At 34.8% G+C, this 144,179-nt stretch overlaps 6 protein-coding genes, 1 non-coding gene and 3 pseudogenes across 42 annotated transcripts; 4 read left to right on the forward strand and 6 right to left on the reverse strand.

Annotated features, from left to right (window-relative positions):
- Positions 1–6,347: 6,347 nt before the first annotated feature.
- LOC107646844 (uncharacterized) lies at positions 6,348–6,893 on the reverse strand. The gene has a single exon (XM_016350994.1). The coding sequence runs from the start codon at positions 6,891–6,893 to the stop codon at positions 6,348–6,350; it is 546 nt and encodes a 181-aa protein (XP_016206480.1).
- A 15,901-nt stretch (positions 6,894–22,794) lies between these two features.
- On the reverse strand, positions 22,795–25,943 carry LOC107646852 (lipid phosphate phosphatase epsilon 1, chloroplastic). The gene is made up of 4 exons (XM_088502552.1): positions 25,716–25,943; positions 25,305–25,527; positions 24,982–25,039; positions 22,795–22,911 (listed from the first exon to the last, which is right to left on the reverse strand). The coding sequence occupies exons 1-4, from the start codon at positions 25,941–25,943 to the stop codon at positions 22,875–22,877; spliced, it is 546 nt and encodes a 181-aa protein (XP_088358678.1). The 3' UTR covers positions 22,795–22,874.
- A 4,551-nt stretch (positions 25,944–30,494) lies between these two features.
- LOC107625597 (uncharacterized) lies at positions 30,495–37,193 on the reverse strand. Of its 17 annotated transcripts, none has more exons than XM_088501101.1 (10): positions 36,356–37,191; positions 35,338–36,204; positions 35,125–35,209; positions 35,002–35,031; positions 33,871–33,998; positions 32,800–32,914; positions 32,228–32,316; positions 31,979–32,107; positions 31,185–31,248; positions 30,495–30,905 (listed from the first exon to the last, which is right to left on the reverse strand). In XM_088501101.1, the coding sequence occupies exons 1-3, from the start codon at positions 37,049–37,051 to the stop codon at positions 35,135–35,137; spliced, it is 1,638 nt and encodes a 545-aa protein (XP_088357227.1). In that variant the 5' UTR covers positions 37,052–37,191; the 3' UTR covers positions 30,495–30,905; positions 31,185–31,248; positions 31,979–32,107; positions 32,228–32,316; positions 32,800–32,914; positions 33,871–33,998; positions 35,002–35,031; positions 35,125–35,134. The 17 variants fall into 17 exon arrangements, with proteins under 17 accessions (XP_088357227.1, XP_088357225.1, XP_088357223.1 ...); XM_088501099.1 differs by having other exon boundaries at positions 32,800–32,917; positions 33,871–34,012; XM_088501097.1 differs by having other exon boundaries at positions 32,800–32,917; positions 33,784–34,012.
- Positions 37,194–46,858: 9,665 nt separating this feature from the next.
- On the reverse strand, positions 46,859–54,263 carry LOC107625531 (uncharacterized). 18 transcript variants are annotated; one of them, XM_088501082.1, is made up of 9 exons: positions 53,403–54,263; positions 52,167–53,251; positions 52,046–52,075; positions 50,914–51,041; positions 49,903–49,951; positions 49,266–49,354; positions 49,019–49,145; positions 48,212–48,311; positions 47,545–47,932 (listed from the first exon to the last, which is right to left on the reverse strand). In XM_088501082.1, exons 1-3 carry the CDS (start codon positions 54,261–54,263, stop codon positions 52,048–52,050), a joined length of 1,974 nt encoding a protein of 657 aa, XP_088357208.1. In that variant the 3' UTR covers positions 47,545–47,932; positions 48,212–48,311; positions 49,019–49,145; positions 49,266–49,354; positions 49,903–49,951; positions 50,914–51,041; positions 52,046–52,047. The 18 variants fall into 18 exon arrangements, 16 of the variants coding, with proteins under 16 accessions (XP_016183750.3, XP_088357208.1, XP_088357206.1 ...); XM_088501080.1 differs by having other exon boundaries at positions 48,212–48,275; positions 49,837–49,951; XM_088501079.1 differs by having other exon boundaries at positions 49,837–49,951.
- A 2,462-nt stretch (positions 54,264–56,725) lies between these two features.
- LOC107646860 (uncharacterized) lies at positions 56,726–58,558 on the forward strand (annotated as a pseudogene).
- A 40-nt stretch (positions 58,559–58,598) lies between these two features.
- LOC148575783 (uncharacterized) lies at positions 58,599–60,241 on the forward strand. Its single transcript, XM_088502553.1, has 5 exons — positions 58,599–59,166; positions 59,248–59,693; positions 59,800–59,862; positions 59,948–60,061; positions 60,155–60,241. The coding sequence occupies exons 1-5, from the start codon at positions 58,599–58,601 to the stop codon at positions 60,239–60,241; spliced, it is 1,278 nt and encodes a 425-aa protein (XP_088358679.1).
- A 4,267-nt stretch (positions 60,242–64,508) lies between these two features.
- Positions 64,509–66,908, reverse strand: LOC148575784 (uncharacterized). The gene is made up of 2 exons (XM_088502554.1): positions 66,748–66,908; positions 64,509–64,869 (listed from the first exon to the last, which is right to left on the reverse strand). The coding sequence occupies exons 1-2, from the start codon at positions 66,906–66,908 to the stop codon at positions 64,509–64,511; spliced, it is 522 nt and encodes a 173-aa protein (XP_088358680.1).
- A 6,171-nt stretch (positions 66,909–73,079) lies between these two features.
- LOC148575785 (uncharacterized) lies at positions 73,080–86,165 on the forward strand (annotated as a pseudogene). Its single transcript, XR_015902675.1, has 2 exons — positions 73,080–73,139; positions 84,012–86,165. The product of XR_015902675.1 is annotated as an uncharacterized LOC148575785 (transcript).
- On the reverse strand, positions 84,414–84,517 carry LOC148575786 (small nucleolar RNA R71). The gene has a single exon (XR_015904022.1). It is a non-coding gene; the product is annotated as a small nucleolar RNA R71 (small nucleolar RNA).
- Positions 86,166–93,885: 7,720 nt separating the features above from the next.
- Positions 93,886–97,759, forward strand: LOC148575787 (uncharacterized; annotated as a pseudogene). The gene has a single exon (XR_015902238.1). The product of XR_015902238.1 is annotated as an uncharacterized LOC148575787 (transcript).
- The last annotated feature ends 46,420 nt before the right edge of the window (positions 97,760–144,179 follow it).

Below are 144,179 nucleotides of genomic sequence, written 5' to 3' on the forward strand. Positions count from 1 at the left end.
TATTTAATATACAAATTGCTACGAGAGTTTCTTTTGATATAAATATTTGATATTGCAAATTTCATTTTTAGTTAATCTAAATGATGAGCTAAATTTTGTAAGAATTGATACATTTAAAGGTAGTTAACTTCATATTCTAAATCAAGTTTTGTCAAACGGTTTTATTATAAATTATTTGCTAAAACAATTCTCATAAGGTGTATAGACTTATTAAAAAACCTGTATGTTTATGAATAGTGTGTATAGATTTATTAAGATATTCGTTGAGTATAGCTATATCAATACAATAATATCTTTCTGGTTATTGGATGTGTTGTATGTTTTTTATGCTATTAATTAGGTTCTATTTTCAGCCCTACTATTGATTAAGTCTGTCTCCAAGAAAAATTAGAATTATAGTTTGCTTGTTTTATCAAGTAAACTTAGTGTGTGTTTGAATTAACGTTTGTCAAATTGGAGTTTGAATGAAAATGATTTTTTATAATTGATTTTGGGTAGAAGTGAGTCTATGCCAATATGATATATGTTTGACAATTCTATATTAAAATTGATTTTTGATAAAATGAATTTTGTTTGGATAATATAAGTTAAAATCACTTTTAGATAGATAATTAGTTAATTATTAAAAAAATATAATATTAAATTATAATATTATTTTTTAGTATACTTAATTTTTTTATATTTCTTTTAGTATATTTTTTATAGTACTCTATTTTAGTATGTCATACTTTTTTAAGTATTCTCAATAATTTTATTTTATATTATTTTTTAAATGCTCTCTTTATAATAAAAATTATTTATTTATTACATTTAAAATAACATATAAAATAATATATTTTCATAATTTTTTTAAGTATTATCAATAATCTTATTTTTATTATTGATTTAAATTCTAACTTTTTATTAGTTATGTTTTTATTATTATTTATGATTAATTTTTTATTTAATTTATCATTTTTAATAAAAATAATAATACATATTATAAAAATTAAAATAATAAATCGTGCACAAGAGTTACAGTGATAAATTTTATATAATTAATTATAATCAGACTTACCTCTCGTTTTTTTGCTTATATATACTCTGATACTCCGTTATTCAAAAATCAAAACCATTTCAGATCATGACATTTGTGACATTTACCTTCCATCATCGCGCTACTGATAGAACATTCACAAGCAACTTTATTAGCAATGACTTCATATCTGAAGTTCTCAAGATGGCCGATATGACCAACAACTGCGTGATAGGGATGAAGGTGATAACTTTGCCTCAACCGGTGTCTCAACTTCTTCTAAAAATTTTTTTCTATTATAAAATAAAAAAAATATTTTTCGAAAGAAATTATTAAAACTTTAAATTCCGAAATCCAACATTTTTGTGGGGGCAAGTTCGCCATATCCACCAACGAACTTTATAAAAACTAATGTGAAAAAGATTAATAATTTGAATAAATAATAACTTGAACATATAATTTCATTTCATTTTTTTTTTTTGTTTTTAAGAGTATGTATCCTTAAAAAAATTAATGTGAAAGTAAAAAAATTTCAAGTCATTTTTAAATACGACTTATTACTGTATATTCTTGTGTATTTTGGAGACATCATAACATGTCTAAATTAATTAATAAATATTAAAATTTAAAAATAATTACATTAGTATAAAAATAATTAAAAAAGATATTTCTTATAAAAAAAATTAAAATTTTATATAATTATTTAATACAATAACATATTGGACAGATTTCAATATCTTCCTAGTATATTATTAAAATATTATTAATGTTGTTAGTAGTTGAGAGTTAAGTTAGTAATGACTAGTAGTTAGTAGATGAAATATTTATGAGGTTAGTTGGTAATATCCCTATAAATAGGAAAACTCTTTGTATCATTTTTTTTCTAAAGGCAATGAAATTTCATTAATAGAAATAGGATGAGGTGTCCACATTAAAAGGACTGAAATAAGCGAAAGGGGATCTCCCAAAAAGTTATTTGAAGAGACTAAATTTAACATCAAAAGGGAAAAGTGAAACATAGGTAAGAGCAACTAAGGGGGAGAGTGATGAAGAAGGTCTCACATTTCTCTGACTAGCTTCGTCGCCGAGGCTACTACTTCCACTGGGTTGCGGCGTGTGCCCTCATAGAAACAGCTATTTCGTTCCTTCCAAATCAACCAAAGGGTTACAGTAATCTGTTGCAGCAACGAGTTACCTCTTGTTCTACCATGCCCTCGAACTAAAGCCAACTACCATGAGCTAAATTTACTAACCTCCGAGCTAGGTAAGCACCAGTTGAGTTGAGATTGCCCCCGAATTTCTTGTGTTTCTCCGCATTTAACCAAGCAATGAAGCTAGGTTTCCTCTGTTTCCTGACAGCAAGGGCAGATTCCACTACTGGACGGGAATCGGTGATGGAGAAGAGAGGAGACTGGTAGACGTTCATGGCATACTTTCCAGAGGAAGACTTGGATTTTGTGGGGGACTGAGAGCTTCCATAGGGATGTCCAAAGGTCCTTCAGATGCCAGTTTGGAGAGCCAAGCTCCAAGGGCTCGTGGAAAAAGTTGTAGGCAATCTGGTATCCTGCAGCGACACTGTAAGTGTTTGATCTGTGCAAAGTCCATTTAATTTTATCACTATCACCTTCAATCGGAACTGATAAAATTCTACTACTAATGTCTTCGGTAAAAACTTGCTGAATCATATTTGTGTTCCACTGGATGTTTGAATTAATCAGATCTTTAACCCAGAAAATTGTTGGATATGTAGCTTGATGAGCTGATTGTGGAGGGATAGTGAAAGGATAGGGAGGTGGAAGCCACGGCTCTTTAAAGATTCTGATTTCTGAGCCTGTGCCAACGCTCCAAGAGAGCCCCTTCTCAACCACTTTGCGCCCCTCTAGCAAGCTGCGCCACCCCATGAAGGTGTGTTTTCAGTCTCGGCTTTTAATGCATTGCAATATCGATAATACTTTTCTTTTAATATTCTAGATAGGAGTGAACTTGGTTGTGTTGTTATTCGCCAAAACTGCTTCCCTGGTAAGGCTAGATTCTGCGCCCTGAGGTCCTTGATCCCTAGTCCCCCTTCCTTCTTAGGTCTTGTCATAGTATTCCAGCTGATCCACACCATTTTTCTCTCTGTACCTCGTTGTCCCCACCAGTATTGGGAGAGCATTCTATGAATTTCTGAGATGAGTGTATCTGGGAGTTTAAAACAGGACAGTGTATATATAGGGACTGCTTCTCCTATTGCCTTGAGTAATGTGTGTTGACCTCCTGCTGACAGTAACTTTCTTTTCCAGCCTAGAATATGCTTCTTGATCTTATCCTTAATGAGGCTGAAGGTAGCTTTCTTCGATTTATTAACAATAGAAGGAAGGCCCAAATATTTGTCTGTAGCCCCAATGTGGTTAATATTTAGAGCCGCTGCCTATTGATTTCTGAGTAAATCCAGAGTATTATGACTGAAGAAGACTGACGATTTGTTGATATTCACTTTTTGTCCACTAAAACCCTCATATGTATGTAAGAGTTCCAAAATATTCTCGCACGAAATCGTAGAAGCCTTGCAAAATAGGATCAAATCATCCACAAATAGTAGCTGATTGACTCTGGGGCACCTCCTTGACACTTGAATACCTTGAATTAGATTGTTTTGTTCTGCCTTGTGTAGCAAGAAGGAGAGACCTTCTGCACAGAATAAGAAAAGATATGGGGATAGGGGGTCTCCTTGACAGAGCCCTCTATTTGGTTTAAAGAAATCATAGGGTTGACCTTCCACAACGACAGAATAAGAAACAGTTGTGACTAACTCCTGAATCCAAGCAATCAGAGTACCATCAAAGCCTAGTTTAGTTAACATGAACCAGAGAAAGTGACATTTCACTCTATCATAAGCCTTGCTCATATCTAATTTCACAGCCATTTCAGTCTCCAGCCCTTGCCTCTTATTTTTAAGATAATGCATATATTCATGTGCAATTAAAATATTGTCTGAGATCAAGCGGCCTTTAATAAAAGCACTCTGGTTAAGGCTTACCAAAATTTTCATCAAACCTTGAAGTCTAAAAATCAGAATCTTAGAGATAATTTTATAGACCACCGTAAAGAGGCTAATAGGTCTCACCTAAGTCATGTTGTTAGCATCTGAAACTTTAGGAATGAGACAAATACGAGTGTTTTTTAAGCTCCTAAGAAGTCTTCCACCTGCATAGAAACTTCGAGCTGCACGAAATAAGTCACTGCTAATGATGTCCCAGTAACACTGGAAAAACTTGGCTGTCATGCCATCTTCTCCCGGGGCACTCTGGGGATGCACACTAAAAGTGGCTCTCTTAACTTCTTCTATAGTAACCGGCCTTCGCAACCTACGGTTCATGGAGGGGGTAACCTTAGGCTCAAAGTCGGTGAAATAAGGATTCGGTTTGGTTTGGCATGTGGAAGAGAAGATCTCCTTAAAATATTCCTCAGCTACTCCTGCAATGTCTGAGTTTGTAGTTGCTGTTTCACCATTTACACTCTCTAATTTCCAAATTCCGTTCCTTCTTATCCTGTTTCTGAATTTTTGATGGAAGAATTGAGTGTTGCGGTCTCCTTCTTGAAGCCATTTAACCCTGGATTTCGCCTTCCAATACATCTCTTCATCATGGTAGACTATTTCCAATTTTCTCTCTAGTTCTAGTAGTTCCTCCCCACCATACACGCCCACTGATCTCAGCTCTTCAATCTGACGGCTTAGTTGCTCAATCTGTTTTTTAGAGTTATGCTCTCCCTCTCGTTGCCATTGAACGATGCGGTGTCTACATCGTTTTAACTTCTGGGCCAGAATGAACATTGGGGAGCCAGAGATTTCTTGTTTCCAAGCATCACAAATAATCTGTCGCACCTCAGGTTTTGAGCACCATCGCTCTTGGAATGTGAATCGTCTCTTAGAGTTTCTTGGTCTTGGGTTGGAGTCTATCAAAAGAGGGGCATGGTCTGAACCCAACTCTGAGAGCCTAAGGACTACCGAATTAGCGTACAATGATAGCCAATCAATCCCGACAAGGGCCCTATCTAATCTTTCCTGTACCAAGTCATCTTTGTGGCACCTATTTGTCCAAGTGAAGGGTCTCCCTATCATTCCTATGTCCACCAGAGTTCCATCATCAATAAAGTTACGAAATGCAGCAATGGAAGATGACGATTTAGCAATACCTCCTAATTTCTCAGCTTGCAAAGTGATGGCATTAAAGTCTCCAGTGACTACAACCTTTCCTCCGAATTGTTGGATAACCAGTTGTAATTGAGAAAATTACAATGAACGCACTTGCTCATTGGTGTTTAAGTGCACCCCTGTCAAACCCTAGCTCTCGTTAAGACCATGATCAGTAATTCTTGCCGCGATAAAGAATTGGTCCGATTGCACAACCTGCACTGTCACCCCTTCCCTCCAAGCCAACGCCATTCCTCCCGCCACACCATCAGGGTCAACGATAAACCAATTACTAAAACCAGCTGCCCTTAATTTTTGCTCCACATTACAAGCCTGGTTCTTAGTTTCACATAAGAACCCAAGCTCGGGGAAGTGGGACCTTGACATCCCTTTCAAATGATGGACTATCAGGGGTCTTCCCAAACCCTGACAGTTCCAACAGAGTAGCTTCATATCTCTTTGGGTGCCAATTGAAGGCTGGCACCCTCCACCTGATCATCCAAACTCCGATTAAGACTAAGGCAAAGCTTTTTCTGCTGCTCATTATTTTCTTTACCCACACTCCTCCTTTTCTCTCTAGCTTGTTTGATGTAGTGACCTCCTTCCCTTGCCATTTGCTTCAGCTTTGGGGTCTTCCCTTTTTTAGTAGCCATAGTAGCAATATTGGTATTTCCATTAGCATCAACCTGAGCTATCGAAATTTCTCCCAAAATCATCGGGGATGTAGATTCATTTGTAGGGATCCAAGAATCATCAGTATCTTCAGTTGAATCCTCTGCACTGGCCTCTGTGTTACTTCTTATTGGGTTCTTAGTTTGTGTCCTCAGTTCTGACATGCTAAGCTTTGAAAAGCCTTCCATCAGCCAGGTTGGGGGAGGTTTCTTCTTTGGGTGAGGCGGCATTGAGCTTGCTGAGTTTGGTTTATTATGGAATCCCCTTTCATTATCTGCAATTCTTCTCCCACTTGATCAGACTTCACCCAGTCTCCAATTTTGTTTTCCTAAATATGACCGGCAGCAGAATCTTCTAACCATTGTGAACAATTTTTGATCTCGTGGCCTAAATTTGCATAATAAGTGCACACGGTGCCTAGCCTTTCATACCTGAGACCTATTTTGATGGCCTTCCTATCCGGACCAGCAATTAGCAAGCTGTCTTTTACTTCTTTCTCACCACAAATATCAACCCGAGCCTTGAGGATTCTGTTTTCCTTTCCCTTAACTTCAAAAAACCCAAATCAGACACCTTCCCCAAGCTTTCTCCTATTTTCCTCCCAGATTCCAGTGTTTTGAACTTTTCCGGGATCCCCCACAATTGTACCCAAACTGGAAATTTAGATATTACATTGTCAGCAGCCTCCTCCTGGATATTCCATCGTCTAACATGCAAAACAAAATTTTTAAATAGCCAAGGAGAGCCTTGTTCAATTCTCAGTAGTTCTTCTTCCATATCAAAGAAAAATTGAAAGACATTAGATTTTATTTCAGTAACTCTGATTCCTTTTGGCTTACCCCAGATCGCTGTTAATGCATTCTCCATGGTGCCCATTGTGAATTGTCTATTAGCGAAAATTCTGCCTGTCAGGCTATTGGCACAGGCTTGAACCCCTTCTACGATATCTTCTTCTCCAAGAAATACCACCCCTCCACGGTGATCTTCTGCATTCTGGTTCCTCCAGTCAGTCTCTTCTCTCGTATCGCCCATACTGCAGCATCTTAATGCAGTGGTCAGGTGCTTAGAACTGGATCAGATCCCAATTTGAATTTATTAGATTGAAGAGCCTTAGTAAGTGCTAGAATAAACCCTAGCAGAGCACTAAAGAAGCCTTAGTAGGCACTTTTTGTATCATGTAACTTGAACGTATACAACTTCACATATAATATTATCATCTTCTTATTCTGTTCTTCTCCCAGAAATTCAACATGGTATCCTCCTTGCGGAGGATAAGCCATTAGTTTTTCGGTGAAAAATCACCACGTTTCTTCTTCAAACCCAAATAATCAAAATCCACATTATCTCCTTCCTCTCTAATGGCAGAATCATCTTCCAACGTAGTACAAGATCGCACTAATCCTTTCTATATTCATTCTAGTGAAAATCCAACTTTTGTCACCGACTCTGTTCCTTCTCCTCTAAACTGATGATCTTCTGTTTTCAATAGTTGGTGTTGTCTTGGTTATATCATTCCCTCTCTCTTTCTATTACCCAAAATTATGGTCATTGAGACCTGCGGTTTCACGTGCCTCTTTGTCATCATCATTTTTTCTTTTTTTCTCTTCTCTTCTTTCTTTTCTCCTTCTTCTTCGGTAAAAAAAAAAAACCACCTCCTGTCTGTACATTTTCTTCCTCTCTTTATCTATCTGTTCAAAACACTGTCGGTCGTTGCGGCGTCTCCGACGTCTCCTTTCTTCTCTCTTCTTTTTCTTCCCTGGTTGTCTCACTCTCAAATACAGAACAAGAGAAGTAGCCTTATTTCTTCCTCTCTTTATCTATCTGTTCAAAACACTGCCGGTCGTCGTGGCATCCCCGACGTCTCCTCCCCATTTTTTTTCCTTCTGAGTTCAACAGGTCAAAAATCACTAGCATCCGCCACCAAAGGCTTCTTCTTCCTCTGCGTCACCGCATCGCACGCATCGTCTCCTTTGCGTCACCGCCACTCACGTCTTCCCCTAGCAGAAGCCCTGTTCCTCCTTTCTGTCATGACCAGAATTACGGCTCATGCCGCACCTCTCTTCCTTTTGTCTTCTCTGCGTCTCGCGCCACACGCCTTTTCATCTGCGTTACCGCGCCGCACGCCTCTTTCTCAATCATTTCATCGAAACTTATCCAAGTTGGGAATTATTGACATCTTCCATCCACCAACTTGCGGGAGCATATTAAAATATTATTAATGTTGTTAGTAGTTGAGAGTTAAGTTAGTAATGACTAGTAGTTAGTAGATAAAATATTTATGAGGTTAGTTGGTAATATCCCTATAAATAAGAGAACTCTTTGTATCATATAACTTGAACACATACAACTTCATATTATCATCTTCTTATTCTGTTTCTCCCAGAAATTCAACATGTATGTCTACTATGCTGAGATTGTATTGCATATAAAGCAGAACTCTAGAAGGAGATTGAAGTATATAGAAATGTTGGTTCATCTGAATGATACTATCAGTATATTTAAGGAGAAGGCCGCTCGACACCTAACAACATAATTTATTTGCGATGGCCGGATATATAATAAAGATACTGCTTTAGATAAGTGGAGGTCAAATCACGGATTTAGCTGAGGTTGCTATGCCGCTGTGGAAATTTGATGTCTTTCATAAGTCAAAAGTCCTAATCACTTATGGTTATGCTCCCTTTCTCATTGGCGAGAACTTCAACAACTTCTAACTATCCATATTATACCTATAGAGTTATAGTTTAAGAAGAGTTATAATAATAATTGTTTTCATTTTGTTTTGTGGTACACTATAGAAAGAGATAAAAAAAATTAAAATATTATAGTTATACTTGTAATGCTTTTTATTTTGTTTTGTAATAAAAATATATATTTAATATACAAATTATTATGAGAGTTACTTTTAATATGGACATTTGATATTGTAAATTTCATTTTCAGTTAGTCTAAATGATCAGCTGAATTTTTTTAGAATTGGTGCATTTGAAAGTAGTTAACTTCATGTTCTAAATCAAGTTTTATTAAACAGTTTTGTTATAAATTATTTGCTAAAACAATTCTCATAAGGATTGTTGAATGTAAAGCTAGGATTAGTGTGCTTCCACTGTTAGACCAACATATTACAAAGGGAGTGGTTATACAAAAATTATGGAGGTTGATACATTTGTTCTGCATTTTCTGGTGATGAAAATTTAATGTGAATGATATGTTATTTTATTGTTTGTATAGATAGACGGAGAAAAAAAATATAAAACAAAAAAAATAGTATTTTTTAGATTTGCAAATTAACCATTGGTTCATGAATAGTGTGTAGGTTCTATTTTCAGTCCTACTATTGATTAAGTCTGTCTTTAAAAAAAATTAGAATTATAGCCTGCTTGTTTTATCAAGTAAATTTAGTATGTATTTGGATTGACGTTTGTCAAATTAGAGTTTGAATTAAAGTGATTTTTTATAATTGATTTTGGCTAAAAGTGAGTCTATGTCAACATAATTTATGTTTGGCCATTTTATACTAAAATTGATTTTGATAAAATAAATATTGTTTGGATAATATTAGTTAAAATCATTTTTAGGTAGATAATTAGTTAATTACTAAAAAATATAATATTAAATTATAATATTATTTTTTTAGTATGTTTAATTTTTTTTATATTTCTTTTAGTATATTTTTTATAGTATATTTTTTATAGTACTCTATTTTAATATGTTATAATTTTTTAAGTACTCTCAATAATCTTATTTTATATTCATTTTTAAGTACTCTTTTTATCATAAAAATTAATATTTATATATTAAATTTAAAATAACATATAAAATAACACATTTTAGTAATTTTTTTAAGTACTTTCAATAATCTTATTTTTGTTATTGTTTTAGATTCTAACTTTTTACTAGTTATGTTTTTATTATTATTTATGGTTAATTTTTTATTTAATTTATTATTTCTAATAGGAACTGATGGTTATCAGTGATTAAGAGAAGGGGAGTTGATTCTTAGTCTCCTTTTCTGTTGGATATTGCTTTTAGCTATCTCAAAGAATCTTAGGAGATATTTTTGCTTTTATCTCATATCAAGTTGAGAGACACTTTACTTTTGTTTCCTAAGTAACAGAACCAAAAGTGAGGTAGAGAAGAAGTGACACATAGATGTATCCTGATTCAGCTACCTAGTGCAATGTAGCCTACATCCAGTCTCCATTACAATCATGATGGAATTTCACTATCTTTTTCACAAGATTACAAACACCAATGCTTCCCTATGATCTACCCAATCCTACTCGGGACAAATCCAGATTCTAACCTAATCTGAATTTGACTAGAACTCAATCTAACTTTCAACAGCAAAGTGCTAACCCAACTTGTAAGGGAATCCCCACAGGATCATGAAACAAAACAGAAAGATGTACAAAGTAAACCTGAGACATCTTAAGGCTTTTTCTCTAAGTTTAACTCACTGGCTTTTACCTCTTATTGGCTTTTTCTTACAAACCTCACCATGTCTGCCTTTTTCAATGAGACTCAAATAAACTAAAAGTGAAAAAAAGAGAATACTAAATGAACAACATGAAGGAGAAGAACTCAATCAGCTTAGGTAGCTATGAGAATTGAACTCTGTGCTTTTTACTTATTCTCTTTGCCTTCAACCCTTGTTGTTCACCATTATTATAGAAGAGTGAAGCTTCCAAGGTTGAATCAGGTTCAACCCTAATGCTGTTTTCTTCTCCATCATCAGAGCTTGCAGAAACTTTGACAGTGAGGAGAGAGAAATCCGAATCTATTGCATACAACTCACTCATTCTCTCTCATCTTTTTTCTTCTAACTTCTTCAATCTTGACCGTAGAGCTTTACTTTGGCTCCCTTTTTGACTTTGATTTCTCTATGGTTGCTTAATTTGTACTTGAGACTTTGTTGATTTTTTCTTGGTTCCTTGGTGTAGCACAAATGAGAAAAACACCTTTTGAAGATGCTCTGACCGGATGCTATCTTCCTTTTGTTGTAGCTTGAAAACTTGCTTAAACTTGGTAACAAGTTTTTTTTGTCCTTCAACCCACCATAGCTTCTGTACTTTCCTTTTCTTTCTTTCTTCCTTGCTGAGTTACGTGACTGAAGTAAAAAGAGAGAGGAGAGAGAAGAGAAAACTTTTGGCTTACAGTGGAAGTTTCAATGAAATTAATTGAAATGAATTTGGGATTTAAGTATCTGAGAGTGGGAGTAGGTAAACGTATGAGGCTGGTAAATTTTGGGCTCATTCCTTTATTTCCTCATATTTGGTTCATGGACTTGTGATTGGACTTTAGCTTAATTATGATGGATCACAATGTGTGTGCTTGATTATTAGTTCCTTTGGTCATATTTTCAAAATTATTTTCTTGCACACAAGCACATTATAATTATATAAATGATTAATAATTCTTTAATAATGTTTGTTCATCATTTTAATTAAATATTTATTTTTCAAACTCAACAATTTCCTCCTTAATGACAAACATTATTAAAATGAATTTGAAAAAGATTAGGAGAGAAAACTTTTTTTTGATGAATGATTCACGTAATACTCCCTTTTTCTTTTGATCATCATACTTCCCCTTAATGTGTACTTTGATCAACTTGATTTGGATAATTTATTCATAGAAATCATGCCTAAATTCAAGATATATTCTAGTAGATATGAGCTCCTTTGATTAGGCTATTAGTGACCCAACTTAAAGCATCAAGGCAAATTAAAGTTTTATCGAAATTTCAGTTCTTTTAATGGGACAAGATTTCAAAACTTATAAGCACACAAAACTAATCATGATTGGAAGCATGTTATCCTTGTAGAGACATGATCAAACAAAATATGGCAAAATATTATATTCCAAAAAAAAAACATAATCAAAACATATCTCAAAATCAAATCAGAATCCAAAGTAGAGCATGAAATTAACAAATAAAAGCTCATTACCTACTCATGATACAGCCTATTGTAAACCCCGGTTAAATTAGTAGATAATTAGTCAATAAATTAGTTTTTAATAAGGAGGATTAGAAATGTGAATATTATATTAAATTAGGGTAGAGCTCATCGAAACGAGAATTTTGACACTAATTTCGAAGAAAACGGTCCAAAATTGGACCGAAAGAACTGAACCGGTTGAACCGGATCCGAACCGGATTGTCGGTCCAACCGGACCAGCCCTTTTAAGTGAACCCAAGCCTTCGTTCCCCTCATTTCAACGTAAACGAAGCTGAAAGCTTCCTAGGGAAAAGAAGAATGAGGCATTCTCGTAAACCCTCACGTTAACTTCCGTAAGCCGTAACTCCTCCGTTCGAGCTCCGATCGCCGCACCATTTGCGGCCACGCGTTCACCGCGTTGAGCTCTACATTTCTACTGGAACAATTTCATAGGTAACTTGCTATTTCACTTCAGCCTCTCATTTCCCCCAATTTTCGAGTTTTGAGAAGGGGTGTTGAATTTCTTTGATTTTTGATATTTTAGGATCCAATTAGCTTGAGGAAAACGTTCACTCTTGCTTATGTGAAGCTTGGGTAAGGTGAGGATACGATAATTCTATTTATTTTCATTGAATTTGAGCTTTGAGTATTAAATTGGATATATATGTGTTATGAATGTGTATTAGGTTGTGAATAAATAATTGGAGCTTGAAATTGTGAATACTGGAACTTGGAGGAAGCGGATTAGTTGAGTTTTGAGGGGCTGTCTTGGTTTTGAATAAATAGCTTTGATCGTTACGTGGAAATCGGCCAAGGTATGGTTTAGGTTTCTTGCATTTAATATAAAATGTTTTGTGAAAACTTAGGCTAGACGACCATAGGATAAGTTGGAATACAGGTGTATGTTTAATGTTTAGTAATTTGTCGATGAATATATTTGGTTGCAGTTTATTGAATAATTAGTTATTAATTTTGGATGGTGAATGTTGTTATGTTAATTTGGAGAGAATTATGGTTGAATGTTATTGTTGATGAACATGGTTGGTTTGGTGCTTGTTGATTAATTGGAGATTTGGTGAATTATTGATTTGAGGTATAACTATTGTGGAGGTTGTTGTGATAATGAGGTATTTTGTGTTAAAAGCCTAGGATTTGTGAATTAGATTCTTAGTTGAATTTTGGGTTGTTGGATTTGAATATTGTATGAGTATAATTGTTTATCTGAGGTAGATTTATTGTAGTGATTGTTATGATGATGAGGAATGGTATGTTGAATTGAAAAGAAAGCAGGTTTGGACCCGAAAAGGGTGGCAAAATCCGAGTTTTAGAGGAGGTGCTGTCGAGATTTTATAAAAATTAGAGATTTTGTTTATATGATTATTTAAAAAGATTTAGATTCAAAGGTTATATGGTTTGATTTTGAGTTATTAAGAAAATGAGCATGTTTTAAGTTTGATTCATTTAGAAAAGAATGAATTATATTTTGAATTAGAACTATTGATAGACGGAATGGGAGGTGTGATAATGAAGGATAAGGATTGAATATGATTGATGTATGATGATGAATGAAATGCGATTGAGAATGATGTGGATGTTGATGAATTTCAATTGAATTATTTAAATGGCTTATGAATTTGAATAATCTGAGATACGAGATTCCCTGGATTAAGTGTCGTGGCTTGCCACCACGTGTACCAGGTTGAAAACTCAATACTCTGTTGACCCTACGACGTAAGTGTGACCGGGCACTATATAAATTCCCGGGAATGTTACCCCCATTGAGCAATATTGACTACATGAAAAAAAAAAGCTATGCATAGACTCTTGGGGATGCACGTCGGGGGACCGTCTAAGGACAATTCAGACTTGTCGGGTTGGCTGGATAACTGACAGATGAGCCACATCAGCCATAGGACAGGCATGCATCATATGCATATTACTTGAATTACTTGCTTGTGCTTTAATTGGGTGTGCCTATCTGTATTTTCCATGCTAAATGTGTATTTGTTACCTGCAGTAGTTGTAACCTTCTTGTGTGTTTGCCTTTATCTGTCTATTTGTCTGTGAAAATGCATGATGGAGTTGGAGGTATCGAGGAATGGTAGTATGAGATTTAGGTTTAAGGTTAAGTTAAGTCAGGTTTACATATTCTTAGAAAACCCATCTTTTATAGCTTTTGTTTAATACTATAAGCTCTACAATCTGAGTGTCGGCATTCTAGGATTGCCTCTGGCATTCCCAGGACCTTATATATTATGTGTGTGGCACCTTTACCATACTGAGAACCTCCGGTTCTCATTCCATACTATGTTGTTGTTTTTCAGATGCAGGTCGAGAGGCATCTCGTTAGGCGTCTGGACTCTTGAAGCAGAGTGGTTACTGGGATATTTTGTTATGCTATGATGTATATATATGTACTTAGCTTTCTCTCTGCATGACTTATTCTTTTTGATCCTCTTAGAGGTTTATGGAGAGGCAGGATTGTGTTTATGTACATTTGGGTTTTGGATATGTATATATATGTGTAAATATTCTCCGGCCAGTCTTGACTTCGCAGACTGAGTCAGGAGCTCGTTACTTTGTACCTTTGACTCTCTGTTCTTGTTTTGGGTTACTTTACACTTGACAGCTGTAGCTTTCTTAGCACGCAAGTTAACTCGTTCCTTGAGCGTTGCACTTTTATTTCACGATTTTTATTTCTCCTATTCTTCAAGGCTCCTAGCATATTACAATCTTTCTGCTATTACATGTATACATTTTATTTTAGAGGTTGTAATACCACACCACCTCTGTTTTACGACTTAAGCGTAAAGCTTTGTGTGGTAGGGTATTACACCTATGTTCTCACAGTCAGAGCAGAATATTTCACCAAGCTAAAAACAGAGCTGAAACGGAGCTCAAAACCAAATTAGAGCTAAAACGGAGCATGATGTTCTGTTTTCAATTCATTTCATCCTTTCTCCCCCTTTTGTTATCAAGGAAGAAAATTTGCAAGCATAAACAGTAATTAAGATATTCAAAGCCAATGATGCATACCAAAAAGAGTGTGTCAAAGTTAAAGTTATTACAGTCACCCAAAATAAAATAAAGTTCAAGAATAACTAGAAAAATACCAAAGTTTCAATTTCAGAGACAGCAAAATATGAGTCATTCAAAGGCAGCAGAGAGCAATACTAGGCATCAGAATCTTCGTCCTTCAGTGTCCAAGGTATCTTCATCTTTGTCGGACATAGTCTAGTCCTCATCAAGGGAATCAAGATGTTTCAAAAATACCTCAATCCTGTCATGAGACTTCATTAAGGATTTTTCATTGTGTAATGAAATCTTTTGCTGTTCCTTGCTTGATCGAACCATTTGTTTGGTCATAAAGACAAATTCTTGAAGAATGTCTTTTACTATCCCAGTGATCAAGTACTTATGCGAATCTGAGGTACCAGCAACAGAGGGAGAGGGAAGGCTCTCACTCTCATACAATGTCGATGCTTTAGTACCCTTGAAACCTTTGCCTTTAGCCTGTTTGGGTACCCCACCGCCTTTGATAATAGACACCTTGTTCTCAACAGGCTCATTACTCAAATCAAAAGTAAAATATTCGAACAGACAAGTTAAAAACATTCCATAAGGAAGAGAGCTCTTTTTATCATTTTTTACACAATTTCACATGTGGCGAATCATAAGATATGCAAAAGAAATAGGGATGGAGTTCAAAATAGTATAAAGCACAAGAGTGTCACAAACTGTTACCCTTTGATATGATCTGCTTTGAGACATAATTATGTGAGTTATGATGTGATGCAACCGAGCCCTAACAGGACCTAGGGCCTTGTGTGTGGGAGTTGTACCATCCATGGAGGAGAAGTTTTCACATATTCTGGCCAGGGCTTCTTGGTGAGAGATGCCAACGTGGTTATCCCATTTTCCAGACATATAGATATTCGCTCCTGTGTCTTGGCAACCCAGGGCTTCACCAATGGTTACAGCATTGCAAAACAAATTGAGTATTTTTAATAAAAGAATGAAATTCTCCTTCATGAAAAAGTAAATTTGCATAAAACTCTTGCACCAGATTCGAATAAACAGGCTTTCTAATGTTGAAGATTTTAGTCCATTTCAGATCATAAAAATTGTTTTTAAAATCAATCCCCTTTTCAGACAGAGCATTAAGATCAACAACATAAGAGAAACAGAGAGTTCGGTTCGAAAGAACTTGTTTATGAAACTCATAGTCAGTGCAACTGGCAAAACGATGAGGATCAAAATAAGAGTGTGATGGTTTACTATACTTTTGTTTGAACTAAAAAGAGTCAAGATGTGGTGGCTCTCTAGTATCATGAAGTATGGACCTTCTTGGACTTTTAGAGGGACGAGCAGAACGTCCAGAAGGATGGGGAGTAGAGCAACGAGAAGGAGATGGTGGACGGTCTTCTTCTTCTTGTGTAACACCCTAATATTTTTAAACTGGGTTAAGCCTTATTTGGAATATATTAGTCGTTGACATTCAAAAACCTTGCAGAATTTTTAAAGTAATATGAAATCTTTTTATAAAATAATTTACATGTGTAAAAAAATATTGAATAACTAGCTTTTTATTAGAATAGTTACTAGTTGAAAAATATAAGTGGATCTGGAAATACTAACATGAAAAATGGGTGTGCTAAACTATGAAGGTACAACAATGACATGCTTTACTCATATCAAATAATCATAACAAGAAACATCATAGTTACAATTGCAATCACTCAATAAAAATAAAACAAGACACAGCGAAAATACTAATTCTCTTAATTTGTATAACTATAGCTAAAACAATCGCATATTCTTCCTTCTTAAGGTAAATGCTTAATGTTTTGTATTTACGTCCTCGATAGCTTGCTCTTAATAGTGCACTTGTCTTTTCACCTCAACTCAACTGAGCAGTGTATTGCTTTGTACAGCATCGTTCCTGAAGATGGTACGGAAAGAGGGGTGAGAAACAAAAGTTTCTCAATAGTTTATCTATATGGTGTCATCGTATCCATCCCCAACCACTCCGAGTTTTAAAATAAAAACAGTGATAATGCAATGTTGTTCAATTATTATTTTCAAAAGTTCTTATTAGTCGGAGTGGTGTGACTTTTAGATACTTCTCATTTACTTATGTTATGACATGTGTAATGCATACAAAATGCCTATAGCGTTAAAACATATAAATATAAACTCATAAACTTTGGTATGATGTCCTCATAGGCCATAAAGCAAGGCAAAATAAATAATAAACAAGAGAAGAATAGTAACATTGGCATAGATAAGTCAAATAGAATAGATCTGAATAAAATAAAGATCTTAAACAATATCACCCATCGAATAAAAATGAACTTTGGATAAAAGAATGATCTTTGAATGAAATAATAAACATAATCATAAATTAAAAAGGATAAAAGAAGAACAATCATGATCACACTTTTCATTGTACTTTTCATTACTTTTTCTCGTAGCTTTTATGGAAGGTATTGAGCTCAAACCGGTATAAAAAGTGGGATCCCCTTCCCTTACTGAAGGTTCTTATCCCAAACGTTTTGGCGATCACCTTCCCTTACCGAAGGATCATCTCAATCGATCACCTTCTCTTACCGAAGGATCATATCGATATCTTGTCTTTGGGGGTCACCTTCCCTTACCGAATGATCATTCCCTCAGTTCAATTTACAATCAAGGTTATTTAGATATACACAAGAAGGAAGTTATGGCAACCAAGATATATTATTATAAAATTGATGGGAGTCCCCTTCCCTTACCGAAGGTTCTCAAAAGTTTGTCGATCACCTTCCCTTACCGAAGGATAATCTCGATTATCTTGTCCTTGGGGGTCACCTTCCCTTACCGAAGGATCATTCCCTCAGTTCTTTAATGCACATAAGATTGTTATTATAATGTATAATGAGTATGAAGAAAAGAGATATTATATCATGACGTGCAATGTTAACATATATGTTCAAAAATATTTAAGATATGACATATAAAAATTAGCACAAAATCTCCTACCTCGAGTGAAGTTCCAATAGGTATTCCGATGCAAATAGATGAGGTTTGTTAGTGAAGAGAGACTTGTTCCATGGCTAGACTTTGTGTATACTAAAATTTTTTGTATAGAAAAAGAGAATAGAATGAGAAATGAAGGATCAAATAGCTCTCAGGTATGTGCAAATTATGTTAGGAGGCATTTAGGTGAAATCTTCAATCTGGATCGTTACTTTGTGAGCCCTATAACTTTTTTCTACGTTTGGAATTTGGAAATATCTATTAGAGAAAATTTATAGATAATTAAATTAGCTTTAAAACGAATCTTAAACGAAGTCAATCGTATAACCACAACTTGAGATATTCTCGAAATACTGTTAGTATATCAGGCTAGCTGATAAGAGCGCGATTTTCTACTATGAACTTGTAACCAATTTATCTACCTAATTTAATTTGAATTTGATTTTATACTGAACTTAAGGAATATAGGTAGTATTCTTATCTTTTCATATAACTAAATATCATTCAAATCTAATAAATGTAGAATTAATTATGACTATGTTTTAAAAGGTTGTTTATTATCGATTAGAGATTTACTACCACTAGTGCTTTTATATGTTTAAATTTTAAATTCAAATCTTAAATCATTACCATTTTAATTAATTAATTAGTTATTAAAAAATGACTTGATTCAAAAAGTTGGGATGTTACATCTTGTATGGTGTCTTTTCCCTTTTCACCTTTCCCACGAGATGATTTGACTCCCTTATTAGCAGAGGGACCCTTGGGGTGAACTATTTTTCTAGCCATTGATTCGCTTGGTTGAGAGGAAGATGATGAATGGGAGTGTATGTAAATATGTGTGTGAGATTGGGGTTGTTTGGATTAAGAAGGATTTCGAGAAGGGAGGAATATACCAGTACTCCTTCTTGTTGCTATTTCTTTCTTATATTGAATGAAGAAAGGAAGGTTGAGGGAAGAGATAGCGCCAAAGAGGGTTAGTGGAGGAGAGAGAGGTTATCTTTGAAAGGGAAACCGTCATTAATGCTTAATGGAAAACTTCTCTTTTATAACAAAAAATTAATGAAACGGTTTTTTAAAAATTTTGAATTTTAAAATAATAAAATATGAAATGACAAGTTATGAAAAATGATAAAGGTTTCTGATTGACATTACTTGAAATAGAATAGAAAGAGAAAGGGTTGAATCAAAAAATTAAAAAAATATTTTATGATTTTAGTAATAAGTCCATATTATATGAACAAGATTTGTCTTATATAAGTCCAGACGTGGTAATAGCAAGCTGGGCTATATGGCATAGATTTTCATTCTCTCAATCCAAAAATTTTCTGGGCTTCGTTCAAGCCCCATTTTGAAGAGTTCATCACATGCCCAATTTTATCTCCCTGGCTTTATACTACATCTTTTGATTCTTCTGCTCAAAATGGAAGAATTGAAGGTGCAGACAATCCAAACGCAACGAATCTGTAGCAAGATTTTGTAGATTTTAATGATTGATGACATGTTGCTATTTTATATTTAGATTTTTTTTTATTATCTGACTTTTTTAAATTTGTACTTTGATAAGATTATAAGAGTTTGATTAATGTAATACTCTAAATTTAGATAATATTTTAAAATTTATGTTAGACTATGATTATATTTTAGTATGTTTATTTATATTTTATTTATTATTATATTATAAAACGCTTATTTCGATTGAACCATAATTAAACTAATTGTATTAGTAATTAGAGTAATTTAAGAACCGATCCAATTTTCAGAATCTTGAATAAAACTATTTTGTTAATCCCTCGGCTTTTTGAGAATTAGATTTCATTAATAGAAAATATTAACTAGGCCCTTAAAATATGTTTAGTTTAAATAAGTAATTTTTAGCATAAAATATGTGTTCTTTAATTTTGGTACTGGTAAATTCTTATTTAAATTTGTTTACTAGTCCTTGCAAAATTAAGAAATTTTATCCTCTGATATGGTAAATTTTGATTAATAGTAAATTATTAAGAAATTTTTGTGATGGATTTATAGATTTTCAATAAAATAAAAATATTAATAAAAAATTAATTTTAATGTATTGTTAATGTATAATAATTTTATATATCACGTAATATCACATTAATAAAAATAATTATTTTTTACGTTAACTGTATGAATGATCATAAAAAAATTATTTTTATTTATATTTTCAATTTTAATGATATTTTTAGATTTATTTTAGTCCATTATATTTGTATTTGGAATAAGGTTGTATATTTATTATTTAATTAATTTTGAATGATTACTTTTTTATATTATTATTTAGTTTAAAATTTTATTTAAATAGTTAATTGATATAACAAGTATTTGAACATATAAATAATAAACATATATAAATCCCAGCAAAAAATAATGTTACTTAGGATATAAATGTTAATTTCGGGATAAATAAAAAAATAAATATTTTTTAATCATTGATAATACCTTATAAGGTCTAGCATGACTTCAAAAAGCTTTTAAAAGACTTTTTTGAGGTATCGTAAGTAAATTTAAAACTCCCAAAAAATAAATTAAATCTTGAAACAAAGAGGCAAATTCATAATAAGTACACAAGTAATGTATAGTAGTTCGATTTATACTAGTTAGGGGTGACAATGGGTAGGGTAGGGTAGGATTTGGATCCAACTCTAACCCTACTCGCGGATTGAGATTTTTATGTAAACTCAACCTTACCTTACCCGCGGATTGAGAATATTTTAACCCTAACTCTACCCGCTCTTAACCTGCGGGTACCTGATCCTACCCGCAGGTTACAGAAAAGATACACTATTATTATATAACTTGATGATAATTTAAAATAGAACTGTTTTTTATATAAAAAAAAATATTAAATTATTAATTAATAATATTTTTTTAGTGTCTAAGGATCTTTTGCATTTAATGAGAGGTCTTTGGTTCAACATCCACTTAAAACATATTTTTATATAAGTATATAACATATACATATATAGAGTGCGAGTTGGTCGGGTAGGGTTGAGGTTCAACCCGCACCCTACCCTACCCGCACAAAAACCCTACCCACACCCTATCCTACCCGCTGCAGATCGGGTTAGCAACCCTACCCGATCGGGTGGGGTCGGATTGGGTACCTGCGAATAGGGTACATATTGTCACCCCTAAGATTACTGGGTACATCTAGTACTCAAATAACTTAATAATTTTATATGAAAAAATACCATTAATCAACAGAACAACACAGAGACAAAAAAAAATACTATTAGTCAAAAGAATTAATGTCAATTATTTCCAGTGCTATTCTATGTTTGCAAAATCTTTATTCACATAATGGCTTAGTGAAGATATCAGCCAATTGCTCTTCAGATTTTACAAATTGAATCTCAATAGTTTCTTTTTGCATATGTTCTTTAATGAAATTATATCTCACTTTAATGTGCTTAGTTCTTAAGTGTAACACAGGATTTTTTGAAATATTTATTGCATTCATGTTATCACAAAGTAAAGGAATACTATCAATTTTCAGTTTGTAATCTGTAAGTTGAGTTTTAAGCCAAATCAGTTGTGAACAACAAGCGGATGCTGAGATATTCGACTTTAGCTGTGGATAAGGCAACAATGACTTACTTTTTACTTGACCAAATATTTAGAGATTTTTTTCAGAAAGCAACACATTCTCGGAGTACTTCTTCTATCCATACGATCACCCGCATAATCTGCATCACAATAACCTACTACACAAAATTCATTAGTTTTAGGGTACCATAAACTAAGGTCAGGTGTACCTTTTATATACCTAATAATTTGTTTCACAGCTGAAAGATGTGATTACTTAGGGTGAGATTGAAAACGAGAACATATATCTATACTTTGAACTATGTCCAGCCTAGAAGATGTTAGATACATTAATGATCCAATCATACCTCTATACCGGATTTCATCAACATATTTTCCATTTTCATCCTTGTCAAGTTTTGTATTTGGATGTATAGGTGTATCCATTGGTTTGGAGTTTTCTAAACCAAATTTCTTTATTAACTCTTTGGCATATTTACCTTGGTGAACAAAGATGTCACTAGGAGTTTGCTTGATTTGAAATCCAAGAAAAAATGTTAGTTCTCCTATCAAACTCATTTCAAACTCGTTATTAGTCATTAGATTTCCAAACTCTTTACACAATGATTCATTAGCTGATCCAAACACAATATCATCCATATACACTTGGACAAGTAAGAAATCATCATTAGATTATTTGATAAATAAAGTAGTATCGGTAGTACCCCTTAAAAAATCATTTCGCAGCAAGAAGGCACTAAACCTTTCATACGCTCTTGGAGCTTGCCTAAGGACATAAAGAAACTTTGATAGTTTAAAAACATAATTTAAAAAGTCCTTGTTAGAGTTGAGCTACAAATACTTCTCTAACAATAGTTTATAAAATAATAATTTTTTAATATCTTATTTAATTTAAATTTATAAATTTTATACGTTTTAAAAGTTAAATAACTTATAAAAATTTTTATATTTATTTGTCAATATATTTTATTCTTAATTTTTGAATTATTTTATTAAATTTATAATTTTAAAAATAAAAATATAAAAATTAATAGCTACAAATATAAAAATTATAATTTTTATAATACTACTAATTTTTTTTGTTTTATTATATCTACAAATAAGAAAAAAAAGAAATAATATCTAGTTTAAATTTAATGAAATAAAATAAAAAATAAATATTTCATTAAAAATTTTAAAAAATTAAATAATTAATTACTATAAATACAATAAAAGTTAACTCTTATTATGAAATAATTATCGTTCATCGTTGTTTACGGTAGATACAACATACAACAAAAAAAATAATTAAAAAAATATTCTTCTTTAAGCCATTATTGGCGAATAACATGCAAAAGAAAATTGAGACAAATTCCAGTAGACAGCAAAGCAATGGTGATCCTGACCCACAAAGAGGATCTAAATGCTTCTAAGACGAAAGAATTCCATAGCCAATACCACGAGATAGATAAAATGGATCCGAGTATAGCTCCAACAATCACCTGCTTTACTGTATGAAGCTTTTGCGACACCCGTAGATATGACTGCTTACATAGCATACAAAATGGCCATAAGCAATTTATTTACGCTTACATCAGCATATTGTAAACTTCAAATAGTGATAATATTTTTTTAAACTCAGTTACAATTAATTTTATGTGAAGTTGATAGTTGAGAGTCGTTAAATAATTCGACAGATTTTATTAAATTGTTATTTAAACTATTTTCAACTATCAATTTCACATAAAATTAACTGCACCTAAATTTTTATATTTAACGAGATATATAGAGAGATATCAGAAATAAAATTAATTATATTTTTGGTGACAAAATTAATTATATTTAATAATGACAAAAATTGGTTGGATTATGAATTAATCCAAATTAAATTGTTAGTTTAGTTCGATGTGAGTTTTACTTTTAGTATTGGGCATATCCAAAATCAACAAGTGAACATCCCAAAATAAAGTCGAGCTAGAATAATCTCACAAGGCCAAAGCATAAGACATAGTGCTGAAATTAGAAAGAAAAAAAAGCTGCAAATTTGGGGGCCAAACTTCAAAATAAGGAAAAATGACAACATTAATTTGTACTAATGATTGGATAATAATGAAGGATAAAGGGCAGCATCATGATATGCAGTAAGCACAGCCTACAAATATTTAGATTTGGAGGTGCAGAAATTATCATTTATATTGTTTGCATTTTTTAAAAATTGAAGACAAGAAAAGAGAGCATTCCTTATATATATATATTTTTTTTTTGTTATTTTTTGTTAGATAAAATACAAAAAATATCTAGAATAATATAATAAATTTTCAGACTAAAAATAATCAAAAGAGATGAAAAGGACATAGTGTACTTGATTCAACTCCATTCTCAAAGTATAGAAAAATCATCAATATATATCTAATGCAATGAGTTGATTCATTTTGCTCTACTACTATTAGATGGAATGAGATATATAAAGCAATTTGTTTTTCGACTATATCTATATGTAAAATAAAATAATTTAAAACATAGTATTTTATCTATTTTATCATATCTGTGTTAAAATAAAAAATATATATACAAAGAAAATAAAAATATATCTTGATAATAATAATAAAAAACGTTGTGTCAAATAAAAAGATAAAATTCAAGTAATATTGCTTGTATTTTTCTTTTTAAAATGGCATCATTCTTTAGGATAAATTTAATCAAAGAAAAGAAATAAAAAATATCTAAATATTATATATGAGACAAATAGTTTAAACAAGTGCAAATAAGATAGGATATATATCTCATGAAATTGTGGGACTATCATGTTGAGTTAGCCGGACTATTTGAATAAAAATTCAGTAAATATTATTATTTTTTTGTCAGTATTTAATCAATAATAATTTATATCTATATTTATATATATATTATATATAAAAAATATATAATTTATACTTATATTTATTAGAATTTTATATATAGAGATTAATATAATTTTTATCCACATTTTTAAAATTTGCACATACAAATTAATAAAATTTATTTATTAAAAATTAATGACCTTCAAAAGTTTTTCTGTGAATAATTAAAATAAGTATAAGAAATTAAGTTTTGATTGATTAATGTTAATTAATTTTTTCATTATAAAATTATTTTATTAATCCTATTTTTTTGGAGATTTTAAAATTAAGAGTTTAAAATTTAGAACTAAAATTTAATATTTTATTATTTAAGATTTAGAATTTATTAAAATTTAAGTTTTATTTTAATGCATTGATAGTGTAAAATATTTTACACAATTATCTAACTGTATCTATTTTTTTAGATGATCATTTATATGGTTAATGTAAAAAATAGTTACTTTTGTTAATATAGCATTATATAATTGAATGTATATATAAAATTATTTTAAATTTATAGTATGTCAAAATTAAATTTTTAGAATTTAAGATAAAAAGATCATTTAAAAAAATTAGTTGATATTAATTGAAAAATGAAAACTTGAATAATTATGAGGTTGTCTAACACGATGTATCTAATGACAAAGAAGTGAAATTATATTTTCCTTGCAAATGAAGCGATTTGAAGATGTACCAATTAATTAACAGGAAATACATACAAAATAAGAACCAAACCCCAAGGCCATCCCACTGCAGGTAATGGTGTATGCATTTACCCCTAGGCATCCGAAACCTGCAGCAACACGGAAAATTGATCAGCAGTCAAGGGCTTGTTTGGTAAACTTTTAAAAAAAAAAAAAAAATAATTTTATGTTTAAATATTTCATACAAATTTTTTATTTATTAATTATGTTTAAATATAATAATATAAAAATATTTTTTTATTTATAATGTAAAAATTATTTTTTTTAAAAAAATAAATAATTTAAAAAATATTTTTTTATTTTTTTATTATTAAAAATTTGTCAAACATGTTAAAAAAAAAAGGGATAAATTACTTGACAAAATTACGAAGAGGACGGTAAAGGAGATGGATTGTGCATGTGAAGAGGGCATGCCAGGGTCAGATTTGAGTGTTGAAGGTCGTTTCTGGTTCAATATTTTCTTAAGTGAAATAGAAAACATTGCATTTGAAATACATCCCCCTGCAAACCATATGGCTTCTCCGTCGTGTCTCCAGAGAATGAAAGCCACAAATAAGGTCGTTACTATCCACTTGCTCTGTAAATCAACACACACCATCCATCAACATTATTTTATTATTTCGCAACAACAATAATGTCGTTGATCTTTCGGAGAATATAATAATTTGTACAATGATCATTAGGTACATCTCTCTATAACAATGTTACAGCAGTATGGTTATGGATTGTAATTTGGAAAGTTAAAGAGATTACTGAGTTACTAACCAGCTGATTGAGAGTTGACTCCACATCATGAAACCAATCATGAATGAAGGCTTCTTGTTCAAGCACTTGAACTTGAACTTGGTCATTATTATGATTATTTCCTTCTCTGAATCCACGCTCTTTTATTGTCTGAATTGCTTCACAATTTTTGTTTCTTCGCAAACAAGGAATGTAGCCTCCACCAGGCAAGACAGATCTTGAGGCAGAGGAACTAGCACGAAACGACATAGTTTTCAAGTATCTTAGTTTTGCCAATTTCATCCCCAGAAATTCAAAAGATGGGCTGAAGCAAATGGAGGTTGTTGCTACTGTCATTGTAATGTAATATATACTACTATATCTATATACCAAAAGTTGTTATCAAATTTTGATAGTTTAGAAGTTTTTAACTAAGTCTTTCACTATATTATACCATTTTATCTTTTTCTTTATTTATTAAAAACAATAATCAAACACTTATTTTAGAAGATAAATTTTTATTCCTTTTTTCTCAAGATGGTTTAGTATAGGGATTTCATCACAATTTTTAAACTATTAAAACTTAATTATTGAATAGCCTTTGTAGAGATTTAACTAGAAATACTTGAGTAAAATAATTTTGTATTATATAAAAACATAATTATATATTTTTAAAATGCAAGAATCTAATTAAATATTGAGTAAATTTATAAGAGCTCTAAAATTGTTAAACAAACCAAGATTATTAAAGTACAGAACATGCTATTTGTAGCATAAGACAAAGTAACCTCTTCCACATTTCTACGTCTTTGCATCCAAAAGTCCAAAACTAGTGGAAAGGGAATATTTCCTCCGGAAACTGATAGAGATCCTTCTGCAGGTGGTTGGCTAACAAGTATCCAAACAAGGTTATTAATTGAATATGGGAAAGTACGAAGAGCCAATGGAATATTTATACAATATGTACAATGGAAGTTTAGAGAGTATTAGAGATATAATCATTAATGTTATCTTTTTCCATCAGCTGAATCTTTTGGGATGAGTGGTATTATGCATGGTATTAAAGCGCTAGATCCGAAAGGTCAAGAGTTTGAGTCTTGGTAAACCCCAAAATCAGTTTAAACTTTTGGGAAGATGTTTATTATCGCTAGTACTTGGATGGTTATTCTAGATAGTATGAGAGATGTTCATTTTATAACTCAATAGCCCATTGTACATATTGTACAAATAGTCCATTGTCTCCCTAGCGGGATCCATTGAATATATACTTTTGAGTTTTGATATAACAAGTTTATTGTATATTTCATTACTCCATATATAAATAATAAACATTAGCCAATAATCGGTCCAGACTAATTCAGTTCAAGATAAAAATCATTTAATGGTGAATCAATTAAAATAAAAAAATTATTAAATAATTGATTAATCAATCAAATCAATACGAATTTTAGCGATTAATTAATTTAAAATAATAAATTATAAAAAGTCAACTTTAAAAAAAATTATATATTTTATACCTAAATATATTATTGTTATATCTGGTTCAATTTCAATGAAATTTTGATTAAATTTTTAATTCTACTGTTGACCGGAATCGTGTAAGGTACTTAGGTTTAATTATTTTCATTAAAAAAATATCAGAAACATAGCTGGTCATTATGTCTTCCCTTTTGTCTCATTCCCTGTTGATTATAAGTAGTTATTTCTTTTAAGATTAAGACAAAACAACCTTTGAATTATTATTCGACTATAACCAGAATAGTGGCAATCATGTGATAATTGGATCTTTATATATCTCTGTGTGTGGTCGTCGGTGCGATCCATTAGAAAGAGTGGCATGCTCGTTTTTGAATATTCTTTAATTATAACATACAATATACAAGAAATTTCAATAAACCCTTACTTCCATTTACAAATGAAAAGACATTACAAGATAAAATATTCCATGGATGATTTCTACTAGAAGAATCAAAGGATTGATCTATGAATTCCGTTCACTATTGCCAAGTTGGAGTTGCCTTTAGAAAAGAGATTGAGGTTGAGAGACAAGAATGAAAAGATATAAATTGTGTTAGGTTAAATTAAATTTTTATATTATATTTAGTGTAAAGTATATAATATTAAGTCTTAATATTATATTTGGTTTAAGATAAATATGAATATAAAATAATAATATTTATTAAAATATTTTTAATTATTAAAAAAATATTGTTAAAGTTTTGTCTTTATTTTTTGATAGTTTATTTAAAAAAATTTTAATGGTATAAAATTGAATTGAATTTTAAGGTTTGGAATGAATTAGTAAAATTATAGATTTGAATTGAATTTTAGTATTTGGCATGTTTATTAAATGAATTAAAATTTTATAGTGGATAACTTTATTATTTATTAATATAATATTATATTTAAATAATTTATATACTTATTTATTAAATTATATGAAATAATTAAAAAAATATATTTTTTAATTACAATTTTTTTAACTGAAATTTATTCACCTCCTTTAAAAAAAATAAAAATTAGATTAATTTAAAATATTAAATTTAAAAAATATTGTTATTAATTAAAAAAGTTAAATGGTTCTCTATAGTTTATTTCGACGACAAACCAACAACAAAAAATAAATATGACCTATCAAAAATTAAGTTATTGAGTGATCTAATGACATAGTAAGTAAAAAAAAATTAATTATTAACATCAAATTATAACAATTAATTAATGTCATTAAAATTAGACAAACTCATTATTTAAATTTGTATCATTACAGGAGACTTTTCTAAAATCGATAAAGAAAATTTGTAACATTAAAAAAATACTATCACTAAATTATAATTATGACCAAGAGTCCAAAATTTGTTATATTATTTTATTAAAAACTTTTATTTTGTTTATTTTAGTCTGTATGTTAAAAGATTTAATTGAATAATATTAAATTAGATTTGTTAAAGTTGAATGTGTTCAAATTAAGTTTAATTTCATACGATTTAATTATATTGTATAGAATTTTATTATAATTGTGATTTTTTTATTTTTTAAAATTTATCTACAGAAATGGAAGTTATGGGACGAGAACAAGAAGCATTTTTTTAGGATGGCGAAATTCTCCGAGACGCGGAGATCCCTGCGGGGACTGCTCCGAATGGAGATCCGATTGTGGGAAATTTTTTCTGCGGGGATGGAGATGGGGAACAAAATTCTCCTGAAGCAAGCGCGGGACCCGAGCAGGGATCCTCGCCCCGTCCCCGCTATTCCCCGAAATTTATGAATTCCTTTAATTATCCTTAATAGTTTATTTCTCATATATGTTTTTTAGTCATTTCTCACACACATATATATAGAAACCCAAAGGTTGTCCATACTCCATCCAACCTCTCTGCAGCCACCCCCTCGTCACCCTTCTCACCGCATCGTCACACCCCACCGTGCCATCACCCTTAGCGCGTCGTAATTCCTATTTGCAGCATTCTTTTTCATAACTCTGCCGTCGTGTCCATTCTCCTCTCTGTTACCGCGTCTCCCACCTCGTCCACTGCTTTTTCCTTTGGCTCGTCGTTGCGTCCCCCCATTGCGTTATTTCGAAAGAAATCACCATCATGTCATTTAAATTTTTTGTATAAAATCTTACAATTTTTGTATAAGATAAATACTTGTAGCTCTATTCATATGAAAATTAATAATTAATTAGAACTATTATGTAGATGGAGAATGAGGTCCCCGCAGAAAATGAAACCCCATGGAGAATGGGGATGGGGAACAATATTTCCCACGGCAGGAAATGGGACGGGAATGAGGAGCAAATCTAAGGGTAGGAATGGGGAGCAGGGAGGCATCCCCGCTCCCGCCCTGCCCCGCCCCATTGACATCCCTACATTTTCCTAATCAGAAACAGATGCTGGGAAAAGATCTCCATCCCTATAAATATCCATTATCATCCCTAGTAGCAAGTAAGAGTGGCAGTGGATCGAGTAGAGGCAAATTTTTCCCCTACTTGACCCCCTCTTTTTTAACACTTCTTTAAATTTCCCCTACTTGACCCCCTCTTTTTTAACACTTCTTTAACACGTATAAAACCCCACCCCAATAACTATTCGAATCTAACAAACAAGATTAATTTTTAAAATTTATACAACTATGATCACGTCTGAACATAAACTAAAAAAACACAAAAAACCACTACTACATAATTGACTTTTACTAACGTTTAAAAAATATTATCAAATTATATTAAAATATTACCTATGTATATTAGTAACATTTCAATAAATGTTAAATATACTTTATGTTACTAAAGAGTTTTACTAACATTCTTCTAAATATTTAATAACATTTAGTAAAAATGTTACAAAAGATATTCTATAGTAATATTATTAAAAATATTACAATAGACCATTCATGATAACACTTAGAGAAATGTTACAATAGATATTTTTTATAACACTTAAAAAATTATTACCATAGATAAATTTTGATAACATTTAGAAAAATATTACCATAGATATTTTCTGTAACATTTAGCAAAATATTACAATAGATATTTTTTGTAATATTTAAAAAATGTTACAATAGATATTTTATATAACACTTAAAAAATATCATAATAAGTCTTTCTAATAACACTTTAAAAAAATATTACAATAAATATTCTATAATAATACTCTAATAAATGTTACAAAAAATTTTCTTTGCTAACAACAAAAGAAATATTACAATAGATCTTTAATAACATTTAAATGCACAAAATATCAAATTAAAATTTTTTTCTTCAATTACATATTCTACGCCCACTTTACAAATTAAAGTCAAGATATTTAAACATTAAAATTGGTCTAATAAATCTTCCTATTTCTTTAATATACTTACATGATTAAATACAAAATATACTAGAGTATCCAAAATGATACTTTACTCATCAGTCATATAAACGTATCAATTCCAAACGCACTTAAGAAAAGAAATAAACTAATATAAAACAGCACACAAAACTCTCAATATTTTAATGCTATTGTGGATGATTCGATTAAAAGACTCGAATTAAAGCAAAAGACACTAATCTTAATAGCAAAATTACACCTGACTTATCATGTTCTTTATCTCGTCCATGTGATCAGAAACACGAGGCTCTTGAGAAGGTTTCTCACACTGAAGATCAGTCATATCAACATTATATTCATGGCAAAAACGGTTGCTTAAGTCCAACGGATTGTCACCAATCTCATTTGCTCTCTTAATTATCTGCAGCAATTCTGATATTAGCAGTCACAAATAGTCATTAAAGAATAACATAAGAGACTCATGTAAAATAATATTGCTTCAAGGTCTATATTTTGTAGGACAAATGGACTCGTGACATTTCTAAAAGATAGATATATGTATGTCTCAATGGCACATAGCTAACTTTTTAAAATCACATAAAACAAATTATAATTGACAGAAGCAGAAGCATGCAGTTATATTTTGGATTACAAAGAAAACTTTTCAATATTAATACTAACGAAGGGTGAAAGGGGTTACCTTGTCATCAACTTCAGTGAAATTCCGCACATATGTTACCTCATAGCCCAAATGCAGAAGGTACCTGCAGGTTTTCATGCTAAGTATGCTACCTCTATCTAATGCAAGTAATTAAAGGAAGGCAAGAATAGAAAGAGTGGTTAAAATACTCTGAATCATATATCTGAATTTAATCTTAATAACAATAGCAGGACTACACCACCATCAAGGACAGAAGCAAAATACTGACTTTATGCTTTACTTAAGACAATAATACGATAAATTAATAACCTGAAATTCATAGAATTGACCCGTGTTCTCACCTTCAACCAGGTCACTGCTAACTACTAACTAGTTCCATCAAATAAAACAAATAGCATTTTTTATTATGATACTCTCAAATTGATAATGTCATTTTTATTTAGAAAATACCTTTTTTTCAAAATAAAAATCACATTTATAACAAAAACTTTATCAAATTTAAGTTATATTATTAAAAGTGGAATGATAATATCTTCTCACGATACCAGCAAGAATGAAGATAAATGATCCAGTTGAAAGTAGCATTCGTCCTTCAAGATGGGAATAAAGAAAGTATTATCAAGGAAGGGAGCAAAGAAGAGGGGGATGACAGATGGAGCAGCATGGGGCACATGATCTGGGCTATATGGAAGACGAAAAATGCAGCAATATTTCACAATCTAAAACCAGATCCTCTAAGCACTATAATCCAAGCTAGAGTACAAGAAACAGAATACAAGAAAGACAGGGATACCACAGAGCAAATAGAATCAAAGCCAGTAGAGGAACCATACCAGTAAAGTGGAGGCCACTGCCCAAAGAATGCCTCAAGATCAACACAGATGCAGCGTTCTCAGAGCACAGCAAAACAGGGATGATGGTTGCAGTAATCAGGGATGACAGTGGTTCAGTAAAAGGTGGAACTGCAAGAAAAATCAGGGCAAGCTCAGCTCTCATGGCAGAAGCAATGGCAGTGAGAGAAGCGGTAATTATGGCAAAAAATCTAGATATGGGAAAAGTGCTCATTGAAACAGACTGCTTACTGCTAATTGAGGCTGTTAAGGCTAGAGGAGAGCTGTGGAAAATTGACCCCATACTGCAAGACATTAGAGCTATAGCTGCAGATTCCCCACTAAGGAGAGAAACAAATAAAACAAATCGTCCTTGTTAGTTGCTACTCTGTGTGTGTGTTGTCTATCTAGTATTTTATCTCAAGATACATATAATAAAGTGTAAACAACATTAAAAAGTTAGTTCTACCACATTTTTTTTTTTAAATATAACGGTTTACTGTCAACTAGTCTCAACCATTTCAAAAGCAAATTAAGATAGAATAAAAAAGGGGCAAGATCAAGAGAGAATAAAGAGCAAAAATGCAAGAGGATATAGCTAGAGGCTCTTATCCTTGTAGTAAATAAGAGCTTCCAGTTTCAGTTCCTCCTCATTTTTCTTTAATTATTTTGAATTTACACAATTAGCAGACTCTCAATTAGAAAACCATAATACCCTTGTTTTGAACCAAATGAATTATAGCAACCACTTAATTTGATAAATAAAATAAAATGAGCACCACTTAATACTATTTAAAAATTAAGAAATTATCCAAAGAAGATACCTATGCTCTAAGCCTAGTAGTGTAGCATCTCCCAACAGCAGTTGCTTTGTTTTTTGCAATTTGCACCTAATCAATGAAGGCTTCTTTTGCTTTCACGATTTGCTATGGCTGTATGCTGCTGCGGCACAAGAAAACAATGAAAAAGAAAGGGTATCAAAGGACGTTATCGTGCATCATACGCTGACATGTATTGCCATTTTAACTAATTTAAAAGTCTTAGTGATAACAATGATTATCTGGAATCACCAGAATTGATTTATTTTCCTAGTATCCTATTTTTAAGAAGTTGCTTTACAATTCAACTCTGAATCTAATATTTTTATGCAGAGAAGAAAAAAGAAGGAATGACGAGATGTTAGTGATCAAAGCACACCTCAATATCTTAGTTCAAGCAGTCCAAGTCCTACTTTAACATCTTCAATCATAGGATAATTCAAATGCCAAAACATATATAATACTAATAATGAATGAAAATAGAACTAGATATGTGAAAATACATGAATTCGGTATGAAAAAAGAACCAAATACATAAAAGCAATCGAGAAGACAAAATGTGCTAACACTTCATAATATCCTCATTAAGTCTCAATTAAAACAATACATATATGATATGATTCAGACCTTATATCAAACATGTATTGTGCAGCTACATCTAACCAACCTATGCTGCACCAAATCGAAATTTATAGAGCAAAACATAGCAAATAACATTTAATTAATTAAAATAGGACTGTGAGATAAGAATGCTAAACATTATATACATATTAAACTCTTGCTTAACCTTGAAATTGAGTTAACAATGACAAGAAGGAAACTTACGTTCAACATACCCCAGCAAGCAAATTGATTTATTTTAAGTTCTAAATTTTGACATAGCTGAAAGAGAACATGTTTCTAACAACTTCAAGAAAAGTGTCTTTGGTTTATCCAAATCAATGAGCAAATATTCATAATAAGAATTTAGCTCGCACATTTTATTATTACCATTGGCATATGAGAAGGAGACAGAGCAAGATTGAGAGATTCAGAGCACTGAGAGTGAAGGTGAGAGTGAGAACACGGGATGCTTACGGAGATCTTCCGGTGTGGAGAATTGGTGGCGACCAGAGGGCTTGCTCTTGAATTTCCCCTTTTCATCACAATTCCGATTCAATCACTCACGCACACTACGATCAGATTAGAATAATGCAACTCTTCTTCTGCACGTAATTTTCTGGAACAAAATTAAAAAGAAATCGGAACAAGCATGAAACGAAATGAAATAATCAGAATTGAGAAAAATCAAACCCTAGAATTAGATTGAGATTGAAAAAGGTTTCAAGGAGAACAAATCACGATCCAGAGGAAGAGGGAGAGGAAGAGATTGTGATGGAGAATGGTTTCTTGATTCTTGATTTCAAAGGAAACAATCATTGTGAGCACCGATTGAAAGCACTGAGCTAGAAAACATGCAATGGTTCGTGAGGTTTTTGGGAGAGTATGAATCCTATTGTGTTTAGGAATAGGAATAGGTAACAGTTCTTTAAATTTTTTAAGAAAATTAACTATATTTACTAACATTTTATTGTAAATGTTATCAAAAATATATTTTATCTACAATGCTAACATTTTAACAAATGTTAAGAGACAAATGTTACTAAATATATAAAATGTAGTAGTGAACGTACAATGTCAAACAACATAAAAAAGAGGGAAAAAAAAAACCAATGTCTAGTCACTAAACAAATTTAACACAATTAATCTTGGTCATTTCTAACTCCCCATCATCATTAATAGTTTGGAGGTCAAGATTGAAACCCAAAAATCAAGAGTACAATAGCAATTAACAAATTAATTTGCATTCCTTCCTTCTTCAGGAGCATGAGTGCCACCAACAAGAAGCACCCTCAAACATAATGGAATATTGGAACCAAGTGCAAAAATATACAGATCAGTAAAACCATTAAGCGAAGATGAGCAGATCTATCATTAAATTTAAGCACATTTTCAATAAAATTGGATAGCATTAATTTTGTTGAATATACATTTATTTGTTGCTAGATTCTGACAATTTTATGGTGAGTATATACATTAGTTAAAATTTTAAAAAATAATAGCCATTCAAGGTGTAATTTTTCTTTCAGGATTTGCGAGTTTTCAATTTTAGGATACTGTGCAAATATTCTTGTTTAATTTCAACGTCTTAAACAAAGAATTTCTTACAATTATTGGTCTTCATCTCCAACAGCAAACCTGTCCAGTGTCCACAGAGCTAAAGCAGTAAATATCAAAGCTCAATGAATAAGGTCAAGAAGTTTAAAGAGAGAAAAAGAGGGGCATACTCACATATAAAGATTTACATATTCACCAACGTTAAGATTACCCTTGGATTCAATCTTGGCAGAAAAAGTTTTTGAGTTGGAGCTTGACTCTGGCATAAGAAACAACCCCAGAACCAGAGTAAGTAAATGGCTCTCCCTCGAAAACATTTCCAGGTTCCATGAACATATAAATCAAACTTTCATCGCTAGTGTTGTGGCAACAAAAAATATCCCTTACTTGTGCGGTCTTGTCCAAACCATGCACCTCCACCGTTGCCACAACATTCATCTTAGATAAATCATAAATATGCCACATTGGAGCGAAGTCAACAATCAGAAGATAATGACTGCATCCCAAACGAACAAGTTTCCTTGGACAAGATCCACGAACTGGAGGAAAATTCCAATCAAGGTATTCCCAATTGTTAGCCTTGACGTCATATGACACGAGCCCTTGATGTTTCCCACGAGAAGCATACAATACAATGTGGGTCTTCTTGTAAGGCTTGGTGCTGTCCTCCCACAGAAAGTAAGAGTCAGGGTCCGTGCAATATGAGAGGAGAGCACTTTCGGGCACTTCCCTTGTTTCCCATAGACCTGATTTTAGGCTATAAATATCAACCCAGCCATTTGCACTTCCACCACCCCCAAAGATGTACAATTTGCCATCATAGGGGACTACTAAGGGTCTTAATCGGCGGCAGAACATGCTTCCACAAAACTTCCAACTCCAATTAGAACCCTCATACTTGAGGCACCACATCCTTGAGGGGTAATGATCATCCAAATTCAAACACAATTCTGGATCAATAAAAGACAGGTTACCACCAGCAAAGAAGAAGCTGTGACCGACAGAACAAAATCCTTGACAATATGGTAATGGATAATCGACCAATAGACCATCTCTAAGAGGCCATTTGGCAGTTACATGACCTCCATCTTCAAGATCAACAGTGCCATTCTTAATAAAGTTGGCCTCAGTTATAGTTAACATCCTGCGCGTGACGGTTGATTTCCCAACATGATTGCTTTCAAGATCTAAATTTTCCACCAACAGGTATAAGCGCTGCGTCATGGATAGCTTTGGATCAGAAGAACGAACATCCTGGAATTAGGGAAACAATCATAGAATCAAATCACAATAAGTTTACAGCAATTAACTATTAAATAGAAAGCTTTGCAGTGTGTTGATGATAAATTGAAACGTCATACTTATCCAGTTAAGTTTATAAGGATAAGAGGATGCAGAAACCGACCTCAGGATCATATTCCCCGCACATGGTATCAGCAGCACCTCCCGAAACAGCACCTTGCAAAACCCCAACAACACTTCCCCACCAGCGGTCAAAATCCGCGTTCAATTCAACAGTGTCCCCTAAATCCCTAATATGATTGGCAGCCTTAGCCATCAAATTCGTGTCATCTTCAGAAGCCCCTTTGCCGGCGACAAACGCACTGAAACTGTAAGCATTCACAACTAAGGATCCAAACTTACAGCCCTTCGCGTAATTGATGATCCAACGGGCGAACAGCTTTGCTCCGAGAGGACGGTTGTCAGTGAAGATGAAATTTTGTCCGAGAAATTGGTTCCAAACTTCCGAAGTTGAAGCAACGAGGACGACAAGGTTCTCCTTGGGTAGGGCTTCGGGCACGTAATCCCTGGCATCTACAAGCTCCATAACGACGCCGAACGTCTCGAACAAATCGCAGAGGCACGAAGCTAGGGCTTTTGAGGTTCCGATTTGGGAAACAAATAGAATCTTGCCAGTTGAATTGCTTTTAGGTTGTTCATGATGGAGTCTTATGAGGTTCTTTTCGTGGGAGTAGAGGCGCATGAGGCGAGACTTGCAGATTAATAACAAGGTTGTGGCAGTGGCCGAGACGACGGTCACGGTGGACAAGAGCGCAGAAGTATCTGCTTCTAACGACGACAACAACGAAAGTATTGCCATATTTCTTTTCTGCTTCAGAGGGTTTCCACTTTCCACCCCCCCCTCCTCTTTTTTTCCCCAGTTGCTGAAGAGAGTCGGTGTGTGTTCGTTGATGGCAAAACAGAGGCGGTGGAATGAGAGAAAAGAATAAGTATGACACCAGACCCCCTCCTCTTCATTATAACATTTTTAGATTAAACTACCACTTTTATTAAAAAATATTTAAAATATTGATAAATTTATTAAGAAAAACTAATTTTATAGTCATAAATAATAGATTTTCGTTGATAAAGTTATCCAAAAATTTTAAATTATCATTTAATTATTATATTAATTATCAAAAAATTCTTCTTTTATTTATATTAAGAATATTTTAAGAAATTAATTTTATAATATCTTTTATTTGATGTCTAATTTATCTTTTATAATAATTTTAAATATTTTTAATTTTCATATTTTTAAATTTGAAATTAATTATTTAATTTTTTAAATAATTAAATAATAACTTTTAAATACTGTAGTAATTAGCCAACATTATTTTAAAAATTAAGAATTTATTCCTAAAATATACATAATGATAAAACATATTTTTAATTTATTCTTAAGAATATTAAGATCAATTCTCAACCATTTATATATATATATATATATATATATTATAATATTTAGATAATTGGCTTTGAATATATATAAAGGCATATTAAGTAGGACCGTTAAAATGGGATAAATTTATTGGGCCAATTTGTTTACCTATTTAAATAAGTGAGTTTTGTTTTTAAAGTTAAATTCGTTTAAATTTCAGGTTAACCTGAAAAAAATGACGGGTTAAACGGACTAAATGGGTGATCCGTTAATTTTTTTTTTTTTGTATTTTTTCAAAATAAAAAATAGCACTTTTAGAGGATATTTTTTCGTTTCGATCCAAAAATTCGACCCATCAACTAAATAAATATTATTTTTTAAAGGTTTTTTTTCTAAAAGTGATATTTTTTATTAAAATATTTTTCAAAAAATAAAATAAAAAGATAAACGAGTTGGTTCATTTAACCCATCGAACTGACTATAAATGACTCAGGCGAAAAAATTATGGTTCGCGAATAAAGCGAGCTTAAATAGTCTAGTCCATTTAACTTACAGGCTTAACGGGTCGGACTTAAATGGACAACTAGTCCGTTTCACAGCCCTAAAAATAACTTCTGTTGTTCTGTTACAGTGACATGTAAAACGTGTACAACAAGTAGCACGTGATAGAGTGTCATAGTTTTCTATTGGAAGTTAAATAGATTAACGGTAATTAAAAATGTAATAATTACGGCCATAAGTCCATATATTATAGTATTGGTAAGTGGATTAGGCTCATGTAAGTTAGTCCCAAAAGAAAATTTATTTTGTGGTTTGAGTTGAAGAAAGAAAGTTTAAAAAAATAGAAAGTAAAATTAAAAAATAAATAAATAAATAAAAAATACACATTTGAAGTAAAAAATTTAAATAAAAAAAATAGAGGACTTGGATAACGGAAACAAAAAATTAACGATGCTGTTAGAATTATATAGATAAATTGTGTTAGATAATTTTAGTAGAAAAATATAATAAAAAGAAGTAAAATGATAATACCAAAAATAAAAAAGTTATATGAAAAGAAGAGTAGTTTGATTAAAGATGTGAATGAAAATAAAAGTGAATGAAAGCAAAATGAAAAGAAAGATTATTAAAAGTTATAATGAATAATTGAAAAAAAATAGAACAAGTATAAAATGCCACATTTAGTAATGTTGTGATAGTATCTAAACAGAATAATTTTGATTATTTTAATTTAAATATAGTTGTAAATGAAGTTAAGAAAAATGTTATAGTAAATTACAATTTGATATTAAAAATAAAGTTGAATACAAATATGAAAATAATAAGTAATTAAATATAAATATAATTGATGATATTTTGATGTAGAAGTAGTAGTAATTTTGCCAGAAATTTAGGTTTTAATTAAATATAAGTATAATTGTATTTTAGTTTTATGTATGTATATATAATATGGTGTATTTAAGTGAATTTGTATATAAAAAGAGAGGAATTATTTATTTAATTTTGTATTTCTTTAGTGTGCAGTCTTGCTAAAACTATAGGAGAACAAATTTGTTTAAATAAATTTCATAATGTTGGAATCAAATTAAGAAAAAATCAAATAGAAGATGCGTAATTAGTTAGAACGTTTTTTTAGGAATTCATGATTTTTTTTTTAAAGTTTGATTTTGTGGCTAGTTAGAAATTTATTTCCATTGTAGTTATTTCTATTATTTTAGTAATTTAATTAGATTTGTGGATATTGTGCTTATTTTTTCATGTGGACTAGAAAAGACAAAATGTCTAATAACTAATAAGAGACAAGTTGGAGGTATGTCCGTGCATTATATAAACCTAATTTGTAAAGAACATTTCTTTTTCTCCTAAAAGAACGGGCATGTCGAACAAGTTATTGAGAATAGAGAAAAAGGGATACCACCCGAACAAAGTTTTTTATTCATCCATATAGAACGATCTACCAACAAAAATAATAAAGCACATGTAATAATGACCTGCTATTATTTTTTATTATGGGATTTATAATTAAAATTAATCTACAACATTAAACTACTTTTATTTTTAATAATAATAATAATAATAATAATAATAATAATTTATAGCAATACATAAAGAAAATAGGAAAATTTGGTGTCCAATTTTCGCTTCCTCATCTTAACTCTATTAGTAAAGAGCAACTGAAATATCTTTTTATTTTGAAAAAAAAAGCCAAAAAAATAAATTATTAATTAACTTTTTTTATTCCGGTTACTTTTTTATTCCACGTATAACTTCCAATCACTTCGTCTTCTTTATTATCCCATTTTTTTAGGTATTTGTCTATTTTTTATTAATTTTTTTATCTCTTTGTATCTTTTTTTATTTATTAAATTAATTATATATTACTTTTATTTTTTGTTTGTCTCTAAGAAATTACAAGAAAAAAATGACTCATAATATGTAAAAAATTCTTCCATTTTTATGATAATTATAAGAAAAGTGGTTATAACTTTTTTTTTACCAATCTGTAATAGTATGAAAGATATTTATTTATACTGGATTAAGACACAGTTAAAGAAAAATTGAGAGTTAATGGAGTATATATTTTTTGCATTCATATAATTTACATAGAAAATTAAGAATGAAGCAATTTTTTAGGAAAAAAAGGTATACTTTAGAAGCGATGAAGAGAAGGAAATAAAATAGTCTTAATTTGTATGGATTAATATTCGGTATATATTCTGTGATATACTGACTTGTAATTCGATCTCAATTTTTAACAAATATAAATAGAGAATTCATTATATGTATACATGTATTTTTTTGAAAATGATATTATAAAATAATAAATTAAATTTTTTATTTATAATATTATTTAATTGATATATATCTCACATTTTCTTTCTCATTCTTTTTACTATTTCAACTATTAAAATTTATAATTATCTTTTACTCTTTTTTATTCTTCCATAATTACTTATTTGACTATCCTGATGTTTACTTATCTTCACATAATATTTTATGTATATGTTGATTCACATAAGATTTTTGAATTTTTTTAGTTATTTTTAAAGTATTATTCATTTTTAAGTGTAACTAAAATTAATAATTTAATATAAATTGATAATTATTTTATTTTATTAATTAAAATTATGATGTGATTGTTATTATTTTTTCATTTAACTAATCATAATAATACAAAAAAATTATTTTTTTGAAATTTTAGAAAATATAAATGCAATGGTTTTGAATTATATAACTTAGGATTCAAATATGATTTTTTAAATGCATATTGATTGGAACTAAAAAAAATATTGTAAAAACATTACATAAATAATAAAAAATATGTTGATATAAATTAAAATAAGTGAAAAAAAGATATAAAATTTTATCTTTTATTTTATGGTACAAAAATAATATATAATAATATAATAAACCATAATACTTTTATATAAAAAAAATATGAAATTTTTAAGATAAAATGAAAAGATGTGATATTTTATGTATTAAATAATTTAAAAAATACTTGTTATAGAGGAAGTTAAAAATATTCTAACTTAAAAAAACTATTTAATAAAATTAAGAGAGAGAAAGAGAGAGAGGGTGTTAAAATTTTTTAACTAATAAAAAAAATTAACACCGTCAACCTATTAAATTTGAGTAATATCAATTGAGAATTAAAAAATAAACCAAAATGATAAATTCAAAGGTTTTCTATTTTTTTTTATATAGTGTTTTACTTTAAGTAATTATTTTTTATGGATAATATTTAAATGACAAATAAAATAGTAAAAAGATTTATAGGGTGAGATTGAAAACCAGAACATACATCTACACTTTGAACTATGTCCGGCCTAGAAGATGTTAGATACATTAATGATCCAATCATATCTTTATACTGGATTTCATCAACATATTTTCCATTTTTACCCTTGTCAAGTTTTGTATTTGAATGTATAGGTGTACTCATTGGTTTGGAGTTTTCTAAACTAAATTTCTTTATTAACTCTTTGGCATATTTACCTTGGTGAACAAAGATGCCACTAGGAGTTTGCTTGACTTGAAATCTAAGAAAAAATGTTAGTTCTCCCATCAAACTCATTTCAAACTCGTTATTAGTCATTAGATTTCCAAACTCTTTGCACAATGATTCATTAGCTGATCCAAACACAATATCATCCATATACACTTGGACAAGGAAGAAATCATCATTAGATTATTTGATAAATAAAGTAGTATCGATAGTACCCCTTAAAAAATCATTTCGCAGCAAGAAGGCACTAAACCTTTTATACGCTCTTGGAGCTTGCCTAAGGCCATAAGAAGACTTTGATAGTTTAAAAACATAATTAAAAAAATCTTTGTTTTTAAAATCTGAGAGTTGAGCTACAAATACTTCTCTAACAATAGTTTATAAAATAATAATTTTTTAATATCTTATTTAATTTAAATTTATAAATTTTATACGTTTTAAAAGTTAAATAACTTATAAAAATTTTTATATTTATTTGTCAATATATTTTATTCTTAATTTTTGAATTATTTTATTAAATTTATAATTTTAAAAATAAAAATATAAAAATTAATAGCTACAAATATAAAAATTATAATTTTTATAATACTACTATTTTTTTTTGTTTTATTATATCTACAAATAAGAAAAAAAAGAAATAATATCTAGTTTAAATTTAATGAAATAAAATATAAAATAAATATTTCATTAAAAATTTAAAAAAATTAAATAATTAATTACTATAAATACAATAAAAATTAACTCTTATTGTGAAATAATTATCGTTCATCGTTGTTTACGGTAGATACAACATACAACAAAAAAAATAATTAAAAAAATATTCTTCTTTAAGCCATTATTGGCGAATAAGATGCAAAAGAAAATTGAGACAAATTCCAGTAGACAGCAAAGCAATGGTGATCCTGACCCACAAAGAGGATCTAAATGCTTCTAAGACGAAAGAATTCCATAGCCAATACCACGAGATAGATAAAATGGATCCGAGTATTGCTCCAACAATCACCTGCTTCACTGTATGAAGCTTTTGCGACACCCGTAGATATGACTGCTTACATAGCATACAAAATGGCCGTAAGCAATTTATTTACGCTTACATCAGCATATTGTAAACTTCAAATAGTGATAATATTTTTTTAAACTCACTTACAATTAATTTTATGTGGAGTTGATAGTTGAGAGTCGTTAAATAATTTGACAGATTTTATTAAATTGTCATTTAAATGATTCTCAACTATCAATTTCACATAAAATTAACTGCACCTAAATTTTTATATTTAACGAGATATATAGAGAGATATCAGAAATAAAATTAATTATATTTAATGATGACAAAAATTGGTTGGATTATGAATTAATAATCCAAATTAAATTGTTAGTTTAGTTCGATGTGAGTTTTACTTTTAGTATTGGGCATATCCAAAATCAACAAGTGAACATCCCAAAATAAAGTCGAGCTAGAATAATCTCACAAGGCCAAAGCATAAGACATAGTGCTGAAATTAGAAAGAAAAAAAAGCTGCAAATTTGGGGGCCAAACTTCAAAATAAGGAAAAATGACAACATTAATTTGTACTAATGATTGGATAATAATGAAGGATAAAGGGCAGCATCATGATATGCAGTAAGCACAGCCTACAAATATTTAGATTTGGAGGTGCAGAAATTATCATTTATATTGTTTGCATTTTTTAAAAATTGAAGACAAGAAAAGGGAGCATTCCTTATATATATATATATACAATTTTTTTTGTTATTTTTTGTTAAATAAAATACAAAAAATATCTAGAATAATATAATAGATTTTCAGACTAAAAATAATCAAAAGAGATGAAAAGGACAGAGTGTACTTGATTCAACTCCATTCTCAAAGTATAGAAAAATCATCAATATATATCTAATGCAATGAGTTGATTCATTTTGCTCTACTACTGTTAGATGGAATGTGATATATATAGGGCTGCACATGGATCGGATAATATCCGCATATCCGCATCCGATCTGAATTTTGCGGATATTATCCGATCCGCAGAGTCATCGGATCGGATCGGATCGGATCCGCACTATGATCGGATCGAATTGTGGATTTGACAGTGATATCCGCGGATCCGATCCGCAAATCCGCATATCCACACATCACATATAAATAGTATAGTTTAAGAAAATAAACCCTAATGTGATATGAATTTTAGTGTGTTATTTATGAATTTTATGATATTTTGTTTTTAATTTTTTATGTTGTACTTCAACTTAGAATAATTAAACTTAAATCTTGTGTTATTATTTTGTTTTTGTTATTCAAAAGAACTATTATTGATAATATTTTAGGAGTAAATAAGTTTAAACAAATAAAAAATAAATTTTTTTTATTTTTTTTTGTAAAAACAGTCAAATAGAATCTTAAAATAGTTTTTTTTGTAATTATGCGGATATACCCAATATCCGATCCGATCCGATCCGCATATTTTGGTCATTATTATGATTATTTCCTTCTCTGAATTCACGCTCTCTTATTTTCTGAATTGGTTCACAATTTTTGTTTCTTCGCAAACAAGGAATGAAGCCTCCACCAGGCAAGACAGATCTTGAGGCAGAGGAACTAGCACGAAACGACATAGTTTTCAAGTATCTCAGTTTTGCCAATTTCATCCCCAGAAATTCAGAAGATGAGCTGAAGCAAATGGAGGTTGTTGCTACTGTCATTGTAATGTTATATATACTACTATATCTATATACCAAAAATTGTTATCAAATTTTGATAGTTTAGAAGTTTTTAACTAAGTCTTTCACTATATTATACCATTTTATCTTTTTCTTTATTTATTAAAAACAATAATCAAACACTTATTTTAGAAGATAAATTTTTATTCCTTTTTTCTCAAGATGGTTTAGTATAGGGATTTCATCACAATTTTTAAACTATTAAAACTTAATTATTGAATAGCCTTTGTAGAGATTTAACTAGAAATACTTGAGTAAAATAATTTTTTATTATATAAAAACATAATTATATATTTTTAAAATGCAAGAATCTAATTAAATATTGAGTAAATTTATAAGAGGTCTAAAATTGTTAAACAAACCAAGGTTATTAAAGTACAGAACATGCTATTTGTAGCATAAGACAAAGTAACCTCTTCCACATTTCTACGACTTTCCATCCAAAAGTCCAAAACTAGTGGAAAGGGAATATTTCCTCTGGAAACTGATAGAGATCCTTCTGCAGGTGGTTGGCTAACAAGTATAAACAAGGTTATTAATTGAATATATACTTTTGATATAACAAGTTTATTGTATATTTCATTACTCCATATATATATAATAAACATTAGCCAATAATCGGTCCAGACTAATTCAGTTCAAGATAAAATTCATTTAATGGTGAATCAATTAAAATAAAAAAAAATTATTAGATAATCGATTAATCAATCAAATCGATACGAATTTTAACGATTAATTGATTTAAAATAATAAATTATAAAAAGTCAACTTTAAAAAAATTATATATTTTATTGTTATATCTGGTTCAATTTTAATGAAATTTCGATTAAATTTTTAAATTATTAAATTTTTAATTCTACTGTTGACCGGAATCGTGTAAGGTACTTAGGTTTAATTATTTTCATTAAAAAGATATCAGAAACATAGCTGGTCATTATGTCTTCCCTTTTGTCTCATTCCCTGTTGACTATAAGTAGTTATTTCTTTTAAGAATAAGACAAGACAACCTTTGAATTATTCGACTATAACCAGCATAGTGGCAATCATGTGATAATTGGATCTTTATATATCTTTGTGTGTGGTCGTCGGTGCGATCCATTAGAAAGAGTGGCATGCTCGTTTTTGAATATTCTTTAATTATAATATACAATATACAAGAAATTTCAATAAACCCTTACTTCCATTTACCAATGAAAAGACATTACAAGATAAAATATTTCATGGATGATTTCTACTAGAAGAATCAAGGGATTGATCTATGAATTCCGTTCACTATTGCCAAGTTGGAGTTGCCTTTAGAAAGATTGAGGTTGAGAGACAAAAATAAAAAGATATAAATTGTGTTAGGTTAAATTAAATTTTTATATTATATTTAGTGTAAAGTATATAATATTAAGTTATGTTTCAATATTATATTTGATTTAAAATAAATATAAATATAAAATAATAATATTTATTAAAATATTTTTAATTATTAAAAAAATATTGTTAAAGTTTTATGTCTTTATCTTTTGATAGTTTATTTAAAAATTTTTAATGGTATAAAATTGAATTAAATTTTAAGATTTAGAATGAATTAGTAAAATTATAGAATTGAATTGAATTTTAGTATTTGGCATGTTTATTAAATAAATTAAAATTTTATAGTAGATAACTTTATCATTTATTAATATAATATTATATTTAAATAATTTATATACTTATTTATTAAATTATATGAAATAATTAAAAAAATATATTTTTTAATTACAATTTTTTAACTGAAATTTATTTCACCTCCTTTAAAAAAATAAAAATTAGATTAATTTAAAATATTAAATTTAAAAAATATTGTTATTAATTAAAAAAGTTAAATGGTTCTCTATAGTTTATTTCGACCACAAACCAACAACAAAAAATAAATAACTTATCAAAAACTAACTTGTTGAGTGATCTAATAACATAGTAAGTAAAAAAAAAAATCAGTTATTAACATCAAATTATAACAATTAATTAATGTCATTAAAATTGGACAAACTCATTATTTAAATTTGTATTATTACAGGAGACTTTTCTAAAATCAATAAAAAAATTTTGTAACATTAGAAAAATACTATCACCGAATTATAATCATCGACCACAAGTCCAAACTTTGTTATATTATTTTATCAAAAATTTTTTATTTTTTTTTATTTTAGTCTGTATATTAAAAAATTTAATTGAATAATATTTGAATTGGATTTGTTAAAGTTGAATGTTAAGTTTGATTTCATACGATTTAGTTATATTGTATAGAATTTTATCATAATTGTGATTTTTTTATTTTTTAAAATTTATCTACAGAAATGAGAGTTATGGAACGAGAACAAGAAGCATTTTCCTGATCAGGAACGGATGCCGGAAAAAGATCTCCACCCCTATAAATATCCATTGTCATCCCTAGTAACAAGTAGGAGTAGCAGTGAACCGAGTAGAGGCAGGTTTTTCCCCTACTTAACCCGCCCTTCCTTAACACGTATAAAACCCCACCCCAATAACTATTCGAATCTAGCAAACAAGATTAATTTTTAAAATTTATACAACTATGACCACGTCTGAACATAAACTAAAAACACAAGAAACCGCTACTACATAATTGACTTTTACTAATATTTAAAAAATATTACTAAATTATATTAAAATATTACCTATGTATATTAGTAATATTTTAACAAATGTTATATATACTCTATTTTACTAAAAAATTTTACTAACATTCTTCTAAAGATTTAAATAGATCTAATAACATTTAGTAAAAATGTTACAATAGACCATTCATAATAACACTTAGAAAAATATTACAATAGATATTTTTTATAACACTTAAAAAAATATTACCATAGATAATTTTTGTAACATTTAGAAAAATATTACCATAAATATTTTCTGTAACACTTAGCAAAATGTTACAATAGATATTTTTTTGTAATATTTAAAAAATATTACGATAAATATTTTATATAACACTTAAAAAATATCACAATAAGTCTTTCTAATAACACTTTAAAAAAATATTACAATAGATATTCTATAACAATACTCTAATAAATGTCACAAAAAAATTTCTTTGCTAACAAAAAATATTACAATAGATCTTTAGTAATATTTAAATGCACAAAATATCAAATTAAAATTTTTTCCTTCAATTACATATTCTACGCCTACTTTACAAATTAAAGTCAAGATATTTAGACATTAAAATTGATCTAATAAATCAATTTTCCTATTTCTTCAATATGCTTACATGAATAAATCCAAAATATACTAGAGGATCCAAAATGATGCTTTACTCATGAAATAAACTAATATAAAACAGCACACAAAAAGCAAAATATTTTAATGCTATTGTGGATGATTCGATTAAAAGACTCGAATTAAAGCAAAAGACACCAATCTTAATAGCAAAATTACACCTGACTTATCATGTTCTTTATCTCGTCCATGTGATCAGAAACACGAGGCTCTTGAGAAGGTTTCTCACACTGAAGATCAGTCATATCAACATTATATTCATGGCAAAAACGGTTGCTTACGTCCAACGGATTGTCACCAATCTCATTTGCTCTCTTAATTATCTGCAGCAATTCTGATATTAGCAGTCACAAATAGTCATTAAAGAATAACATAAGAGACTCATTTAAAATAATATTGCTTCAAGGTCTATATTTTGTAGGACAAATGGACTGGTGAAATTTCTAAATGATAGATATATGTATGTCTCAATGGCACATAGCTAACTTTTTAAAATCACATAAAACAAATTATAATTGACAGAAACAGAAGCATGCAGTTATATTTTGGATTACAGCGAAAACTTCTCAATATTAATACTAACGAAGGGTGAAAGGGGTTACCTTGTCATCAACTTCAGTGAAATTCCGCACATATGTTACCTCATAGCCCAAATGCACAAGGTACCTGCAGGTTTTCATGCCAAGTATGCTACCTCTGTATCTAATGCAAGTAATTAAAGGAAGGCAAGAATAGAAAGAGTAGTTAAAATACTCTAAATCTTATATCTGAATTTAATCTTAATAACAATAGCAGGACTACACCACCATCAAGGACAGAAGCAAAATACTGACTTTATGCTTTACTTAAGACAATAATACGATAAATTAATAACCTGAAATCCATAGAAGACCCGTGTTGTCACCTTCAACCAGGCCACTGCTAACTACTAACTAGTTCCATCAAATAAAACAAATAGCATTTTTTATTATGATACTCTCAAATTGATAATGTCATTTTTATTTAGAAAATACCTTTTTTTTAAAATAAAAATCACATTTATAACAAAAACTTTATCAAATTTAAGTTATATTATTAAAAGTGGAATGATAATATCTTCTCACGATACCAGCAAGAATGAAGATAAATGATCCAGTTGAAAGTAGCATTCGTCCTTCAAGATGGGAATAGCTAATGCAAGCAGAAAGTATTATCAAGGAAGGGAGCAAAGAAGAGGGGGATGACAGATGGAGCAGCATGGGGCACATGATCTGGGCTATATGGAAGACGAAAAATGCAGCAATATTTCACAATCTAAAACCAGATCCTCTAAGCACTATATAATCCAAGCTAGAGTACAAGAAACAGAATACAAGAAAGCCAGGGATACCACAGAGCAAATAGAATCAAAGCCAGTAGAGGAACCATACCAGTAAAGTGGAGGCCACTGCCCAAAGAATAACTCAAGATCAACACAGATGCAGCGTTCTCAGAGCACAGCAAAACGGGTGATGGTTGCAGTAATCAGGGATGACAGCGGTTCAGTAAAAGGTGGAACTGCAAGAAAAATCAGGGCAAGCTCAGCTCTCATGGCAGAAGCAATGGCAGTGAGAGAAGCAGTAATTATGGCAAAAAATCTAGATATGGGAAAAGTGCTCATTGAAACAGACTGCTTACTGCTAATTGAGGCTGTTAAGGCTAGAGGAGAGCTGTGGGAAATTGACCCCATACTGCAAGACATTAGAGCTATAGCTGCAGATTCCCCACTAAGGAGAGAAACAAATAAAACAAAACGTCCTTGTTAGTTGCTACTGTGTGTGTGTGTTGTCTATCTAGTATTTTATCTCAAGATACATATAATAAAGTGTAAACAACATTAAAAAGTTAGTTCTACCACATTTTTTTTTTAAAATATAACGGTTTACTGTAAACTAGTCTCAACCATTTCAAAAGCAAATTAAGATAGAATAAAAAAGGGGCAAGATCAAGAGAGAATAAAGAGCAAAAATGCAAGAGGATATAGCTAGAGGCTCTTATCCTTGTAATAAATAAGAGCTTCCAGTTTCAGTTCCTCCTCATTTTTCTTTAATTATTTTGAATTTACACAATTAGCAGACTCTCAATTAGAAAACCATAATACCCTTGTTTTGAACCAAATGAATTATAACAACCACTTAATTTGATAAATAAAATAAAATGAGCACCACTTAATACTATTTAAAATTAAGAAATTATCCAAAGAATATACATATGCTCTAAGCCTAGTAGTGTAGCATCTCCCAACAGCAGTTGCTTTGTTTTTTGCAATTTGCACCTAATCAATGAAGGCTTCTTTTGCTTTCACGATTTGCTATGGCTGTATGCTGCTGCGGCACAAGAAAACAATGAAAAAGAAAGGGTATCAAAGGACGTGATTGTGCATCATATGCTGACATGTATTGCCATTTAACTAATTTAAGAGTCCTAGTGATAACAATGATTATCTGGAATCACCAGAATTGATTTATTTTCCTAGTATCCTATTTTTAAGAAGTTGATTTACAATTCAACTCTGAATCTAATATTTTTATGCAGAGAAGAAAAAAGAAGGAATGACAAGAGATGTTAGTGATCAAAGCACACCTCAATATCTTAGTTCAAGCAGTCCAAGTCCTACTTTAACATCTTCAATCATAGGATAATTCAAATGCCAAAACATATATAATACTAATAATGAATGAAAATAGAACTAGATATGTGAAAATACATGAATTCGGTATGAAAAAAGAACCAAATACATAAAAGTAATCGAAAAGACAAAATGTGCTAACACTTCATAATATCCTCATAAGTCTCAATGAAAACAATACATATATGATATGATTCAGACCTTATATCAAACATGTATTGTGCAGCTACATCTAACCAACCTATGCTGCACCAAATCGAAATGTATAGAGCAAAACATAGCAAATAACATTTAATTAATTAAAATAGGACTGTGAGATAAGAATGCTAAACATTATATACATATTAAACTCTTGCTTAACCTTGAAATTGAGTTAACAATGACAAGAAGGAAACTTACGTTCGACATACCCCAGCAATCAAATTGATTTATTTTAAGTTCTAAATTTTGACATAGCTGAAAGAGAACATGTTTCTAACTTCAAGAAAAGTGTCTTTGGTTTATCCAAATCAATGAGCAAATATTTATAAAATTCATAATAAGAATTTAGCTCACACATTTTATTATTACCATTGGCATATGAGAAGGAGACAGAGCAAGATTGAGAGATTCAGAGCACTGAGAGTGAAAGTGAGAGTGAGAACACGCGATGCTTACGGAGATCTTCCGGCGTGGAGAATTGGTGGCGACCAGAGGGCTTGCTCTTGAATTTCCCCTTTTCATCACAATTCCGATTTAATCACTCACGCACACTACGATCAGATTAGAATAATGCAACTCTTCTTCTGCACGTAATTTTTTGGAACAAAATTAAAAAGAAATCGGAACAAGCATGAAACGAAAATGAAATAATCAGAATTGAGAATAATCAAACCCTAGAATTAGATTGAGATTGAAAAAGGTTTCAAGGAGAACAATCACGATCCAGAGAAAGAGGGAGAGGAAGAGATTGTGATGGAGAATGGTTTTTTGATTCTTGATTTCAAAGGAAACAATCATTGTGAGCACCGATTGAAAGCACTGAGCAAGAAAACATGCAATGGTTCGTGAGAGGTTTTTGGAAGAGTATGAATCCTATTGTGTTTAGGAATAGGAATAGGTAACAGTTCTTTAAACTTTTTAAGAAAATTAACTATATTTACTAACATTTTATTGTAAATGTTATCAAAAATATATTTTATCTACAATGCTAACATTTTAACAAATGTTAAGAGACAAATGTTACTAAATATATAAAATGTAGTAGTGAACGTACAATGTCAAACAACATAAAAAAGAGGGGAGAAAAAAAACCAATGTCTAGTCACTAAACAAATTTAACACAATTAATCTTGGTCGCTTTCTAACGCATCATCATTAATAGTTTGGAGGTCAAGATTGAAACCCGAAAATCAAGAGTACAATAGCAATTAACAAATTAATTTGCATTCCTTCCTTCTTCAGGAGTATGAGTGCCACCAACAAGAAGCACCCTCAAACATAATGGAATATTGGAACCAAGTGCAAAAATATACAAATCAGTAAAACCATTAAGCAAAGATGAGCAGACCTATCATTAAATTTAAGCACATTTTCAATAAAATTGGATAGCATTAATTTTGTTGAATATACATTTATTTGTTGCTAGATTCTGACAATTTTATGGTGAGTATATTCATTAGTTAAAATTTTAAAAAATAATGACCATTCAAGGTGTAATTTTTCTTTCAGGATTTGGGAGTTTTCAATTTTAGGATACTGTGCAAATATTCTTCTTTAATTTCAACGTCTTAAACAAAGAATTTCTTACAATTATTGGTCTTCATCTCCAACAGCAAACCTGTCCAGTGTCCACAGAGATAAAGAAGTAAATATCAAAGCTCAATGAACACGGTCAAGAAGTTTAAAGAGAGAAAGAGGGGCATACTCACATATAAAGATTTACATAATCACCAAGGTTAAGATTACCCTTGGATTCAATCTTGGCAGAAAAAGTTTTGAGTTGGAGCTTGACTCTGGCATAAGAAACAACCCCAGAAGCAGAGTTAGTAGATGGCTCTCCCTCGAAAACATTTCCAGGTTCCATGAACATATAAATCAAACTTTCATCGCTAGTGTTGTGGCAACAAAAAATATACGTTACTTCTGCGGTCTTGTCCAAACCATGCACCCCCACAGTTGCCACAACATTCATTTTAGATAAATCATAAATATGCCACATTGGAGCGAAGTCAACAATCAGAAGATAATGACTGCATCCCAAACGAACAAGTTTCCTTGGACAAGATTCAGGAACTGGCGGAAAATTCCAATCAAGGTATTCCCAATTGTTAGCCTTGACGTCATATGACATGAGCCCTTGATGTTTATCACCACAAGAATACAATACAATGTGGGTCTTCTTGTGAGGCTTGGTGCTGTCCTCCCACAGAAAGTAAGAGTCAGGGTTCATGCAATATGACAAGAGAGCACTTTCGGGCACTTCCCTTGTTTCCCATAGACCTGATTTTAGGCTGTAAATATCAACCCAGCAATTTGCACTTCCAGTACCCCCAAAGATGTACAATTTGCCATCATAGGGGACTACTAAGGGTCTATATCGGCGGCAGAACATGCTTCCACAAAACTTCCAACTCCAATTAGAACCCTCATACTTGAGGCACCACATCCTTGAGGGGTAATGATCATCCCAATTCAAACACAATTCTGGGTCAATAATATTCAGGTAACCACCACCACCAGCAAAGAAGAAGCTGTGACCGACAGAACAAACTCCTTGCATATATGGTAATGGACAATCGACCAATAGACCATCTCTAAGAGGCCATTTGGCAGTTACATGACCTCCATCTTCAAGATCAACAGTGCCATTCTTAATAAAGTTGGCCTCAGTTATAGTTAACATCCTGCGCGTGATGGCTGATTTCCCAACATGATCTCTTTCAAGATTTATATTTTCCACAAACAGGTATAAGCGCTGCGTCATGGATAGCTTTGGATCAGAAGAACCAACATCCTGGAATTAGGGAAACAATCATATTATCTACGACAGAATCAAATCACCGTAAGTTTACAGCAATTAACTATTAAATAGAAAGCTTTGCAGTGTGTTGATGATAAATTGAAACGTCATACTTATCCAGTTAAGTTTATAAGGATAAGAGGACCTCAGGATCATATTCCCCGCACATGGCATCAGCAGCACCTCCCGAAACAGCACCTTGCAAAACCCCAACAACACTTCCCCACCAGCTGTCAAAATCCGCGTTCAATTCAGCAGTGTCCCCCAAATCCCTAATATGATTGGCAGCCTTAGCCATCAAATTCGTGTCATCTCCAGAAGCCCCTTTGCCGGCGACAAACGCACTGAAACCGTAAGCATTCACAACTAACGATCCAAACTTATAGCCCTTCGCGTAATTGACGATCCGACCGGCGAACATCTGTGCTCCGAGAGAACGGTTGTCAGTGGAGATGAAATCTTGTCCGAGAAATTGGTTCCAAACTTCCGAAGTTGAAGCAACGAGGACGACAAGGTTCTCCTTGGGTAGGGCTTCGGGCACGTAATCCCTGGCATCTACGAGCTCCGTAACGACGCCGAACGACTCGAACAAATCGCAGAGGCACGAAGCTAGGGCTTTTGAGGTTCCGATTCGGGAAACAAATAGAATCTTGCCAGTTGGATTGCTTTTAGGTTTTTCATGATGGAGTCTTATGAGGTTCCTTTTGTGGGAGTAGAGGCGCATGAGGCGAGGCTTGCAGATTAATAACAAGGTTGTGGCAGTGGCCGAGACCACGGTCACGGTGGACAAGAGCAAGGGTACAGAAATATCTGCTTCTAACGACGACAACAACGAAAGTATTGCCATATTTCTTTTCTGCTTCAGAGGGTTTCCACCACCCCTCCTCTGTTTTTCCGCGTTGCTGAAGAGAGTCGGTGTGTGTTCGTTGATGGCAAAACCGAGGCGGTGGAGTGAGAAAAAAGAATAAGTATGACACCAGAGGGTTTCCCCACCCCTCCTCTTCATTATAACATTTTTAGATTAAACTACCATTTTTATTAAAAAATATTTAAAATATTGATAAATTTATTAAGAAAAAACTAATTTTATAGTCATAAATAATAGGTTTTCGTTGACAAAATTATCCTAAATTTTTAAATGATCATTTAATTATTATATTAATTATCAAAAAATTCTTTTTTTATTAATATTAAAAATATTTTAGAAAATCAATTCTATATCTTTTATTTAGTGTTTAATTTATTTTTTATAATAATTTTTAAATAGTTTTAATATTTTTAATTTTCATATTTTTAAATTTAAAATTAATTATTTAATTTTTTAATAATTAAATAATAATTTTTAAACATTATAGTAATTAGCAAATATTATTTTAAAAATTAAGAACTTATTCCAAGAATATGTATAATAATAAAACATATTTTTAATTTATTCTTAAGAATATTAAGATCTATTCTCAACCATTTATATATTACAAAATAAATAATTTTTTTATAATATTTATATAATCAGCTTCGGATATATATAAAGGCATATTAACTTTAAATAATTTCTGCTCCGTTAGAGTGATATACAGAACGTGTACAGACAGTACAGCAAGTAGCATGTGATAGAGTGTCATAATTTTCTATTGGAGGTTAACTGGATTAATAATAATTAAAAATATAATAATTATCAACATAAGGTTGGGCTGAGTTTTTTTAGTAAAGTCCATGTATATAGTATTGGTAAGTGGATTAGGCTCATATAAGCGAATAAAAATTTATTTTGTGGTTTGAGTTGAAGAAAGAAAGTTTTAAAAAAAGAAAGTAAAACTAAAAAAAAAAAAAAAAGAAAAAGTACACATTTGAAGTAAAAAATTTAAATGAAAAAAAAAATATAAGACTTGAACAACGAAAACAAAAAGTTAACGATGCTGTTAGGATCATATAAATAAATTGTGTTAGATAATTTTGGTAGAAAAATATAATAAAAAGAAGTAATATGATAATACCAAAAAAAAAAAAAAAGAAGTAATATGAAAAGAAGAGTTGTTTGATTAGAGATGTGGATGAAAATAAGAGTGAACGAAAGCAAAATGAAAAGAAAGATTATTAAAAGTTACAATGAATAAAAGAAAAAAAGAATAGAGCAAGTATGAAATATCACATTTAGTAATGTTGTGATAGTATCTAAATAGAATAATTTTGATTATTTTAATTTAAACATAGTTATAAATGAAGTTAAGAAAAATGATATAGTAAATTACAATTTGATATTAAAAATAAAGTTGAATGCAAATATGAAAATAATAATTAATTAAATATAAATATAATTGATGATATTTTGATGTAGAAGTAGTAGTAATTTTACCAGAAATTTGTGTTTTAATTAAATATAAGTATAATTATATTTTAGTTTTATGTATGTATATATAATGTGGTATATTTAAGTGAATTTGTATATAAAAATAGAGGAGTTATTTATTTAATTTTGTATTTCTTTAGTGTGCAGTCTTGCTAAAACTATAAGAGAACAAATAAATTTCATAATATTGGAATCAGATTAAGAAAAAATCGAATAGAAGACCATATGGAACGACCTACCAGCAAAAATAATAAAGCACATGTAATAATGATCCGCTATTATTTTTTATTATGGGATCCATAATTAAAATTAATCTACAACACTAAACTATTTTTATTTTCACACCATGTGCATCAATAGTACTAACATCATTGTCGCCTCTGTACTTCTTTTTCACGTTTCTCAATTTTTGTCTCTCGCTCGTCGATACATGAAACTATATCCATTTGACACAGCATTTCTATAGAGTAAATAGCCTCTCCGGCCCCTGTCCATTCTGAAAATTGACTACACGCCCCCTAACGTTTATAAATTATCAAATCGGCTCTTATCCATTTACTCCGTGATACCAATTAGCCTTTGAGTTGGTTTCTCCGTTCAAAGTCGACGGAAAATGCTGAGGTGTAACGTGCAGACCGTGACGTGGCGTTGGATCATCAAACGTGGATTGCTTTGTAGGCATGTGGACAAATAAGCCCCTGCAGACTCAGCAAAGCGACGTCGTTTTGCTTGGCATCATTTTGCTCGTTTGGGGTGAAATCCCATTCTCCCCCTTGTGCACACCCCAATCACCATACATCACCCTCGTTCTCTCCTCAAAATTACGAAAAAACCCTAAGAGACCGAAACGCCTCCCTCCAAACAGGCTGACAGAGACTTCCAACAGGGAGGTGTTGACGGTGCTGCAGACGGAGGAACTGACGGCGCTACTAAGGTTAGTGTCGCTATCTGATCTTGAAGCTTCGTTAGCTTGTGTTGCTCCATTTTTTTTTACTGAACTTGGTTATTGTTAATGATGATTTGGATTAGTGATCACCCCATGCATGTTCTAAAATGTTAAAATGAGGCGTGATGGAAGTTGTTAATTAATTTCTAATTATTGCACATTATTGTTCTAATAGATGTCATATGAAATAGTCCCTATTTTTCATCATGGGAGTTGGTTTGAACGGGATGAAGATGGTGCATTATTCAACCGCGACGGAAGTGTTGAGACATTTCTTACGTTAGACATAGATTATGTTAATTTCAAGGATTTGAAGAAAATGTTCAAGGGTTTAGGGTATACAAGTTACAAACAGATGTATTGGTATGATGGCAGTGCCCTTGATTTAGAGTCTGGGTTGCATGTTCTCAAAGGGGATAAGGAAATCAATGAAATGTGTGATAAAAAGATGGAGAATGTGGAGTCGGATTTGCTGGTTATTTACTTTGAGCATGATGTTAGTCAACCAGTATATGGGCCTGATGTTGTTGAGGTAGATTCACCTTCTTCCGATGACGGATATGAAATAACTGAAGTCGAACCCTAAAAATCCCCTCCAACTGGATTAGAATCTGATAGTAGTAGTAGTGATGAGGAAGTAAATGTACAGAGGAAGAGTGTGAGGAAGAAGCAGCCTAATGTGAGAATGAAAGAAGCAATGGATGCTGGACGAAAGGGTGCTAGGAAGAAGAGTTGTGTTAGACAATAGACACCTAAAAAGAAGAAGAATGTGCCACCTGGTAGTTTTGGTGATAAGGACATGTCTCCTAAGACTAAGAAGAAGAAGGCAAAGAGGTATGTTGGAAGAAAAAGAAAACATGTTCTATCCCAACAAGAAGCAGACAATGAGCCAAACAGTGGGCCTAGTGGAGATCAAGGTAATGGGCCAGGTGATGTTGACCCAAATGATGAGGCAAGGGATAAGCCCAATTCAGATCCAGTGGCTGAGGAATTGGACTCAGACCTGGAAAAGCCATATGAATATGAGTCTGAGGCATTTAACTCTCCAATTTCTGACTCAGATGAAGAGCATAAGGCAAGATATCCTGATTTCAATGAGGATACAGAGTATGGTGAAGTTCAGTTTTAGGTTGGACAACACTTTGAGACCATGGCAATGTTCAAGCAAGCACTTAAGGATTACTTTGTATATGAGGGAAAAGAGCTTATGTATTTGAAGAATGAGCCAAAGAGGATTAGAGCAAGGTGTGCTGAGGAAGGTTGTCCATGGCTGGTGTTTTGCTCTCATAATAGTCAGAGTCTAAGTTTTCAAATCAAGACATTCATTGGAGAGCATAACTGTGGTAGGAATTTGAGCAGCAACATGACTGATAGAGCTTGGGTGACAAGTAAGTTGGTAAAAAGGTTGGTAACTCAACCTCTAATGACTCTGAAAGAGGCACTAGAGCACATGAAGCAGGACTATAATGTCCATATAAACTATAGGATGATATATAGAGCCTTGAAAGCTGCTAGAGAGCAAGCAATTGGAAAGGAGCGAGAACAATATGGAAAGCTACATGACTACTTAAATGAAATTCACAGAAGCAATCCTGGATCCACTGGTATGGTTGATGTAATTCCTCAACCGGAGGGTCGTCCACTCTTCAATAGGTTGTACATTTCACTGGATGCTTGCAAGAAAGGCTTCAAGGTGCGCTGTCGTCCTCTGATTGGATTGGATGGATGCTTCTTAAAAGGGTACTTTGGTGGTCATCTGTTGTCAGCTGTGGGACAGGATGCCAATAATAGTTTCTTTGTTATAGCATTTGCTGTAGTTGAAGCTGAGAACACTGATTCCTAGAAATGGTTTCTTTCAATCCTTCATGATGATCTTGGTTCTGTGGTTGCCAATGGGTGGAACTTCATGTCTGACCAACAGAAGGTTACATTACTAGTTTCTTTGTGTTTCCTTTTTGTTATATGGTTTGTGTTCTGTGCTTACTTGTTAATTCAATTGTTCTTATGAATTGTTATTGCAAGGGTTGGCTAAGGCATTGCATGAGGTAATGCCACAAGCCCATCATAGGAATTGTGTCTTACATATATGGAAAAACTTCATCAAGCACTTTAAGGACAAGCACACAAAAGGGCTAGTTTGGAAGGCTGCTAAGAGCACAACAATGAGAGAATTCAAAGACTCAATGGAACTTGTAAAGAAGGTGAACAAGGATGCTTGGGAGTATCTACGGAAGTTTGATCCTGGTGCATGGACGAAGGCTTACTTTAGCCATGGCCCGAAGTGTGACAATATCACCAATAACATGTGCAAAGTTTGGAATGCCAAGATCGTGGAGTATAGAGAGAAACCGATTTTAACTATGTGCGAGGAGCTTCGAAGTTACATTATGCGAAAGATAGCAGGGCACAAGCACAGAATAAGCAAATGCAAAGGTAAATTAGATCCAGTTCAAAAACTAAGGCTGGATGAGTATATCATTCCTGAGAGCAATAAGTGGACAGCAGAGTGGACTGGGGATGAGGCAAAGGTATTGTTTGAAGTCCAGAGGTACCAGACCAGAGTGACTGTTAATTTGCAAAGACAAACATATGCTTGCAATGTTTGGCAACTAACAGGTATATTCATCAACTCATTTCTTGGCAATGATTTAAGTAAATATTGATTGAGTAAAAGTCATTTATGTATCTATCCTACCAGGTTGCCTTGCAAGCATGCAGTGGCTGCTATCTCAAGGTTAAGGAAACAAGGGCTGAGGCCAGAGGATTTTGCACATAAATGGCTTACAATGGAAGCTGTTCGGGTTACTTATGGGGACTCCATTAAACCAGTGAATTCTGAGGAGTTTTGGGAAGAAACAAACAGGCTTCGTCCAGAGGCACCAATCATTAGGAGACCTCCTGGGAGACCAACCAAAAAAAGGGCTGTTGATGTGGTGGCTGAGTCACAAATGCAGCAGCAAGGTCACAAGGCGAGGAAGTCATTCCAAGTCACGTGCAGTAAATGTGGGCAAAAGGGACACTACCACATGACTTGCAAAGGACCTCCTGCAAATCCGAATTGGCAGCCAAAACGAAAGAAGGCAAAGCAACAACAAACTGTAAACCAATCATCACAGCTACCTCCAGATCAGCAGGAAGCACAGGTAAAAGAAGTTCTACATATTTTTCTTTCCCATTGTAGTAGTTGTTATTTCCTCTATTCAATTGCGCAGTATAGTAGCTGAGATTGTTATTTTTGGATTTGCACAGGCCGGGGAAGGAGTTGGAAGCAATGTTCCCCAAAATGTTACTGCCACATCTATTGATCCAGTGGTAGTTTTTTATCTGAGACCCTAAACTTAAGTTATTTTTTTCTATCATGACTGTGCTTACTTTGCTTCTCATATGTCTTTCACAGGGTAAAGCAAAAAGGCAAAAGAAAAAAGTCCCAAAGACCTCTAACACTCACTCAGTCCAACAAGAGACAAGGGTTGACACTCAATCTTCACACCCTGCCCAACCACCAGTAGAGGTAATGTTATTTTACAGATTCATGCCCTTTAACTATAAAATTAATTGGCCCAAGAGCATATACAATAAATTGAGTTGTTTTCATTTGGTTTAGGGGTGGACTACAACACTGAGCCCTCAAACCCTGCTACCCCAACTGCACTCAACCACGGGCCAAACTTCAGACCCAAGCAAGCTATAACTAGACCTCCAGCACCTACAGTGCACCACCCTCAACAGCAGGCCACAGCCCCAACAATTCAGCCACCTCTACAGCAAGCAACAACCCCAAACTCACAACCATCAACTGAGCAACAACTTTCACCTGAAGGAGCAACTGACTCAGGGACTGCCACAACTCCCTTCATGTTTATCCCCACACCAGGCCTAAATGCACACCCCAAATTCAAGCCAACATATGGGTTTAGGCCACCAAGACTTCAGAAATGACATAATCCTAGTTATAGTTATGAATATTTTGGTGTAAAATTTTTTGGTTGTCAAGTTATTGGAAGTAATACACTAAACAATATGGAACATATTTTTTGTTTTGTGAATTTAGACATATGCTGATGATTTTGGCTCACTATGTAAATGCCTTTGTGCTTAGCAGTATGAATATAAACATTATGCTTTTACCTTATACAGCATTGTGCAGAGTTATCTTGGGTTCAGCCTTTACATTATTACAAAGAAAAATTCACATTCAATTCATTTAGAATCTACAATTACAGAGAAAATTAACCCAAATCTTAACATATATCCATGCATCACTTAAAGCAACATAATATACCCTAAAACACTACAAACACAACTACTGTTAACACAATTAACATTGCCAGCATAACAAACACACTATGGCTATTACTACATTTTATTGATTTTGCTTCATATTCATCTTCAATCTTGAATTCCAGTTGCTCCAACCTTTTCTCCATCATCATCATTCTTCCTTGAACATCATTGTCATCTTCATTGCCAAAACATTTAGCAATCAGTTCATCTAGCCAAACAAAAAAGTTGCAGTGACGTTGCTCCATCTGCAATTGCCATTATAGTGAATACAACTTGTTAAACAACGTAGGAAGTTGATTACATAAACTGAAGATGGGTGCACACTTACACCATAGTAAGAACAACCCAGGAAGATTCTGTCCGGGTTCTTGGCTGTCCCAGACTGTTGCATGACTGCATAGGTGCCACACTTGCATTTAGGGTGCTGGAACTTGGCCTTCTTGCCCTCATTTGCATTGCTACTCGAACCCACCAAATTCTTTCTCTGGACACGACGTGTGTTTGAGGTTGAAGATTGCTCTGGATCGCTCATGCTTCAGGCACTAGTGTTAGGGTTCAGAAATGGGGAGACTGAGATTTCGCCCTAAACGAGCAAAAGGACTTCTTTTTAAAACGACGTCGTTTTGCTGAGTCTGCAGGGGCTTATTTGTCCACATGCCTACAGAGCAATCCACGTTTGATGATCCAACGCTACGTCACGGGCTGCACGTTACACCTCAGCATTTTTTGTCGACTTTGAACGGAGAAACCAACTCAAGGGCTAATTGGTATCACGGAGTAAATGGATAAAGGCCGATTTGATAATTTATAAACGTTAGGGGGCGTGTAGTCAATTTTCAAAATGGACAGGGGCCGGAGAGGCTATTTACTCCATTTCTATATGTATAGAAATAAGATCCACTTTCTACACCAGAAACACCACCTTAAAATTAATAATTAAAATCACTGAAATATTGATAATTTTAGAATACTTAAAAATTCTTCTAAAATAAAAAAAAAACTCCATGTATATGCAAACATTTTCTCTTTATGATGTTGTGGTGAGTAAGCCAAAGCTCCTTGTACATTATTTAATTCTTTCTAGTTGAAGTTCTATTATTTGTAGTTTGTACTGACGTGTTTATTATAATTTGAGTGTCTCCTTTTTGAAGAGTCAAATGTGTGTGGTACGTTATTTATTATTCTATAAAAAAATACTGTATATTACTATTTACGATATTTTTTAACTTTTAAACTGATAAATCAACTTAAATATTTTAATTTTTGTTAAGTCAAATATTTTAATTATTTTTTTAAAATATAAATCTTTTGAAGTCAAATCAATGTTAGACAACAAAATGGAAAATTATATATTTTACCGCTAGATTGATAAAATAAAAATGAATTTCACTTCTAATTTCTTTTTACCAAAAGATAAAAGTTTGTTGAAATCCTCAATTTTAAAGAACCATTTTTTTCTAATTTTTAACATCATTAAAAACCTAAAAGGCTAAAAATTAAAAGCCTATAAAAATATGCAAACAAATAACAAAAATGCAAACCATATAAAAAAATATTTTACTAAAACTTTGATTTGTTGATGACTGCTCAAAAGATTTTCTAATAAGTAAAAAATAGGATTTTTTTATTTAAATTAATAAAATATAATATTTATTGAATTGTGTAAACGTCAAATATTTATCTATATATATTATGTGACACATTTTGGGTATTGTGTCCCAAAGCACTCTAAAATCATAAAACATATTTTAAATATGTAATCATCAGGATATAACATACGCATTACACATTTTGAATACATCCGGAATATGAAATAAATGCTTAAAACGGATTCTGAGTACTTAGGATACCTGGCTAATGATACTGGGTCTTAGTATTTAAGATATTTTGTTTTAGTTGATACTTAGGATATTTTGATTCAATTAGTTAGAAAATATATTAGAATAATGACATATTAGATTAACTTATTTTGATTAATCAGTTTTTTATGTTAGGATAATTGAATTTAAGTAGTTAGAGTACGTGTTAAATGTAGGGTTGTGTTGCTATTTTTTTTTATGGCTTTTGAAGTTGTGTTGCTATATTTTTTTAATAAGGGTTAAGTATCCACACCAATATCCATAAATTTAAAAGGATATATTCGGAACAAAACTTTAAATATGAACTTCTGACTATAGAATTTAGGGTTTAAGTTGATTTCTTTTCGAATTTTTTGATATTTTTCTAAAATTTGTATGCATTTGTTTTCTTTGAATTTGTATATATTTCATCTTTATATATATATAAAAAAAGCTAAAACAAAATGTGTGTATGTTGGGAACAAAAAAGTATTGAGTTCAATTTTGTTTTTGGGGGTTGAGGATAATATTATATATATATATATATATATTTTTTTTTTTACAAATTATCTTTGGTATTAAAAGTTCTCTTTTTTTTTTCAAATGTAGTAATTTATTTATTAAAAATAAGTAATAGATGTCCAAGTTATAGAACATAATAAAAGAAAAGGGGGGAGGGGAGTTTCTCCTAGTAGCACTAAAGGCCTTCGAAACAACTAAATAAAATAAAAAAGAATAATAGAAACAGATAAGAGGAATAGGAAATGAAAGGTAAAGTAAGAACAGGTCTTCAATTAGAAATGGTGGGCATCGTCGAGCGCCTTTTTCAATGAGTTTCTTCGAGACAGCCACCACTTCAATTGGAGTGCTTGTTTGATTTTTAAAAATGGCTTTGTTTTTGGTCTTCCATACATTCTAACACTGGCAAGCTAGCAGGTCTATTTTTCTCTCTCCACCATGACCACCACGTAGGGATGCTGATGAAGCTTTCTACTATGCTCAGATGCTTGAGAACTGGTGAGCAAAAATTGGAGTTCTAAAGTTGCTTTATTGCCAATATTTCTTTGATTCAAGACATTGAGTGATACAATGATTGATTGTTTCTTCCATAGATTGGCATCTCTGCAGATTGGACGTGTTGTGGAGATCCTTTGGTGTAGTTGTGAAAGAATATAGAGCCGTTCATGCAAGCACTTCCAAATAAAAATCTGGACCTTATGAGAAATTTTTTGTTTTTAGGTATCCTTCCAAACTAAATTATTCTGGTTCTAGTTTAAGTTCACATTTGGGTAGAAATGGTAAAATTGATATGCAATATAGTAACCAGAAGCAACATCATATGATTTTGACTTGTTTAAAGTCCATTTTAAGACATCTTCACCCTCACCCGGTTTGATTGTTTCAATTTGGTCTATAATAGAAGGGAAAAAGAGTTCTTGTAAGAGGTACTAATTACATTCTCTATTCTCTGTTAGCAGATCTTTGACATAGGCAACTTGAAAGGACTACGTGCCATAGCTGGAAGAATACTCACGGGGTAAGGAGGAGGTAGCCACGCATATAAAAAAAATATGAATTGAAGTTCTAGAATCAACTCTTCAATGGAGGCCCTTTTCAACTAGTTTTTGGCCCTCCAACATACTACACCATTCCCAGGAAGGTATGTTCCTTGCTTCTGCAGACATAATATTACCATATATGTAGTATTTATCTCTGTATATATCGGCTAGGATAGTCTGTGATTTTGTTGTGATTCTCCAAAACTGTTTGCCTAATAGAGTTAGGTTTTGAGCTTGGAGATCTTTAAATCCGAGACCCCATCCGTCTTTGGTCGAGTCATTCAGTTCTAACTAATCCACACCATACGTCTTTCATCCCATTTCTATCCCACCAGAAATTAGTCTGGATACTATGAATTTCAGATAGGAGAGTATATGGTAACCTGAAACATGATGATGTGTATATAGGAACTGACTCGCCTATAGCCCTTAGGAGAACTTGCCTGCCTCCAGCTGACAATAAATTCTGTTGCCATCCATCCACCTGTTCTCTTACTTTCTCCTTGATTTCACTAAAAATTTTTCTCTTGGATTTCTGGACAAGAGAAGGAAGCCCCAAATACTTATTCTGAACTCCAACATGAGTGATATTTAATCTGTCTGCTATATGTGTCTGAATCTGAGGAGGGGTGTTGTTGCTGAAAAAAAGAGCCAATTTATTCAAATTGACTTGTTAAACACTAACACCTTTAAATAAATTGAGCAAGTTTAGAATATTTTCACAATTCTCTTTTGAGACCTTACAAAATAGGATAGACTCATCAGCAAATATCAAGTGGTTTATAATAGGACATTGTCGATTAATCTGAATCCCCGGAACCTGTCTATTTTGTTCTGCTTTGTGTAGCAAGAAGAAAAAACTTTCTGCACAGAAAAGAAAAAGATAGGGAAAAGGAGGTCACCTTTTCGGATGCCCCTTTCTGGCTTGAAAAAGCCAAAGGATTGACCTTCCACAATAACCAAATAAGAAACAGTTGACACAAGTTCATGAATCTAGTCAATAAATTTTTGCCCCAAAACCTAGTTTGTCCAAAATGAACCATAAAAATCTCCATTCAACTCTGTCGTAGGCTTTGCTCATATCCAACTTGACATCCATTTCGGTCTCCAGACCACTTTTCTTGTTTTTAAGATAATGCATGCATTCATGTGCTATTAGAATAGTATCAGAGATAAGCCTTCCTTTTGTAAAAGCACTCTGACTAGGGCTTATCACTAAATGCACAAATTTTTGCAGTCTATGAACTAGGACTTTAGAAATAATTTTATACATAACTGTAGAAAGATTTATTGGTCGTACCTGAGTCATGTTGCTAACATCAGTAATATTTGAAATCAAGCAAATTTTAGTATGGTTGAAACTCTTAAGAATTTCCCCTCCAAAGAAACTCTGAATATCCTTGAAAATATTTCCTTCTACAATGTCTCAATACTTCTGAAAAAATCTAGCAGTCATACCATCATCTCCTGGAGCACTTTGGGAATGGACATTGAAGGTGGCTCGCTTCACTTCCTCCATATATACTAGTCTTTGTAGCCGTCGGTTCATGAGAGTTGTAATCTTCAGCTCAAAGCCCTCAAAAATAGGTCCTCAGACTGTTTGACCTATAGAGGAAAAAATCTTTCTGAAGTAATCATCGACAATTGTTGTTATACCTTGGTGCGTGGAAGCTGCATTTCCGGTAAGGCCAATCAATCTCTAAATCTTGTTCCTCCCAGTTTTGCCTTTGAACTTTCTATGAAAGAAAGTTGTGTTTTTATCCCATTCCTTGAGCCACTTGATCTTGGATTTTTCTTTCCAGTATCTTTCTTCATTATGCACTGCTTCCTCCAACTTTTGTTCTAGCTTCATAATTTCCATACCTCCCTGAATCCCACTCTGTCTTATCTCTTCTATTTCCGCGACAAGCTGATTAATGGCCATTTTAAAGTTAGCATCGCTGGACTGCTATCATTGTACCAACTCATGGCGGCAAAGTTTAATCTTTTGAGCCACCACATTCATTGTCGAGCCTTCTATGCTAGTCTTTTAGACCTCCTCAATTAAACGCCGAATTTCCTCCAGTTCACACCATCTATCTTGGAACTTAAACCTGCATTTTTATTTCTCTGAATGGAGAGAGGAATCCATGAGCAACGAGGCGTGATCTGAGCTAGTCTCGGATAGGCGGAGAACCATCGGATTAGGGTACAGCTATAACTAGTCTTCAGTCACCAAACACCTATCTAGTCTCTTTTCAATTAACTTATCTCCCCTCCTCCTATTACTCTATGTGAATTTTCTGCCAATCATACCCAAATCAGCCATTAAATTTCCCCCAATGAAACCATTAAATTCTGCCATAGCCACTGAGGACTTTTCTCCTCCTCCCTCCTTTTCACTTGGGTTGGTAAAGGCATTGAAATTTCCTGCAACAATAATTTTTTCTCTATTTTGTGCGATCGGCGCTAATAGCTTTTTAAATTGTTGACGCCGGAGTTAGTCACTATGATTGAAGTGCACACCAATGAACAACCAGCTCTCTCCCAGATAGATATCCTTAAGTCTTACTACTATAAAGAACCCCTCAACTTCCAAAATCTGCGCATCCACACCTTCTTTCGATGCCAAAACTAAGCCACCAGCTCTCTTATTTGGTTCCACCATGTACCACTTTGCAAAGCCACATTCTCTCATCTTTACCACAACTTGTTGAGATTGATTTTTGGTTTCACTAATAAAATCAATCTTGGGAGAGTGGAATTTGCTAATCCATTTAAGATTATGGATTGTCAGGGGTATCCCCAAACCCCGACAATTCCATATAAGTAGTCTCATGGATCCCCAGGTGACATTTGACAGCTGGCACCCCCACCATTGCATCATTCTTCTGTTTCTCTTCTAAACATATCAATTTTTGTGGATTAGCATTTTCTGTGTCCTCGTTCTCCATTTTTGCACCAGCAATTCGATTATATTCCCCCACTTTCTTTCTTGCCATCTTCTTTAGGCTCTGTTTTGCATTCGGAATTCCTTGCTGTTTTGCTCCCATCTTCTAATTTTTCTCCATATTTAGTGGCATTATTATATTAGATAGAACCTCCTAAGTCTTGGATTTTTTCAACTTTGTAGCCCCAGTCTCAAATGTTTCCTCATTCCTCCTATTCTCCTTGACTAGATGATAATTATTTGCTTCCTATTTTTTCGTGTGTTCATCATTGTCATTCATTGATAAATTAGGGAAACTATCAACCAGCCACGTAGGGGAAGTCTTTTTTTGAGGAACGCTTCTTGATTTATCAGCAGAATTTGATGCATTAGGTTGTCCTTCTTCAAAATTGTACACTTTTCTTCCAACTTGATCTGCCGTAACCTATTTTTCAATTTTGTCTTACTTCATGTTACCCTCATCGGGGTCCCACATGAATGATTGACAATGCTTCATCTAATGTTCTAGCATCTTACAATACGTGCAAAAGGTGCCTAACCGTTCATACCTCATCCCTACTTCAATGAGTTGTTGGCCTAGTCCAACAATTTGCAATTGATCTTTAATCATCTTAGCGGCCTCCAATTCCACCTTTGCTTTTACAATTCTTGATTCCTTGCCCTTAATATCAGAATCCACATTCTATCACCTTTCTGATGTTATTTTCGAGTTTTCTCCCCACCTCCAAGGTTTTGTAGCTCTCAGGTAGTCTCCAGAATTGTATCCATACTGAAAATCTATGGATCAAACACCCTTCTACATGATCCGTCTCCTTCCAACGTTGGACATGGAGGATAAAATCCTTGAAAAGCCAAGGAGATCCTTTCTCTATTCGCAGCATATCCAATTCACTATTGAAGAAGAATTGGAATTAGTTTTGTTCCCTTTTAACAATCCTAAAGCCCTCTGGTCTCCCCAGACAGCATTCAAAGCATAGTTGTCAGAATCGAACCGGTTAGATTACTGGATCACTGGTTCAATTGGTGGGTCACTGGTCAAATCGGTTAATCCGGTATAATTAAATAATTATATAAAATTTAATTATTTTTCTTTATTATAAGTACTTTTATTTTTTTTATGAAAATAATGATCATTTTTAAATTTTAATACTTTATTAATTAGTTTATATTTATTGTATTATTATATTATTATAGGTGAAAACTTACATACAGTTGTTTTCATGTGAAGTTGATATTTAAGAACAATTAGATGATTTGACAAGTTTGACTAAATATCATCTAATGATTTTTAACTATCAACTTCATATGAAGATAACTACATATTAGTTTTTACCTATTATTATATACTACAAGTATTTATTAAAAAAATAATATTAATAGATATCATATAATCATGAAAAGAAAAAATAAATTGTGATTAATAATTTTTTTGTTTATCTTTTTAATTTATAAATATTTAATAAATTTTATAGTTAAATTAAATATAATTGATTTAAAAATGAGTAACTTTAAAATTAGGGGTAAGTATTATTTTGGTTCCTAAGGTTTAAGGTCAAAATCAAATTCATCCACAACGTTATTTTTTATTTAAAATCGTCCCAAACGTTTTATTTTGTATTAAAATCGTTATTTTAATTCTTTACGGACAAAAATACTCTCCACCAGCACCAGCACCTTTACCACCACCACCGCCTCCCTTACTTCCACCAAATACTAATAATGAGATTCAAGAACACCAACAATAACACATTATTCAAATTCAGAAATAACAACATCAAATTCAACAACAAAATCAACACACAACAACAATAAAATTAAAAAACAACAAATCAAAATCAGAATTAGAAGCAAAAATAGAAGCAGAAGAAGCAAAAGCAGAAGCTCAAGCGAAAGCTCAAGCAGAAGCAGAAGCCAAAGCAAGAAGCAGAAGCAGAAGCAGAAATGGGGAGGTGCAGTGGCGGCGAGGTCGGTAGCAGCGGTGGCAGTGGCGGAGCGTGACAGCGAGCTCTCTCCCTGGCTCGCGTCTCCTCTCTCCCTCGAGAGCTCTGATTCCCGACGGCGACGGTGACGGCAGCTCCGAGTTTCGCTGGCGCCGTGGTGCGGTATTTTACAACCCACACTACTAACCGGCAAGTGCACCGGGTCGTACCAAGTAATATCTTACGTGAGTAAGGGTCGATCCCACGAGAATTGATGGATCAAGCAACAATGATTGAGTGATTGGCTTAGTTAGGCAAGCATAAAAGGGTGTTGGATGTTCAATAAGTTTAAGTTGAAAATAAGACAGGCACACAGTAAATAAGTTGGGAATAAAATATTAGAGAAAACAGTTAAGGCTTTGGAGATATCTATTTTTTGGATTGACTTTTCTTACTAACTAATTTAATCATGCAAGATTTAATTCATGGCAAACTAATTGTGACTAGACCCTAATTCCTTAGACCTTCCTAGTCTCTTCTAAAATTCATTAACTGCCAATTCCTTGGTCAATTAATTCCAATTAGAAGGTGATAATTAAATTCCAGTTTATATGCCACAAAAATCCTAATTATCCAAATATAAGGGGATTATATGTCACGTATCCCGTTAAATACAAACAATTAGAAATTTAGGATAATATGTTTTCAAGCTGTTGTTCAAGTATAGAGTTTTTCCAAGTTATACAACAACTCAATTAGAACATGGGTCATACTTCCGTTCCACCCAAATTCATAGAATAAAGAACGAAAACAATTATTGAAATATAAATCAAAACATGAATCGAATTAGAAAAATCAAATGAATCAATCCATACAATAGACAGAGCTCCTAACCTTAACAGTGGAGGTTTAGTTACTCATAGTTCAGAGAGAAAATAAGGATTCTGGTAAACTGTTTCAGATCTCAATGTCTCTGAATAGAAGAGAAGTCTCCCCTTTTTATAACTAATCCTAATTAATAAAAAATCTAATATCTATAAATAAGATAATATCTTTTCCTAAAAGATAAGATTTGAATTTAAATCAGAATTAACTAACTATCATCAAGTCTTCAACTGATGGATGGGGACCACTTGATTCCTTCACTCTGATCCACGCCTAACTTGGGCTTGGTAGCATGAATTAGAGTTTAGTTGAGTGAAGCTGCCTAACTTGGGCTTTAGTGTGCCTAACTTGGGCTTTAGTGCGCCTAACTTGAAGTGGGCAAGACCAATCTCGCGTATTATTGTTGTGTCTTGCACCTAACTTGGGAAATCTCAAGTTAGGCACAGCCTTGGCAGCGAGTTCGGAGAAGAAGTATGGACTATTATATATCGTTGGAAAGCTCTAGAAGTTAGCTTTCTAATGTCACTAGAATCACGTCCATTGGATATTTGTAGCTCGAGTTATTCAAGTTTGAGTGCAGAGAGGTCAGGGTTGACAGCATCATTCGCCTTCATCTCTTCTTCTGCAGAAACTCCATCAAATCCAGCTGAATGCTACCTAAAATAAACAGAATTGCACAAGATTCGAAGTAGCATCCATATTGGCTAAAAGATAATTAATTCTGTATTAAACTCAACAATTTAGATGCAAATTCACTAGGAAATGATAGACAAGATGCTCACGCATCACAACACCAAACTTGAACTGTTGCTTGTCCTCAAGCAACCAAAACTAATATAGGCTTAGGATGTGAATTTGCATGAGAATGAGAGTTCGATTAAGCTCATGTCTCTTTTTATAGTGGGATTTATAACTGCAATCCTGAATAGTTTTGGCATCTCACGCTCCTTTGAATCCGAAGAATGTTATTGTCATTCAGAATTAGAATCCGGATAATATTATGAATTCTCTGATCTTTTATAATTTAGTTTAATCCTTGAACACAGCAAAATTTACTTTAATTTATTTTTCTTTGGTGCTTTGCACCTTGAGCCTAGCCGTGACTTTAAATGTTTTGTCTCAAGAATTACTTGATACAGAAACACCACAAGCACTTAATTGGGGAACTCTCTTTGAGTTCTGATTTTTCTTTCAGTTACTCCCAGACAGTGGTGCTCAAAGCCTTTGGCATACTCTTGTTAAATGCAATTGATCTCGACTCTAAGTGTTCTGTCTCAAGGATTTTTTGACACAATCACACCACAAGCATATGACTAGGGAAACAACTCTTTGAGCTTTTAATCATGTCTGACATCCCTAGTCATTGATGCTCAGAGCCTTGGACCTTGCTTTTATTTATTAATTATTTTATTTTATTTTTTTTGCTGTTTCTTTTGCTTCAAGGATTAAATTTTTTTGTTTATTTCAGAGAAGTCATAATAATTCTCTAAATTCCTGTTCCTTGTACCTCAACATTCTTTTATTCAAATTTAAATATGTACTGTTCATGTCATGCATTCAGAATTACAATTAATACCATCACATTTAAGTAAATAAGACTACTCTTAAAATTAACTCAATTTCTCATGTAATACATCACTTCTTTTCTTTTCTCTTTAGATTAAAGTTCAGTGAGTGGTACATGAAACATCTTTTCATAATTAAAGCAATTAAAAGAAAACTAAACTAGTCCTAGGATTCTAACTAATAAAGGATCATGCAACAAACAATGCAAAATAGCAGAAAGCCGGAACATAACATAGAAAAAGAGGGGAGGAATAAAAAATAAAAGGAACTCAACCACCTTAGTTATCCTAGCGGTCGTTTTATTCTTTAGGTTGTGCTCCTCAGTGAAGATGATTCGCCTCCCTTTTGGTGCTATAGGAATAAACAGAAAACCTTTAAGCGAAGCGTCAACACCAAACTTAAAGGTTTGCTTGTCCTCAAGCAAAGAAGAACTGAGGTGTCCGGTTCCTGTGATAAAATAGCTGCATGATCAGAAAATTAGTAAGAACTCAATAGAATCAAATAAGTAAGAAAACTACTACTATGAAAAATAACTAAGAATGAAAAAGAACGATCATACCACGGTGGGTTATTTCCCACCAAGCACTTTTAGTTAAAGTCCTTAAGTTGGACATGTGGTGAGCTCCTTGTCATGGTGGCTTGTGCTTGTACTGATCCAAGAATCTCCACCAATGTTTGTAATTCCAATGGCTACCGGGATCCCAAACTAGGCGCATAACACTTTTGAGCAAGTTGAAGCAAGTAACAAGGCCCCAAGAGTGTTGATTGTGGGAATGAATTCCCGGGACCCAAACCTTGCTTTTACACCCGTCTTCTTGTGTATCAGCATTGTTCCCACCGAGTGGCAAGCAATTTGAATTCTCACAGAGACATCCAAACAACCTTCTAGACCCATTCAAATTAGCTCTACACCAATCCTTGCACTTTAATTTGGAGCATGCAACCATATTGAACCTTGCTTGACAACTCTTACCACTAACCATCTTCCTCTTGCTCTTAATGCCACAAAAAGCTCTAAGTTGACCATCCGTCTCTAGTAGCCCATATTCAAGTGGGAAAATAAGGATTAAGGATAGGAATTTTACCCACTTGAATGTTGTATTGGATGGTGATGGCTTTGGGAGAGGTCTTGCAAGCTCCACTCCCTTGTGTTCTTCTTTGAATTCTTCCATCTCTTTGCAAGCTTCCTCAATTTCAACCTCTTCCTCTTGGTAGCTTTCTTCTAATTCAATCTCTTCTTCATTGCTTACCACGGGGATGGGAGGTTGTGCATCTTCCTCTTCTTCCATATGTGCATCTTCCTCTTTTGTTTTTGCATCTTCCTTTTCTTCCATGTGTGAGGATGGAAAGTTCTCTAGTTCACTGGAGTATGAACTCCTTTGATTGATTTTCTCACTTTCTTCTATAGGATCTTGTATTATATCTCTTGGGAAGGAATTTGCTTGCTCCTATTCTTGGTTCTTGATTATTGTCTGCACATATTTCTCTATATTTTTGACACTTGTCTTTATATCGTGTAGGCATTCTTTCATGAGAAGCTCAAGATCAGATGGTATTTGAGATGAATAAGAAGATGGTGGCTCTTAATATGCATAAGAAGGAGATGATGGTTCTTGATAAGTGTAAAAAGAGGATGGTTCTTGGTATGAATAGGGAGATGGTGGCTCTTGATATGGATAGAAAGATGATGATTCTTGGTAGTTGGAACATGAAGCATTGAAATTTCTTTGGTTTTGACTTTGCCAACCAAAATTTGGATAGTTCCTCCATCCACCATAATATGAATCACTACTCGGGTGTGAGTAGTAACCCATGTGATCTCTCTCCATTATTTTTCCTTAGCACACAACACCAAACAGGATTAAACACACCATGTGGTTGACAAGCAAGTAAAGAAGAAAGAGCATAAAGAAGATTTAAACTCAATAGCCAAGGGGATACCAAACTTAATTTCAGAATTTTTTTTTGTATATTTTTTTTTATTTTTTTATTTTTTTATTTTTTTTAATAATAAAAAGAAAGAAAACGAAAAAGGGGGAGGGGGTACGAAGGAAAGACGACGGAAAGAAGAAAATAAATATTTTTTTTGTATATATTTTTTATTTTTTTATTTATTTTTTTTCGAAAAATACTAATAATAAAAAAAATTTAATTAAAAGAAAAATTATCTAATCTAAGCAATCAAACAATGAATAGTTGTTAATCACAATCAATCCCCGGCAACGGCGCCAAAAACTTGATACGGTATTTTACAACCCACACTACTAACCGGCAAGTGCACCGGGTCGTACCAAGTAACACCTTACGTGAGTAAGGGTCGATCCCACGAGGATTGATGGATCAAGCAACAATGATTGAGTGATTGGCTTAGTTAGGCAAGCAGAAAAGGGTGTTGGATGTTCAATAAGTTTAAGTTAAAAATAAGACAGGCACACAATAAATAAGTTGGGAATAAAATATTAGAGAAAACAGTTAAGGCTTTGGAGATATCTATTTTCTGGATTGACTTTTCTTACTAACTAATTTAATCATGCAAGATTTAATTCATGGCAAACTAATTGTGACTAGACCCTAATTCCTTAGACCTTCCTAGTCTCCTCTAAAATTCATTAACTGCCAATTCCTTGGTCAGTTAATTCCAATTAGAAGGTGATAATCAAATTCCAGTTTATATGCCACAAAAATTCTAATTATCCAAATATAAGGGGATTATATGTCACGTATCCCGTTAAATACAAACAATTAGAAATTTAGGATAATATATTTTCAAGCTGTTGTTCAAGTATAGAGCTTTTCCAAGTTATACAAGAACTCAATTAGAACATGGGTCATACTTCCGTTCCACCCAAGTTCATAGAATAAAGAACAAAAACAATTATTGAAATATAAATCAAAACATGAATCGAATTAGAAAAATCAAATGAATCAATCCATACAATAGACAGAGCTCCTAACCTTAACAGTGGAGGTTTAGTTGCTCATAGTTCAGAGAGAAAATAAGGATTCAGGTAAACTGTTTCAGATCTCAATGTCTCTGAATAGAAGAGAAGTCTCCCCTTTTTATAACTAATCCTAATTAATAAAAAATCTAATATCTAAAAATAAGATAATATCTTTTCCTAAAAGATAAGATTTGAATTTAAATCAGAATTAACTAACTATCATCAAGTCTTCAATTGATGGATGGGGACCACTTGATTCCTTCACTCTGATCCACGCCTAACTTGCGCTTGGTAGCATGAATTGGAGTTTAGTTGAGTGAAGCTGCCTAACTTGGGCTTTAGTGTGCCTAACTTGGGCTTTAGTGCGCCTAACTTGAAGTGGGCAGGACCAATCTCGCGTATTATTGTTGTGTCTTGCACCTAACTTGGGAAATCTCAAGTTAGGCACAGCCTTGGCAGCGAGTTCGGAGAAGAAGTATGGACTATTATATATCGTTGGAAAGCTCTAGAAGTTAGCTTTCTAATGTCACTAGAATCACGTCCATTGGATCTTTGTAGCTCGAGTTATTCAAGTTTGAGTGCAGAGAGGTCAGGGTTGACAGCATCATTCGCCTTCATCTCTTCTTTTGCAGAAACTCCATCAAATCTAGCTGAATGCTACCTAAAATAAATAGAATTGCACAAGATTCAAAGTAGCATCCATATTGTCCAAAAGATAATTAATTCTTTATTAAACTCAACAATTTAGATGCAAATTCACTAGAAAAAGATAGACAAGATGCTCACGCATCACGCCGTCCCCTCCCCCTTCCCTTCCCCTTCCCCTTCCCCCTTTTCCTTTTCCTTCCCCCTTTTCCTTCCCCCTCCCTGCGCATCCTTTTTCCTTTTCCTTTCTCCCCCCCTCGACGTTCTTTTCTTTATTTTTTTAATTTTATAATTTTTTTATTAAAGTAGGGATAATTTAGTAATAAAATTAAAAATTTTATTAAAAAGGACGATTTTAATATGAAATAAAACGTTTAGGTTGATTTTAAATAAAAAATAACGTTGGGGACAAATTTGATTTTGACTCTAAATCTTAGGGACCAAAACAATACTTTTAAAATTAAAATAAATTGAATATAAATAAAATAAAAAATTACTATATGTATTATAACTTGTATATATGTTAGTAAGAAGCATTGCAACTTGGTGGTATGATCATCCTTGTTGCATCCCTAGGGCAAGGGGTTCAAACCTCATGTGAGACACTTTGAAAAAATTTCCAAAAATAACAATCATTGACACTTGGTAGCGCTAGAGCATATGGAGCACGGTGGACTTGCAGAACCCTGGTGCGTCGTAGATTCGCCTTCAACTATGATCGAGCGGTTCGGTTCGGTCTAATTTTCACCGATTTTGGCCGGTTCCCTCCGGATTTGACCGGTTCGTGCTAGTTCTCTACCTTAAACGATCATAATCTTGAACAGAACCAGTATTGGGTCCGATTTACTGGTTTTTCGATCAAACCGATTGGTCTGATTCGATTTTAATAACTATGATTCAAAGCATTAGTCGTTGTCAGCTTGGTGGTATGATCATCCTTGTTGCATCCCTGGGGTAAGGGATTCGAACCCCATGTGAGGCATTTTTGAAAAATTTCCAAAATTCACAAGTCTTGACACTTGGCAGCGCTAGAGCATATGGAGCATGGTGGACTTGTAGAATCCTGGTGCGTCATAGATTCGCCTTCAACTGCAACTGAGAGATTCGGTCCGGTCCAGTTTTCACCAATTTTGGCCAGTTCACTCCGAATTTGACCGATTTGTGCCGGTTCTCTACTTTAAACGGTCCTAATCTTAGACCAGACTGGTATTGAGTCCGATTTTTCGATTTTTCGATCGAACCAACTGGTCTAATTCAATTTTAATAACTATGATTCAAAGCATTAGTCATTGTCTCTGCTAAGATGAATTTTGTAGCTACTATCCTCCCAACAAGACTTTTCCTCACTCTCTGCCTGATTGTGTTGGTCCCCTCGTGTCCTCTCCTACTTCATCTTACATAAATCTGATAAGGATTCAAAATTTTCTTTTCTCACAAAAGCTCATAAGAACACTTTTGCCGTAGTAAAGCACTTGGAGAAACCCTAAAGATATTTACCTAAATGAAATTTTTTTTTTAATAGCTATTACATACTTGCTATTATTATACTATTAAATTTTATGAAAATTTAGAGTAACAAGTCTATAATACGTTATTTTCTTGATAAATATGTTTGAATTCAAATCTTATGAATAGAAAAATTATGAATATTATTATTAGATATATGATATAGTAATTTTAGATTTACCACATTATTCACACACTATTAAAATATTCCAAATACTCAACTATTATTAGAGAACTATAATATACCAAAATTTAAAAGAAAATACATAAATTTGTGAAAGAAAATACGAATTTTTTTTTCACCTCTTTATCAATAAGTACAGCTTTTTTGTAGAAAAATACAAATGTTCTATTTTTTTTCATCCTCATCTCCTCTTCTGGTTCTTTTCCATTCATTTTTTTTCCTTCTTCTTCGCTTATTTATTTATTTATTATTATGATTATTTGATAGTTGTAGATAATATATTTTTATTAATATTAGTTTGCATAGTATACTTTGTAACCATTTTATAATAGTGGGATAAATTTTTACCATTTTCTACACATAATTAGACTCACAACTCCAAAGATAAGTTTTATAAATTTTAATTTTTTTTTTCTATTTTTCCCATAAAAAAATTATGCCTTTATTTCTATACTTAGGTTTACATACATAAATGTGAATACTAAGGTTGTAAGAACTGGACCGATCAATGAACCGATGAGACAACTGGTTCACTGGTTTAATAGTTCGACTGAAATTCAACCGGTTTAATTAAATATTAAATCAATTTATTAAAAATTTAATATATAATTTCAAATATTTAAATTTAATAATTTCTAGTATAATAAAATTTAAAATTTTACATAATAAATTATCTATAATTTATCAATAAAAATTTATAAACTATTTTAAACATCAAAGTTTATAACTAAATAGATCAAAACACATGTAAATACCAAACACTTGCACATAATGTTCTATTATGAAACAACATTAACAAATAAGTTTTTAACTAAACTAAATTTGAGTTCCAGAAAGATAAGAAACTTAATATTGAACAACACTCTCATTCCTGTTTAATACAAGAAGTACACTCTCATCACGATCCTCTGCAATATTCAATTCACAATCAAAAGAGGAAAGACAAGCAAATGCCTAAAAACAAAAACAATGAAGAAGGAGAATCAAATATTTAAACCACATTAAAATAAAGAAAAATGTCTCTCTTTTGAAATAAAAATCATTGTCATATTACTTGTTGGTGCGCAAAATTTAGAACTCCGCACAACTTAACCGGCAAGTGCAACGGGTCGTCCAAGTAATACCTCAAGTGAGTGAGGGTCGATCCGACGAGGATTGTCAGATTGAGCAAGCAGTGGTTATCCTGCAGATCTTAGTCAAGTGAATAGAAAGTTGGTTGATTGTTGTTGAATGCGCATAAAATAAATAAGAAAGTGGTAAAGAAATAGCAGAGAAACAATAGTAAGAAATCAGTTAAGGTTTTGGAGATGCCTTATCTTTCTGGATTAACTTTTCTTACTGTCTATTCCAATAATGAATGATTCATTCCATGGCAAACTGTAAGTGATTAACGCCACGCCAATGGTCGTTAATCTCCTTTGATCCACATCAAATGTGTAAACCCTACCACACTGAGCTTTACACCTAGGATGCAAAACAGAGGTGGCGAGGTGCTACGACTTCTAAAAGAAAAAAATATAATTATATAATATAGCAAAGAAAGATTTATAGCTAGGAGCCTTTGAAGAAAGGGGTAAAGCAAAAATCGTTAAATCGAAAAGCGCAAATCTCACGAAAGTGATAACGTAAGCAAACCGAGGTAAAGGATAAGTTAACACGAGTATATGTACAAAAGAGTGCCAAAAAATAGGTATCAAAGCCCAAGACTCGGTTTGCGAAGATGACCAGTCCGAGCATATAAGCATACATACATACATACATACATACATACATACATACATACATACATACATACATACATACATACATACATACATACATACATACATACATACATACATATATATATATATATATATATATATATATATATATATATGTATGTATGTATATATAACCTGTTTCTCCAAAATAACCTCTAAGAGAAGTTAATACATCATGTATATGTGTGTGTGTGTGTGCGCGCGCGCGTGCATGCGTGCGTGCGTGCGTGTGTGTGTGGAGATAATACGTGTCTAAGTGTATATATATATATATATATATATATATATATATATATATATATATATATATATATATATATATATATGTATGTATGTATATATATATATATATACATACATATATATATATATACATACATATATATATATATATATAACCTGTTTCTCCAAAATAACCTCTAAGAGAAGTTAATACATCATGTATATGTGTGTGTGTGTGTGTGCGCGCGCGCGTGCATGCGTGCGTGCGTGTGTGTGTGGAGATAATACGTGTCTAAGTGAATACAGTAGATAACCAAAATAAAGCCCAAAAGATAAAGATCTTTGCCAAATCAGAAGCTTCCAGCATGCCTCAGGGAGGAGGCTCACGTCCTGCATCTGAAAACAAAAAAATTCGCATGGGTGAGATTGGAGGTTCTCAGCATGGTAACAGTGCCCACATATCTAACATATAATGTCCTGGGAAAGCCGAAGGCAATCCTAAAACTTCCAACAGATAATTAAAGCTTAAAACATAACTAAACCATGAAATTAAAATAGGCAACTAGCTAAGGGTCTTCAGAATTATCTAAAACTCGCCTTTCCAACTCCTCTAAACCTCCCAACCACCAGTAGAACCAAATGCAACAAACACAATTATTACAAACAGAGAAATCATAAATAGGATTCAAATATAGCAAATAATCAAGTAGCATTTTGTTATGCCATCACTTAGGCAATCCAAACAAGACATATAGATGCATATGATGCATGCCTGTCCTAGTGGCTGATGAGTCTCATCTGTCAGTTATAAAACCAACCCAACAAGTTCTGGTAGCTAACCATTGGACCGTCCCTTTGTCGTGCATCCCTAACTGGAGTAATTCTCAATCATAAACATAATCATAATCATACAACACTCACACTGGTGTTTATCCACGGGGGTGAGCTCATCCAGAACTTTCACAGTATCCGGCCACACTTACAACATAGGGTCAGCAGAGTATCGAGTCTCAACCTGGAGCACGTGGTGGCTAGCCACTGCTTTCACCCAGGAAAACTCGTATCTCAGATAGTCATTTAATATTCATTCATAACATTCCATAATCATTCATTATGACCATATCATCACTTATACATCACATAATTGCACATTTTATATATCACTCATCATAACCGGGGACAAGTGAGGCGAAACCACAACCCTTGCGTCCACCCGGGGAGCCTCTATACTAACCAACTTGGAGTAAGTGGGGGCAAAACCACAACCATTGCATCTACCCAGGAGATACATTCTCATATGCCCAGGAGGAACCAAGGAGGGGATCCTAACCTCCCACAATCTCGATGGCGGCGATTTTACAATACCAGGAGAAACAAGGAAGGGGATCCTCACCTTCTATCATCTCTCTGGGGTCGCACTTCCGAGAAAGAGGACTCAAGATAAAACAATCATCCAAATTCATATATTTGATGAATGGATAATTTATACGCTTTTTGGCATTATTTTTAGGTAGTTTTTAGTAGGATCTAGCTACTTTTAGGAATGTTTTCATTAGTTTTTATGCTAAATTCACATTTCTAGACTTTACTATGAGTTTGTGTGTTTTTCTATGATTTCAGGTATTTTCTGGCTGAAATTGAGGGACCTGAGCAAAACTCTGATAAAAGGCTGACAAAGGACTGCTGATGCTGTTGGAATCTGACCTCCCTGCACTCGAAATAGATTTTCTGGAGCTACAGAACTCTAAATGGCGCGCTCTTAACGACGTTAGAAATTAGACATCTAGAGCTTTCCAAAAATATATAATAGTCTATACTTTGTTCGAGATTAGACGACGTAAACTGGCGCTCAACGCTAGTTCCATGCTGCATTCTGGAGTCAAACGCCAGAAACACGTCATGAACCAGAGTTGAACGCCAAAAACACGTTACAACTTGGCGTTCAACTCCAAAAGAAGCCTCAGATCGTGTAAAGATCAAACTCAGCCCAAGCACACACCAAGTGGGCCCCGAAAGTGGATTTATGCATCAATTACTTACTTCTGTAAACCCTAGTAGCTAGTTTAGTATAAATAGAACTTTTTACTAGTGTATTAGACGTCTTGGACTATCTAGTTCTTTTGACCATTCGGTCATTCATGGGGGCTGGCCATTCGGCCATGCCTAGACCTTCATCACTTATGTATTTTCAACGGTGGAGTTTCTACACACCATAGATTAAGGGTGTGGAGCTCTGCTGTACCTCAAGTTTTAATGCAATTACTACTATTTTCTATTCAATTCAATTTATTCCTGTTCTAAGATACCATTCGTACTTCAACCTGATGGATGTGATGATCCGTGACACTCATCATCATCCATCCTTATGAACGCGTGCCTGACAACCACCTCCGTTCTACAAGCGAGAGCTAGAGTGTGTATCTCTTGGATTCTTGATGCACGACGCATGGTTGCCCCTCACCTGACAACCGAGCCATCCATTCCGTGAGATCAGAGTCTTCGTGGTATAAGCTAGAATTTGATGGCGGCATTCATGAGAATCCAAAAAGTCTAAACCTTGTCTGTGGTATTCCGAGTAGGATTCTGGGATTGAATGACTGTGACGAGCTTCAAACTCGCGATTGTTGGGCGTGATGACAAACGCAAAAGAATCAATAGATTCTATTCCGACATGATCGAGAACCGACAGATGATTAGCCGTGCCGTGACAGAGCATTTGGACCTTTTTCACTGAGAGGATGGGATGTAGCCATTGACAACAGTGATGCCCTACATACAGCTTGCCATGGAAATGAGTAAGAAGGATTGGATGGGAGCAGTAGGAAAGCAGAGATTTAGAAGGAACATATCATCTCCATGCACCTATCTGAAATTCCCACCATTGAATTACATGAGTAACTTTATCTTTATTTTCTGTTCATTTATTTATTATTCGAAAACTCCATAACCAATTATTATCCGCCTGACTGAGATTTACAAGATGACCATAGCTTGCTTCATACCAACAATCTCTGTGGGATCGACCCTTACTCACGTAAGGTTTATTACCTGGACGACCCAGTACACTTGCTGGTTAGTTGAGCGAAGTTGTGAAGTTATGTTTAGACCATGGTATTGAGCACCAAGCTTTTGGAGCCATTACTGGGGCAATTAATTTCGAACAACAATTTAAGTATGAATCACAATTTTGTCCACCAAGTTTTTGGCGCCGTTGCTGGGAATTGTTCGAGTTTGGACAACTAAGGGTTCGTCTTGTTGCTCAGATTAGGTAATTTTCTTTTCAAAAAGTTTTCAAAAATTTTTTTTTCAAAATTTTTCTTTGTTTTCATTTTTCCCAAAAATTATTTTCAAAAAAAAAAGTTAATAATATTTTGAAAATAAATCATTCTATGGCTTCAGAATTTTTAAGAATGAATTCTAGAGTTTCATGAAACATGTTGAAGCCTGGCTGGCTGTAAAGCCATGTCCAAATTCTTTTGAACTGAGGCTTCCAAACCATCATCACAAGAGCAAGCTAGTTGTTCCTAATCCATCTGCTGTTGTATGACTGATTGTATCCTAAAGCTGGCTGGCTATTAAGCCATGCCCAACCCTTGGATTGGAGCTTTAGGCCAACATTGAAAGATTCCTGAAATTCTTATTAAAAATTTTGAATTTCTTATTTTCTTTTTCCTATATGTTTTTCGAAAAAAATACAAAAAAAATACAAAAAAATCATAAAATCATAAAAACCAAAAATATTTGGTGTTTCTTGTTTGAGTCTTGAGTCAATTTTTAAGTTTGGTATCAATTGCATTTTTTTAAAAATTTATGCATTATTTTTCAAAAATTCATGCATTCATAGTGTTCTTCATGATCTTCAAGTTGTTCTTGATAAGTCTTCTTGTTTGATCTTGATGTTTTCTTGTTTTGTGTCTTTTATTATTTTTCATATGCATTTTTGCATTCATAGTGTCTAAGCATTAAAGATTTCTAAGTTTGGTGTCTTACATGTTTTCTTTGCATCAAAAATATGTTCTTGATGTTCATGATGATCTTCAAAGTGTTCTTGGTGTTCATCTTGACATTCATAGTGTTCTTGCATGCATCATTAGTTTTGATCCAAAATTTTCATGTTTTGGGTCATAATTGTGTTTTTCTCTCTCATAATAAAAAATTCAAAAAATAAAAAAAATATATTTTCCTTATTTCTCTCAAAATTTCGAAAATTTGAGTTGACTTAGTCAAATTTTTTTTTTAAAACTTAGCTATTTCTTATAAGTCAAGTCAAATTTTCAATTTTAAAAATCTTATCTTTCTAAAATCTTTTTTAAAAATCAAATATTTTTCATTTTTCTTTTATGATTTTCGAAAATTTAAAAATGTTTTTTTTTTCAAAATCTTTTTCTTATCTTTATCTCAAAATTGAAACTTTACTAACAATTAATTGATTCAAAAATTTGAAGTTTGTTACTTTCTTGCTAAGAAAGGTTCAGTCTTTAAATTCTAGAATCATATCTTTTAGTTTCTTGTTAGTCAAGTAATCAATTTTAATTTTAAAAATTAAATCTTTTTTAATCATATCTTTTTATCATATCTTTTTCAAAACTTTATCTTTTTCAAAAATTTGATTTTAAAATATCTTATCTAACTTCTTATCTTCTTATCTTTTCAAATTTGATTTTAATATCTTTTTCAACTAACTAATTAACTTTTTGTTTGTTTCTTATCTTTTTCAAAACCACCTAACTACTTTTCACTCTCTAAATTTTCGAAAATGTCTCACCCTTTTTCAAAATTCTTTTTAATTAATTAATTGTTTTAAATTTTAATTTTAATTTTATCTCACCTTTAATTTTCGAAAATCACTAACTCCTTTTCAAAAACTATTTTCAAAAATTTCTCCCTCTCTCATCTTATTCTATCTATTTATTCATTTACTAACACCTCTCTTCATCTCAAATCACTGCCTCTATCCTCACCTTTGTGTTTGGATTATTCATTCTTCTTCACTCTATTTCCCTTTCTTCTTCTACTAACAATAAGGAACCTCTTTACCGTGACATAGAGGATTTCTCTTCTTTTCTTGTTCTCTTCTCTTTCATATGAGCAGGAACAAGGAAAAATGCATTCTTGTTGAAGCTGATCCTGAACCTGAAAGGACTCTGAAGAGAAAACTAAGAGAAGCTAAATTACAACAATCCAGAGACAACCTTTCTGAAGTTTTCGAATAAGAAAAGGAGATGGCATCCGAACCCAACAACAATAATGTAAGGAGGATGCTTGGTGATTATAATAAACCCACGTCCAAGTTTGATGGAAGAAGCATCTCAATCCCTGCCATTGGAGCAAACAATTTTGAACTGAAACCTCAACTAGTTGCTCTAATGCAGCAGAACTGCAAGTTTCATGGACTTCCATCAGAAGATCCCTATCATTTTTTAACTAAATTCTTGCAGATCTGTGAGACTATTAAGACTAATGGAGTAGATCCTGAAGTCTACAGGCTCATGCTTTTCCCTTTTGCTGTAAGAGACAGAGCTAGAACATGGTTGGACTCACAACCTAAAGATAGCCTGGACTCTTGGGATAAGCTGGTCACGGCCTTCTTGGATAAATTCTTTCCTCCTCAAAAGCTGAGCAAGCTTAGAGTGGATTTTCAGACCTTCAAGCAAAAAGATGCTGAATCCCTCTATGAAGCTTGGGAAAGATACAAGCAGATGACCAAAAAATGTCCTTCTGACATGTTTTCAGAATGGACCATAATAGATATATTCTATTATGGTCTATCTGAGTTTTCCAAGATGTCATTGGACCATTCTGCAGGTGGATCCATTCACCTAAAGAAAACGCCTGCAGAAGCTCAAGAACTTATTGACATGGTTACAAATAACCAATTCATGTACACTTCTAAGAGGAATTCCGTGAATAATGGGATGCCTCAGAGGAAGGGAGTTCTTGAAATTGATGCTTTGAATGCCATATTGGCTCAGAACAAAATGTTGACTCAACAAGTCAGCATGATTTCTCAAAGTCTGAATGGATGGCAAAATGCATCCAACAGTACTAAAGAGGCAGCTTTTGAAGAAGAAGCTTATGATCCTGAGAACCCTGCAATGGCAGAGGTAAATTACATGGGTGAACCTTATGGAAACACCTATAATTCATCATGGAGAAATCATCCAAATTTCTCATGGAAAGATCAACAAAAGCCTTAACAAGGCTTTAATAATGGTGGAAGAAACAGGTTTAGCAATAGCAAGCCTTTTCCATCATCTTCTCAGCAACAGACAGAGAATTCTGAGCAGAACACCTCTAACTTAGCAAACATAGTCTCTGATCTGTCTAAGGCCACTTTGAGTTTCATGAGTGAAACAAGGTCCTCCATCAGAAATTTGGAGGCACAAGTGGGCCAGCTGAGTAAGAAAGTCATTGAAACTCCTCCTAGTATTCTCCCAAGTAATACAGAAGAGAACCCAAAAGGAGAGTGCAAGGCCATTGATATAATCAATATGGCCGAATGCACAAGGGAGGAGAAGGACGAAAATCCTAGTGAGGAAGACCTCCTGGGACGTCCTCTGAGCAAGAAGGAGTCCCCTATTGAGGACCTACAAGAATCTGAGGCTCATATAGAGACCATAGAGATCCCACTAAACCTCTTTCTACCATTCATGAGCTCTGAAAACCATTCTTCCTCTGAAGAGGATGAAGATGTAACTGGAGAGCAAGTTGCTCAATATCTAGGAGCTATCATGAAGCTGAATGCCAAGTTGTTTGGTAATGAGACTTGGGAAGGTGAACCTCCCTTGCTCATTAGTGAACTAGATACATGGGTTCAGAAAACTTTACCTCAAAAGAGACAAGATCCTGGTAAATTCTTAATACCCTGTACCATAGGCACCATGACCTTTAACAAGGCTCTATGTGACCTGGGGTCAAGCATAAATCTTATGCCACTCTCTGTAATGGAGAAGCTAGGGATCATTGAGGTATAGCCTGCCATATTCTCATTACAAATGGCAGACAGGTCAGTAAGACAAGCTTATGGATTGGTAGAGGACGTGTTGGTAAAGGTTGAAGGCCTTTACATCCCTGCTGATTTTATAATATTAGACACTATGAAGGAGGAGGATGAATGCATCATCCTTGGAAGATCTTTCCTAGCCACAGCAGGAGCTGTGATAGATGTTAATAGAGGAGAATTAGTCCTTCAACTGAATGGGGACTACCTTGTGTTTAAGACCCAAGGGTGTTCTTCTTTAACAATGGAGAGGAAGCATGAACAGCTTCTCTCAGTACAGAGTCAAACAGAGCCCCCACAATCAAACTCTAAGTTTGATGTTGGGAGGCCACAACCAAACTCTAAGTTTGGTGTTGGGAATCTACAACATTGACCTGATCACCTGTAAGGCTCCATGAGAGCCCACTGTCAAGCTAGTGACATTAAAGGAGCGCTTATTGGGAGGCAACCCAATTTTTATTTATCTAATTTTATTTTTATTTTGTGTTTTATTAGGTTCATGATCATGTGGAGTCACGAAAAAAATACTAAAATTAAAAACAGAATAAAAAATAGCAGAAGAAAAATCACACCCTGGAGGAAGGACTTACTGGCGTTTAAACGCCAGTAAGGAGCATCTGGCTAGCGTTCAACGCCAGAACAGAGCATGGATCTGGCGTTGAACGCCAGAAACAAGCAACATCCTGGCGTTTGAACGCCAGGAATATACCCTGAGGAGAGCTGGCGCTGAACGCTAGAAACAAGCATGGAACTGGCGTTCAACGCCAGAAACATGCTGCAATTGGGCGTTGAACGCCCAAAATGAGCATCACTTCGGCGTTTAAACGCCAGAATTGTATGCAAAGGCATTCTACATGCCTAATTGGTGCAGGGATGTAAATCCTTGACATCTCAGGATGTGTGGACCCCACAGGATCATCTCAGGATCTGTGGACCCCACAGGATCCCCACCTACCTCCACTCACCTTCTCTCCTCTTCACACAATCCAATAACACCCTTTCCCAAAAACCCTTCACCAATCACCTCATTCTCTCTTCCCCATCACCTCTTCACCACTCACATCCATCCACTCTTTCCCATAAACCCCACCTACCTTCAAAATTCAAAATTTCTTTCCCACCCAAACCCACCCTAAATGACCGAACCTACTCCCTCTCCCCTCATCATATAAACCCCTCCATTCTTCTTCATTTTCATACAACACAACCCTCTCTTCTCCTTCTTGGCCGAATACACCTCTCCCCCCTCTCCTCCATATTTTCTTCTTCTTCTTCTATTCTTTCTTCTTTTGCTCGAGGGCGAGCAATATTCTAAGTTTAGTGTGGTAAAAGCATAGCTTTTTTGTTTTTCCATAACCACTCATGGCACCTAAGGCCGGAGAATCCTCTACAAAAGGGAAAGGGAAGACAAAAGCTTCCACCTCCGAGTCATGGGAGATGGAAAGATTCATCTCAAAGGTCCATCAAGACCACTTCTATGATGTTGTGGCAAAGAAGAAGGTGATCCCTGAGGTCCCTTTCAAGCTCAAGAAAAATGAGTATCCGAAGATCTGATATGAGATCCAAAGAAGAAGTTGGGAAGTTCTGACCAACCCCATGCAACAAGTCAGAATCTTAATGGTTCAAGAGTTCTATGCCAATGCATGGATCACTAGGAACCATGATCAAAGTGTGAACCCGAATCCAGAGAATTATCTTACAATGGTTCGGGGGAAATACTTAGATTTTAGTCCGGAAAATGTGAGGTTGGCATTCAACTTGCCCATGATGCAAGGAGATGCATGTCCCTACACTAGAAGGGTCAACTTTGATCAAAGGTTGGACCAAGTCCTTATGGACATATGTGTAGAAGGAGCTCAATGGAACTCCAAAGGCAAGCCAGTTCAATTAAGAAGACTGGACCTCAAGCCTGTAGCTAGAGGATGGTTGGAGTTCATCCAACGCTCCATCATCCCCACTAGCAACCGATCCGAAGTTACTGTGGATCAGGCCATCATGATTCATAGCATCATGATTGGAGATGAAGTAGAAGTTCATGAAGTCATCTCTCTTGAATTCTACAAAATAGCCGAAAAGTCCTCCACCATGGCAAGGCTAGCTTTTCCTCATCTTATTTGCCATCTATACTACTCAGCTGGAGTTATCATAGAAGGAGACATCCTCATTGAAGAGGATAAGCCCATCACCAAGAAGAGGATGGAGCAAACAAGAGAGCCCACTCATGGATCCCAAGAGACGCCTGAGGAAGCTCATCATCAGGAAATCCCTGAAATGCCTCAAGGGATGCACTTTCCTCCCAACAACTATTGGGAACAACTCAACACTTCCCTAGAAGACTTGAGTTACAATATGGATCAATTAAGGGTGGAACATCAGGAGCACTCCATCATTCTCCATGAAATTAGAGAAGATCAAAAAGCAATGAGGGAGGAGCAACAAAGGCAAGGAAGAGACATAGAAGAGCTTAAGGACATCATTGGTTCTTCAAGAAGAAAGCGCCACCATCACTAAGGTGGACTCATTCCTTGTTCTTATTTTTCTGCTTTTCGGTTTTTTTATGCTCATGTTTATCTATGTTTTGTGTCTCCATTAAATGATCATTAGTATTTAGTAACTATGTCTTAAGGCTATGAATATTTCCATGAATCCTTCACCTCTCTTAAATGAAAAATGTTTTTAATTCAAAAGAACAAGAAGTACATGAGTTTCGAATTTATCCTTGAATTTAGTTTAATTATATTAATGTGGTGACAATACTTTTTGTTTTCTGAATGAATGCTTGAACAGTGCATATTTTTTATCTTGTTGTTTATGAATGTTAAAATTGTTGGCTCTTGAAAGAATGATGAACAAGAGAAATGTTATTGATGATCTGAAAAATCATAAAATTGATTCTTGAAGCAAGAAAAAGCAGTGAAAAAGAAGAAGCTTGCGAAAAAAAATATAAAAAGAAAAAGGAAAAAGCAAGCAGAAAAAGCCAATAGCCCTTAAAACCAAAAGGCAAGGGTAAAAAGGATCCAAGGCTTTGAGCATCAATGGATAGGAGGGCCCAAGGAAATAAATCCAGGCCTAAGCGGCTAAATCAAGCTGTCCCTAACCATGTGCTTGTGGCATGCAGGTCCAAGTGAAAAGCTTGAGACTGAGTGGTTAAAGTCGTGATCTAAAGCAAAAAGAGTGTGCTTAAGAGCTCTGGACACCTCTAACTGGGGACTCTAGCAAAGCTGAGTCACAATCTAAAAAGGTTCACCCAGTTATGTGTCTGTGACATTTATGTATCTAGTGGTAATACTGGAAAACAATGTGCTTAGGACCATGGCCAAGACTCATAAAAGTAGCTGTATTCAAGAATCAACATACTTAGCTAGGAGAATCAATTAACACTATCTGAACTCTGAGTCCCTATAGATGCCAATCATTCTAAACTTCAAGGGATGAAGTGAGATGCCAAAACTGTTCAGAAGCAAAAAGCTACAAGTCCCGCTCATCTAATTAGAATTAATATTCATTGATATTTTGGAATTTATAGTATATTCTCTTCTTTTTATCCTATTTGATTTTCAGTTGCTTGAGGACAAGCAACAATTTAAGTTTGGTGTTGTGATGAGTGGATAATTTATACGCTTTTTGGCATTGTTTTTAGGTAGTTTTTAGTAGGATCTAGCTAATTTTAGGGATGTTTTCATTAGTTTTTATGCTAAATTCACATTTCTGGAGTTTACTTTGAGTTTGTGTGTTTTTCTATGATTTCAGGTATTTTCTGGCTGAAATTGAGGGACCTGAGCAAAACTCTGATAAAAGGCTGACAAAGGACTGCTGATGCTGTTGGAATCTAACCTCCTTGCACTCGAAATGGATTTTCTGGAGCTACAGAACTCCAAATGGCGCGCTCTTAATGGCGTTGGAAAGTAGACATCCAGAGCTTTCCAGCAATATATAATAGTTCATACTTTGTTCGAGATTAGATGACGTAAGCTGGCGCTCAACGCCAGTTCCATGCTGCATTCTGGAGTCAAACGCCAGAAACACGTCATGAACCAGAGTTGAACGCCAAAAACACGTTGTGATGAGCGGATATTTTATACGCTTTTTGGGGGTAATTTCATGTAGATTTTAGCATACTTTAATTAGTTTTTAATAGAATTTTATTAGTTTTTAAGCAAAAATCATATTTCTGGACTTTACTATGAGTTTGTGTATTTTTCTGTGATTTCAGGTATTTTCTGGCTGAAATTTAGGGAGCTGAGCAAAAATCTGATTCAGGCTGAAAAAGGACTACTGATGCTGTTGGATCCTGACCTCCCTGCACTTGGAATGGATTTTCTGGAGCTACAGGAGTCCAATTGGCGCGCTCTCAATTGGGCTTGAAAGTAGACATCCAGGGCTTTCCAGTAATATATAATAGTCCATACTTTGCACGTAGATAGAGAACGTAAACTGGCGTTCAACGCCAGTTCCATGTTGCATGTTTCAATATATAATAGTCCATACTTCTCACGTCACGAACAAGAGTTGAACGCCAGAAACACGTTACAACTTGGCGTTCAACTCCAGAAACAGCCCAAGCACGTGAGAAACTTAAGTCTCAGCCCCAATACACACCAAGTTGGCCCCAGAAGTGGATTTCTGCATTATCCATCTTAGTTTACTCAATTTCTGTAAACCTAGGTTACTAGTTTAGTATTTAAACAACTTTAAGAGGATTATTTTGTATCTCATGACATTTTTAGATATGAAATTTGTACCTTTTGGCAGCATGAGTCTCTAAACTCCATTGTTGGGGGTGAGGAGCTCTGCAGCGTCTCGATGAATTAATGCAATTGTTTCTGTTTCTCCATTCAAACGTGTGTGTTCTTATCTAAGATGTTCATTCGCGCTTAACTATGAAGAAGGTGATGATCCGTGACACTCATCACCTTCCTCACCCCATGAACGTGTGCCTGACAAACACCTCCGTTCTACATCAGATTGAATGAGTATCTCTTAGATTCCTTAATCAGAATCTTCGTGGTATAAGCTGGAATTGATAGCGGCATTCATGAGAATCCGGAACGTCTAAACCTTGTCCGTGGTATTCCGAGTAGGATTCTGGGATTGGATGACTGTGACGAGCTTCAAACTCGCGAGTGTTGGGCGTGATGACAAACGCAAAAGAATCAATGGATTCTATTCCGGCATGATCGAGAACCAACAGCTGATTAGCCGTGCTGTGACAGAGCATTTGGACCGTTTTCACTGAGAGGATGGGAAGTAGCCATTGACAACGGTGACACCCTACATATAGCTTGCCATGGAGGGAACTTTGCACTTTTTCATGGATGGAATATTACATTACAGAGATTCAGAGGACAAAGCATCTCCAAAACTCCAACATATTCTCCATTATTAAGTAACAATTATTTATTTTATGCTCTTTTATTTTTCGTAATTCAAACTGATAATTATAACTGATATCCTGACTAAGAATAATAAAATAACCATAGCTTGCTTCAAGCCAACAATCTCCGTGGGATTCGACCCTTACTCACGTAAGGTATTACTTGGACGACCCAGTGCACTTGCTGGTTAGTTGTGCGAAACTGTGTTAAATAGTCCATTAATATTGGCATACACAATTTTGTGCACCAAGTTTTTGGCGCTGTTGTCGGGGATTGTTCGAGTTTGAACAACTAAAGGTTTGTTTTGTTTCTTAGATCAGGAATAATTTATTTTTGTTACTATAGAGTCCTTTAATTTCTTTTCAAAAAAATTTTCAAAAATATTATTTTTCTTTATCAATTTTTAAATTTTTTCGTGAGTCTAGTGTCTTGTTCTAAGTTTGGTGTCAATTGCATATTTTATATTTTTCCTTAAAATTTTCGTATTAGTGTTCTTTGTTCTTCCTTGATCTTCAAGCTGTTCTTGTTTATTTTTATTGTTTGATCTTTAGTTTTTCTTGTTCTGTGTGTTTTCGTGTTTTTCTTGTACTTTTTCAAAATATTAGTTTTCAAAAAAATTTTTAATTTTATTTTTATCCATAAATATAATACATCTTTAAAAACAACATTAAATTAATAGCTCAGTTGGCTAGAGCGTTGGCTTATGCTCTTGACAATTGGGCATCTTCTTTTAAAATCTTTTTCAAAAATAATTTTTCTTTGATTGAATCTTGTGCCAAACTTTAAGTTTGATGTTTTCTTGTTAATCTTTTCATAACTTTCGAAAATTTATCTTGGTTTTCTAAAAATTTTAAGTTTGGTGTTCTTTCTTTTGTTCTTGGTGTTCTTGTGAATCTTCAAGGTGTTCTTGAGTCTTCTTTGTGTTTTGATCTTAAAATTTTTAAGTTTGGTGTTCCTTGGTGTTTTTCCTCCAAAATTTTCGAAAATAAGGAGCATTAGATCTAAAAATTTTAAGTCTTGTGTCTTTTGTGTGTTTTTCTCTTTCATCATAAAATTCAAAATTAAAAAAAAAAGCTTTTCTAACTAATTTTAAACTATATTTTCGCAATTTTTATATAAAAATTCAGATTTCAATTTCAAAATTTTTCAAATCTTATCCTTTTAAGATTTCAAAATTCAAAAAAAATATATATCTTTTTCAAAAAATATCCTAACCACTTTCTCTCTCCTCAATTTTTCGAAAATCTTCATAAAATATTTTCAATTTTTTATTAATTTTAATTTGTAATTTTCTTTCTTTCTTTATTTTATTTTATTTTATTTCGGTCTTTGTTATATTTTTATTTTATTATTTCGAAAATAAATTTTTATATATAATAAAATAAATAATATTTACATCCATACCATCTCCCTTGCTCCATCATGGAACTAAGTGGAAATGAACAGTCTAGAAGGACTCTGGGGTCATATGCTAATCCCACTACTGCTTCATATGTGAGTAGTATATGTATACCCTCCATTGGAGTTAGTAGCTTTGAGTTGAATCCTCAACTCATTATCATGGTGCAGCAAAGCTGCCAGTATTCCGGTCTTCCACAGGAAGAACCTACAGAGTTTTTGGCACAATTTTTACAAATTGCTGACACAGTACATGATAAGGACGTAGATCAGGATGTCTATAGATTATTACTGTTTCCATTTGCTGTAAAAGATCAAGCTAAGAGGTGGTTAAATAACCAACCTAAGGACAGCATAAAGACATGGAAACAGCTGTCAGAAAAATTCCTGAATCACTATTTTCCTCCAAAACGGATGACACAGCTAAGGCTAAGCATCCAAGGCTTCAAACAAGGAGATAATGAATCTCTTTATGATGCATGGGAGAGGTACAGAGAGATGCTAAGAAAATGCCCCTCTGAAATGTTTTCAGAGTGGGTGCAATTAGACATCTTCTACTATGGGCTTACAGAAAAAGCTCAGATTTCTCTAGACCACTCAGTTAGTGGATCTATACGTATGAGAAAAAAAATTGAAGAAGCTCAAGAGCTTATTGATACAGTTGCCAGAAATTAGCATCTGTACCTAAGCAGTAAATCTTCCATGAAAGAAAAGGCTAAAACAGTGACTGCTGAACTCAGTCCTGTAGATCAGGCTAATGAATTCAATCAGCAATTAGACTTTCTAACAAAACAGTTAGCCGAATTCAAGGAGATATTACAAGAAACAAGAACGGCTAACTTGAATATGGAAGTACAGTTGAAGCAAACAGAACAGCAACTATCAAAACAAATAACAAAAGAATGCCAAGCAGTTCAATTAAGAAGTGGGAAAATATTAAATACCTCACTTCAAGGCAGCAAGAAGCCAAGAAATGAACAAATGGCTACCCAAAATCCCTCTGAGGACAATCAGAGCCCAGAGAGGAATAATGCTGGCGCTGAACGCCCAAACCATGCCCAATCCTGGTGTTCAACGCCAGAAACAAGCAAGGAGTTGGTGTTGAATGCCCAAAGGAAGCACAGTTCTGGCGTTTAGACGCCAGAAACAAGTAAGGAGCTGGCGTCTAACGCCACTCCAGCTTCCACCCCTGGTATTCAAATGCCAGTGGGGGATCAGGCACATACAAGTGCTGATAATAACCCTTCTAAAAAGGCTTCCCAACCCACATCTGTAGGCAATAAACCTACAACAACTAAGGTTGAGGAATACAAAGCTAAAATGCCTTATCCTCAGAAACTCCGCCAAGAGGAACATGATAAGCAATTTGCCCACTTTGCAGACTATCTAAGGACTCTTGAAATAAAGATTTCGTTTGCAGAGGCACTTGAGCAAATACCCTCTTATGCTAAGTTCATGAAAGAGATCTTAAGTCATAAGAAGGATTGGAGGGAAACTGAAAAAGTTTATCTCACTGAAGAATGCAGTGCAGTCATTCTAAAAAGCTTACCTGAGAAGCTTAAAGACCCCGGGAGCTTTATGATACCATGCACTTTAGAGGGTACTTGTACCAAGCAAGCTCTATGTGATCTTGGGGCAAGTATCAACCTAATACCTGCATCTATTATCACAAAGCTTGGTTTGACTGAAGAAGTCAAACCAACCCGAATATGTCTTCAACTTGCTGATGGTTCCATTAAATACCCATCAGGCGTGATTGAAGACATGATTGTCAAGGTTGGGCCATTTGCCTTTCCTACTGACTTTGTGGTGCTAGAAATGGAGGAGCACAAGAGTGCAACTCTCATTCTAGGAAGACCTTTCCTAGCAACTGGCCGAACCCTCATTGACGTCCAAAAAGGGAAAGTAACCCTGAGAGTCAATGAGGAGGAGTTCAAGTTGAATGTTGTTAAAGCTATGCAGTATCCAAACACCCCAAATGACTGCATGAGTGTTGACATTATTGACTCTCTGGTAAGAGAAGTAAATATGAATGAGAGTCTCGAATCAGAGCTAGAGGATATCTTTAAAGATGTTCAGCCTGATCTGGAGGAATCAGAGAGAATAATAGAACCTCTGAAAATCCCTCAGGAAGAGGAGAAACCTCCTAAACCTGAGCTCAAACCATTACCACCCTCCCTGAAATATGCATTTCTGGGAGAAGGTGATACCTTTCCTGTAATCATAAGCTCTACCTTAGAGCCACAGGAAGAGGAAGCACTAATTCAAGTGCTAAGGACACACAAGACAGCTCTTGGGTGGTCCATCAGTGATCTTAAGGGTATTAGCCCAGCCAGATGCATGCACAAGATCCTATTGGAAGGTGACGCCAAGCCAGTGGTTCAACCATAAAGGTGGCTAAATCCAGCCATGAAGGAAGTGGTGCAGAAGGAGGTCACTAAATTACTAGAGGCTGGGATTATTTATCCTATTTCTGATAGCCCCTGGGTAAGCCCTGTCCAAGTTGTCCCTAAGAAAGGTGGCATGACAGTGATTCCTAATGAAAAAAATGAACTGGTTCCTACAAGAACAGTTACAGGGTGGCGTATGTGTATTGATTATAGAAGGCTCAATACAGCCACCAGAAAGGATCATTTTCCTTTACCATTCATAGACCAGATGCTGGAAAGACTAGCAGGTCATGAATACTACTGCTTCCTGGATGGATATTCAGGTTATAATCAAATTGCAGTAGATCCCCAGGATCAAGAGAAAATAGCATTCACATGTCCATCTGGAGTATTTGCATACAGAAGGATGCCATTTGGCTTGTGCAATGCACCTGCAACCTATCAAAGGTGCATGCTCTCAATTTTCTCTGGTATGGTGGAAAATTTTCTGGAAGTCTTCATGGATGACTTTTCAGTATTTGGAGACTCATTCAGCTCCTGTCTTGACCATCTAGCACTTGTTCTAAAGAGGTGCCAAGAGACTAACCTAGTTTTAAACTGAAAAAAATGTCACTTTATGGTGACTGAAGGAATCGTCCTTGGGCACAAAATTTTGAACAAGGGAATAGAGATGGATCAAGCTAAGGTAGAGGTAATTGAAAAATTACCACCACCTACCAATGTTAAGGCAATCAGAAGCTTTCTGGGGCATGCAGGATTTTATAGGAGGTTTATAAAGAATTTTTCAAAAATCGCCAAACCTCTAAGTAATCTGCTAGCTGCTAACACGCCATTTATCTTTGATAAGGAGTGTCTGCAGGCGTTTGAGACTCTGAAAGCTAAGCTGGTCACAGCACCAGTCATCTCTGTACCAGACTGGACATTACCTTTTAAACTGATGTGTGATGCCAGTGACCATGCCATTGGTGCAGTGTTGGGACAAAGGCATGACAAGCTTTTGCACGTCATTTATTATGCCAGTCGCGTTCTAAATGACGCACAGAAGAACTACACAACCACAGAAAAAGAGCTACTTGCAGTGGTTTACGCCATAGACAAGTTCAGATCCTATTTAGTAGGATCAAAAGTGATTGTGTACACTGACCATGCTGCTCTTAAATATCTACTCACAAAGCAGGATTGAAAACCCAGACTCATAAGATGGGTGTTTCTTCTGCAAGAGTTTGATATAGAAATAAGAGACAGAAAAGGGACAGAGAATCAAGTAGCAGATCACCTGTCCTGAATAGAACCAGTAGAAGGGGCGTCCCTCCCTCTTACTGAGATCTCTGAAAACTTTCCGGATGAGCAACTCTTTACCATCCAAGAAGTGCCATGGTTTGCAGACATTGCGAACTACAAGGCAGTGAGATTCATACCCAAAGAATACAGTAGGCAGCAATCAAAGAAGATGATCACGGATGCAAAGTATTATCTTTGGGATGAGCCGTATCTCTTCAAGAGATGTGCAGACGGAGTAATCCGTAGATGTGTGCCTAAAGAAGAAGCGCAGAAGATCCTATGGCATTGCTATGGATCACAATATGGAGGACATTTTGGAAGTGAGCGAACAGCCACAAGAGTCCTCCAATGTGGCTTCTACTGGCCTACTCTCTATAAAGATTCCCGAGTGTTTGTACTTAATTGTGACAGTTGCCAAAGATATGGTAATCTGCCTCACAGTTATGCCATGCCTCAACAAGAGATCTTGGAGATTGGGTTGTTTGATGTATGGGGTATTGACTTCATGGGGCCTTTCCCACCATCATACTCAAACACTTATATTCTGGTGGCAGTGGATTATGTATCCAAATGGGTGGAAGCTATTGCAACACCCACTAATGACACTAAGATAGTGTTAAAATTCCTTCAGAAACACATCTTCAGCAGATTTGGTACCCCTAGAGTATTAATCAGTGATGGGGGCACTCATTTCTGTAATAAACAGCTTTACTCTGCTTTGGTTCGTTATGGAGTTAGCCACAGGGTAGCCACTCCATATCATCCACAGACAAATGGGAAAGCTGAAGTCTCTAACAGAGAACTTAAAAGAATCCTGGAACGGACTGTAATTAACCGTAGAAGGGAGTGGACAAGAAGCTTGGATGATGCTCTGTGGGCATACAGAACAGCATTCAAGACCCCTATAGGGACCTCTCCATACCAGCTTGTGTATGGAAAGGCATGTCACTTGCCAGTGGAACTGGAACATAAGGCCTACTGGGCGACCAGATTCCTGAACCTTGATGCCAAGTTAGCTGGAGAAAAGCGGTTGCTCCAGTTAAATGAGCTAGAGGAATTTAGACTCAATGCTTTCGAAAATGTAAAAATTTACAAAGAGAAAGCAAAAAGATGGCATGATAAGAAACTGTCATCCAGAGTCTTTGAGCCAGGGCAGAAAGTTCTGCTATTTAATTCTAGGCTCAAATTATTCCCCGGGAAATTGAAATCCCGGTGGAGAGGTCCATATGTGATTACAAGTGTGTCACCATATGGATACGTAAAGCTTCAGGATAATGACTCTAACAAAAAGTTCATTGTTAATGGACAGAGAGTTAAACATTATCTTGAAAGCAATTTTGAGCAAGAATGCTCAAAACTGAGACTTGATTAAAGCTCAGTAAAAGTCCAGCTAAAGACAATAAGGAAGCGCTTGCTGGGAGGCAACCCAGCCATTTACAAAATTTATTTGTTAATTAATTGATTTTTACAGGTATATGTCAAAGTATCTTCAAGGTAAAATAGCAATTGCTTGAATTCACAGAGTTACAGGGGAATTTGGAAGCTCATTGGCGTGAAAAAGCCAGTAAGAAATGTTTTGGGCATTGAACGCCCAAAAGAAGCATCCACTGGGCGTTCAACGCCAGTAAGGATAGCCATCTGAGCGTTGAACGCCAGAAAGGAGCATCTTCTGGGCGTTAAACGCCAGAAAGAAGCTCCTTCTGGGCGTTTAACGCCAGAATTACAGTGTCCTGGGCGTTCAGAAAAACGCCCAGTGACAAAGGACTTCTTGGCGTTCAACGCCAGAAAGAAGCAACAGCTGGGCGTTGAACGCCCAGGAGAGCAGCAATTGGGCGTTAAACGCCCAAAACATGCAGCATTTGGGCGTTTAACGCCAGGATGGTGGGAAGGAGGTAAAATTCGTTTTTCTTCATAAATTTTCTAATTTTTTATGTTTCAATTCATGATTTCTTGCATAAACATGTTTCAAAATGTCATCCTTCAATTTCAAAAATTTTAATCCTAATTTCTAAAAACCCTAATTTCTAAAATCCCTTTTTCAAAAATATCAAATATATCTTAATACATAAACACAAATTTTTTTCCAATCCAATCTAACTCTTTTTCAAAATTTTTCAAAACTTTATTATCTTTTAAAATCTTTTTCAAATTAAAAATTCAGATTTATCTTTTTCAAATATCATTCACAACTTTTTAATTTTAAATTATATCTTTTTCTTATAATATCTATCTTTTATAAATCATATCTTTTATCTTATCTTTCTAACATTTTTTCGAAAACCCACCCCCTCCCTTTTAAATTCACATTCGGTCCCCTCTTCTCATCCACCATTCGACTTTAGCTCTCCTGCTATCCCTCTCCTTTCTTATCTTTTGCTTGAGGACAAGCAAACCTCTAAGTTTGGTGTGTTTATCCGTGATCACAAAAACATACTCACTAAGATCATGGCTCCTAAAAGAAAACAACCCACTCCGAGAGGCAAGAAAGAGAATATTCCAAAACCACTTTGGAATCAAGGGAAGTTCTTAACCAAAGAACATTCAGACCATTACTACAAAATAATGGGTCTAAGATCAGTGATCCCGGAAGTCAAGTTCGATCTGAAAGAAGATGAATATCCGGAGATCCAGGAGCAAATTCGAAACAGGAACTGGGAAATCCTAGCTAATCCTGAAACAAAAGTGGGAAGGAATATGGTTCAGGAGTTCTACGCTAATCTGTGGCAGACAGACAGGCAAAGAATAACTGGAACTGCCCTCTATGACTATCGAACTTTGGTCAGAGGAAAGATTGTTCACATCCACCCTGACAAAATCAGGGAGATCTTCAAGCTTCCTCAACTAAAAGATGACCTAGAATCCTTTAATAGGAGAATGATGAGGGTAAACAAAAGCCTGGACAAGATTCTAGAGGATATATGCATCCCTGGAACCAGGTGGACCACCAGCACCACTGGCATCCCAAATCAACTCAAGAGAGAAGATCTCAAACCAGTTGCCAGAGGCTGGCTGGACTTCATTGGGCGTTCTATATTGCCCACCAGCAACCGTTCGAAAGTCACTGTTAAAAGAGCAGTGATGATTCACTGCATCATGTTGGGAAGTGAAGTAGAAGTTCATCAACTAATCTCGTGTGAACTCTACAAAATAGCAAACAAGAACTCCAAAGATGCCAAATTGGCCTATCCAAGCTTAATTTCTATGCTCTGCAGAGATGCTGGAGTGAGGATGGGAATAACTGAGTACATCTCAGTCGAGCGGCCAATCACTAAATTATCAATGGAAAGACAACAGTTGTAGGATGACCCAATCAAGAGGAGAGCACAAGAATTCCTCCTAGAACTCCCTCAATTCGAATATTGGGAGCATCTTGAGGCATCTGTTTCCAAGCTACAAGAAGCTATGAACCAAATAAAAGAAGAACAAAATAATCAAAGTAGCATTCTTTGCAAATTGCTTAGGGAACAAGAGGAGCAAGGGCGTGACTTGAGGGAGCTGAAGCGTCAGAAATTAATTCTTGAAGGACCAAGCACCCTACAGACTAGAGGAACATCCACTTCCCAAAATACAGGTTGTTGAGTTCTAATTTTAGCTTTAACTCTGTGATAGTGTTATTATATGAATTTACCTTAGAAGTTATATAGGAGTAGTAGTAATTAGCATGTCTATTTTGGTTTTATTTCCAATTAATTTATAATTTATTCTCATCATCATCAAACATGAATAAAATAGTAGATTTTTAGAATAAAGAAGTAATTTATATTTTTCGAGTCCTTAATAAGAAAAATTATAATTAATTATATGTGGTGGAAATACTTTTTATCTTCTGAATGAATGCTTGAACAGTGCATATTTTTTATCTTGAATTTTATGAATGTTAGAAATTGTTGGCTCTTGAAAGAATGAGGAACACGAAAAATATTATTGATGATCTGAAAAATCATGAATTTGATTCTTGGAGTAAGAAAAAGCAGTGAAAAAAAAAATTTACAAGGAATCATTGGATCAAGAAAAAAAAACTAATAGCCCTTAAAGCCAAAAGGCAAGGGTGAAAAGGATCCAAGGATTTGAGCATCAGTGGATAGGAGGACCCAAGGAAATAAATCTAGGCCTAAGCGGCTAAATCAAGCTGTCCCTAACCATGTGCTTGTGGCATGCAGGTCCAAGTGAAAAGCTTGAGACTGAGTGGTTAAAGTCGTGATCCAAGGCAAAAGAGTGTGCTTAAGAACTCTGGACACCTCTAATTGGGGACTTTAGCAAAGCTAAGTCACAATCTGAAAAGGTTCACCCAATTATGTGTCTGTGGCATTTATGTATCCGGTGGTAATACTGGAAAACAAAGTGCTTAGGGCCACGGCCAAGACTCATAAAGTAACTGTGTTCAAGAATCAACATACTACACTAGGAGAATCAATAATATTATCTGAATTCTGAGTTCCTATGGATGCCAATCATTCTGAATTTCAAGGGATAAAGTGAGATGCCAAAACTGTTCAAAAATCAAAAAGCTACCAGCCCCGCTCATCTAATAAGAATCTGAGCTTCACTTAAAACTCTGAGATATTATTGCTTCTTAATTTCTTTTCATCCTATGTTATTTATCTAGTTGCTTGAGGACAAGCAACAATTTAAGTTTGGTGTTGTGATGAGCGGATATTTTATACGCTTTTTGGGGATAATTTCATGTAGATTTTAGCATACTTTAATTAGTTTTTAATAGAATTTTATTAGTTTTTAAGCAAAATCATATTTCTGGACTTTACTATGAGTTTGTGTATTTTTCTGTGATTTCAGGTATTTTCTGGCTGAAATTTAGGGAGCTGAGCAAAAATCTGATTCAAGCTGAAAATGGACTGCTGATGCTGTTGGATCCTGACCTCCCTGCACTCGGAATGGATTTTCTGAAGCTATAGGAGTCCAATTGGCGCGCTCTTAATTGGGCTGAAAAGTAGACATTCAGGGCTTTCCAGCAATATATAATAGTCCATACTTTGCACGTAGATAGACGACGTAAACTGGCGTTCAACGCCAGTTCCATGTTGCAGTCTGGCGTCCAGCGCCAGAAACACGTCACGAACCAGAGTTGAACGCCAGAAACACGTTACAACTTGGCGTTCAACTCCAGAAATAGCCTAAGCACGTGAAAAGCTTAAGTCTCATCCCCAATACACACCAAGTGGGCCCCAGAAGTGGATTTCTGCACTATCCATATTAGTTTACTCAATTTCTGTAAACCTAGGTTACTAGTTTAGTATTTAAACAACTTTAAGAGGATTATTTTGTATCTCATGACATTTTTAAATATGAAATTTGTACCTTTTGGCAGCATGAGTCTCTAAACTCCATTGTTGGGGGTGAGGAGCTCTGCAGCGTCTCGATGAATTAATGCAATTGTTTTTGTTTCTCCATTCAAACGTGCGTGTTCTTATCTAAGATGTTCATTTGCGCTTAACTATGAAGAAGGTGATGATCCGTGACACTCATCACCTTCCTCACTCCATGAACGTGTGCCTGACAAACACCTCCGTTCTACATCAGATTGAATGAGTATCTCTTAGATTCCTTAATCAGAATCTTCGTGGTATAAGCTGGAATTGATGGCGGCATTCATGAGAATCCGGAACGTCTAAACCTTATCCGTGGTATTCCGAGTAGGATTCTGGGATTGGATGACTGTGACGAGCTTCAAACTCGCGAGTGTTGGGCGTGATGACAAACGCAAAAGAATCAATGGATTTTATTCCGGCATGATCGAGAACCAACATCTGATTAGCCGTGCTGTGACAGAGCATTTGGACCGTTTTCACTGAGAGGACGAGAAGTAGCCATTGACAACGGTGACACCCTACATATAGCTTGCCATGGAGGGAACTTTGCACTTTTCCATGGATGGAATATTACATTACAGAGATTCAGAGGACAAAGCATCTCCAAAACTCCAACATATTCTCCATTATTAAGTAACAATTATTTATTTTATGCTCTTTTATTTTTCGTAATTCAAACTGATAATTATAACTGATATCCTGACTAAGAATAATAAAATAACCATAGCTTGCTTCAAGCCAACAATCTCCGTGGGATTCGACCCTTACTCACGTAAGGTATTACTTGGACGACCCAGTGCACTTGCTGGTTAGTTGTGTGAAGCTGTATTAAATAGTCCAAAAGAAGCCTCAGCTCGTGTAAAGATCAAACTCAGCCCAAGCACACACCAAGTGGGCCCCGGAAGTAGATTTATGCATCAATTACTTACTTCTGTAAACCCTAGTAGCTAGTTTAGTATAAATAGAACTTTTTACTAGTGTATTAGACGTCTTGGACTATCTAGTTCTTTTGACCATTCGGTCATTCATGGGTGCTGGCCATTCGGCCATGCCTGGACCTTCATCACTTATGTATTTTCAACGGTGGAGTTTCTACACACCATAGATTAAGGGTGTGGAGCTCTGTTGTACCTCAAGTTTTAATGCAATTACTACTATTTTCTATTCAATTCAATTTATTCCTGTTCTAAGATACCATTCGTACTTCAACCTGATGGATGTGATGATCCGTGATACTCATCATCATCCATCCTTATGAACGCGTGCCTAACAACCACCTCCGTTCTACAAGCGAGAGCTAGAGTGTGTATCTCTTGGATTCCTGATGCACGACGCATGGATGCCCCTCGCCTGACAACCGAGCCATCCGTTCCATGAGATTAGAGTCTTCGTGGTATAAGCTAGAATTGATGGCAGCATTCATGAGAATCCGGAAAGTCTAAACCTTGTCTGTGGTATTCCGAGTAGGATTCTGGGATTGAATGACTGTGACGAGCTTTAAACTCGCGATTGTTGGGCGTGATGACAAACACAAAAGAATCAATGGATTCTATTCCGACATGATCGAGAACCGACAGATGATTAGCCGTGCCATGACAGAGCATTTGGACCTTTTTCACTGAGAGGATGGGATGTAGCCATTGACAACGGTGATACCCTACATACAGCTTGCCATGGAAAGGAGTAAGAAGGATTGGATGGGAGCAGTAGGAAAGTAGAGATTCAGAAGGAACACAGCATCTCCATGCACCTATCTGAAATTCCCACCATTGAATTACATGAGTAACTTTATCTTTATTTTCTGTTCATTTATTTATTATTCGAAAACTCCATAACCAATTATTATCCGCCTGATTGAGATTTACAAGATGACCATAGCTTGCTTCATACCAACAATCTCTGTGGGATCGACCCTTACTCACGTAAGGTTTATTACTTGGACGACCCAGTACACTTGCTGGTTAGTTGTGCGAAGTTGTGAAGTTATGTTTAGACCATGGTATTGAGCACCAAGCTTTTGGAGCCATTACTGGGGCAATCAATTTCGAACAACAATTTAAGTATGAATCACAATTTCGTCCACCAATATTCATTATCAGCCATAAATCAATATTTATCATAGTCATCTGACTCATAACATAATCCATAACCAGCCATAAATCATGATCAAATACAGCCCTTCGGCTCATGGCATACACCGCACTTCCACCATCACCCTCAGCAACTCATACAATCATCATTAATCATAATTCATCATTAACTCTCCCCTTACTTCATCCTCAAGCTACCACCCTTCCTAGCTTCTTCTCAATACTAGGCATACTATAAGGATTTAGGACTAAAAGGATGAAAATGGAGGCTTAGAAGTTTGAAATTTGGTTTTGAAAACACAAAAGTCATATTTGTTGAAAATAGGGTCACACGTATACGTGAGCGCCAAAGAAATCCCATGTCATGTGTATGCGTGGGCCACGTGCACGCGTGAACGTTCATGTTAGCCCATTACGCGTACGCATTGCTCTTTTTCGTGCACGCATGCGGACCAGGCAGAATCGACTGGTCGCGCATGAGAATTTCGTGTACGCAAAATCCCCATGTCACGTGTACGCGTGGGGCATGCGATTTTGCCCGCGTATGAGATGCATGCGTACGCATGTTATACAGCAACACAAAAAGCTACTAAGTCCCATTTTTTCAGTTTACGCACCAAATTTTGATTGAGAATAACTTCCTCATTTTAAAATATTTTTCCTCTGTTCTTCGAATGACATAAACGTCTCGGACCCAATTTTATTTCTAATCAAATTTAACACAAATCGGGGGTCCGGAGACTAAGTTATGCTCCGCCAAAGTTGGGCCAAAATCAAAGTTTTCAACAAAAACCAACAAGCCCCACTTTTCAAACTTACACTTCCAAACCCCTTTAGACCCAACTAAAACCTTACCATTTCAACCTCAACCACATTTCCAACTTCCATATTCATTCCACAATACATCAATTCTCTATTTCATTCATTTCAACTCAATAATCCAAGTTCATAATTCACAATATACATCATCAAATACCCAACCTTCCATTTTTATCAAACCTCAAAACAAAGACTTCTAATTCCACATTGTTCAACACACAAACCAACTAACCACATCAAGCATAATTTTCAACTTCAAATCAACCTTTACACATGCCAAGTACCATCATACACAATTCATATATATTACACAAAGACTTCTAATTCCACATTGTTCAACACACAAACCAACTAACCACATCAAGCATAATTTTCAACTTCAAATCAACCTTTACACATGCCAAGTACCATCATACACAATTCATATATATTATCAACAAAAACATTAATCCCACCTTCAAAAATCAATAATCACATAATCCATACAATTTGTTATAACCAATCAACATCTCAAATTCAATGCCTATCCTAGGGTCTCGAGTCTAAGTTTTCACATTACATTACATTTTAGATACAGGAAACCGAAACCATACCTTGGCTGATTCCCTGCTCAACCCGAAACACTTCCAATTTCACTTTTTCCTCAAGCTTTCGAGATTCAACATCTCACCAACATAATTTCCAGCTTGAACTCCACTTCCAAGCTTCCAAAATCACCAACAAGCTCCAACTCACTTATATATACATTGCCTAATACACATAATATGTACCCAAACATATAAACTCAATATCTAATCACAACAACTCAAGCATTTGGCTTAGGGTTGAAAATTTTACCACACCTAAGGATCAAAGAGTCAAGATTAAGCTTCTCCTTCAAGCTAATTAGATCCTATAACATCAAAGGGCTCAAAATCTCAACATTTTCACTCACAGTTTTTAAAATCAAGGCTGGAAAAACTGGAAGGAAAACATGGCTTACCCTAGAAACAAAGTTGTGGGCTTTGTAGAGCTCGACGCCACGGTCGCGTGGACGCAAACGGTGTGATGATCGAAGCTCCAGATCAAAAGTTATGTTACTTTGAATCACAAGTGAGGGTTTGGAGAACTTGTGATATGTTCTTCCTCTCCCCCAATGTGTTGCAACGTGTGTGTGTTTGGCTGGAGGGAGAAGGCTGATGCCTTCATTTAATTTGGCTATTGGGTTAGGCCAAGGGCCCACTTTGGATTCGATTCAACCGGTTCGGTCTGTTTGGTCCAATCTTGGGCCAAATTCTTTAAAATTAGTGTCGAAATTCTCGTTTTAATTTTCTCTATCATATAAAACCACAAAAATCTCATTTCTAGTTTTTTTTAATAAATTTTAATTTGTGGGTTAAATTATTTATTAATTAACCGGGTTTTACAAAATGCCACGCCAATGTTCATTCAATCTGAACGAGGGTGAAGCTCTAGCAATTCAATCTCTGGTGATCCTACTCAAAATGTCACGGACAAGGTAAGATCTTCCGGATCAGAGAATGAAGCTTTATGATTCCAGTTTATACCACAAAGGCCCTAATCGCCCCAGATTTCAGCTGAACAGATGTTCCCATGTCCCCAACGAGTCGTGGATTAGCCGTCTAGGAGATGTATTCTCAAGCTTGTAGTTCAATGCTATCCCGCTAGAGACTCGCAAGAACCCTTATAGATAAAGGGTCATACTCTCGTTCTACCCAGTTTTATTTAGATTGAAGAATGAATATACATCTTAGAATGGAATCAAACATAGATTGAAATGGAAATAGTAATATTATTAATCCATAAGAATCAACAGAGCTCCTAACCTTAACCTAGGAGGTTTAGTTACTCATGCTTTATAGAAAAATAAAGTGTAATTCAAAAGTGGTGGTAGATGAGGCAGAAGATCCTAAACATGGGTGATCTTTTCCTATATATACTAATCTAATAATGAAAGAAATACAAAAAATATGATAGACTAGGCTAAAGGTGCAAAAATCCACTCCTGGGCCCACTTTGGTCGAGTGCTTTGGGCTGAGCTTGGCATCTGCCTTGAGGAATGGGTGTTGAAAGCCCATTAGGGAGTTGTCCACACTGCCTTGTGCTCCCTTGGTGGCGTTGAATGCCAGGTTTGGGAGTTCAACGCTGGCCTTGGTCCTCTTGGGGAGTTGAACACCAGAAAGGGGGTAGTTTGGGCATTCAACGCCCAATATGGGCAGTCTCCTCCAAAGAAAAGTATAGACTATTATATATTGCTGGAAAGCTCTAGAAGTTAGCTTTCCAACGCCGTTGAAAACATGTCATTTGGACCTCTATAGATCTAGAAATACTCGTTTGAATAGATGGAGGCCAGGATCTGATAGCATCTATACTCTGTTCTTTACCTATGAATCAGACTTTGCCAAAACTTGTCAATTTCAGTAAGAAATTACCTAAAATCATAACAAAAATACAAAAACTCAAAGTATCATCCAAAAAATGAATTTTACACTAAAACCTATTAAAATTAAATAAAACATAATGAAATATACTGAAAACACTAAGAAAACAGTGCCAAAAAGCGTATAAAATATCCACTTATCACAACACCAAACTTAAACTGTTGCTTGTCCTCAAGCAACTAAAACAAAGTAGGACTAATGGAAGAGAAAAACACAATAAGTCTCAGAGTTGTTAATAAAGCTCAGTTCCAAATACTGAATGGGGCTATTAGCTCTTTACTTCTGAACAATTTTGGCATCTCACTTCCTTTGAAGCTTAGAAAAATTGGCATCCCTTGGAACTAGAATCCGGATGATATTATTGATTCTCTTCTTTTGGTTTTTCTTGATTCTTGAACACAGCTTCTTTTGGTGCTTCGCACCTTTTTTAGCTTAGCCGTGACCCTAAGCATTTTGTTTTCCCATATTACCACCGGATACATAAGCGCCACAGGCATTTAACTGGAGGAACCCTTTGGATTCGACTTCAGCTTTGCTTAAAGTCCCAGACAGTGGTGCCCAGAGTTCTTAAGCATACTCTTTTGCTTTGGATCACGACTTTAACTGCTCAATCTCAAATTTTTTACTTGACACCTTCACACCACAAGCATATAGTTAGGGATAGCAGCTCATTTAAACTTTTTAGGTCAATTTTTGACCCTCCTAACCATTGATGCTCAAAGTCTTGGATCCTTGCTCTTTTGCTTTATCTTTTGAGCTTTTATTTTGCTTTTTCTCTCTTTCTCTTTTTTTTTTTTTGCTGCTTTTTCTTGTTTCAAGAATCAATATTTTTTATTTTTCGGAAAACTAATAATATTTCTCTAAATCCATTATTCTTTCAAGAGTCAACATACTTATCTCCATTATCAAATATGCACCGTTAATTCATACATTTAGAAGGTAAATGCAAGGCCACCACATCAAAATAATTGGAATAACTCATGATAAAACTCAAAATTTATGTATTTTACTGCTTCTTAAGGAAAATAAAATTTTATTCAAGTTCGATGGGATGATAAGTGGAATATATTATACTGAATTCAATAAAAATAAACATTAACTACTAAACTAAAAAGTGGGAAATCCTACTAATGATCATGCATCCTAGAATAGAAAAATAGGAAATAAACTATTGAAATAAAAACTGGATATGGGTTGGAAACTCAACCACCTTAATCATGGTGATCACTGCTCTCTTCAGAAGATGTTTTCTGCTGCTTTAGTTCTTCTAATTCTTGCCCTTGCTCCTTTTTATTTTCGGCCAGCTTGTGGAGTATGCAAGACTGCTCCTTTTGCTCCTCTCTTAATTGGTTCAGGGTGGATTGCAACTGCTCAATAGATGCTGCTAATTGAGTCCAACATTCAATTGGAGGAGTGCTTCGTTCCTGAGGCTGCTCAGGCGTCTTCCTCTTGGGAGGACTGTCTGGCTGCTGAGTCTTGTCTGATGCTGATCCCTTGATATACTCCATGCTCTCCTTAGTGATTGAGTGTCCACTGCAATACATGTGTCTCTGTTAATCAGGACTCCTACCTCACTACACAAGCGAGAGATGAGATGCGGGAAGGCTAGCTTGGCTTGAGTTGAAGCCTTGTTTGCGAACTTGTACATCTCACATGGGATTATTTGGTGAACTTCTACTTCATTGCCCATCATGATGCAGTGGATCATCACAGCTCGCCTTACCGTTACTTCAGAACGGTTGCTAGTAGGGAGTATGGAACGCCCAATGAAGTCCGACCATCCTCTGGCAAACTGGCTTGAGATCCATTCTCCTCAGTTGGTTTGGTTGATTCTTGGTGTTGTTTATATCCACTGAGTTCTGGGCAGACATATGTTTCAGGGTCATTCTTTTGTGGGGGTAGTTTGAAAACCTCCCTCACTCTATCCAGATTAAAATGCAGTATTTTTCCTCTGACCATGGTGCTCCATAGGTTGAATCCCGGTCTTTCTTTCTTTTGCTTGTCCGTCAGCCATAGATTAGCATAAAACTCACGGACTTGTACTATTCCAATGTTGGTTCTAGGGTTGGCCAGAACTTTCCAACTCCTAAGTCAGATTTGTTCTTGAATTTCTGCGTATTCATCTTCTTTTAAGTCGAACTTGACTTTCGGAGTAAAAGAATCACAAAACCAAATAAAATTTTAATAGCAAAAATTCCGGAGCAATTCCAGCCCAAGTTCATTTGTGCAGAGCAGCTATGTTTATGCAAATTCTTCAACAATCTTAAGAAGTCTATTATTCATTAAACATATTATCTCCACATTAATATTTTTAACACCAACATATTATCACTATTTTCCTTTGACCTCCACACACTAGAGAATAATAAAGATCTTATTGTTTGCATATTCACCCCTCCACCATTAACCCTTTTCATGCTCTAAGAAAATTTGACAGAGAACAGATCTTACAATAATAAATTAATAATTGAAAATTCCAAGGTTCTGAAAATTGGACCAGATATTAAGCCAGGCAAGCCACAAAGAACTAGTTTAATGATGTATTACTTCAACCAGAGTGAAGTACTTTTTTATTGTTTGTAAGCTTGGCCAACCAAAGTATACGTTTAGCCATCATTTATAAAAATGTAGTAAACTCACATTTGTTAGGTTTGGCCAATTAACTGGTTTTCAGCCAGTTTTTCCCTGTTAAATGATAGTTTCCATTTAAATCACGACTTTTTAGGCATGCCTGGACAAGGTACCCAACCAATTCCTAGTACAACTCGTCAGACCAGACAATTTGTTTCCGTTGTAAGAACCATGATAAATTGAGCAGAGTTGCAGATAATATCAAGAAGGAACACCAACAATGTATAAGGTGAAGAAGCTTTATGCATGCAGATTAACCAGAAGATATACCATGAACACCAACATTGCATGCAGAGAGGACACCAAAACATTGAACAAGTAGAAAAATCAGATGCAAAGCGCAATCACTCAAATTAATTACATTGCATTTACCTTTGCAAGGGACTTGGCAAACTGATTAGGCTGGGGATCAGTATCCTCAGGTTTATTCCAACTCTCAACAATTTGAGGCAACCCACGCAAATGGACCTGTAATCTCTCTCGCATTATCTGAACTAATTTAGAATGTATTTCATCTCTGTGAACTTTATAATCCTGGATGGATAAAAAGGGAAAAGAAACCACACAAAATGAAAAATCAATGTGTAAGAGACCACAAAGAAATAGGAAGAGAGGTTTGTATTATTAACACTTATAGCTGGATCTCAGCTATAAGGGAAGGAAATTCAAAAAATTAGGCAACAAGCAGAGGGCAGATAGAGCACTATAGCAGCTCTGCTCATCCAAGCCAATTTCCCAGAAATGACTTATTTAAATTAAATTGATAAATTGATTATATGAAATTACCCTTATTAACTCTTCTTTTTTAATACCCAGATTCTTTTTCCACTTACACACTATCTCTCATTCATTTAATAGAGTTATTTTTTAAAATGGACACTTGTTAAGATACCAAATAACACTTTTAAAAATAGACACTTTTTGAAACCAGAGTACAGGAAAATTATCACCAGACTCAAAGAATTGATTAAGCATAAACTTTCATCAACATGCAGCAACAAATGAAACCATTGTATTTGCAACAATGAAACTCATTCAAAACGGCAGTAGATAAGCAGTGATTGAATAAAGACTAAGCATGTGCCTGAGCAACTCGATCAATCTCCGAAAGCAAAAATGCTTTTCTAGTCTCCGGTATTTTCAGAAAAAGAATATGCCAGAAATGAAGAACAGAGATCATATCAGAACATACAAAAACTATTTAATAAAATCTTTTGAAACCAACATATTAGGGAAATTTTCATTAAAAACAATAGTTAAGTGCATCCATTAGTACCAGGAATAACAGCATGGGTAAAATTAATGACTTGACTTGGCAATGCCAGTCGAAGTGGAGGACTTCAAACCAGACACCTGCACAAAAATTAGAAAAATTAAGAGCCTGAAAAATGACAATATTAACAAGGAAATGAAATGGAATGAAGACAGTCAATCCTCAGAAGGATAAATACTTAATCAAGAAGAAGTAAAGAAACAAAAATTCTAGCGACTGTTCTAACTTTGACATAATTGGAGTAGCACATACTCAGCATTCAATTAAACAAAATGATATCCAACATTAGACACCCAAAAGTCTTACAGTTTTTCCTGTGCGAGAGACAATACACAAGCGGAAACAATGAAAGTATATGCACCCTTAGGTAAGTTGATTAATGAACAAGTTGAATCCTGAAACCTAGTTCAAGTTTTGCAAGGGAAGCATGTGTATCTATGCTTGTAGATAAAAGGCAAGAGAACACTATGAGGATAAAATAAGCTGGTTTAGAACAATTATCTGTGTAAGACAACAACCTGCAGTCAAATCTGACAGAACCATGCACGAATTGTCACTGTCAGGTATCTTAGAGAGCTTTCCCTCGATTATCAGTTTGGTCCCTGAGTTTTTAAACATAAATGAAATTGCTACTTTGACTAATCTAGTTAACAAAATACTTATATGTGCAATTAACTGCCATTGTGGCAATCTAAGAGCTAGTTGACATTGTCATGCATAAGTATAAAATTTAGTCCATTGTGAGACCAAAAGAAATCCCTTAAGAGACAAAATTGAGCTCAACACCTTTAGTGCTATCGTGTTATATGAGCTAGCTGTTAAACTACCATAGTGGCAGCTAACGAGGTAAGCATTCAATTAATTAGATTGGTGCCAGAAGGATCAACTTGATTCACACTCACTTATAGAACTTAGGAATCAAACTGGCTATGTTTAAAATTCACGGACCAAACTGATTATTGAGTGAAAACTCATAGACCAAATGGATTCTTATCAATAGTGAGGAAGTGTGAGAAAAAGTAAGAAACTGAAGAAGTTAAAGTGAGATACAGTTGGAATCTTGTGAGTCAAATCAAGATCTGAAGCTATAATCTAAAACATTTTGAATGAGTTAGGGTTTGGTTACAAGCTATAGAGTTTGTACACGTGCTGTGAAAAATAACCAAATGCAACCTTATCTCACATCTCCCAATCAGTGTAAGAATTGGCAAAGCAAACTACTGAATACATTTAAAATATAGTGATATTTCTAAAAGGTAATAAGAGTTCAGAGAACAATATTAGTACTACCTGCATAGCACCAGCCCCAAGCATAAGTTGACAAGTTTGTGTGTTGAAAAGTTTCAAAATTTCTATCACACGATGTACAATTTCTGAAGAAAGTGGCGGCAACAGGTTGTTCTTATCAATGTACTCTGACAGCATCTTCAGCAATATTAAGCCACTGAACCAGAGCAAGCAAATTAATGTAATTTAATCGACAAGCTGGCATACCAATCAAAAAGACTAAACAAATCATAAAAGTAGAGGTGGACCATGCAGATTGGCAACATCAAAGTAAGAGTGAACGCATACAACTATAGAAGTATATTGAAACAATTAAATAATCAAGTGTACATAGAAATGCTTATTCTGGGAGAACTGCAAGAAAGGGAAAAGGAAAAGGGAAGGGAAGGGAAGGAGTACAAAATGGAGAAGTAAAAACAAAGCTAACCAGTTTACCATGTGATAACCAACACCTTTGTAGTAAAGAGCCTGAGATGCAGATCTTTTATGGTCTTTCTCTGTATTTTTACATTGTGCTGATGAAATTTTGCTATTAGCTCTATTGAATCAGCCTGGGCTTTAGTGTTATCCAATTCAGTAGTAGGCAATTCAGTGGACTTAGTCTGCTCCTTGGGTTGTTCAGCATTTGACTGTCCAGTTTCTGACGTTGGCAGAACATCATTGTAACTAGTTGAACTAACATCCTCATATTCATTAAGGCTCTCAGAATGCAATGCATCAGATGAAAAAACCACTTTGATAATGGATTGAAATTCATCAGGAATATCTATCTCCACCCATGTTTCCTGGTCAAGCACTGCCCTAATTTTTGTCATCTGATTGCAAAGAAGCAACTATTAGAAGCAAGTAGAAACTGAAAAGATTCATGATAAAAAATGAGAGTAACGGAGTTAAAACTAACCCGAGATTCATGCTGGAAATCAACAAAGGATTTGGTCTGAGACTGCAGTGTCCCACGGATGCTGTTTCCCAATCTTCCACCAACCTGTTAAATTGACCATGCAAATTACAAGATGGATATAAATAACAATTTCTAAATAACAATTTCTAATCTTAAGCTTCAAACCGAGAGGAAAATAAGTACTTTTTCTGTAGCAGTAATGAACTCCTGGGTGATGTTATATATGTTCTGAAAATCCTGCAATTTCAGCCTTGGATGGAGAACAGCACGGACCACAAGAAGCTTTGCCCATCTTCCATGAGCAGCATCACACGCTGCAAATACAGCTTCTGCGTTTTCTCGCAATACATTAGCTCTATTTAGGACCAAATTCTATGAGAAAATCAGACAAATTACACAGCAAATAAAATACAATATCTAATTCCATCTTTTTTTTATGTCAACAAGTATAAGAAGTAGCCATGAATTCCACATCATGTTCTCTTTTTAGAGGATATTCATTAAGTGCCATAAGGAATAACAAAAAGAAATTCAGCAGTTAATCTGAGTCTTGAGGCACCTGAGCACCTCGAGGACAGCTAAATGATTAATAAGAGGAATAATATGAAGATTAAAACATTTCAGATCAAAGAGCATACTGATGTTATTGTTATGGCAATCAAAGCAATTGCTTTTGCACATAAATATCATGGTGCACACTCAATTTAGCTAAAAAATTCCAATGCCAGCATAACATTTTTAATTATATAATGCACTTTGATATCATGAATCTTGAGCAATATAGATCACAACTTGCTTACTTGCACAAAAAGAAACAACTAAGCCTTATCCCATTAGATGAGCTGGCTACACAGATTGAAAGGCTCATAGTGCTATATCGTAAATCATATTTATGTTTGAACCATTGATAAATTTTTACATATCTCTTTTAATAATCTCCACTGTGGTTTTCTTAATTCTCCCTCAATATCTAGCTTTAGGACTACTCTCCATCTGAACCACTCTCCTTGCTAGAGCCTCTAAGGGCCTCCTCCAAACATGTGCAAGCCTAGTATGACGAGTATTGGGTTTACCCTAAAGGATAGGATTGCTGGTACTGAGAAAAAGGAAACAAATTGTTCTCACAATGTGCAATCTATGCCACTAATTGAATATTGGGTGGAGGTAATTTGAATATTTTTAACGTATTTGTATTTCATTCATATTCAATTCAACAATAAATAAAAATTCCATTTAGATCACTCAAATAGAATATATATATATATATATATATATATATATATATATATATTCTTGCATAACATAAATATTGTTTAAACCTTTCCGGTGTAAAAACCGAAAACTAAACAGTTTGAAATGCTTTTCTTGCGTATTCTTATTAGTTGATCATTTTTTGAAAGATTCTTGTGAAGTGAAAGGTTTCGTTAACTACTAAGTATAGTAGTGTCGAGTAGATCTGGTTGTTTTTAATGGCACAAAACAAGTATGGCACGATTAAGACTTTGCAAAGGTCTAAATTTAATAATCTTTTTAGATTAGTTTCTCTCTGATCTATGTTGAGACAGAAAAGTTTGTCTTCCAAGGGTGGTCCTCTCTTCATCTTAATAAAAATTTTCGTTCAATCTATTGAATTATGAAATTCAGGTGCCTCTGAATTTCAAATAGCACATCAATCTGCAACTTAAATGGACTGGAAAACGACTTAGAAAAAAAAAGATTTTTCAACAAGCCTATAACATCAAGAGGCCAGATTTAACCTGAAAGTTTTTTACATGTTTGCAAAGCTTGCAGCATCAACTGCTCTTCCCTGAAATGAACCCCGTGCACCATTTCGTTGTGGTGAATGTGACAATAATGTATTACCATGAACTTCGCTTTCATTCGATGTTTCTGCAGCGGCAGCACCATGAGCAATTGCAGCAGCAACAGAATCAGAAGCATAATGACCATCACGGTTGTTCAAAATCCATTCAATGGCCCATTTTCACTTCAGCCGCCCGCACTAAATGTGCCTGCAATCACTAAATGGAAAAAAGATCTTACTAAATCTCTTAATAGCAGATGTAACAGATGAAATTTCTAGCATATGATTAATTAAATCTAAGAAACCATCCCATGGGTTCTGCATTCTTCCATCAATCAAGTAATGATATAGGGCATTTAAATGGTAACTCCATTGGCAGTTTACAAATTATAACATGGAAGTAAGATGTGGTTGGATCTATGTAGCTGCATCCACCTAGTGGGTGTTGTTATGATGACTTTATGAAATGATTGACTATCATACCATTATCACTAATAATTTAAGTCCAAGTGAAAATTGGAAGGAAAAAAATACTTTAGTTTTTTAATTATAATTTTACACTTTCGTAATTCAGTAATTATATTTTGTGACTTATGATTAAGAATCATAATTATTACAAAAGTTCGTGATTTTTATTTTATGATATAAAAACCTCATTATATTAAATGTTATTTGTTATTTATTACTAAAACTTTTAAAAAATATTTTTATTTTGACAAATATCTAATGTTCGGATTTTTTATTTTTATAAATTAAATAAATGTAATAATTACTAAAATAAATAATTTTAAAAATATTTACCGAAATAAATACTCTTTTCTTATCTCGTTTACACTGTTATCTCGTTTATAGTGTAAACGAGATAAGACAGATATAGCAACACGTGTTTATCTCGTTTACAGTGTAAATGAGATATATGTATTTTTTTTAAAAAAAATTGAAAATAATAAAAAATATTAATAATATCAATGATCCAAATTTTTTCCATGCAATTAATACATAAAAATGTTGGTAGAAGAGATTAAAATGGATATGTTTGATCAATTTTAGTCTATTTTAAATAATAGGGATTAACACATTTACTTGGAAATCATTAAACTGCCCATTATTAACACAGTCTAACTACCAACGTTTAAAAATTTAAAATATAATTTAAATACACGTGATTTATTTAATGACTTAATTAATGCATGTCACTCTTATATTGGTATATAATAATGGACAGTCCACTATTGATAATGGGTAGTTTCAAATATACTTCAGCACACTGTTAATAATGGACAATTACAAATATACTTTTAAGTATACATTATTAATATATTTGTTTCTTGCAGAGTAAATATAAATTTTATTTGTTGCATGGGAGTACATAAAAATTTGAAATATAATTTAATTAAAAAAGATTTCATATTATATACCAATAGAGTAATCTGAGTCATTAAATAAATCACGCGTATTTAAATTATATTTAAAATTTTTAAACAGAGGTAGTCAGAAAAGAGGTAACATGTTAATAGTGGGTAGTTTAATGGTTTCCAAGTAAACGTGCTAATCCCTATCATTTAAAATGGACTAAAATTGATCAAACATATCTATTTTAATCTCTTCTACCAATCTTTTTATGTACTAATTGCATGGCAAAAATTCTACCAACCTTTTTATGTACTAATTGCATGGCAAAAATTTGGATTATTGATATTATTAATATTTTTATTATTTTTAATTTTTTTTAAAAAATACATATATCTTGTTTACAGTATAAACGAGATAAACACGTGTCGCATACTGGGTAAACGAGATAAGAGAAGAGTATTTATTTCGGTAAATATTTTTAAAATTATTTATTTTGGTCATTATTATATTTATTTAATTTATAAAAATAAAAAATCCTCTAATGTTCTATTTCTCTTATATACTATTTTTTTACTTATACTTTTCATCATAATGGATAAAAAGAAAATATATATTAAATATTAAGTTTATTAAAATTTTAAATCAAACATTTTTCTACTTTACTATCTAAACATAGTTTATACTAAATGTTCTAAACTTTAAACTACATTTATTAAAATAGTTTCTATTTATGAAATCTGTTATCTGTAATTCCAAAGAACTAATATTTAATAAACCGTAAGTAGACAAGCATCTTGAATTTATAAATAACACATCTTCCTAGCAGAGGTCGTACCAAATGAGATACTTAATCTTGTCAAAAACTGGACCTACGTAGCAAATTTGTTTAACTTCATAAAGAAAAGTGGGGGACAAGATATCAACTAAAGCACAGAGCAAAATACATCAGCTGACGAAAAGTAAGTCAGGCAGTAACAAAGCAATTCAATCTCAATGATGTGACAACCAAATTAAAACAACCACAATATGAACACAAGAGCGCATCCCCAACCCCAAGTAAGAAGGGAAAAAAAAAGTCAGAACCAAATATAGCAACAGACCACAGAAATTGAACAGTGCCAAAGCAAGCTTACATCCGTTTAATAAATAATTTAAACCTAACAAGAAGATACTATTTTAATTTGCAAAGCTAATTTTGCAGTCAGAGTTCATATCTGTTTGTGGATCATTGTACATGTGTTCTAGCAATAGCAGCAACAGATCATAGATCCACATAAATTTTTTAGTTAAAATAATATAAATTATTAAATGTAAACATTTCAAAATATGCAAGACTTCTAGGGTAGAATGTAGATGGGCGAAACAGTTCAAGTAAAACTTACCTCTACTATCATGAAAATAGCACTAAGGAGATGCACAAAGCAATCAGATGATAGGCTCCTCAACTTGCTAGCAAGTGATGCACCACCACCTGCTATAGAATCATTATTTAACATTGGAAGGTTGGTAGTAGTATAGAATCCATAAGAATATGATGGGGTGAAAAAAAGAATGTATCCTCTTACAATAGAATATGATCTACGTTAAAGATCTCACCGTCTGCTTCTACAGCTCTGTCTCCAGAAAAGAATTCTAAATCTGAACCTCGTGCAACAAGAACCAGAAGCAACTCAGCAATGGCAGTTTTAAATTTTAATAGCACCCTTCATATCAGTAGTTAGTGTATCCTGATAGATCCTCAGAACAGAAGGAAGTTTAGCCTACAAATAAAGGACTTATTTAACCAATTTAAAAGAGTAGTTTACAGAGAAAGCATTAATAATTAAAGTGATATTTCTCAGAAAAGCTATTTAATGTAAAGCTCATTATTATTTTAGGGGACTTTCCATCTTAAACATGTTGAGACTGTAAAGTTGTGCTTTATAAATAAATCTTTTATTTTTTCTTGCTTTTGTATAGGGGAACCCTTATCCCCAATTTGTATTATCTTTCTCGTCATCTTAATGAAATTCCTTTTTTTTTTTTAAAAAACCCAAAACAATATTTTTAAGAAAAGCAAAGTCATATCACAAAAGAATATTAAAGCAAAGATGTGTAACACCCTACCATACAGAGACTTATGCTTAAGTCATAATTCAGAGATGGCAAGGTATTACGACCTCTAAAACAAAAATTTAGTACGTATAGTAGTATGAATGATTGATTATAACTAGGAGCCTTGTGGAAAAAAGGGGTAAACAAAAACCGCAACTCAAAAGCGCAACACTCCGATCACTAACACAACGAGCAAGGATAAGCTAACGCAAGATCATATATATAAAGAGTATCAAAAACAGGAATATCAAGACTCAAAATCCGGCTGCGAAGGTAACCGGTTCGAGCATAGCAATATATACATATAATAAAATAAGGAAAACCCCAAGGAAAATCCAAAGGGACACAAATACCGAAAACCTAATCTCCAAAATCCCCTCTAGAAGGAGTCATCACAGTTTGTATTATTTAATGGAGATAAAAGTATCTAAACAAGATATATAAATCAAGATAGAGTCCCGAGAACAAGAATCTTCGCTAATCCAGAAGTCCCCAGCATGCCTCAACGAGAAGCCTCGCGTCCTGCATCTGAAAACCACAAAATCCGCATGGGTGAGAACCAGAGGTCCCCAGTACGGTAACAGCTTCCACATATATAATACATAATAATAGAGGAAAGCCGAAGGCAATCCTAGAACTTCCTCCAGAAAATATCAAAGCTTATAAACAAGCTAAACCGTAAGCGGCAACTAACTAAAGATCCTTCAGTCTAACTAATACTTCCCTTTCTACTTCCTTCAGACCTCCCAACAACCAGCAGGAGTATAATATAGCAAACACAGTTATATCAGACAAGAGATTTACAAATAGGAACAAATAAGGCATTTAGGCAATTAGCAAGTAATATGCAGTCAAATAGGCAATCTCAAACAATTCATGTAGTATGCTTATGATGCATGCCTGTCCCTAGTGGCTGATGATATCATCTGTCGGTTATAGAGCCAACCCGACAAGTCCTGGTAGCTAGCCATTGGACTGTCCCTCTGTCGTGCATCCCCAACTCGAGTTATACTCATCATAAACTTGATCATAATCATGATCCATATCCATCACCCTCACTGGTGAATATTTATCCATCACCATCACTGGTGAATATTTATGGGGGCGAGCTCATCCGGGCCTTTCACAGTGCCCGGCCACACTTACGACATAGGGTCAAAAGAGCTTCGAGTCTCAACCTGGAGCACATGGTGGCTAGCCATTGCTACTACCCAGGGAAACCCTCATCTCCAATGGTGGAAGTGCAAACCTTCACAATTCAATCAACATCATATATGCATTTATACTTGGCCATAAACATGGCTCCGCCGTAACACGGCAATAATCTAGCCATCCGGCTCACGGTTAAATCCATAACCAGCCAATTCATTAACAATTACGGCCCTTCGGCCCATGGCACAACAAGCACTTCCACCGCCATTCTCCGCATCTCACATAATCATCTTTGATCCTCAATGATCATTCATTTTTCCCTTGCTTCACTCGCAAGTTACCACATTCACTAGCCCTTTTTCTCATGCTAGGCATATCATAATGATTTAAGACATAAGTGGTGAGATCGGAGGCTTAGAAGTATGAAATTTGGCTTTTAAAACTCAAAAATCAACTTTGGGATGAAAACAGGTCCACGCGTATGCGCACTCCACGCGCACGCGTGGATGGCGCTTTCTCGAAGAACGGCGCGTACGCACCAAGTGCGCCTACGCGCGAGGGGTCATTCTGCTAAAAATTTTCTAAGTTAAAAGCTGCAGAATTTACAGATTCAAACCCCAATCTTCCGACGGACATAACTTCCTCATTTTAAATCGTTTTTCACTCGTTCTTCGAACGGCATGGACATCCCGGATCCAATTTCATTTCTAAACAGATTTGGCACAAATCAGAGATCCGTAGTCCAAGTTATGTCCCGTCAAAGTATGCCCAAAAACCATGTTTTCATACAAAACCACAAGGTGCCATTTTCAAAACAAGCCACTTTCAACTCTTTTCAAAATCAATCAAACATGCCAATTTCAATCCTTCTCTTTGAAATCATTCAAAATGTACCAAAATCAACAACAAGCCATCCTCAACTCACACATTGACACTTTACCAAGGTTTCCAAAATCACATCCAACCATTTTAACACTTCTCAATCAAATGGCTAAAGGACAAACACAATATCATGTCATACATCCTTCCTCATCCCAATTTCCAATAATACCATTTCCAATTAACCATCATTATACATAATCAACATCATACTCACCATCAACATGGTACCACCCATCAATTCAACCTCAATCATCCATCAAGCATATATCACAACATGCATTTCTCATATTTCACACAATCAAGGCATCAATATTCATAATCACATATATGAACACATCATATATTTCAACCATTCAACAACACCAACAATTCAATGCCTATCTTAGGGCCTCTAGCCTAAGTATTTCCTACCACATTACATATTAGATACGGGAAACTAAAACCATACCTTAGCCGATTCCCCAAGCTCAACCGGAGCACTTCCAAACCACTTGTCCACAAGCTCTCAAGGTATCAACACCTCCAAGAACAGATTTTATCACACAAAACCCTCTTCCAAGCTTTCCAAAATCACCAATCAAGCTCCAATATTCACATATACACAACCTAAGCCACAATCATCATACCCATACACAATATCTCAATACCCAAACATCATAGAACAACAAATTATACTAGGGTTGAGAATCTTACCACACCCAAGGTCCAAGGAGACAAGATTAACCTTCTCCTTCAAGAGAGTTGGGTCCTATAACATCAAAGAACCCAAAATCTCAACATTTTTGCTCATGAAACTCGAAATCAAGGGCTGGAATTTCGAACAGTAAAACGTAGCTTACCTCAAGATTAATTGTATGGGTTTTGTAGAGCTCTCCGCGGTGAACGCGTGGCCGCAAACGGAGCGGCAATCGGAGCTCTAGATCAAAAGTTATGGTGGTTTGAAGATCAAGTGAGAGAAAGAACTTGAGAGAGTGTTCTTCCTCCCCTCTCTTCAATTTCAGCGTGTTTGAGTGTGTTGTGAGGAGAGAGAGTGCTGAAAACTAGGGTTTTGGTTTAGTTTAGTTGGGCCAAGGGCCCACTTTGGGTCCGGTTGGCCCGGTTTGGCCCGTTCGGTCCAATCTTGGTCCGATTTCTATAAAATTGGTACCGAAATTCTCGTCTCAATTTCCTCTATCATATTAAGCCATAAAAATAACATTTTTGGCTTTCTAGAATAAATTCTCATTTATGGGTTAATTAGCCGTTAATTAACCGGATCTTACATTCTACCCACCTAATTGGGAATTTTGCCCACAAAATTCAAATTCAAATTCAATTACCTGAGAATAAGTGCGAATAATCCGTTCGCATCTCCGACTCAAGTTTCCAAGTGTGTTCCTCAACACCGCCTCGACTCCAAGCCACTTTGACTAATGAAACCACTTTTCCACGCAACCGTTTGATACTAGTATCATCAATTCTGACTGGAGCCACTGGAAGCGTCAAATCTTCTCTTAACTGAACCGATTCGGGTTCTAACACATGGCTAGCATCAGGAGTGTACTTTCGAAGCTGCGACACGTGAAATACGTCGTGCAGGTTTGAAAGATGGGGTGGTAGAGCCACCCGATACGCCAGCGGCCCAATCCTCTCCAAGATCTGAAATGGACCAATGTATCGAGGATTCAACTTCTTTGCTTTAATCGCTCTACCTACTCCTGTGGTCGGAGTAACTTTCAGGAAAACATGATCTCCTGCCTCAAATTCTAAGGGCTTCCGCCTTTGATCGGCGTAACTCTTTTGACGACTCTGCGCCGTAAGCATCCTATCTCGGATTTTCTTGACTTGTTCAGTGGTCTCAACTATCATTTCCGGCCCCAACAAGCCTTTCTCTCCAGCTTCATACCAACATAGTGGAGATTGACATTTTCTCCCATACAAAGCCTCATACGGAGCCATTCCGATGCTCGCATGGTAACTATTATTGTATGCAAACTCTACTAACGGCATATACCGATCCCAACTCGCCGGTTGGTCCAAAACACAAGCTCTCAACATATCCTCTAGTGTTTGGATCGTCCTCTCGGATTGACCATCTGTTTGAGGATGGTACGCTGTACTCAAGCTTAATCGAGTTCCAAAAGCTTTCTGAAATGCACCCCAGAATCTCGAAGTGAAACGAGGATCTCTATCAGAGATTATAGTAGCAGGTACACCATGGAGTCTCACAATCTCCTTTATGTATAACCGAGCTAGCTCCTCAAGGGTGTAAGTCATCCGAACGGGTAAAAAGTGAGCTGACTTCGTCAGTCGGTCCACGATCACCCAGATAGCATCAAAACCAGTCCTAGTCCTTGGCAATCCCGACACAAAGTCCATTGCAATACTTTCCCACTTCCATTGCGGAACCTCTAAGGGTTGCAACATCCCAGAAGGTCTTTGATGTTCAATCTTTACCTTTTGACAAGTTAAGCACTTTGAAACATATTCTGCCACATCATTCTTCATACCCGGCCACCAAAACATCGCCTTTAAATCATGGTACATCTTAGTACTTCCCGGGTGAATGGAGAATCCACTTTTGTGTGCCTCCCTTAAGATATCTTGTCTCAAAGTACCAACATCCGGCACAATGATCCTACCCTTGAATCTCCATAACCCATCTTTTTCTTCCGACACTCTCCACTGTTTTCCTTGCTCGATAGCCGGTAACACCTTCCATAATGCTTCATCATTTTCATGAGCCTTTAGGAGTTCGGACTTAAAGTCACTTGAGATTTCTAATCGGCTCAAACACAAGTTTCCAGATACTTCTCGAGCACCAATTTTTAGACTCTCGAATCCCTTGAGCAACTTCTCCTCTTGAAGCATCATCCAAGACGCATATAACGACTTCCGACTTAACGCATCCGCCACTATATTCGCTTTTCCCGGATGGTAATTCAACTCAAAGTCGTAGTCCTTCAATAATTCCATCCACCTCCTTTGCCTCATATTAAGCTCTTTCTGATCAAAGAGGTATTTCAAACTCTTGTGATTGGAAAAGACTTGGAACTTAACCCCATAGAGATAATGCCTCCACACCTTCAAGGCAAATACGACCGCAGCGAGTTCCAGATCGTGCGTAGGGTAACTAACTTCATGAGGTCTCAACTGTCGTGAGGCATACGCCACCACATTATGATGCTGCATCAGCACACACCCTAGACCCTTCAACGATGCATCACAGTACACCTCAAAAGGCTCGTTCGGCTCAGGTAACACTAACACAGGTGCAGTGGTCAACTTTTTCTTCAATGCCTAAAAGCTCTCCTCGCACTCAGGAGTCCAAACAAACAGAGTGTCTTTGCGAGTTAACTTTGTCAACGGCAAAGCTAATTGCGAAAAGCCTTTGATGAACCTTCGGTAATAGCCAGCTAAACCCAGAAAACTCCTTATCTCAGTTACTGTGGTTGGTTGCTTCCATTCCATCACAGCCTCCACCTTAGTTGGATCTACGGCTATTCCCCTCTTACTCACCACGTGACCCAAAAACTTTACCTCATCCTTCCAAAACTCACACTTAGACAATTTCGCATAGAGTTTCTTCTCCTTTAAAATTTGCAACACGGTCCGCAAGTGTTCCGCATGCTCTTCTTCGGTCTTGGAGTAAATTAGTATGTCGTCAATGAAGACAACAACAAATTTATCCAGAAACGGACGGAACACTTTATTCATGTAATCCATAAACACTGCAGGAGCGTTCGTCAACCCAAAAGACATTACAGTATACTCGTAATGACCATAACGAGTTCTGAAAGCAGTCTTAGGGATATCCTCACCCCTCACCCTTATCTGGTGATAACCGGATCGCAAATCGATCTTGGAGAAAACCCCAGCTCCTTGTAATTGATCCATGAGATCATCAATCCTCGGCAATGGGTATTTATTCTTTATGGTGACCTTGTTCAGCTGCCTGTAATCCACACAGAGCCGCATACTTCCATCTTTCTTCTTTACCAGTAATACTGGAGCACCCCACGGGGAAACACTTGGTCGGATAAAGTTCTTACCCAACAATTCCTCTAACTGAGACTTTAGCTCGGCCATCTCTAACGGTGACATCCTATAAGGAGCACTTGAGATTGGTCCCGCCCCAGGCACCAACTCAATAGCAAACTCGACCTCTCGGTTAGGTGGAAATTCCTCAATATCATCGGGAAACACTTCCGGAAACTCACACACTACCGGAATCTGATCCAACTTTTGATCATCACCCGAAACACCAGCGGTTAACAACAGGATACCCTGACATTCGATTCCAGAACAATTCACCATCATCGAATTCAAGTAATAATTATTCACCACGACCGGCCCTTCTGTATCTTCCGGCATAAAGTACACCGACTTTGTAGAACAATCAAGCAGGACATGGTTCTCAGATAACCAGTCCAATCCCAAGATAAGATCAAGACCGATCATCGGTAAGCAGATTAAATTATGGACAAAATCACGCTGCTTGAACCTGAACGAAACTTTCGGGCATCCTAGCCTAGTTACCATGGCTTCATGGGTAGCATTATGTACCTTTAGGTCATAACCTAAGGTTACGATCTTCAATCCTAACTCATGGGCTTTCTCAAATGCAATAAATGAATGCGATGCTCCCGAATCAAATAAAGCATTTAAAGTTTGACCAGCCATTTCACAGTTACCTCGAATGAGTGTCTCAGATCCTTCTGCACCCACAGCTGAGGTGGTGAACACCCGACCAGTCTGTTGTGCTTTCCCAGCACCTTGCTTTTGCTTCTCTGGACAACTTGCGGCTTTATGCCCCGCCTTTCGACAATTGTAGCACAAACCCCATCCGGCCTTGCATGGTACTCCCGGATGGTGACTCCCACACCTAGTACAAGCTTGATCATTCTGAGGCTGCTTCCCAAACCTTTTCCCTTGGGAGTAGTTGTTGTTGGGCCTCCTAAAAGAACCTCCCCTTTTGAAAGGCAGACCTCTAGGTGCAAAACTCTTCCCTCGGTTCTATGAAAATGATCCTTTGTGACTTCCTTTCTCAGCGGTTGCCCTCTTCACACACTCTTCAGCAACCCTACACTTGTTCACCAATTCGGAGAAAGTCCTAATTTCCATTGGTCCCACTGAACTGAAAATATCGCTCCGGAGTCCTCCTTCATACTTAACACACTTCCATTCCTCATATTCCACTGGAGTCCCTTGACACATACGAGAGAATCTGAACAGCTCCTCAAACTTGTCAGTATACTCAGATACGGACATAGTACCCTGCTTCAGCTGCAACAATTCAAGCTCCTTGGCCGTCCTAGCAGAAGTCAGAAAGTACTTCTTATAGAACTCCTCTTGGAAGACATCCCAGGTGATATAATCATCACCCTGCTGCAGAAGACGACGGATACCTTGCCACCAATGCGACGCTTCACCTGTGAGCATATAGGTAGCGAACTCGACACGCTGTCCTTCAGGTACCACTTGTGCTTTCAGTGCTCGCTCTATAGCCTGAAACCATGTATCGGCCTCAGTCGGGCTAGTAGTTCCCTTGAACTTAGGTGGATTAACCTTCAAAAAGTTCGCCAGTGTCATCGGGCCCTGAACTCCACTTCCGTCATTACCATGGTTGTTCATTTGTTGACCAAGAGCCTCAGCAGTGGCTTGCATAGCAGCAGCCATATTCTCCAATGCAGTCATAAAGTTCACCGGGTCATTAGGGTTAGTCTCCGGCGCACGAGCATTAGTACGACCCCTCCCACGGCCTCTACCGCGTCCACGAGGCGCCATTTGGTTCCTATACACACCAAACAATCGATATTAAGTTGATCAGTCTCAATATCGGAAGTTCAGTGCTTCAAAGTCCCAAATGCATGCTCATGAACGTTTATGCCAATTATATCAAGCAGATATACTAGTAGCACATAACACACACACAGAGAATGCACAGAAGCATAGTCAGTCCATTCCTCAGGCTCTACAGGAACGAACTGCTCTGATACCATAATGTAACACCCTACCATACAGAGACTTATGCTTAAGTCATAATTCAGAGATGGCAAGGTATTACGACCTCTAAAACAAAAATTTAGTACGTATAGTAGTATGAATGATTGATTATAACTAGGAGCCTTGTGGAAAAAAGGGGTAAACAAAAACCGCAACTCAAAAGCGCAACACTCCGATCACTAACACAACGAGCAAGGATAAGCTAACGCAAGATCATATATATAAAGAGTATCAAAAACAGGAATATCAAGACTCAAAATCCGGCTGCGAAGGTAACCGGTTCGAGCATAGCAATATATACATATAATAAAATAAGGAAAACCCCAAGGAAAATCCAAAGGGACACAAATACCGAAAACCTAATCTCCAAAATCCCCTCTAGAAGGAGTCATCACAGTTTGTATTATTTAATGGAGATAAAAGTATCTAAACAAGATATATAAATCAAGATAGAGTCCCGAGAACAAGAATCTTCGCTAATCCAGAAGTCCCCAGCATGCCTCAACGAGAAGCCTCGCGTCCTGCATCTGAAAACCACAAAATCCGCATGGGTGAGAACCAGAGGTCCCCAGTACGGTAACAGCTTCCACATATATAATACATAATAATAGAGGAAAGCCGAAGGCAATCCTAGAACTTCCTCCAGAAAATATCAAAGCTTATAAACAAGCTAAACCGTAAGCGGCAACTAACTAAAGATCCTTCAGTCTAACTAATACTTCCCTTTCTACTTCCTTCAGACCTCCCAACAACCAGCAGGAGTATAATATAGCAAACACAGTTATATCAGACAAGAGATTTACAAATAGGAACAAATAAGGCATTTAGGCAATTAGCAAGTAATATGCAGTCAAATAGGCAATCTCAAACAATTCATGTAGTATGCTTATGATGCATGCCTGTCCCTAGTGGCTGATGATATCATCTGTCGGTTATAGAGCCAACCCGACAAGTCCTGGTAGCTAGCCATTGGACTGTCCCTCTGTCGTGCATCCCCAACTCGAGTTATACTCATCATAAACTTGATCATAATCATGATCCATATCCATCACCCTCACTGGTGAATATTTATCCATCACCATCACTGGTGAATATTTATGGGGGCGAGCTCATCCGGGCCTTTCACAGTGCCCGGCCACACTTACGACATAGGGTCAAAAGAGCTTCGAGTCTCAACCTGGAGCACATGGTGGCTAGCCATTGCTACTACCCAGGGAAACCCTCATCTCCAATGGTGGAAGTGCAAACCTTCACAATTCAATCAACATCATATATGCATTTATACTTGGCCATAAACATGGCTCCGCCGTAACACGGCAATAATCTAGCCATCCGGCTCACGGTTAAATCCATAACCAGCCAATTCATTAACAATTACGGCCCTTCGGCCCATGGCACAACAAGCACTTCCACCGCCATTCTCCGCATCTCACATAATCATCTTTGATCCTCAATGATCATTCATTTTTCCCTTGCTTCACTCGCAAGTTACCACATTCACTAGCCCTTTTTCTCATGCTAGGCATATCATAATGATTTAAGACATAAGTGGTGAGATCGGAGGCTTAGAAGTATGAAATTTGGCTTTTAAAACTCAAAAATCAACTTTGGGATGAAAACAGGTCCACGCGTATGCGCACTCCACGCGCACGCGTGGATGGCGCTTTCTCGAAGAACGGCGCGTACGCACCAAGTGCGCCTACGCGCGAGGGGTCATTCTGCTAAAAATTTTCTAAGTTAAAAGCTGCAGAATTTACAGATTCAAACCCCAATCTTCCGACGGACATAACTTCCTCATTTTAAATCGTTTTTCACTCGTTCTTCGAACGGCATGGACATCCCGGATCCAATTTCATTTCTAAACAGATTTGGCACAAATCAGAGATCCGTAGTCCAAGTTATGTCCCGTCAAAGTATGCCCAAAAACCATGTTTTCATACAAAACCACAAGGTGCCATTTTCAAAACAAGCCACTTTCAACTCTTTTCAAAATCAATCAAACATGCCAATTTCAATCCTTCTCTTTGAAATCATTCAAAATGTACCAAAATCAACAACAAGCCATCCTCAACTCACACATTGACACTTTACCAAGGTTTCCAAAACCACATCCAACCATTTTAACACTTCTCAATCAAATGGCTAAAGGACAAACACAATATCATGTCATACATCCTTCCTCATCCCAATTTCCAATAATACCATTTCCAATTAACCATCATTATACATAATCAACATCATACTCACCATCAACATGGTACCACCCATCAATTCAACCTCAATCATCCATCAAGCATATATCACAACATGCATTTCTCATATTTCACACAATCAAGGCATCAATATTCATAATCATATATATGAACACATCATATATTTCAACCATTCAACAACACCAACAATTCAATGCCTATCTTAGGGCCTCTAGCCTAAGTATTTCCTACCACATTACATATTAGATACGGGAAACTAAAACCATACCTTAGCCGATTCCCCAAGCTCAACCGGAGCACTTCCAAACCACTTGTCCACAAGCTCTCAAGGTATCAACACCTCCAAGAACAGATTTTATCACACAAAACCCTCTTCCAAGCTTTCCAAAATCACCAATCAAGCTCCAATATTCACATATACACAACCTAAGCCACAATCATCATACCCATACACAATATCTCAATACCCAAACATCATAGAACAACAAATTATACTAGGGTTGAGAATCTTACCACACCCAAGGTCCAAGGAGACAAGATTAACCTTCTCCTTCAAGAGAGTTGGGTCCTATAACATCAAAGAACCCAAAATCTCAACATTTTTGCTCATGAAACTCGAAATCAAGGGCTGGAATTTCGAACAGTAAAACGTAGCTTACCTCAAGATTAATTGTATGGGTTTTGTAGAGCTCTCCGCGGTGAACGCGTGGCCGCAAACGGAGCGGCAATCGGAGCTCTAGATCAAAAGTTATGGTGGTTTGAAGATCAAGTGAGAGAAAGAACTTGAGAGAGTGTTCTTCCTCCCCTCTCTTCAATTTCAGCGTGTTTGAGTGTGTTGTGAGGAGAGAGAGTGCTGAAAACTAGGGTTTTGGTTTAGTTTAGTTGGGCCAAGGGCCCACTTTGGGTCCGGTTGGCCCGGTTTGGCCCGTTCGGTCCAATCTTGGTCCGATTTCTATAAAATTGGTACCGAAATTCTCGTCTCAATTTCCTCTATCATATTAAGCCATAAAAATAACATTTTTGGCTTTCTAGAATAAATTCTCATTTATGGGTTAATTAGCCGTTAATTAACCGGATCTTACAAGATGCATACAACAACAACAACAGCAACAACAACAACGACGACGACGACGATGACGACGACAACAACAAAACTTTATCCCACTAGGTGGGATCAGCTAATAGCAAAGATGCATAATCCTGCATAAGGAAATACCAACAGAGCTAAAACACATCCAACCATGAAGTTTGACAAACAGCTCTAACCAGAAGAACAAGATGGAATGGAAAAACATGGGATAAAAATATCTGCCCCCCATTCTCTGTATTGTAAAATCTACGATAGGCCGAAAATACTTTAGGAATATTGGAAGTTTTTTTTTGGGACAGAGGAAGGGGGCGGGGGAGCAGCTACTCAGTCCTCATGAAGTGTGTGAATCAATAAAATCTTGTAATCAATACTTAAGAAGAATATCTTCAAGACAGAATGAATAATACAAGATGGGAGGATAAGAGATCCTCCTTACAAAAGCCAAAAAAACAAACAAAAGAAAAAGTTGTCTATGTAGTATAGCTTTCCACTCTCTCAATATGTATGATAGGAAAAGCCTCCAAAAGTTTCACACCAAACAGAGGTGAAATGTTTAATCTTATCCCAGATAACTTGATGGTCTGAGAAACATATCATTTAAGATTCACAAATTACACTCCAAACAATGGCTGATACTACACATAGCCAAAGATATTGCTTTTTTTAACTCCCAAACCAGCAAATCAAGTCGAGAGAAATTGATAAAGGGTTGTAGGACACACCCAACATACCAAAGAAGCCAAATGAGTAGATGTGATGCATGCTTACCTTATTTGCTCCATACATAACACACACATTAGAGCGAAAGCCCTGTGTGGCCTTCAACAAACAAAATGTCATTGTTGATAATTCCGTTGAGCACAACTGTCCAAATCAAGCATTCCACTAATTCTTCTATTCCAACAAACCATTTACCCAGTAGGATCCGGTCAACCTTATGGATCAAACGAAGTTTGTGTCCTGTTATAAAGTACATCTATAGACAACCCATTTAAATATAATATTTGAAATTATTTTTTAATAGGTTTGTCTACAGTACTTTTGGTTTCCTTTTTTATGTTCAACTGTTGGGCTACCCTCTACTTGCCTTCTTTACACAAGACCATAACCCCCTGAAGTGTCACATTATCTTTTCCAAAATAGCTGCTACCTTCCACTTCCTACCCTTTGCAATCATTTCAAATCCTACTTTTATTAATGGGACCACATCAAACTGGAAAGTTTCTTGTCAGAAACATTGAGCTTTGTTCTGTTTAGCTTTTATCTATGAAGATCGGACACTTTTTTGAATTGTCGTGTCCACGTGTCAGAGACATTTCGAAAATGACACTTATTCGACCCGCGTGTCTTTCATTTCTAACCATGCTTTAATAAAAAATAAAAGTACTTACGTGTCGACGTGTACAACCTTATTCTTGGTCAATATGCTAGTAGTAAGATTAGAAATAGTATGCATTAATTATTAATAAAAAAGGTTATCTAAAATGCTTCATATAATTAAAAAAGACAAATATTTTAAAAAGTTAGTTTATACTTTAATATCAATAAAAATTAATATATTATTATAATCTATCTAAAATATCCTTTATATTTTAATATATCTCATGTTCCCATATCTAACAAAAATCTAAAACTAGTGTGTCTATGTCTCCCATGTTGTGTCATATCTCGTGTCAGCATCATAGGCTTTTACTTCCAAACATACATTCACATACAACATTGTAAGTCTTATGGTTTCTAGGTAAAGTTTTCTAAATTTTCAATCGCAGAAAAACACCTTAAGAACTCTTGTATGACATCAACAAAGCTTGAATCCTCTTCCCCTAATTTTACTATAATTTCATATGGCCTCAAGGTTTTTTAGCTCTATGGGTAAGACCTTTGGAATTGAATGATCTTCCATATTCACCTCTAAGCCTAAATTAGTGCATCTTTTTCCTCCATCTGACTTTATACCAACAAAAAAAAGTCATGTGCATCCAAAGCTTTTCTCCATCACTCTTAACTTCCAATTTTTTTCCAGTCTTACTCCGTAAATAGGCATATACCAAAAAGAAAAATATCCCCTAAGGTAGTGGCTATTATACCTGTTCAATAAGCACATCCAAAGATAAAGTAACAACTTAAAGCCTACAGCTATAAGAAAATCTTTTATGGCCTAAACTCATTCACATACAACCCATTACCCCATGATGCATTATTTGATTTTTTTTTCTTTCCCATTTGCTGCTTATATCTTTGATTAATTGAACATAGGCAATACGAACTCCTCCTAACGCTAACGGACAAGAAGCTTGAAATTTACAAAAGGGAAAAGCATTCTACACAATAACAGCCAAATGAAATATATAAATTCAACTAATATAAACAATTTCTGAGGATTAAATACAGTTATGTTACTCACTTTTCTAAGCAATCCAATTACGGAAGGAAGAAGACGATCTTTGAGATTAGTAGTTTCTTCTTCTTCCAACTTTACCTGGTTGAAAAAAAACATCTAGAGATTAGATCACAAACAATAACCTCAATAGAAACAATAGTTCACATAGCATAATAATTTCAAAAGGAAAAAAGTACTGACAAGAATAACATAAAGAAAAACAATAATAAATTCACTATAAATTATAAAACTTTATACCGTGTGAAATTTAGAGTGGCCCAAGCTAACTACTATAACATGCAACAATTAAAATTATATAAATAGAACATCAAGGTGCCTTTGAATTTTTACTTGATTCAACTCATTTACATTCCAACACGAAGAATATTATTAAGACAGAAAATAAAGAAAGCAAATGGAGGATACTGAATCTACTAATTATCAGACCCATTTCGAACTCCCCAACACTCCTCTAAACTCAGGTTTTCTAAATCACACAACTCCTTAATAGCTTTGATGAAAATAATGAGATTTTATGTGCAGGTCTTGCGCAATTAATTTCTGCACTGCAAAGTGGGTGCTCGACATAAAAAGATCTGTTTGGCAATTTTTTAGTGTATGTGAAGAAATTTCTCTATTCACAAGGAATCTGGTTTTTGGAGAATATCAATCATTTATATGAATGTCATATGTAACACCCTACTACACAAAGCTTTACACCTAGGATGTAAATCAGAGGTGGTGAGGCACTATGATCTCTAAAAGTAAAAATTTAATATATAATATAGTGAAAAAAAGCTTATAACTAGGAGCCTTTGAAGAAAGGGATAAAGCAAAAATCGCTAAATCGAAAAGCGTAACGCTCACGAAACGATAAAGTAGATGAAGCAAGATAGAACCAGCTAAGGAGTAATATACCAAGAGTTCCAAAATACATATAACAAAACTCAAGGACTCGGCTCACGAAGATAAACCGGCCCGAGTGAATAAGTGTATATATATATATATATATATATATATATATATATATATTAGAGAACCCGAAATACACCCAAAATATAGAGTTACAGAACCTATTTCTCCAAAATGACCTTTAAGAGGAATTAATACAGCATATATATAATAAGTGGAGATATTAAGTATCTAAGTAGGTACAAATAACCAAAATATAGCCCCGAGAGATAAGAATCTTCGCTAAATCAGAAGCCTCCAGCATGCTTCAGGGAGGTGCCGCCTGTCCTGCATCTGAAAACCACAAAACTCACATGGGTGAGAACCGGAGGTTCTTAGCATGGTAACAGTGCCCACATATCTAACATATAATGTCCTGGAAAAGCCGAAGGCAATCCTAGAACTTCTAATAGATAATTAAAGCTTAAAAACATAACTAACCCATAAAGATAAAACAGACAACTAGCTAAGGATCTTCGGAGCTATCTAAAACTCCCCTTTCCAACTCCTCCGAACCTCCCAACCACCAACGGAACCAAATGCAACAACCACAATTATTACAAACAGAGAAATCACAAATAGGATTCAAATATAGCAGATAACCAAGTAGCATTTAGTTATGCAATCACTTAGGCAATCCAAACAAGACATATAGATGCATATGATGCATGCCTGTCCTAGTGGCTGATGAGTCTCATCTGTCGGTTATAAAGCTAACTCGACAAGTCCTGGTAGCTAACCATTAGACCATCCCTCTGTCGCGCATCCCCAACTCGAGTAATTCTCAATCATAAACATAATCATAATCATAATCATACAACACCCACACTGGTGTTTATCCACGGGGGCAAGCTCATCCAGTGTTCGGCCACCCTTATGACATAGGGTCAGTAGAGTATCGAGTCTCAACCTGGAGCACGTGGTGGCTAGTCACTGCTTTCATCCAGGGAAACTCGTATCTCAGATAATCATTACACATTTTCATTCATAACATTTCATAATCATTCATTCTGACCATATCATCATTCATCATAACCCCGTGTAAGTGGGACGAAACCACAACCCTTGCGTCCACCCAGAGAGCTTCTATACTAACCAACTTGGAGTAGCAAGTGGGGCGAAACCACAATCCTTGCATCTACCCAGGAGGTACATTCTCATATGCCCAAGAGGAACCAAGGAGGGGATCCTAACCTCCCACCATCTCGCTGGGGGCGATTTTACAATACCAAGAGGAACAAGGAAGGGGATCCTCACCTTCCACCATCTCTCTGGGGTCGCACTTTCGAGAAAGAGAGCTCAAGATAAAACAATTATTCATATTCACATTTTCATTTCTAGCCATAAATCACAATTTATCATAGCCATCCGGCTCATAACTTAATCCATAACCAGCCAATAATCATTATTAAGTACAGCCCTTCGACTCACGGCATACACCACACTTCCATCATCACCCTTAGCAACTCATACAATCATTATTAATCATAATTCATCATTAACTCTCCCTTTACTTCACCCTCAAGCTACCCCCATTCCTAGCTTATTCTTAATTACTAGGCATTCTATTAAGATTTAGAACTTAAAGGATGAAATGGAGGCCTAATAGTTTAAAATTCGGTTTTTTAAAAAACCACAATGGTCATATTTGCTGAAAACAGGGTCATGGAAGGTTACAAGCTTGCTGGGAAGGTGAAACACTTAAAAAAAACAAGGTTTTTATAAGAAAACAGGAGAGTGTGCGTACGCACAGAGGTGTGCGTGCGCACGCCCAGAAGAATTTCAAGATGTATGCATACGCATAGAGGTAGGGTGGCAATATGTACCCTACCCGCGGGTACCCAACCCGACCCCACCCGATCGGGTAGGTAGGGGTGGCAACGGGACGGGTAGGGGCGGGTTTTTGCTCTATCCGACCCCGCCCCGCCAAACAAAAACCCGCATCGAACCCGCCCCGCCTCTACCCGCGGGTAGTAAAATGTTAAACCCTAACCCGCCCCTACGGGTACCCGCCCCGCCCCTACCCGCCCCTATAATTATTAAATCTAATAAATAAAATAAAATTTTAAAAATTATATAACCATTATTTACATACATAACATAAATTAAAATAAAAATTTAAATATGATATAATATTATTAATCATTTTACTAATTTTTTTGTATATATTACATATATTATCTATTATATATATATATATATATATATATATATATATATATATATATATATATATATATATACCGGGGCGGGTCGGGTCGGGTTTAACCTAAACCCGACCCCGCCCCGCACAAGAACCCGTCCCGTTAAAACCCGTTCCGGTGTGGGGGCGGGTAATTGAACGGGTAGGGGCGAGGTGGGTACCCGCGGGTTCGGGTAGTGTTGCCACCCCTACGGGTAGGGTTGCCAACCCGATCCACAGCGGGTAGGGTAGGGTTCGGGTAGGGTTCTCGTGCGGGTCGGGTAGGGTACGGGTTGAGCCTCAACCCTATCCGACCAACCCGCACTCTATATATGTTTATGTTATATACTTATATAAAAATATGTTTTAAGTGAATGTTGAATCAAAAATCTCTTACTAAATGCAAAAGATCCTTAACCAATAAAAAAAAAATCATTAATAGATAATTTAATATTTTTTTACATAAAATTAATTCTATTTTAAATGATCATCAAGTTATATAATAATGTTGTATATTTTTAGAAACCCGCAGGTAGGGTCGGGTACCCACGGGTTAAGAGCGGGTAGGGTTAGGGTTGGGATATTCTCAAACCGCGAGTATGGTAGGGTTGAGTTTATATAAAAATCTCAACCCGCGGGTAGGGTTAGGGTTGGATCCAAACCTACCCTACCCTACCCATTGCCACCCCTACATAGAGGTGTGCGTACGCACAGGAGTAAAATTTTTCAATTCTGTTCGCTCGCACAAGGCGTGCGAACGCCCTCAACAGAACATGCTTCCCAACGTGTGCGTGCGCACAAGGCTGTGCGCGCGCACAGCTTGCAAGACTTCGTTGGTTGTGTGCGCGCACAGAGCGTGCTAACGCTCCCAGCAGCAGCCATATCCCTGTGTGTGCGTACGCACAAGGCTGTGCATGCACACAGGTTCAAAAATCTACAAGGTGTGCATGCGCACACAAACCAGGAATCACAAATTCTGCAGCATTCTTAGAATTCAGATTTCAGACCCCCAACTTTCAACGATCATATCTCTTTCTACAGAATTCAGATTTCCACAAAATTTAAACCATTTTAAAGGTTGTTAAATTATCTTTTATTTGATATAAAATGCATTAAATTTCAAAACGGTAGCTCAAGATATGATCCGTTGAAGTTCATAAAAATCCATTTTTTTTTCACAAAATCTCCAATTTTCAATCATACACTTCCAAACCCTTTTAAAACCAACCAAAACCTTACTATCTCAACCTCAACCACATTTCCAACTTCCATATTCATTCCACAACACATCAATTCTCTATTTCATCAATTTTAACTCAATAATCCAAGTTCACAATCCACAATATACATCATCAAGTACCAACCTTCCATTTTCATCAAACTCCACCACTAAAATTTTTAATTCCACAATGATCAACATACAAGACCAATTATCCATATCAAGCACAAATTTCAACTTCAATTCAACCTTCATATATACCAAGTATCATCATCATATGAAACTCACATACATCATAAATCAAGAACTTCAATCATACCCTCCAAAAACCAACAATCACATAATCATATAACAATTTCAACAACCAATCAACTATCATCACAAATTCAATTCCTATCATATAGGTCACTAGCCTAAGTTTTCACAACCACATTACATTTTAGATACAGGAAACCGAAACCATACTTTAGCCGATTCTCCGCTCATCCCGGAACACTTCCAATTTCACTTTTTCCTCAATTTTCAAGGCTCCAACACCTCCAAGGTCATATTTCCAGCACCACAAGACCACTCCAAGCTTTTCAATACCTCAATCAAGCTTCAATATTCATATACACACTACCTAAACCACAATTATCACATCCAAACACAACAACTCAATACCCAAATGCCTAAATTCAGAAATTTCATTAGGGTTTGAGATCTCTTACCTTATCCAAGGATCAAAGAGGCAAGACTAAGCCTTTCCTTCAAACTATTCCGATCCTATAACATCAAAGAGCCCAAAATCTCAACACTTTATCCTAATATTTTTGAAATCAAGGGATGAGAAACTGAAATCAATTCATGGCTTACCTCTGAAGCAAAGTTGTGGGCTTTGTAGAGCTCGACGCCGTGGTCGCGTGGCCACAAACAGTGCGGCAATCGAAGCTCCGGATCAAAAGTTATCAAGGATTGAAGATTAGATGAGGGTTTGGTGTTGTTGCATGTTCTTCCCCTTCCCATTCATGTTTCCAGCGTGTTTTTGCTTGTGTGGGGGAGAAGAGAGTGCTGAGCTCTCTTGTTTAATGGGGCTTGGCTGGCCCGGTTTAACTCAATCTTTGGCCAAATTCTTTAAAATTAATGTCGAAATTCTCATTTTAATTTTCTCTATCATATTAAACCATGAAAATCACATTTCAAATTTTCTAGAATAAATCTTAATTTATGACTTAATTATTTATTAAATAATCGCGTTTTACATCATATCATATGCCTTATTTCACATTTTGTTTCACCTAAGGTGAATTTTTTATCCTGATCAAAATTGCACATCCCTCCTTCCAAATAATAATACACCTCTTCTGTAAATAAGAAAGAGAACAACAGCATGTATGCGTGAAGCATTTAACAATGCACCACATGGAAAAGGTTTAAGTATGTTACAATTTAGAGTTCAATGTAGTTACAAATATGAACATACAGTTTTAGATGATGTGAAGTGTTAACTTACATACGAACTCCATCAGCTAATATTGTTTATATCTAAAGCCCATTGGGCAAGTTACATAAAGAAGCAGCTCATTTGGCTATATGCTGATGAATCCCTTATCTAGGAGATAATACCGACAATTATAGCATACCACTAAAAGTTTGGAAGATTTCCAACACAAGGGTCATTTAATACAAAAGAAAGACAACATAAGAAGGATGAAGAAAGAAAAGCCTAAAGTAAATGTAAATGAAAAGACAATCTTACTTCATTATCTTTTACATTCACAGAAAGGGAATCCCTTGGTTTGGCTTTGGATAAAATTCTCACATCTGTTTCCAAGGCATCATCTATGAAAGTTCGAATAAATTCTGCTGAAAGAATGCTACAAAAATTATTTTGGTGCTGTTAAGGTTTTATTGTTACTCTTATTATATTATTAAACATAAAAAATTGACCAATCATTTATTTAAAAAATACAGAATTCATATTTAGCTAAATTCATATTGAGATAATAATGCTTTGCATTTCATAAAAGAGAATAATTCAACTTACCTAAATATATATTCTATAACAAAATTCAAGACTAAAAGTTCAAAATGACAATGGTCACAGAAAACAATTATAATGTAAGAAAGAGTTTAAAATATTTAAAGCAAGACAAAAGGAATGGAATTACTTGGCGAGGAATAGTTCAAATAAAAAAGTTGTATAGGATATAATTAGACATTTGGTTTTATGGTGTAAAAGCTCATGATATCCAGAGGTCTTTCCCACTTTCGACAGGTTGGGAGATTCGGAAGTTGTGCTTCACTAATCTTTAGTTATTTGTACATTGGTGCAAATATGACTAACTTCTGAATAACCAAGTACTGAATCTGTGCTTATATACATAGAGGAGAAGCTTGTTCCAAAAGCTAGTGCAAAAGGTAGAATTTGTGCTTATATACATAGAGGTCTTTCCCACTTTTTGTTTTATTGAATAATTATATTTTTCTTTCTTTTTTTAACTGTAATAAATGTTTGATATCTACATTTTAAAGCAAATGTCGCTGCCTCTCATATTTTACCCCGTGTTTTGCAGATTTTTCATGTTTGGTGGACAGAGTGATGGAAAAGAATGACGTTTCTTTGGTTTCATCCGGTGATAAATCAAGTTACTATATTCAGTGATTAGATGTAAGTGTAATGATGTCTGTTGCATAGATTTTTTGAGTTTTTATATATTTGCATGTGTTATGCTCCTTTTTTTCTTTTAAAGAAAATCCAACTTTCTACTTATTACTTTTCTACTGCTTATTGAAGGAGCTCGAGTCTTTTGCGGGTAGACAAGCTAAAATCATTTACAACGAAAAGCACATTGGCAATTTTGGTATTGTTCACCCAAAGGTATAGGTAATTTCCTGAAATTTCGTCATCTTGATTGTAATACCTCTCCTGTTTTTTATGCAATTTTATATCTTTGCCAACGTGATTGATTTCTTTCACACTTTACAACTATGGTCACGTTAGAGGATCACCAAATCCATGTTATTGATAGGAATAAAACACACAATTCCCTACTTGCAAGAATCAGAGGAGCAATAATATCCACTCACAACAAGTATTAATACCAGCACAATAATACCCAATAGCAGCGGAAAAATCACATAAACCAGAAATTAGAAACAAGCTAACACACCAAGATTTTTAACATGGAAAACTTCCTCAATGAGAGAAGTAAAAACCACGAGTCACCAAGACCAGGATATAGCTTCACTATGATGAAAAATAGGGTACAAGAGAGTCACAAATTACTGCACAAAACGTGCATACAACAAGCCAAACAACCCAAGCTTCAAAGCTTACAAAACAAGAGCAAGAAGATGAAAATACCACAAAAATAGAGCTACTGTGCGTGGTCAATATCTCCAGCTACAGATGTCGAATTTAAGATCCGAACGGTGAAATCAAAGAACCAGATGTGTAGAACACACTATCCAAATTTGAGCTCGATCCAACGGTTAACGAATCTGCAGTGACCAATTTACAGAGACAGCTTTGTGTATGTGCGAAAATAACTTTCTCTCTTCTCTTCTCTCTAGTGTTTGGTGTTCTCTTGCAAAATGACCTCTCTCTCACTCAACCCTAACTCACCTCAGCCACTTCAACTATTCATGGGCTTGGATACTAGCATTTGGACTTTTTCTCCACATAGGAAGGGAGCCCAAAAACCCAACAAATCTCTCCCTCACGACTATGTGGAGGTAACCGCCAATCCGGCGATTAAGCAACAAACTTCAAACTTCCATCTTGGTAATGCCTTGGTCATCATATCAGAACCATTCTCATCAGTATGAACCTTTTCAAGTTCCAACAACTCAACATCCAAAACATCATGTATCCAATGATACCTCACATCAATATGTTTGGATCGAGAATGAAAAGTAGAATTTTTGCCAAGATGTATAGTACTTTGACTATCACAAAACAACACATACCTCTCTTGAGTAGACCCGAGTTCTTTCAAGAATTTCTTCATCCAAAGCATCTCCTTGCACGCTTCAGTAATGGCAATAAACTCGGCCTCAGTAGTAGACAAAGCAACACATTTTTATAATCTTGATTGCCAAGACACAGCTCCACTCGCAAAGTTGATCAAGAAGCCTGAAATGGACCTTCTAGAGTCAATATCTCCTGCCATGTCTGAGTCAGTGTAACCAACTAGAATAGGCTTATCACTTCCATAACACAACTTCATGTTAGAAGTACCACGAAGATATCTCATTATCCATTTTACAGCATTCTAATGCTCTCTTCCTGGGTTTGAAACAAAACGGCTAACACAACCAACAGCATGAGCTATATCCGGTCTTGTGCACATCATAGCATACATTAAACTACCCACGGCTGATGCATATGGAACCTTTTCCATGTCTTTCTTCTCTTCATCACTTGATGTTTGCTTGCAACTCAATTTGAAGTGTGTAGCAAGAGGAGTACTAACGGCCTTTACTTTCTCCATTTGAAACCTGTGCAACATTGTCTCTATGTATTTCTCCTGTGACAACCAAAGTTTCTTGTCCTTTCTATCACGCTCGATTCTTATGCCAAGAATCTCCTTTGCTGGCCCAAGGTCCTTCATTGCAAATGACATTGCAAGTTGCTTCTTCAACATATCAATCCTAGAAGCATTCTGACCAACAATAAGCATGTCATCAACATATATCAAAAGGATAATAAAATCATTACTAGCAAACTATTTAACAAATACACAATGATCAGAAGTAGTCTTCTTGTAGCCTTGTTCTGCCATAACAGACTCGAACTTCTTGTACCATTGTCTTGGAGCTTGCTTCAAGCCATACAATCTCTTCTTCAGTTTGCAAACATGATCTTCTTTGCCTTTTACCATGAAACCTTCAGGTTGTTCCATGTTAATTTCATCCTTAAGATCACCATGAAGGAAAGAAGTTTTCACATCCATCTGCTCTATCTCTAAATCAAGACTTGCAGCCAAACTCAAAACAGTCCTAATAGAAGATCTTCTCACAACCGGTTAAAAAATTTCATTATAGTCAACTCCCTTTTTCTGCCTGTAGCCCTTGACCACCAATCTAGCCTTGTACCTTGGATACTGAGAATTTTCTTCATGCTTCAACCTATAAACCCACCTGTTCTGCAAAGCTTTCTTTCCTTTTGGAAACTTCACAAGCTCAAATGTTTGATTATCATACAAGGATTTCATTTCATCTTGCATGGCATCAAACCATTTCTTATTGTCGTCGCCTTCCATAGCTTCTGCATAACATTCAGGTTCTCCCCCATCAGTCAAGGTCACATATCCATCAGTAAATGTTACATACTCACTAGAAGGATACCTCGTTGAAGGTCGTCGCTCTCTAGTAGACCTTCTAGGATGGAAACCTGGTAGATCTTCAGGTAACTCAGGTTGATTATCAGCATCATCATCAACTGGAGCATCAATTGGATCTCCCATCTCCTGGTCATCAGGAACCAAAGGCTCATTTTGCTGCATATGCTTCTGATCTTGATTCTCTGTTTGTTCTGACGAAGGAGGCGGCTGAACTGGATCTACATCAGTCAAGTCACTGCTCTCTTGTGATTGACTCTTCTCTGCCTTATCAATGTCTTCAATGGTCTGGTCTTCAACAAACTCTACATCACGGCTTCTTACAAGCTTCTTTTCAACTGGATCATAAAGCCTGTAACCAAACTCATCTTGACCATACCCAATAAAAATGTACTGCCTTGTCTTCACATCCAACTTGGACCTCTCATCCTTTGGAACATGAACAAATGCTTTGCATCCAAAGACTCTCAAATGACCATACGAGACATCTTTGCCTGACCAAACATGATCCGGAACATCATTATCTAAAGCAATTGTAGGACTCAGATTAATCACATGAGCCGCTGTAAGTAGCGCTTCACCCCAAAAGACTTTAGGTAGCTTAGCTTCAGTAAGCATACACCTAACTCTTTCAATCAGTGTTCTATTCATCCTTTCTGCCAAACCATTCAATTGAGGTGTTTTAGGAGGTGTCTTTTCATGCCTAATGCCTTGCTGCTTGCAATACACATCAAATGGTCCACAATACTCACCACCATTATCAATGCGAATACATTTAAGCTTTTTACCTGTTTGCCTCTCAACCAAAGCTTGGAATTGTTTGAATTTTTCCAAAGCTTGGTTCTTTGTTTTCAAAGCATAAGTCCAAAGCTTTCTTGAATGATCATCAATAAAAGTAATAAAGTAAATAGCTCCGCTAAAGGACCGTACCTTCAAAGGACCACAAATATCGGAATGCACCAATTCCAAGAAGTCTGATTTTCTTGAAGGTTGATGCTTCTTGAAGGATAATCTTCTTTGTTTTCCAGCCATGCAATGAGAACATTTCTCCAACTCTACATTCTTCAAACCTGAAAGAGCATCCTTTCGAGCCAAATAGCTAAGTCCTTTTTCACTAATATGACCAAGTCGTCTGTGCCACAAGCTACAAACTTCTTTACTTTCAATCGCATTCACACTACCTTTTGCAATCATGGCATGCATCACATACAAACTTGAAGTACCTTTTTCTCGAGCCACCACTAAGTTGCCTTTAGTAAGCTTCCATTGTCCAAAGCCGAAAGTGTTTACAAAACCTTCATTATCAAGCCTTTTAACTGAAACCAAATTCAAGCGAACATCTGGAGCATGTCTAACATCTTTGAGTAGCAGCTTCATTCCCATATTAGTCTCAAGACAAACATCTCCTACACCAATAACCTTGGCCAAGCCATCATTACCCATCTTAAGTACTCCAAAATTACCTGGAGTATAAGAAGTGAAGAACTCCTTCTTCGGTGTAACATGTATTAAGGCGCCACTATCAATTACCCAGCTGAACTCATCATCAGAAACAAGATTGACCTTGTACTTGTAATCAGCAATATCAACAGTAAGAAGATCATCTGAAATAGAAGATACACGATCATTACCACTATCATCCTTCTTTTCTTGCTTACCTTTGTTTTCCTTTTTCCAAAGATAGCAATATTTTTGAACGTGACCCATTTTGTGACAGTAGTGACACTCAACATTCTTGTATCTTCTCTTGGAATTGCTCCTGCTTTTACCTCTATCCTTTTGAACTCTATTCTGATTTCTCCCCCTGGCTTCAGTGACTAACATTTCAGAGTGTGACGAAGAATTCTGCGTCTTCCTTCTCATCTCTTCATTTAAAATGCCACCTTTAACAAGTTGCATGCTCACTTTACCATTTGGAGCATAATTAGTAAGAGAGATATGAAATGTCTCCCAAGAATCTGGTAGAGTATTTAGCAACCACAATCCTTGAACCTCATCTTCAAACTTGATTCCCATGCTTGACAACTGATCCAGAACCCCTTGAAATTCATTCAAGTGATCTAATACTTGTGACCCCTCCTTGTATCTCAAATTCATCAACATATTCAACAAGTACAATTTATTATTGCCAGACTTGGAAGCATACAAGGATTCAATTTGATTCCACAAAGTCCTAGCATGAGTCTCATTAGCAATGTGATTATAAACATTATCATCCACCCATTGCCTAATAAAACCACAAACTTGTTGGTGTTCAAACTCCCATTCTTCATCTGTTTTAGATTCTGGTTTTTGTGTAGAAAATACGGGTAAATGTAGATTTTTGACAAACAACAAATCTTTCATTTTTCCCTTCCATAGATGGTAATTAGTGCCATTCAAACTTATCATCCTAGTAGAATTATTTGCCTCCATCTTTCAAGCAAGTTATAACCAAATACCCAAAACTGAGCTCTGATGCCAATTGATAGGAATAAAACACACAATTCCCTACTTGCAAGAATCAGAGGAGCAACAATATCCACTCACAACAAGTATTAACACC

Source organism: Arachis ipaensis, chromosome B1, assembly GCF_059453495.1.
Source record: "Arachis ipaensis isolate K30076 ecotype BB chromosome B1, ASM5945349v1, whole genome shotgun sequence".
Lineage (NCBI taxonomy): Eukaryota > Viridiplantae > Streptophyta > Magnoliopsida > Fabales > Fabaceae > Arachis > Arachis ipaensis.

Bases quoted from the DNA above. Each gene is read 5' to 3' on its own strand.
- LOC107646844 (XM_016350994.1), bottom strand. From the start codon at position 6,893: ATGGGCGATACGAGAGAAGAGACTGACTGGAGGAACCAGAATGCAGAA.
- LOC107646852 (XM_088502552.1), bottom strand. From the start codon at position 25,943: ATGTCGTTTCGTGCTAGTTCCTCTGCCTCAAGATCTGTCTTGCCTGGT. The intron at 25,040-25,304 runs GTAATTTATCCC...GTGTTGCTGCAG, and splicing joins CCTCTTCGTAATTTTGTCAA to GTTTCGGATGCCTAGGGGTA. The intron at 22,912-24,981 runs GTTTGGTTCTTA...CTATGTAAGCAG, and splicing joins TGCAGTGGGATGGCCTTGGG to TCATATCTACGGGTGTCGCA.
- LOC107625597 (XM_088501090.1), bottom strand. From the start codon at position 37,051: ATGGCAATACTTTCGTTGTTGTCGTCGTTAGAAGCAGATACTTCTGCG. The intron at 36,205-36,355 runs GTCGGTTTCTGC...CCCTAATTCCAG, and splicing joins GCGGGGAATATGATCCTGAG to GATGTTCGTTCTTCTGATCC.
- LOC107625531 (XM_016328264.3), bottom strand. From the start codon at position 54,263: ATGAAGAGGAGGGGTGGGGAAACCCTCTGGTGTCATACTTATTCTTTT. The intron at 53,252-53,402 runs GTCCTCTTATCC...CCCTAATTCCAG, and splicing joins GCGGGGAATATGATCCTGAG to GATGTTGGTTCTTCTGATCC. The intron at 52,076-52,166 runs GTGAGTATGCCC...GACACTGGACAG, and splicing joins GATTATGTAAATCTTTATAT to GTTTGCTGTTGGAGATGAAG.
- LOC148575783 (XM_088502553.1), top strand. From the start codon at position 58,599: ATGCCACAAGCCCATCATAGGAATTGTGTCTTACATATATGGAAAAAC. The intron at 59,694-59,799 runs GTAAAAGAAGTT...GGATTTGCACAG, and splicing joins CAGATCAGCAGGAAGCACAG to GCCGGGGAAGGAGTTGGAAG. The intron at 59,863-59,947 runs GTAGTTTTTTAT...TGTCTTTCACAG, and splicing joins CCACATCTATTGATCCAGTG to GGTAAAGCAAAAAGGCAAAA.
- LOC148575784 (XM_088502554.1), bottom strand. From the start codon at position 66,908: ATGAGAGAATGTGGCTTTGCAAAGTGGTACATGGTGGAACCAAATAAG. The intron at 64,870-66,747 runs GTTGTTCATTGG...TCTTTTTTTCAG, and splicing joins ATCTATCTGGGAGAGAGCTG to CAACAACACCCCTCCTCAGA.